Source organism: Haemaphysalis longicornis, unplaced genomic scaffold, assembly GCF_048455015.1.
Source record: "Haemaphysalis longicornis isolate Haplotype H1 unplaced genomic scaffold, Haemaphysalis longicornis Haplotype H1 scaffold_3, whole genome shotgun sequence".
Lineage (NCBI taxonomy): Eukaryota > Metazoa > Arthropoda > Arachnida > Ixodida > Ixodidae > Haemaphysalis > Haemaphysalis longicornis.
In genome coordinates, this window is record NW_027526335.1 from 65,701,608 (window position 1) to 65,827,035 (window position 125,428).

General features: G+C 47.8%; 3 protein-coding genes across 5 annotated transcripts; 2 read left to right on the top strand and 1 right to left on the bottom strand.

The window, feature by feature from the left end:
* Nucleotides 1-28,135: 28,135 nt before the first annotated feature.
* On the top strand, nucleotides 28,136-67,721 carry LOC144174542 (uncharacterized). Its single transcript, XM_077703294.1, has 22 exons — nucleotides 28,136-28,280; nucleotides 29,498-29,721; nucleotides 33,793-33,903; nucleotides 36,138-36,199; nucleotides 37,034-37,220; nucleotides 39,066-39,196; nucleotides 40,340-40,466; nucleotides 41,326-41,408; nucleotides 42,137-42,217; nucleotides 42,613-42,713; nucleotides 43,259-44,450; nucleotides 45,068-45,213; nucleotides 45,293-45,404; nucleotides 46,831-48,201; nucleotides 50,748-50,915; nucleotides 51,635-51,748; nucleotides 56,199-56,306; nucleotides 56,398-56,510; nucleotides 60,087-60,390; nucleotides 60,475-60,616; nucleotides 61,498-61,630; nucleotides 64,851-67,721. Exons 2-22 carry the CDS (start codon nucleotides 29,557-29,559, stop codon nucleotides 64,928-64,930), a joined length of 5,031 nt encoding a protein of 1,676 aa, XP_077559420.1. The 5' UTR covers nucleotides 28,136-28,280; nucleotides 29,498-29,556; the 3' UTR covers nucleotides 64,931-67,721.
* On the bottom strand, nucleotides 67,564-121,332 carry Fy (fuzzy planar cell polarity protein-like protein). Of its 2 annotated transcripts, none has more exons than XM_077703297.1 (10): nucleotides 121,009-121,332; nucleotides 85,339-85,460; nucleotides 83,895-84,048; nucleotides 82,987-83,103; nucleotides 82,292-82,489; nucleotides 76,482-76,577; nucleotides 76,246-76,379; nucleotides 75,025-75,209; nucleotides 71,127-71,253; nucleotides 67,564-69,191 (listed from the first exon to the last, which is right to left on the bottom strand). In XM_077703297.1, the coding sequence occupies exons 1-10, from the start codon at nucleotides 121,156-121,158 to the stop codon at nucleotides 69,134-69,136; spliced, it is 1,341 nt and encodes a 446-aa protein (XP_077559423.1). In that variant the 5' UTR covers nucleotides 121,159-121,332; the 3' UTR covers nucleotides 67,564-69,133. The 2 variants fall into 2 exon arrangements, with proteins under 2 accessions (XP_077559423.1, XP_077559424.1); XM_077703298.1 differs by lacking the exon at nucleotides 121,009-121,332 and adding an exon at nucleotides 96,541-96,700.
* On the top strand, nucleotides 82,996-98,914 carry LOC144174543 (uncharacterized). Of its 2 annotated transcripts, none has more exons than XM_077703295.1 (2): nucleotides 82,996-83,134; nucleotides 96,559-98,914. In XM_077703295.1, exons 1-2 carry the CDS (start codon nucleotides 83,115-83,117, stop codon nucleotides 98,855-98,857), a joined length of 2,319 nt encoding a protein of 772 aa, XP_077559421.1. In that variant the 5' UTR covers nucleotides 82,996-83,114; the 3' UTR covers nucleotides 98,858-98,914. The 2 variants fall into 2 exon arrangements, with proteins under 2 accessions (XP_077559421.1, XP_077559422.1); XM_077703296.1 differs by lacking the exon at nucleotides 82,996-83,134 and adding an exon at nucleotides 90,939-91,767.
* Nucleotides 121,333-125,428: the final 4,096 nt, after the last annotated feature.

Consider the following 125,428-nt stretch of genomic DNA (forward strand, 5'->3'; position numbering starts at 1 on the left):
CTTGCAAAAAGCACGAGCAAACTTTGCGAAAAGACCCCCCCCCCCCCCTCCCTTAATTTTTTTCTGTTATTTTTTCTCTCCAATGAACGTTTAACTCACCCACTCGCTCTCTCGTTCTCTCTGCGCACGCGGCAACTAATCCAGTGCATCGAAAACACTATAGGCTCTGCAGACGTCGCCACGCGGTATAGTGAAATCTGGAATTCCATAACGACGTTGCCCTTCCCGTACGGCATGCAGTGCTTTTTCCTTGGCCGTTATGTTTGTAACCCTTTCTTGAAATGTGAGCACGTGTCTTCAAGCTTGACGTGGGCTGAGAATGCTACCCGTATTTGGTAGCGACCTTTTTTGTTGCTGTTGTCGTCGTCGTCGTCGTCGTCGTTAATTGATTGATTTTTATGAGGTTTAACGCGCCGTCGCTAAGGCGCGCCCGTAGTGGAGGGCTCCGGACTAATTTTCACCACCTGGGGATCTTTAACGAGCGCCGAAATCTCGAACACACGGGCGTTTCCTCTTTTCGCCTCCATAAGAAAAGCGGCCGCCGCTGCTGGAAATCGAGCACGCGTCCTTTGTTGCTGTTGCTGTGGCTGTTGTTGTGGACGGTTCTGTGCACGCATGCACTGCGGTCGCGTTCCACCGTGCCCTTGAACGCTATCCCATTCTGACAACTACTTTGGTTTTAATGCGTAGAATTCTTTGCCGAGTACCACCACAGCCAGGACCGTGTAACGCCCCGCATTTCCACACAAATGCTGATATCGCGAAAGTTCCTGCTGTAATTACTATAATAGCGTAAAGGAAGGTCATTGATCGAAGAAAATTTTGAAACAAAAAATAAGAAAAATATAAAAAATACGGAAAATGCCGAGCCATGTAATGCCCTGCATTTCAACAATAATGCGGATTTCGCGGAAGTTCCATCTGTAATCGTTATATTAGCGTAAATGAGATAATTGATCGAAAGAAATTTTGAAGCACCAAGAAATAAGAACAATGTAAAAAATATGGAAAATGGCGAACCGTGTAACGCCCTGCATTCCAATAATAATGGAGATTTCGCGAAAATTCTATTTGTAATCGTTGTACTAGCGTAAATGGAGGTAATTGGTTGAACAGGATTTAGAAAAACCAGAATAAATTGGCTTTGAAGAACTCATACTCAAGACAAGCGGCATAGGAATGTTACACATTAGCAGACGATTCTCTGAATTTCTGCGGAATTTTTTTGTAAGGCAACAGGTAGAATTCTTCCAGAATTTCTCACGGTAAGAAACAGTTCAGACATTTACTTATCCAGTAGTTCCCGGGCCTTAACCAGAGAAATAATTGGCACGTGCGCGACCGAGGCCAATGACCATTCACGGGTGTCAGTGACAGTACTGTGCGTTGCCTATCAAATATAGATACCTTGCGCTCTTCGGTGACGAATTTTTATTGCTTTGTCAAAACTTATGACGTATATATCTACTACCTAACAAAATAAAATGAAACAGCGCAAATATTTCACTGTACGCCTTTTGTACGTGATAACCTTGAAGGTTATCATACGTGATAACCTCTTAGGTTGCTTGTATTTTAATAAAAATTAACCCCGAGCATCCTATTATATTCCCCGTTACATTTCTGACAAGAGGAACATACTCGATCTCGGCTATCAGAGTTTTACTGTCGCTTCTTCTTTTATCAGGAGCTTTTTTTCGCTCTTCAGGTATACCTTTATGACGATATTTAAATTTACACTGAAGCAATGCAGCCGATACTGGGAACGTAAAATTATACGTGTACTCTTCGGGTGGTTTTGGGCAAAAGCAAAATCAGAGATTTCAAAAGTGCTGCTTTTCAAAGCTTTTCTAATCTGCTGGTTAGGGATAAAAAAAATAACTCCTTTTATGAGCAACAGAGGGAGCGCACAAAGCCGAACACCGTCGGGTGCATACCTCCACCGATCGTGTTTACTTCACTAGAATGGTCTTTTATAGTTAGCGGTTAGTCCCTGCAAGTTTAAGCTTGGTTCAGAAACCGGCTTTTGTTCAGCTGAAACTGTGCCGCGAGGCCCTGATGGTAAATGAGAAATTTAATTAAACACTGACTATACTTTTATCAGTTTACTTCTCAACATTAAACCTCAGCACAATGAAAAAATAGCCATTGAAGAGTTGAACAACACTGCGAATTACTTTTGTGTCCGACTGTACTTTTTATTTTGAAGACTAAAATAATCTATATAGTTTCTATGGAGAAAGGAAAAAGGGGACGCACGGTGTGGGGGTAATGAGCAATCCAAATAAAAGCAATTCGTCATGCTCGCAGCTCATGCGTCGAAAGCTGGGATCCCAAAAGATCGGATGGACCTTCAGTGGCAAGAAATAAGCCGTTAACAATGCTCACGTGCTAGATATTGCAGCATAAAATGTATTATGTGCTATTCATCTACGCAGTTTAGCAGCAGCCGCAACAGCTAGCAGCGCTAGATTGAGCCCCGCCCCTCTTGCAGCAACCCCAGCGCCACACTAAAAAGGACAGGGAGTCAAAAGGGAGTCGCTGCTGCAATGACTCTCTTTGATACTTTCAATCACCGCTTGTGCCGCCTTGCAAGAAGCGTGCGAGGCGCGGGGCCACGCATTGTTCTATCATACCGAAAAATTGTTGCTCTGTACGAGTTTCTACTTAACAATCTTAATGGGAAAGAATTAAATTATCCCTTGAAAGAAAAAATCCCGGGCCATCTCCACTAACGTGAAACATCGGGAGGGGCGAAGCATGCAGTGTGTAAGTGTATTCTTGGCGCCTTGGTGTTTTTGCCAACGGAGATGAAACCATTGGGGGTAGAGGTATACAGCTTTGCTGTAAAAGTCCCGTGTCTTTGAATCACGAAGATCTCTAGCGCGAGGCGTAAACGAGTGTTCCTATGTTTGTTTGTTTTTTAGTACGCGTTACGTTCTAGCGCGAGGCGTAAACAAGTTTCCCGGTGTTTTAGTACCGTGACTACATGAGAAGACGATACGACGACGAGGACGACCGTAGGAGAAGCCAACAGCCCCAGCCCCTAAGAAGTTTCGCCCCTAAAAGCCGTTGTCGAAGTCGCCGTTGTGCGGTGTCTGTAGCGGCTCCTAAATGCCCGTTGGCTGCAGCGCGTTCCGTATACGTCAGAAAAAAAAAAAACACCACGGGGCTGCGAACGTGGGAAGGCATTGGCTGCGAACGTGGTTATGTGCAGGCCTGATACCCCCCTCCCCCCCCCCCCCCCCCCCCCCATGGCTGGGACGCGGTCTCTTGTGGCTTTTGTACGTAACGAAAAGAAAAGGCGCGGGCGTTCAATGAGGCAACCCAGAGTCCGGTGTATGCGCAAGTTCAATGCTGGGCTTAACTTTTAGCTATGAGTTCCAACGTCGCCAAGTGGTACCCGCAGCTTTACGTACAATAAGTTTGACTTTGCTTGGTGCGTCGTTATGCTTAAGGTTGTGATTACCAATCTTAAAGCATACACGCAGGCTTAACAAGGGTGCTCGGCCAAGGCTTTATAGTACCTGTGCTACACGGCCGTTTCAGAGGCCTTCCGAAGGCCGTTGAACCGACTGTCTATTGAGCGTCCCATTGTAAATACATAGGGCGAAATCGTGAGCGAGCGTTCAATTGTCAATTGCAAGTCGCCGTGTAGTCCCGACATGGGATCATGGTGATGATAACGACGACGACGACGACGACGACGATGATGAGGATTACGATGATGACGACAGGTCACGTGATTTCAGCATGGACCGTGCCGTGCGCACTAGCACCGTGGCCTCAGCCAGCGGCGCAGTGGTCACCAGAGAGACAGGGGGCTCCTCGCGGCTCACGGCGGCTCCCACAACATTGCTTCACTCACCTTTTTCGTGTTTAATTCACCGTTTAATTCATGGTTAATTCATGTCTGCGAAGAAACCTGTTAAACAATATTATTCAGATCTGCTAAAGATGTACGCTGTAACACTCCCCTCTCCAATGCCCTTTGGCCATGAGGGTACATTAAATTAAAATAAATAAATAAATAAATAAATAAATAAATAAATAAATAAATAAATAAATAAATAAATAAATTTCGCGTCAACAACTTTTGTGCTTAGGTGTGCTCGGTGCTTTTCAAGCCTATTTTCCACCAGAAACACTTAATTCGGTCTTATCGGCTTATAAATGTTTTGACTGCGGCTGCGTGCCAAGGTTTGAGCAGTGTGTGATACGGTCGAGACACAAGGAACAAAAAGTAAGAGAAATAGTAGAGGCAGATTTGATTAGTAAAGCGGGGTTGTCCTGTGTGAGTGTGCCGTCACTGAATTTGTCGGATAAGGAGGCAACGTTTCTGCGCATGGCTGCAACACGTCAGCATTGGCGGTGACGATGGGAAGTGATTGCGGGTAGGCTGGGGATACATATTTGTACGTTTGTGTGAAATAAAATTAGTTGGAAGTTAGCGCTGTGTTGTGTGTTCTCTCTATGTCCTCGTCCTTTTTCGCGCTATGAATTCATCAAGAGGCTTATAAATGTATACATAAATCCGTTTTTATTTGCACTTTCAAATTTGCACTTCATTTACCTTATTCAAAATTGTGTGCAAATCCAGCAGGATAAAAACCTATACCTTAGGTAACACAAAGAGTTCTACCTTCCCTGTAAACGCAATACGAAAAAACACCCATTTAAACCTGTTTACAATATTATGTAATGCCCAATGTTACGTAATACCCATGTTTTACAGTGCTATGCTGATAAACCGTTATGCTGATCCCCTATTTCTGTGTGATACAAGACAGGGAGCATGCTAGAAAAGTTCAGCATATAAATTTGCTTAACGGCGCCTGTTTTGAGCATCAGCGTAAGGTTATTTAAATGATGACTCTTTTGCAATGGGATCACAGATAATTCGTAGCATTAAATGTCATAGGCACCGAGTGTAACATCAGTGCTGAACTAAAACCATTCACACTCATTTCCGACGCCTTCGAAACAATCCTCAGTGAAGCGCCACTCGAGTTCCGAATACCATTAACTGCGTTTACGTGTGGCATATACCTCTAGTAAGGGCACTCTTACTCTTGCACATTCCTGGTTCTATCATACCGGCCGACGAACACGAAAGTAGAAATCAAACATCTAAATTTGCTGGGCAAATATTTCGCTGCGTGATTGGATCTTATATCAAGATATATCGGTACAGTTTCCTTCACTTACGCTTAAATTGTATTCCGGAGGGGGGGGGGGGGGGGTCACCTCATTCCCAACAGAACTGGTGTCTGCAAAGGGGGCGAGTATGTAAATAAAGTGTAGAGGTTTGGTTTGAGACTCTGTGTACAGAACATTTATTTACTTCCAAATAGATAGTGTTTACTCAGAGCCGACCGCAGCGAAACACGTTCCGCTGCAAAGAATCGACCCAGACTGCCGTTTTAAGATGTCAAGCAGTGTGTGTGGACTCGATGGAGCCGTCTGGCATCAAATCAGACTAGATGTGGCCGGCACGAAAAATGTTCTTTCTAAACGTTAGCAGACATCCTCTCCCCTGTGACCAACCTGTGAAGTCCGCGAGCACCTCGAACCATATTCCTCCACCGTGCCTCGAACGCATACTCTGCGCGTGTCCTCGCTTTGGATTGGGAAGAAACACCGTATATAGGCTTCTCTGGGTCTGCCTCTATTCGCCCAGACATCCTTATTAAGGGAACTTCTTGGCCCGTGGTCAACTTCAGCGACAGCTAGTAGCGCAACAAAAGCAGTGTTAGAATTTCTTCACGACGCTGCACTCGACAGAACATTGTAAACTCTATCAAATAACTATTTCGCCTGATTGCGGGTATGCGTGTCGCGTGTGTTTCCGTTTGTGCCTTTATTTGCGTGTGTAAGCGAAGTTTTCATGTCACTTTGACCACCTCTGGAGTAGTAAGTCAGGCGGCTGGTCTGGCTGACCTCGCCAATTCATTAGAGACTGCTGTTCTTCCTTCTCCGCCTCCTCCTCCTCATACTCTTTGGCAGTGGCGGGCCACCCAGGTTGATTCAACCTACTCCCCCCCCCCCCCTCACCCCGTTAGTTCAGGGGCCATCGCCCTAGTTAAAAAATAATTGTTTATTCAAAAACCCAAGGGTAGTTTTGATCTGGGTATGAATCGGGTTTCTAAGCTGCAAGGAAGGAAATTTGCACGGAAATATAACTGTAGTATCAAATAAGCGAAAAAAAATCAGGGAAGCTTGCATTCATGCGCAAAACGTGAATGGCGAGGCTCTTGTAAGTGAGAATTGCCCGACAAATAGTTAAGATTCAATATCATTGTTTATTTGCTGTTGTTGTTGTTGTTCCTTTGTTTGTGGCGCATACCCACTTGGGGGATTGGCCAGGATCGGTAGCTTTATTGAGGCTACCGTGTCCGATTTAGGAAACTACGTTTGCATAGTTGCGGTGCTAGTAATCGCCGTCACATCCAACGAAGAGATCGCCGTCTTCTTCGTGGTGAGTGGTGAATTCGAGGTCATCCTCAGTATTGTAGACTTCCACTAGCCCAACTAACGAAGCTTGCACTAAGTCGCGCAAGGCTTGAACCGTAGCTGCAGGATTTATTTATACGTGAGCACTGAAGGACACATCACCACGCATTTGTACAAGTTTGAAATTGTTTATTTACATGTTCCGTCGTTGCTTTGCACTGCGCTAGAAGTTGTCATCGTCATATGCATCGATATCGTCGCGTTCCTCACGCCAAGCATTACATGCGCGGTAGCGCTTGACGACAGCGCTGGATTTTAGATGCGACGGCATCTCATTCACTCGCCTTGTCCCTCCATACGGCGTTGTCGTTGTCCGTCCACACCCCACCCCCATTCTCCTCGCCACGCGAACTGCGCTCTCCGCCGCTCACCCTCTCTCCTCTCCGATAGCGAACACTCTCTCGCGAGGGGCATTGGATTGGATTGGCTTGGCTTGGATTGGATTGGATTGGATTTGATTTGATTTGATTTGATTTGGTTGGATTTGATTGGATTTGGATTGGATTAAAGTGGATTGTGTTGGATTGTTTTGCGTCATAGCCGCGGCAGGGGGTTCACGGCACGTTTCACGCGATGGGAGAATCAACCTAACGGAAACAACAACGGAACCCCCTATGCGTCGCATCTACACAGGGGTTCCCGCGAGGGGAGGTGGGAGTATTTTTTTTTTTTTTTTTTTTGTAAAGCCACTGCACGAATCCGGAACGCTCGGCGGTCATCGCGAGGCACGCGCTCACGAGCACTCCACCTTTTCTTGGTATTTTTTTTTTCTGCAACACCTAACTTACGGCTTGTACAACAGCTCCGCTGTTAATAAGAAAACACTGGTTTTATAAAGTAAGCATTCAAATTATGTGCCAGTTATAGTAACAGAAAGAAAGATCAAAGCTAAGGCCAAAGCTGCTTGCTACAATGCCCTTCGTTGCAAACCTTACGGCGTGCCAGCTGCTTCAGCCTTCACGAGCATGTATCCCGTGACGTCACGTACCTGCACCATCTCGCCTACGTCGCCGGTCACCGAGTGACCCTACAATGGATTCCTGCACATTGCGGCATTCTCGGCAACGAGAAAGCGGATGAGACAGCTCGCAGAGGCCTACAGCTGCGAAATGTAAGAAAGATTTTTTTCACAAAACACGAGGCCGCGGCGCTAGCGAAGGAGCTTGCCTTAGCGGAGCGAAACCGCCTCTGGTCTTGTCCTGAAACTCGGCACCCTTTCCTGCACCATATAGACCCTGGACTCAGAATGAGGCTACCAGAGCGGATTCCACGTAAGCTTGAAACCCTTTACCACCGGTTGCGTCTCAACGCAGCGCTCACGAACTCTTACCGCCATCGCCTCGGTCTAACTGCAAACCCCTATTGCGATAATTGTGGATTGCCCGAAACAGTAGAGCACGTCCTTCTAGAGTGCCCGGCATACATCCAAGAAAGAACTCACCTCGCAGAAAAGATTGAGTGCCTCAACAACGCATCTATATCTTTGAAAGGTCTCCTTGGACCCTGGCCCTCTCCATCGTCCCAGAGAAAAGTGTTGGTTGCTTTATTTGACTATTTACACGGAATCGGCCTCGCAGAGACAATTTAGAACTTTACGTGTCAGATCGTGTGGACTTTTAAGTCACCACGCAAAGCTTCGTGTTCACTTTTCTTTTAATCTCTTCTTTTCCCATCTTTCTTCTGCCCTACTTCTTTTAGGGCCTTTACTCCCTTCTCCCCATCCCCGCAGAGTAGCATGTAGGCGGGAACATGCCGGCAAACCTCTCTGCTTTCATCTAATAAAGAGCTCTCTCTCTCTCTCTCTTCTACGTCATCTGGGCCAACAGTATGCCTTAAAAAGCATTCAAACCGAGTAATTTCAAACCGAGTAAAAGCATTCAAACCGAGTAAAAAGCATTCAAACCGAGCGAGATGCAGTTAACCAGCGAAAAATGCGCCCGAGTCCACCCTGTGACGGTTGTTGGAAAGCGAAGCTGTAAACGACACCCACAACGATTACCCATGCGACGTCACTTGAATTTGAAACCAGAGACAAGTGAAATGCACTTAACCACACCCTTTATTACTTCAAAGAGATATTCTTTGCAAAGGTTAAATCAATGCATGATCCATGAATGGTGGTTGGTTGAGCTGTATTGGTGAGGTGCATGAGTGGAAACTTCTTTTACATAAAATGAAAGGAAGCTCGAACACGGTGTTAGACGATCTCACTTCTCCGTCTTTACCGCTGCCTACGGAGGCGCCTAAATCCGCGGCGGAGACCGGCGGCAGAGACGGAGGAGAAGTGAGATGACATGCGTTTGTTTGAGCTTCCTTTAATTTTTACTAACTCCTAGCGCATGCGCAAGGCGCGCACACGGCTTCTACTCGTGCCGTGGGCGGATCGCATTGCGGCGCGAAAGATCGCGTGACGCTATCACGTGGCATTCAGCGAGAACGCAGGGGGTAAACCCGTAGATGTGCTCGGCGAGTGCACCGTCTGTCTCCCCTGTGTTCGCGTGGGCTCGTAGCTCAATCGGTAAGGCAACGGGCTTTCGCTCCGTTTCTCTATTCGTTCCAGGTTCGATTGGTGGTGGTGTCAGTAACTTTTATTTGTTCGCGGGAGTTTTCTGTTGACACCAACGGTCGCCAAAGAACCCCAGGGGAGAGGGAGGGGAAGTAGAGGTAAAAAGCTTCGCTTTAAAAATGTGCTTTATTAAAGCAAAAGCTTCCTTAGTGGGACCGGTGGCCTTCTGTCAAAAAACTAATGCATTTACCCATAGACCGGTTGGCCGACCGAAAAGCTCTGATAAGATATCTGTGCACACGCGCGTGCGTGAACCCAGCCTTCCATTCTGTCAAAACGGTCACTTGAAAATCGCGAGAAAGGAACTGTTCTAAATTAGACAATGCACACGTCGATCATGAATAAGGAGTACAATAATATACCCCTATCTCATAAACCACGAATCGGTGTATATTTAGGTATTTCGTAGATGCTTTCACGCGAAAAATCGTTGCATGGTTTCATTCTTCGTTTGCCATTGGGGTTAGACGATCGATTGGACGCACTTTCAGCAAAGGTTGGACGCTCTTTCAGCGAAGGTTTTCGCGCACTTTTGACGCGGTTTTGATCTGAGAAAGCTTTCGCGCTTCGTTCGACTTTCTTTTTTATTTATTTATTCAAGATATCTTACAGGCGCATGGTAGGGCATACGTTTATGGGAAGCCCAATAATTACAAACTGAGGTAAGAACGAAACAGTAAGAACGGAAACAGAAAAACGTACCATAATGCAGAAAATAACACACAAGGAGACAAAATGCAGTAAACAATGAAAAAAAGCACAAATCGATAAATATCAATTAGAGTAACGAAACACGCTATTACAACGGGTTAAGTATGTGGGTATATACCCAAATTAAGCAAAGCCATAAAATACACACTAAGCCCGCATGTGCAGATTGAAGATAGCCCATATCACCAAACGACAGAAACAGATTAGAAATAGCAAGTGCATAAAAAGTGATGTTGAGTGAAAGATTGCGGTGCATAATTGTTAGACACGGGGCATCGAAAAGTTTCATAAGATGTAACATGGAATTTCGTCGGAAAGGGTTCATTCCAGATGCGTATGGCACGTGTGAGCGCAGATGAATTGCAAGCATTAGTGGAACCATAGATAAGTGAGAAGCTGTAATGGTTGTACAGTCTACGTTACGTGGTAAATGGGTGCCGAAGATTAAGCGGGGATGGAGTGGAGGGGTAAACATACCTATGAAACAGGCATAAGAGTGACAAAAAGAATGTGTGCATATTTTGCAAAGACTATTCCCGTTTAATCTGCGTGATGCTTGAGTTACGGCTGTAATTACTAGATATGAAACGGGCAGCTCGATTTTGAATCGATTCGATCATGTCAATAAGATAGTTTTGATGAGACCATATAGAAGAAGCAAATTCTAGTTGAGGGAGAGCGAATGTTAGAAAAGCAAGCTTGCAAACAATAGACAGGGAATGACTTAAGTTGCGTCGCAGATAACCAAATGAGCGGTATGCTTTCGCGCAAAATCTAGGTATGTGGTCCGACCAGGATAAATTTGTCGTGAAAATGACACCTAGATATTTGTACGACGATGTTCGCATTAGAGGACAATTTTCTAAACTATACGGAAAATTCGAGTTAAGCTGTTTGCGGCTAAAAGTCATGACTTTACATTTATATTAATTCAGTGGCTTGAGCCATGTGTCACACCAAGCTGAAATGACATCGAGATATTTTCGAAGGGACAGATGATCGTCAGAAGTAGTAATTTTGCCGTAAATAATGCACACATCAGCAAAAAATCTCATGCTTGATGTTAGATTATTTCCCAAGTCGATTATGTATATTAGGAAAAGCAGAGGGCCTAAAACGCTGCCTTGTGGCACACCAGAAATTACGTCCGAAAGGCTAGAAGAAAAATTATTGGCTTCAGTGAACTGCTGACGGAACATGATGGAGTTGCGAAGGCAAGGTAATATTTGGGAGTCTCGGTAAAAGGCTGATAATTTGGATATTAGACGACAATGGGCTAAAAATCTAGGAAGACACAAAAGCTATTGTTCATGTTAACGTGAAGATCAGATGTGAATTCAAATAACCGGGTGTCGCACGACAAACCTTTCCTGAAACCATGTTGGTTTGCAACGAAAAAATGGTTTGATTCAAGATGGCTGAAAATGTGTGATGCAATCATACGTTCGAGCATTCTGCAGCATACGCAGGTTAAAGAAATTGGGCGTTAGTTGTTAGGCGTGTCCTTCTCGCCAGTTTTATGGATTGGTTTTATCTTACCTGTTTTCCAATCGGATGGTAACTTACCTGTTGCTAAGGATTGGGGAAGATATGGTATAGTTATTTGCTTGCAGGGGTAGCGGTACCTGAGCCGGTATTCTCGATGAGTCAGACCTTTGAGTCGGTATTCTCGATGCACGCAAAAGTTGAAACGTTAAGAATGTTTAGAAGGAATTCAATGCCAGCAATGGTTGCCCAATCGCGTTCACCAACATGCGGGATGTTAGAGTGACATTCCAGCTTAAATACGGAAGGGAAAAACCAGTTAAATCCAGTGAAAGACTCTGAATCGGGTACCAAAGCAAGGTTTTTTTTTTTGTTTTTTTTTTCAACAAGATCTTACTTGCAACGCGTGAGGGGGATATTTTTTTTTTTTTTCTGATGGAGGCGAAACGCAAAAACGCCCGTGTGTACAAGATTTCGGCGCACGTTAAAGATCCCCAAGTGGTCAAAATTAATCCGGAGCCCTCCCGTACGGCGCGCCTCATCGGCTGCGTTACGTCGGCACGTTAGACCCTACACTCGAGGATATTTCTTTCCAGAACTTTTACGAAGTAATGGTAAAGTTTTTCCATTTTGTTAGGATTTTTGACAAAATAGCGCGAAGTAGATGGAACAAGGAAGATTAATGAGCGATGACAAACGACATTGATTGTTATCTTGGGTCACATGCAGTCTGCAGTGTGTCTGTATATTTCTTTATTTCTTTATTTTTTCACAATACCCCTACAGGCCCTCGCGAAAGGGTATTGCATAGGGTGTCCAGGAAGTCGCTGATTGTGGCGACGTTTTTTTCTATTGCAGTTCATAACACAAGTCGACCATGTGTGACCCGGTCTGTGAACCGCAGTTGGCCTAAAATAGTCGCAAGACATGGCAACAGCTTCCTTAGCCAATCATTTCTTCTGCACGAGGGTACACCTAGAGTTGTTCGCGGTGCCTCGTTTGTCCATTTATTCATTTCCACGGTTGTATTTATTAGGTAATCGTTGCAACTGACATAGGCAGGCCCCGTCTGCTAAGCTCCATCAACTCTCAGAGTTCAACATAACGTAGAAAACGCGGACGGGCCCCACAAAGCTATGCCTGAAGGCCGCTTGCTCATGAAGGGGAGTTGTAGACGATGGGGCTGATTAAAATATCGACTCCAACTGTGTCATCCCAAAAATAAGCAAAACCACAGAGAGAGAGAGAGAGAGAGAGAGAGAGAGAGAGAGAGAGAGAGAGAGAGAGAGAGAGAGAGAGAGAGAGAGAGAGAGAGAGAGAGTAAATGTTTATTGAAAAAGGAGAAGAGGTCAGCCTGATAAATTGATCTTGAGCGTGCTACTTCCCTCTGGGGGAGGGCATACGGACAGAAAGAGAAAGGAATGAATATGGAAGGTATGGGGAATGACAATGAAAGCGACAAATGAACTACTATGTCCAAGCAGTAAACCAATAAACGTCTCACGTACAACGGGGCGCTGAATCCGAGGACTACAGTTCACTTTTAAGCCCATGACTATCATCCATAAAAAAAAAAAAGAAACTGCTCAGACATTATTTCGCAGTCTGTTCAATTTTGTCGCAACCTAGAGGCGAGAATCCAAAGAGGAGTCGCCAAGAAATGCAAGCAGAGCTTTAACGGCTACTCCTTGCTTCCTGTTGTCAGCCCACGTGCCCAAAATCTTTTGTTCGGACAGAGGGTGAGTGTCCAAGCGTAGTAAAGCTGTCTCAAGGTTCATTCGCTCACTAGAGTACTTTGGACAAGCACTAAGCAAATGTTCGATAGTCTCAGGACAACCGCACATAAGGCAGTCTGGGCTGTCCTCTCGTCCGATCGTGTGAGGATACTTCCGAGTCAATGGTACTCCGAGACGCAGCCTGTGTAGCAATGTCTCTTGACTTCGGCGAAGACGAGGAGCATGACTGACCCAGAACTTCCGCTCTGGATCGAGCTTTTGAAGGCGTTCATGTCGATTCTGCGTGTCCGACGAATCCAAGGCTGCAGCTTGTTTACGCGCTCCGTAGAATATCGCGTTAGCATCCTGCCTTGTGATCGGTATAGACCGGAGAGTTCCATGTAGTAGGGGATGTCATATAGCTCGAAACGAGGTTACTTCCAGCGAGAGAGACTTCCACTGAGGTTTTTACCAGGCACACCCGGGCTGCCCTAAGCAGCAGCGGATGCGGGACCAATGTATCCTGCTCCTGATGGAAAACTGAAACTGGAAGACAAAGCTTCCAAAAAGAGAGAGAATACACTTAGCCCGAAGTCTCTCCTAACTCCGCCCAGTGCATGTCTGGGAGAGCTCTAGTCGTGCACGAGGTCTTTGCGCTCGACATATCGGCGGAGGGAGAAAAGGGGGAGGCGGATCTAAAGGGCGACGTTCTTTAATCTAACATAAAGAACCCGCGTAATGTTTAAGCTTAGGCTTCGTTTACGAAGTCGCCGATTTGTAGCCTCTAAAGTCAGGATCAATCACCTTTCAAACCCTTTGAAGGCATGTCAAAGGGCGTATTTATTTATTTATTTATTTATTTATTTATTTATTTATTTATTTATTTATTTATTTATTTATTTATTTACTTATTTATTTTAATTACTTCCTCGTGCAATTTGGTTTTCAGCAAGGTTTAAAGGGACTCTGCAACCCTTCCGATAAACGCTTTCACTCCTTCCTTCACGTCTGGAAGCAGTGCGAAAGCTACATTTTTCGCCAGCACGGAGTGGCACTGCGTGATTTGCTCGTCGCAGCAGATCCGCATTCCGCTTCTGCTTTGCTCCCGCCGTTGTAAGGATGTAATTCCCGCCGCGGTCGAAGTATGCCAAGACCGGGAAAGAGAGAAAAGTCTTTTGACCGATTTTCTAAATTGTCTGATAGGCATAGAGCAGTAATTCACGGCTAAGGTACTTCGTGGCCCCCTATTCTAAGTACTGGTTGTGTGTTTTTGTTTTTTTTTACTACGTTCTGCAAGCATCAAGGATTTAAAGGAAAGTTGAATAGAGTGTTGCGAGGCTTTTAATGTGTAGAATTCTTCGCCGAGAACCGCCGCAGCCACGCGTGCAACGTCCTTCATTCGCACAAAAATGCAGAATTGGCTCAAGTAACACTTTTAATAACTGTAATAGCGTAAATGGAGATAATTGGTGGAACAGAATTTTCAAAGACCAAAATATGAAATAGAAAAAATGAAAATTTGACTAAAATGATCAGAGAAGGAGAAATAAAGATTTATTTAAATGTATGAGTTCCGTTGTGGGGGGCCTCCTTAGTCCAGGAAGCCTTGGTCTTCTGCTGCCCGGAGCGCCCTGTCCACCAGTCGTTGCTGGTATTGAGGGCGTGAGCTGGTCAGCTGGTCCTCCCACTGCTCCAGGGTGGGGTTAGGCTTGGGGGTCAGAGATTGTGATTCTCGGCACTCCCGCACCATGTGGTAGAGAGGGTTGGTTGCGGGGCAGCGTTGACAAGTCAATGTGTATGTTGCTGGGTAGACGGCATGGAGTAGTGTACCGTGGGTGTAGGTGTTAGTTTGCAGCTGTATGGGGGTAATGGAGTCCCCTCCGGTCATCTTGTGATGTGGTGAGGCGTAGGTGTGGCGCTGCAGTCGGTACTGGGCGAGGACATCGGTGTATCTTCTTGTAATGGCGTGGCTGGAGGTCATCGATTGGTCTTCCAACGAGGGGAGGACCGGAAGGTATACTCGCGGGCAGCGGCGTGGTCAGTTTGCGGATAGCAGCGATAATTTGTGTCGCTGTGAAAGGAGCATTTAGGCCCGGGTTAGGCATTTCAGCGATTACCGGGTAGGCCAGTGGTCGTGGAAGGAGCTTTAAGAGGGGTGCCGACATGGTGGGCCGTGACGTCGAGAAGGAATTTGTCATCTGTGTCGGGATAGTGATAGATGAGCCGGTGAAGGTGTTGCCCAGTAGTTGTTATGCTTTCCGTGCGTCCGAATAGCGACCGGAGAATGAGCCAGGTGCGGTGATTACTTGAAGTACGTTGTAATCGGCCGAAAACCTGGTTCCGATTGTGTCGGCTGATGGTGTTTGCATATTCTTCAGCTTTTTTCGTCCGCTGTATTATTCTAAGTTTGAGAGGAGGAGATGCACAAGCTGCATATTGTTTGATTTCGTCAGATCATTTTTGGTTGTGTCGCTGGAAGAAACAAAAACAGCCAATAATGATCTGACGAAATCAAAAATATGCGTCTTATACATCTCCTCCAAAAACCGAAGATAAAACAGAAAAAAATCCTGCAAAAGGACGTTCGAAATACAAATACGAAAATGAGCAATCCGTATAATGCCCTGCATTTCCGCAAAAAGGCTTAACTGGCGGTATGAACATATTTAATCGCTGCAATAGCGTAAATTGAGAGATTTGGTATGGCAGAACTGAAAACCAAAAAGCAAGGAAATATAAAAAATTGCATTTTCATAGAAATGACCTGATGAAACCAAACATGCATCTTCTCCTCCTACGTCTCCTCCCAAAAACGTCTCCTCCCAAAAACGAAGAATAAAAAAGAAATCCCACAAAAAAAAAACATTCCAAATACGAATAAAAACTTGCGAAAACAGACCAACCCTGCACTACGCCTTGCATCTGCAGAAAAGTACATACCGAAGTAAAAGCACTTAACGCTATAATGTTACAGTAAAAGCTCGTTAATTCGAACTCAGTTAATTCGAACTTACAGTTAATTCGAACTGACGTCCCGGTCCCGGCACAGCCGTGTATATTTCAATGGAGGAGAACACCCGATAATTCGAACGCGTCGCTATCCCGAACAGTTAATTCGAAGTGGGATCCCCTGGTTTCCATCGCTCCTCGCCGAAGAAGTCTGCCCAGAGTGATTACAACGTGTTGCGAATCCAAAACGAACCAAATTTCCAAAAGAAGATAAACAACGGGAAAAAAAAAAAAAAAAAAAAAAACGACAGCGTAGCGCGCGCGCTAGCTGCTGCGACAGAAGTTTCGCTTCCGTCGCGGGCGCCGCGCCGCCGGCGCGCATGCCGTTGCAGGTTTTCTTTGTGCCGCGGTCGCTGGTCTGGGCCTTCGATCACCTGGCGTGCACAACAAACGTGTAGTAGCCACTAATACCCTAGTTACACGGGCACACTTAACCATGGTTAAGCAAACCGCAGTTTCCTGCGTCACACGACAGACGAAAAATGCGGTTATCCTGATAACCATGGTTAACGCAAACCGAGCTTGGCATACTCAGTTCGGTCACGCTAACCGCAGTAGCCGCAGCCGCGGTGTTCAGCGCAGGCCAGTACGGACGCAAGTGACGGCGCTTCAGCGGAGGCGAGAGAATAATCACCTGGGGTGCGGAGAAGACGAATTCAGGCCCTCACAGAGCCGAAATAGTTGGCGCCCCAAAGCTGGGCCCAATAGGAGCTTGCATTCCTTGAGTCACTCTTGCATTCAGTGCGACTGCTCGTAACCACGACTGAAGCGAAAGCTGCGGCTCCTTCCCCGATACACCCGATCAACTACGACAATAGGTATGCTAAATTTGTAAATTCCGCGCGTTGTTCGCAAGACATGGACAAAGCAGGAAATCATGAGGCGTTTTCAGCGCTCGGAAACGATCCGCGCGCACCCCGACCGTGCGTGCAAACACGCCGGCGTGACTGCCCACGCGGCCCACGAAGTGGCTCGAACCGGCTCAGACTACGGCAGCAGCAACTTGAGGCCACTCTTCGAAATCAATGTGATCGCGGAAAAGAAGATCCACATTCGAGAAAGTGAATGTTAGCGTGGTCAAAAATTGGGCTCTGGATTGCAATTCCCAGTTGTAGGGATAGCGGTGGTCAAATATCCACGACGATGCTAAGCCTACCAACACCCCGCCGAACCGACAAACGGCGGTTGCGAGCTGTTGGGACAATATCCCTCTCCTAAAACTCGCCGCGCGTGAGTACGTTATGTTTGGGTCTGAAGCAACTGTTTTAATGACATTTCCTTTTGTCTACACGGCTTCTCTTTTGTTTGTTTTTTTTTTATCGTGAGGGTAAAAATTTGTTAATTTAATTTTGTTGCGCTCACAACCACATCGCCTCACAACCACACTTGGAATTTCGCGTGTAACAGCCAAAACCGCAGTTTGCGATAACCGCGGTTAAAGTTTAGTAACCACGGTTAAACGGAAATGCGGTTACTTCCGCCGTGTAACTAGGGTATAATTCGCGATAACGAGTCCAGAGGTGGCTTCTTTGTGTTCTGCCTGGCCAGTGTGGCGCAATATTCATGCATTATCGCGAATTCGAACTCCACTTAATTCCAACAATTTTACGGTCGCCTTCTAGTTCGAGTTAACGAGCTTTTACAGTATAAATTTGTCGAAAAGAAACAAAAAACCCTAAAATAATAAAGTTAATAAACCCGACATCTTCGGCTCCCCAAAGCCAAATCTGGCTGTAAAGAACTCACACTCTGGGCAAGCGGTATAAGAATGCTACGCATCAGTAGACAATTCTCTGAATTACTGCATATTTTTTTGAAGTTAATTTGCTTTTACCTTACTCATTGATCCACTAAAAAGCCTCATTTACAACGGGAGTTAAAAGGACTCCGTATCTACTTGTTGAGTCAACAATTATGTTCACAAAAAACGTTTCCGGGTGCTACGTTCTATAGGTACGATAAATGGTATGACGCTAAATTCCTTTTGGGAACTTCTAGAATTCCATTTCGCAGACAGCTAGCCTTGTTAAATATAACCGTAGTAGTAGCTCGCTTTTTTAGCTACCAGTAACCAGCTACCTTAATTATAGTTCTATTTACTCGTTGTGTTATTATCACAATAAAACTAAATTTTTCAGCAAAGGATCATACTATTTTACCAAAAGTGCAAACAATTATTGTCCCTGTACTGCAATTCTTTTTTCACGTACTGTTTCGGACTCTCTTCCTGGTGTCATTAAAGGCTCGAGAACGTTTTGGCACGTAAAACACGCATAAAAGCCTTATCTTCTCTATTTTGATCAACAATTATTGGTTAGATTATGTAGAACAACCTCTCAGGTATTCTTGTTTAATATACCTTACCCATAACTTTCAATTATTCATGCATGTTGTTTTTTGCTAATGTGTTTAAATATTTTTTCCCGATTTTCGTAATTGCTTTATGTTAGGTTCATCCCAATACAGAATACAGTGCTTCCAGCTACTGACAGAAATAAGAATGGTGTGCGGCCGTGCTGTTCAGACGGGTCATGATGTCGCCCAGTGGCTTCCCAGCCACTGCGTAATTGTCGGCAACGAAAGTGCGGACGCTGCCTCCCGGTTGGCGCATCAAACAGCGACTACTGTACACATTCCATTGTCTAGGATGGACGCAGCTAGGGCCCGCAGCATGCTTGCCCGGGAAACAACAATCCCCCAATGGCACCCAGAAGAATTCTCATGTGCACGTATTGGTGCCCTTGACCCGCACCTGCAGCGTCCCCTTCCACTAAGCCTCCCACGGTCTGACGCAACTCTTCTTTGCCGTCTCTGGCTGGGGGTGGCATTCACAAATGCTTACTCATACTTGATAGGAATGGCAGCAAGTGAGGAGTGCGAAATCTGCGGCACGCCGGAGGCGATACACCACGTTTTATGCTGCAGTGTCCACGCTACTCGCCTGAAAGAAAGAAGCAGTCGTCAGCACTAAGGAACCTGGACACTTGGCGGCCATTTTCGGAGAAGAAGATTCTATGTCACTGGCCTTCTCCGTCGACCGCTCAGAAGGCGACTAAGGAACTCTTAAGCTTTCTACGGGCGACGAAAACTTAAACGTTTAGTGCTTTAGCGCTGGACGTACCTGTCTGCTCCAACTTTTCTTCATTCTTTGCTTTCACTTTTTTGCCTATTTTTTTCTTTCCCACGTGCAGGATAGCAAACTACCTTTCCTGCCTTCATTCGACGTCCGTCTTTCCTTCCTACTGAATGATCACATACCAAAAGATCTGGCGTCTGAATTTAAATTTAACGGCTGAATGCTGAACTTAGGCCTAACGACACACCGACTCGACTTGATTAGCCAGTGACGATGGCAGCAGCAGCCGCCAAAAGCTCACAGCAGATTTGTCACTTACCGTCACTTACCCAACCAAAAGTCTCACACTGTACGAACTCAGGCGATTGGCCAATGACGATGACACCTGCCTTGGGAATTTCACGGCCAAGAGAGAGAGAGAGAGAGAGAGCAACTTTTATTTAGCTTATTTATGCGTAGGAGTGGCTTCTCAGTCCAGAAGTTCAAACGCTGTCTTCGCACGTTCCGCCCTCTCCGTCAGCATGACCTGGTCGGCGAGGTGTGCGCTGGACAGCGCAGTCTCCCACTGCTCGAGGTTTGGAATTTACCTGCGACGTCAACAAACCAACCCACAACTCTCACACACCCACTCAGGGGGATTAGCCAACGACGATTACAGCATCCGTCAAAGGACTACATTTTGCTTCCACATAGCTCCAAGCTAGGCCCTTCCTGCGTGCATTCAGCCCTGTTGGACCTCTGGGTCCTCCAGCTGCGGCGCGATGCTCAGGAAGCGGAGCGGCACGGCTTGATGGGATGGAGCATTAATGGAATCTGCTAGAAAAATGGTGCGAGCCGGCGCAGCCACGATAGCATGCGACAGCTCGTGACGAGCGTAATGAAATGATGATGATTAGCGTCGTCTGCTCCAAGGGATGACACTGACTGACTGACTGAACAAACTTTATTGAGGAATAGGAAAAGGAGGGAATGGGGTAGGGGATAGAGGGGAGTGGATTTCATGGGTGGAACCCTAGGTCCAGGGCCCCAGTGGCTAGTGCGCCTGTCTTCGCTCTCTCCAGCAGGTTGAGTTGGTCCTGTAGAGATGAGCTTGCCAGGGCCGCCTCCCATGTATCCAGTGTAGTAGGCTGCGTTGAGGAGTTGCTGGTGCTTCTTCCCCATATGATTGGACAGGACCATGTGGCGTGGAACAGCGTGGCTGTCTCGCCGCATTTCTTGCAGTTTTCGTCAAGGTCTCGATGTTGGTGTCGCAGCATCTTGGACCATCTGGATTTGTGTATGTACGTATTTGTCTGGGTTTTTCGCAGGATTTGCGCTTATGAGGCCATGAGGTATTTATGCGGATTCGGGAATTGAACGCTCAGCTGCCGGGCTATGCGTAGGGTTTCACCATAGGTGGGCACTGTGTAAGGACGCTTGGCGGTCCCGTCGGCTGCGTGATATGTGAGTGCGCACGCAACCGCATTGGCCGCCTCATTCCCTTCCAGTCCATCATGTCCCTAGGTCCATTTGATGTTACGGAACTTTTTGGCCGCCTCATTCCCTTCCAGTCCATCATGTCCCTAGGTCCATTTGATGTTACGGAACTTCAACATTTTTTGTAGCAGTATGTACCTGAGCTGTTTGGGTATTCTGCCAGCGGTAATTAGGCATGCCGCATCTTGGGAGTCCGTTAAAGGCTTCTTTGCTGTTTTTCTCCCTATACTATCGTCCTTCCTGCCCTCCCCCTTCCCCTGCGGCTTCGGGCCATCCTTTCTTAATAAAGTTTTCTTACTTCCTTCTCCGAGCCGAATGGCCAAAATGTATTGCACCCACTTCGGCTTGTTTGACTGTGGCGTTTCTCTGGGAGAGGCAGTTTAAAATTTCTCCCTCTTTGATGGTTACCACTTAGACCGTCGTTGTGGCATTGTAGCTTGCAGCGTCGACGTGCACGGTATTGTCGTGATTGTTAAATTTTCTCCGGATGAAGTCCGTCCTAGCCTTCCTCCTCTCCTTGTGAATCTCTGGGTGCATATTTCTAGGGAGGCGAAAGGTCTTTATGTGTTTCCACTGCTCTAGCGTTAGATCGTGCTCCTTTTCTAGTATTTCCCTTTCCGGTGGGTCTCCGACCGCCCACAGTATGGCTCGTCCTTCTTTGTTTTCGCCAGACGTTGTTTCTGAGCTGAGAGGGTGGCTTCCCTTATTTCTGCAAAGGTGTTATAAAGACCCAGTTTATACATTTTCTCGGTGGCGGTGAAACGGGGAAGGTTCAGGGCTGCCTTGTAGGCACTTCGTATGATGATGACTTGTTACACGTCTGATTTGGTAAGGTTGTGGTATGGTAGGCTGTAGGCGATTCTGCTTATGGCCATTGCCTGAACCAGGCGTAAAGTGTCCTCTTCTCTCATGCCGTTCCTCTTCTCCGTGAGCCTGCGAACTATTTTGGCGAGCTGTAGTGGCGTTTAGCTCTGGCGTTGCTCTGAACTATCATTCCGAGAATTCGTATTTGTCGTTTTTCCAATATTGGTTCCATTCCAACGGTGAGCTTTATTGGGGTTTCACGGGCTGCTTTGTCGCAGCAATGCACTCCAGTTACTTCCGATTTTTCCGGTGCGCATTTCACACCATTGCTTGCTGCCAACTTGACTACCCAATTGATGGCGTTTTGTAGGTTTTGGGTTTTGGGATGACAAAGAGGAAGCCACAACAAGCGCCATCCAGTGAGTCGGTTGGGACACTAGCTCGTCCTATTCTTGTGGGCAAAAGAACTCCCGCGCCATGGGCGATATACCTGTTCAACATTTGCGGTGGTGTCAGCATACCCACTCCGACATATGCTTTCACAGCTGATGCACACGCATACGCACATCATATATCGAAAGCTTAGGTGCCCCCCCCCCCCCCCCTCCCTCATATTTTTCTTTCGTTTTAGAGCTACAACATAATCTACCGCACGAAATAATGTCACTGGAGGATCTTAGTAATCACATAGCCGTACGTGGACAGCTGCCATTGTCGGCCGCACCACCTTGGGGGTTGCGGCCTCTGAACGTCCGTGAGCTTTTAAAGACGATAGTCTTTCTCGGGCTACTTAAACCCAGAAATTTTGGTCTGTCTGTCTGTCTGTATGTATGTATGTCTGTCTGTCTTGAAAGGATAAATTTATTATCAAAAGATCCTGGTATCAATGATACAACGTAACAACCAGAAACAATTAAACAAGTGCAGCGCCTGTTGTGACTCGATTCAGCCTCCCGGCCAAAGCAAAGTAGATATTGCGCAATAGTCTTATATACTCACAGCCAAAGGTAAACGTCTAAGCCCGGTTTATATGTTCATACTTGTCAACTTTGTTGAACAAGAACAAGATATTACGCAAATATAAGACAGGAAATTAGTACACAAGGGATATTTACAGTGTTCCTTTATTAAAAAATTCATGAATGCTTGATTTTTCGATAGAAAATGATATTCTACATCTACTGCAGAAACCCGCCGCCTGCTGTTGCCCGCGGCACTTCCAGGCGGCATATGAAAAATCACGCGGCAACAGCAACGAAAGATGATTATGATGATGATGATGATGATGTCCTCAAAGATTTTGGCACGCACCCACAAGGGGGGATTGGCTAGGGCTAAATCGGTTGTTCCACTAGCTAGGTTCCACGTTCTGCTTGGAACGCACGTGGAGCACGGCCACGTGGTTCTATAAACCTTGAAGTCGGCCGCCTCGATTCACGCGCGTCACCGCCGTACTGCAGCGTTGGCATCGAGGAACCCGGCCTGTAGCAGTGGAACGCGGTAAATTCAAATCGCCTTGAGCAAACCCTTGGTGTGTTTACCTTGGAATGAGCGCGACGGTGCAGGAACAGCATGAGAGGTGAGCGGGAAAGCAAAAGGGGGCATTTCCTTGGCAAATGTCCACAAAGACTATCGTCTTTAAACGACATTTTCAACGAAAGGAGCAGATACACGGCCATTTTTTTTTCTTTATTATAGTTTCAATATTTGAAGACTGCTCTAAGAACTTACATCATTGTTACTCTACAAGGACCACTTGTAACTCTACAAGGAGCACAATCTTTCAAATCAACGAGACTTGTTTCTTGTCTTCATGGCCATTTCAATAAATGAGTACATCCAGCCCTCGGACTTCCGCGTCCGCGAGAGTACGCGCCTTCGCCGGTGCGGCATCGTCCGCGTTGTTGGCGGGCAATTTGAAAGACAAGCGCGACCAACGAGTCCACGCCAAATTTATTATGCCTGACGAGGCGTGGTGCCGTGCCTAATGACAGTTTCACCGAGCCGGCGTGCGCGTTCCCGTTGCGCGAGCAAATGAGATTGCGACCGTGGCTGCCCTGGTTCCACATGGGAATAAACATGGGGCCAGCTTCGCAAGGCCTCGGAAAACGCCAAGGTCCGCCTGATGGATTCCCCGTACAGCGTGAAGAAACGTATGCACGCCGCTTTCGTCCTGTTGGCTCGTTTGAATTATGCGAATACGTCGTGTTACCCCCTTTGCTTTGGCGTTTGTAGTTTGCGTAATGTCTTTTCTCGTTAGTGACAATTTGTGGCCTTTACTTTTCCTTGTAGTGCTAGTAAAACTTAGCAGGATGATTGTACGCGTCGCCCTGTACAGCTAAGGACTGTTGGGAAGAGCACTCGCGCTAAGAAATATGTCGTATGACACGTGTGTATGTTGTGTATTCATCGCGTGCACAGCCGCTACATCCGCCGATATCGCTCTCTTTATTAACTCGAAAGCGCTTTATTCCGGGATACACTAACATTTGAGTGACGTCATATCCGTCACGGATGTGACGCCAGTACAACGAAGCAAGCGGCCTGTAAAGCGTGCACCCTTGCACACAGGGTCTTCTTACGGGAAAGCAACCTTTAGAACCAAAGAGTACGCTATAGTTAGGGTATAGTTCGTTTTCGGGTTTTACATTTTATCCCGAAAGTGTTTTATGCCGGAATAAACCAAGATTTCCCTGACGTCATATCGGTCACGGAAATGACGCCAGTACAACTTTGCCGAAGCTACCTGCCAGCATGACGTCGCTCGCCAAGCACACCTACAAGACAGCCACCGACCCGCAAATCATGCTCAGCTGCAGGTTTGGCTGAGCATTTCACTTTCGTGTTTTGCTGATTCCTATGACAGAGAAATCAACCGAAGTTTTTGTCATTTTTTTTCTGAAACTTGGTCTGGTCAATTTCAAGAAACCAACACAAACGACTGATAGGGTCGTCTTACCGGGTATACAAGTATGGCTTAAGTGATCGACCTGCACGGCAACAACTCAACCGAAGGCCTATCCCAGGAGTGCAATTTTTAATTGCAATATGTACTTAAATTTTACGGCGACGTATATATACTCCCCCAGTTACCCACTAATTGCCACTGAGGAAGTGCCCCAACAGCGTGCAGACCCTCCATGCAACATTTCCGGGCGATTCGGGGAACAAGCAAACATGACCAAAATTTTACCTAGCCCAAGAAAGACTCGTCTTTAACAGGTACGCTACCCAGTGAGTTACAGCGATTTTTTAACACGAAAGTGTTTTATTCCCGGATACACGAAGATTTCGCTGACGTCATATCCGTCACGGAAGTGATGCCAGCACCACGAAGCAAATGGCCTGTAAAGGCTGCACCCCTGCACACACGGTCTTCTTGCGGGGAAGCAACCTTTAGTACTAAGGAGTACGTTACATTCAGAGTTGCGTCCTACCCTTTGTCCTGTCTAGTTTGCGCTGCTCCCTCAGAATGAATGTATACCAACTGGCCCAGTTCTCGACCTTGTTGCACATTCAGAGTTGTTCGTTTTCGGGTTTTATATTTTAACACGAAACCGTTTTATGCCGCGACACCCCAAGATTTCACTGACGTCATGCCCGTCACGGAAATGACGCCAGTACACCTTTGCCGAAGTGACGCGCCAGCAGGACGTCGCTCGCCAAGCACACCCACAAGACAGCCGCCGACCCGCAAATCATGATCAGCTGCATATTTCGCTGCACATATCACTTTCGTGTTTTACTGATTCCTATGAAATAGGAATCAACCACGGTTTTTTTGTTGTTGTTGGTTATTGCAAGGCAGCGAACTCAAATGAAGCGTTAAGGTCGAAATACAGAACAAAGCATTCCATACAAGCAAAAACCAGTAAAACAGATGATAAAAAATCCTGAACCACACTACACTGCGAAGGTGGATGACCAGTGAAGCTGAGATTACACCTGAATTTTGAACAAGGGTACGAACTCTTGGCTGAAGTCGTGCCGCGACTAGCCGTTCCTCAACGTCATTCAATCTCGGTAGGTACATGGTCTGGAATCGGAAGGTCGACGCCGTTTCTGGCAGAGAACCGGGGCACGGCAGCTTGAAGCAGAGAGCCTTTCAGCGGCCGTCTAGCAAGATTCGACGTCACCGGCGCATTGGAATACTGGAGCTCTTCGATTTACAGTCCCGGTCTCACCGCGGATAGCCCGCGGGTAGTCCGAGGATTTCCCGAAGCCTTAGGGATACCTAGGAAAATCGAACGCCGGTCTGCTTCTCGGGGAGTACGGGGTGAGTCCGAGAATGTAAATCGAAGAGCCCCACTGACTATACGTGGCCTATCCGGGTGAGCTTCCAGTGTGTGCCAGAGGAGCACTGCAGCTCGTCCTAGAAATATAACGCCGTATTTCACTCTACAAAAACATGCTCGGGCGTCTCCCGCCTTCCACGCAGCAGATAGTTGGCCCCTCCGGGCAGGAAGAAACCCCGCTCCTCCTGTCTTCCCTATAGTAGGTGAACCCCCGAGTGCAAACGGAAGAAATCTTAGTTGGAATCGGTAGCTTCCGAACATGCCGTAGGATGCCACTTTTCACTTGACCTGAGGTGGTGAGCGGTACATGGGTACAAGAGAAAAGTCCCTGCAAGGAGGCCACTGCCCCGCCATTTCTCCGCTGTTGTTGCGAGCCAGGTGTACTGCGCTACACATTGTAGAGCCGCCTGGAGGAAACCGTCACAACGATCCCGGAAGAACATAAATCGCTGCACTGGCAGCTTAAGATCCCTTTTAATTAACACGCCTAATACCCCTAGCTTCCGCACTGCAGACAACGTTGATGTGGTGCATATAGACTTACATGTGGAGCGCCAGAGAAATACCACGGACGTCCTGTGAACCTTGGCAACTGAGCCTGCGTCGATGGAAGAGACTCGAGCCGCGTACAAGACGGTCGGGTGCAAGATGGCCTCCGTCCATTGAACTCCGCCATTCGCCCAGCCATGTTCCCTCTGACTGCGACAGGTTGAGCTGAGCCCCAGAGATCCGACAGAATGGTTCCAACGAGCCCGACAATCTCTTTCGGCTGCATGCTCTCTCGACTGGAGTAATTAAGAACGCGACACCGTCTGCATAAGCCAAGATCGTTAGCTCTGCGTCACCGAGGATAAAGCCTTTTATTGACTTCGACGCCAATGGCACTCTACGAATTGGTTCTATGCTCTCTCGACTGGAGTAATTAAGAACGCGACACCGTCTGCATAAGCCAAGATCGTTAGCTCTGCGTCACCGAGGATAAAGCCTTTTATTGACTTCTACGCCAATGGCACTCTACCCCGGCATTGCAGACACGTGCCCCTGAGAAGGAGGCTATGTGTCACGCTCTTCAGTGTTCCAGTTTCCTTCCAGTGGCTGCTAGTTTCTACTGCTAACGGGGGGCAATGGCTGAGCCGTTGTCTAGATTGACCCCGAAGTAGCAGGTGATGGCCTCCGTCCATCGAACTCCGCCATTCGCCCAGCCATGTTCCCTCTGACTGCGACAGGTTGAGCTGAGCCCCAGAGATCCGACAGAATGGTTCCAACGAGCCCGACAATCTCTTTCGGCTGCATGCTCTCTCGACTGGAGTAATTAAGAACGCGACACCGTCTGCATAAGCCAAGATCGTTAGCTCTGCGTCACCGAGGATAAAGCCTTTTATTGACTTCGACGCCAATGGCACTCTACGAATTGGTTCTATGTACAATTCGAAAAGAATCGTGGACTTGGGGTAGCCCTGCCGGACAAACCTGCCCACGCCAATGGGATTCCCCACCTCCCCATTCATGATGATGTTAGCGGGGATTTCGGTGTAGCAGATCTGTGTCCACTCCGCCATTTCTTCACCTATCCCACACAGATCATATTAAAGTGCAATCACAGCCCCAACCTCCACCCTCTTACATCCCCCCTCCCACCCTTGAGCTGTGGGAGAATTTGGTGATCAGCAGCAATCTGGATGCCCAGACACTTGTGGCCACCAGAGCGAAGGCTGCCCGCTCATCACATGGCTTCCGGGAATAGGGAATGACGGCACTTCACGGGATCAATAGAACGTTTTTTGCTACTACTACTACTGATGGAGGGGCGTCAGCAAAAAGGCATGGTCTACTTGGTCGAAAGCCTTTGTGAGATTAAATTGTAGACAGCCAAGGGGAGAATGCCTGACTTTGCCGCCTTACAGGCAGTTTTTATGCGGGTCAAGTTGGTATGGATGGAGCGACCCCTAAAATCCGCATGTCGGATGTGGGCCCACCACTCTACTGAGGACCATATGGAGGGGCCTTACCATGCCCCTCCAGCGCACTGGCGATGGGGCCAGACAATCACCAAGCGAGAAATCAAAATGAAGTTTTATCAATGAATGAATTCACTGTTCCCCGGTTCACTGTATTTTGTTTCATGACTGCGTGCAGCCGAATGAAACGGAAACGGTTTCGCTGGGTAATAATGGTTTGGCCCATCAATTTTTACCCGATAACAATGTTCCTGTTCACGCAAAAGCGCTAGTTTGTAAAAACTTTCATTGATGGAAGTTTGAATGAATAGTATAAAAATGTTTATTGGACAACAAATGCCCTAGCACGGAAGGTTGCAGAACTAAACTGTACCATGGGCGCGGGATGAAGTGCGCACATTGCGTGCGCTCTCATCCAGCGGCCGTGGTTTTACATTTTACCGCGCTTGAAAGCGGAACCAGAACCAACGCTTGTTTCGGCTCATCTGGCCAGCTTTGTGTGCCGCGTGCTAGATGGGGCCACCTGTATTCGCCTTGCATCAATGTGAGCTTCGACGCATGTGGTAGGCCAGCTTTCAGCAATAAACCGTGCGATGTAGCCTAGCTTTTCCTGGAATAATATATCACGCTGTCTATGGACGAACACACACTTCTGCAACGCCTTTTTGAACGGTAAGGTCTCTGCTCAGCGCCAGCGCAGCAGATTCGTTATCAGGAGCGATTAGTAGGCTTAAATGCCAGCCCGGCGCAGTAATTTCGCTTTTCTTGGGGCCTTCCTTGCTGTAGTTCGTCCCGTTAACTGATTACATTCTAGCTCTTGAGCTATATGGCTTCAGATTTTCATTAAAGTCATTATTTGGGGGCTGCTGCTGTGATCCTGCGCGGCGGTTGTAGTACGACTTGCCATTATCAGCACAAGGGACCCGTCCGGACGTAAACACTTTCAACGCAAAAAATTATCAACGCATTATTTTGAGAAAGCCCGAGCAATGAAAAAATTCGTTTGATAGTGTAACCGTAATAAGCGGCACAATACTTTCACCGCGTCAAGGTTAAATCGTGGGGTCTTGTGCTATTGTGCAATGCCAGCTGTGTTTCTTACACCGTTTTTCACACACCTCCGCACTGTCGCCAGTCAGCACTTGAATTGAACTGCGACACTTCAGTGATGTGTAATCAAGCGGGGAATGTTGTGAAATTTGACTGTGAAGATATATTCGGGGATTTCCTTTCAATCTACGTGTATACTCTTAACGAACATGCACATAGATAAACCTGGTCCCCCGCTCTTAAAGCGTGATTGCCAGTTAAGGCAACGACGCAGCATGTTCCTGAGCAACATGAGTTGTTGCCTGTTAATGCCGGACTACGACCCGCAATTCATTCAGGCAACTCCTGCTGTTCACCGGATGTTTCTGTCATGTTCTTGCCGACAAGTGTAAACATTTTGAGTGAAAGGTCGATCAGAAGGAAGCGAGAGATACCTCTAGAGTTAAATCTTGTGTTTCATTCAAACGAAGCCATTACAGCAACAAATGTTCCATCCAGAACTCTGCTTGCTGCAGTGGAGATAGTGGAGCAGTAACGAAACCAATGCAAGTCGCTTATGCCTCTGTTGCGGAATCGTGTTGAGATGTAAGAGCCAATTATATGGTCGCAGAAACAAAAACAATTGAAAGCGTAGTCATAAATTCTAAATTATAAGAGGAGAAGTTGAGTCGTTAGATTTCAACGACTATGCAAAGGGTTAAATATAACTGCAGCATTATTGTGTGTGGACGGAATGCTAGGTGCTCCCTTTCGTAGTGGCCTTTTACTGAAGTACAGTGACAGTTTCACAGTCTTGCGGCAGCCTACATCTCCCCGGCCTGTTAAAATTGTCCTCGCAGACACGCACACCTGACAGCATGGCAGGCATGGTGCCAGCATCGAGGAGGCGCAGTCATGTATGGACCCCCGTGTCCTAGTGCCAAAGAAGCGGGCTGTGCCACAGCAGCCAAGGCGCATGGCCGAAGGCGGAGTCGAGCCCACTTCACAGACGCCCTATGTATTGGCTGAGTACCAGCCCCTCGATGGCATCCGCACTCCAATCGCCAACCTCACTAGGGTCAAGGTATTCCCTCCTACGGCACGATTTTCTTTTATTTTGGGTGCGGCAGTGGAGTCAATTGTGTGTTTAACCCCTTAAGTGCTTTATTTTTTTTAGAATTTCCCGACCAAAAGTGCCTATTTTTTTTATTGCTGATTTCGAATCTGATTGTACTAAAAAGTAGCTAGTTGATGTTGAAAAAATATTTGTACCCCACAGTTAGTCAAATCAACACAATAAAGTTTATTTCTGAAGAATACATAGGAAACCAGGTACCTGCTGCTAACAAAATTAAAAACTTTATAAATAGAACAGTTGCAGATGCCACATCTTTCTTCACTTGTGTAGGCTAAGCACCTTTGCAATAGCAGGAGTGCAAGGAATACCCACATCTCTTCCTTTGTCACTGGTACCCATTTTTTGAGGCGGGAGTGATCACTGGGAGGAAAGCATTTCAACTTTTCAGCCGCTTTGCGATCGGTTTTGTCTACCACATATTATATAATTTCATTGTCTAGAAACTGCTGAATATATTTTATAATGTCACCCGGCGATGACAATATGAAAGTCTTGCCTGGAATGGCCAAGAATGGAAAGCGATGAGCCTTCAAAGGAGGATTGTCCACATAAAGCAGGATCCACTCGCGAGCAGTGGCGATGTTCGCTTCCCCGCTGTCTTTGTCATCACCGGAGGAGCTGCTCAATTCACCGTCATCGCTGTCTTCACTTCCAGAGACAAGATAAACATCTGTATCCGAATCAGCATCACTTGAAGAAGATGACGAAAATGAACAGCTTCTTTTTCTAGTTGACGGGCCAGCTATGCATGGCTCGGCGCCACCGCACGCCATATTTTCATACAAAAAGCGCGCCTTGCCGCAGGAGAAAACTAATTCGTCGAGTAAATGCTGCCATCTAGTGGATGGCACGCAATATAAGCCGCAGACGAGCGCTTCTCGTCCTGAACAGTATAGGGCAGTACCTATTCCGCTAAGACGAGCTCTGCTCGTCCAAAGCAGTTTGGTGACAGTTTGGGCAGGACGAGCTCTGCTCGTCCAAAGCACTTAAGGGGTTAAAGGAGCCATGAAGCGGAAACACAACTTTGGTTCATTCAAAAGATTGCCTCGTTAGAATCATACTGACACCACTTTTAACGTAAACTTTGCTCAAATAAGCTACATAATTAGAAATAAAGGGTATGGCCATGCGACCCACTAGCTCATTTCCCGCAACAGAACCTATGATGTTATGCCAGACAGCTCCGTGATTGGTGGAGGCCGAAAAAAGCAGACGCAAATTAGGCACAAAATCTTGCCGAACGAGCTATTTGCGCTTAAATTTAGGGCACATTCTTTTTATATCAGTAAGAATGGTAGGACAAACAGTGGAAGTCATGGAAGCACACGTAAACATTGAAGTACCGATGTGTACTGCGCACACTATGCTTCGTTTAGATGCACAGCACAGCGGGGCTTTGGGGTTGTATCAGATGACATTGGCCGATTGACGCGAGCGACGATGTCTTACGTGACCGTATTTCTCGAGCGAGCACCATGTTTTACGTAAAGTTTATCATCTTCATGAACCAAACAAGCCAGGTTTGGATACGTTCACAAACAAACCAAAGGCAGTAAACGGCTTGTCCCGGTGTGGTGGCGCCATCTAGGTTGACTAACGGTAAGCAAGGCTTCCCAATCGGCTGATGTCGTTGCAGACCACGAAAACGAATGATTTAGCAGGAAAATCAAAATTTTAACTTCAGTTAATTAATTTCTCCGTTAATAAAGCATCGTTTGCATTCGGACAAGTGCTGGGGGCACTATAAAACACGAAATCTTTCGAATGACACGAACTTGTGTTTTGTCTTTATGCTCCTTTAAAAGCCAACCGCACTGAAAATCTCGAGCTCTTGAAAACACTATTTCCGTATAGTCTGCTGAAAAAGAAAGCAAGATGCAAAATACAACAGCTGCGATACGCGCTTGAACGCCGCAAGCGGTCATCAAAAAGGTGATTTTGAAAGTGAAATCGAGGAGTGTGCGGCCATTAAAATGACGTTGCAGCTGTCCAGCGAATGGCCGAACAGTCAGCAGCTAGGGAACAAACCTGCGTGCAAGCTCTGCACGCGTGCAGGGCAGCAAATGGGTGAAGCGTTCGCAGCAGAGCTCGACTGGTTCTCCAGCTGCGTGGCTGGCCCAGAGGAAGAAACTCCCATCGGCTGGATCATCACAGGCGCGTCATGGCTGTTTACGCGATCCGCCAGCAGGTGCAGCGGGGTCTGCAGCAGGGCTTTTTTTAAACGCTTCTGACTGATTAATGAGGCGTTTCACGGAGCTGCCACTCGTGTCCCAGCTGATTTGGTGGTACTTACTACACATTAAAACTACGCATTAAAAATAAATTTGGTCAAGGTGAAATTTGAGTGCAGTTGGCCTGTAAACATGTTGAACTGATTCAACAAATGAGAGGACAGGAAGCACTTCTTGCACACCGCTGCACCTAAACTGCACAGTCCTGAGTTCGTTCTCCACTGATGTGAAGAGCAGATGACACAGTGTTGCTCTTAAAGAAAAGGATCATAATACTAATCGTCATTCTTCCGGCTGTATGACAGATTTGTGTTTTTGCTTTGAGTTAGGAGCTAAGCATTTTTCTGAGACTAACACTTAAGCCATGTTTCAGAATGTTTGTTTTATTTCAAGGGTTGCTCCAGAAAGCCGCCTTGGCAAGCTGCACAAATCCGCGCTTCAACATTTAAGATAGATGACGTCACAAATCGTGGTGTGGGAACTTGAATTCAGGGGGCAATGCCTGTTCTGACGCTTTTGGCATTTTCTGCCTTAATAAGTAACTGCCATTGCCGTTAGTGGTATATTTGCGCTCATGGCACTGTTTTTTACTGATAGAGACAAATTTCTTTCTACAATTTACTGTCCCTATATGGCAGACCACAAAAAACATGCAAATGTGTTCCGACCTCACATGTTTGGAGATACTTTCTGCCAGACCACAGCAAAAGCTCATCTAACTGTGTACAAACGAACAAGTTGAAGTGATTTTGACTTGTTAGGTGACTTAGGTGACTACTTGTTCAAAATGCTTGCTGAGATATTTCAAGTTTGAAGGAATCATTTTTGGCATTGTTACCGTCGTTTTGTTGTGCATTTCCTGTGTAAAAGGCATTTGCATCCAGAATTATCTTAATTATGCTCAGAAATATTTTCTTGTTTCTAACAATAAAACCAGAATTCATGAAAGGCATTAATAAAAACTCAATTTCTGCCTGCACGGCAACTTTTGAGAAAGCATCAAGTTTTTTTCCCAAAAAATTTAGAAAGATAAAATTCTATAACGAAGGTGCCCTAATCATATCCTATTAATTTTTTAAAACAGAGGCAGTAGTGTCCAGTTATGCGCATGTCTGCAGCCTATCAGTTTCAAGTATTTTGATTCCAAATCAAACCAAAAATTATTTTTAAACAAGTGTACGTGTTCCAGAGGTTATTTGGTGTTCAATGACGTGCGTTCAATACGTCACATAACATTGCGGCCATTAACGACTGAGTTTTGAGTCGATTAGTGACAGCTTGTGGAGTAGTTTTCATTATTTGGCGACAAAGACACAATACTGCCTACTAATGCAGTTTTGGTGTGTTTGGCGAAGGTAGATCTGGCAGCTGTAGTTCATGACCATAAAATGGCCGTCCGTGTTGTTATTCTGAAGCATTAAGCTATTGTTAGTGGCTCTAGCTTCACCTAGTGGCTATGTCGGGATAGGTGTGTGACAGAAGAGGAAAATTTCATAATGCTGATGGTTGTTGACTCTGGTTCTTCACAAGCCGGCAAGTCACATGTGATAGCTTTCATACGCAGCGAGCACAACTTCATGATTTGCTAATCATTTTTATAACAGAGCCTTTATTGTCGCGCATACATTCAAGCCAGCTGAAAGACGTTCCCATCCATCCCAGTTCCAGTGTGGACGGAGATTTAAGGACAGCTATGTCTTAAAGAAGTCTGCAGGCAAAAAAAAAAATTAAAAGTAGGGCTTTTTGTTTGTCGTATCGGGGTGCTAAAACCTTGTGTCTCTTCCAGTATGTCTGTTTCGATGCATCAAAGCGGTACCTGGCCTTTGGGGCCACAAGCGGAGATGTGTTCATGTTCCATCGAGACACCACTGCGTACATCACAACAATCACAAACAAGGTGTGTGTGACGTTCAATTTCCAGGAAAATTCTTATGCTTCACCTGCTGTGTAGATATGAGAAAAGGAGGAGGAATAAACGTTTATTGTGCACACCACGATGTGCTCAGCCTCCCAAGTCCAGGAGGCCGTGAGTCCGAGCTGCGTCCAGAGCTCGTTGTACTAGGGCTTGCTGTCGCTCTGGTGCTGAGCTGGTCAGCTCGGACTCCCACTGCTCAGGGTTGGTGGATGGGATGGGGTTAGGGTGGTGAGGACAAGAGAAAACAAGGTGGTAAGTCGTGAGAGGTATGTGACAGTGCGGGCAGTTGTAGGGGAAAAGGGACGGCGAGATGTGGTGTAGGATGGGGTGATTATAGAAGGTTTCAGATTGCAGGCGGCGATAAAGCGTGGCGTGGTGTGTTGGGAGGGAGGGGTGGGGCGGGGGGTATATTCTTCGTGTGTGCCTGTAGTGGGACAGTATGGCACTGAAGGTGGAATCAAGGGCAGGCCTCATCAACGCCTCATCAAGATCACTGTTCTTGATGAGGCGTTGTATCTTATGGTCGGTATGCCGCCGGGTATTAGTGGGATCGAGAAGAGAGCGAAGGAGGTGGAAAGAAAAAAAGTTTGCAAGCCCACGCCACCACCATAACTAAAAGCTGCCAATTTCTTCTCTTTTTTTTATCTTTTTATTTTTTTTTTATTCAGTACCTTTGCATCCCTGTTGTGTTTACCGAGGGTAAATTTCATCCTGTGGTGGACCTCAATGGTCTGATGATGATGATGAAATTCTGGTTTTTTGTATTAAGTACACCGCCCCCACCCCCTCTCACTCCTTCAAAGTACAACTGGCATTTAACTAGGCCTTCTTTTGTTATTTCCACTGCACGCAGTTGCTTCAGGGAAGACAAATAGATGTGCAATTTGTCTTCCGCCATGTCAAGCGGCATTGTGTGCTCCTATTTTTCGCTTCGAACATCTGTTCGCACAGGTGCTCTCTGAATCTTCTTGCAGCGTTGGCCTTCTTTTCCATGTATGGGTATAGGGGCTGAAATGAAGCCTGAAAGATCCGAGCCGAAGTGGGATTCATTGTTTTAGCAGCTTTAGTTCTGGAGTCGAATTTTTATCACTATTATTAAATGCAGTAGCTATGACACGGATGCTTGTGTAAGAATTCTGAAGAACACCTGCGGAGAGCTACTGTCAGACAATGCAAACCTGCACTGCTGACATTTAACCAGCTGTTTGTTAGTTTCTATTGAAGTTTTTGGCACTTGAGCAAGCTGAAGCAGTTTAATATCAAAAAGCAACACCAAGTTTACTTTTCATATGAAATCAATTGATTGTGCTTGCCTAAACTGAAATTTGCTGCTCGTGATCTTGAGTAAAAGCTTGCGCTTTTACCGTCACTGGTACATTGAGGGCTGCTCTCGTGTGGTTTGGCCCATTAACAGTCGCAGAGTATCTGTTCATTACAACCCTCAAAATCGGGGCGAGTGAACTTTCATTGGCATCATTCTGTTTATGTTTGCAGTAGTCAGTGGATTTGTTATATGTTGAGCGGCCCTAGGGGTACTTGATAGTGTGCAGAACTCATGTGAGGGTTTATATTTCAATGCCAGAAATGGCAGTTTCTTGTGAAGCCAAAGGGAAACTTGGGGAAGAGACCTGCAACAAATTCTTTGTGTTATGCAGCATGAGCCAAAAGATATGTTGCAGTGGGGACTGGAAATGTTAGTAGTGTATAAACCGCTTCTTGGGGTTGAATCTTTTCTGCTGAACTCTTTTTTTCATGGATCCGACTGGTTATTCGGAGGAGAAATAATAGGTAGTTTGTTCAAAATAATTACACAACAAATGCTTGCTATAAGTGCATGCAAACAACAATAAGAGCATCGAGTGACTTCCAGGCAGCCAAAATTAATCCATAGTATGCCTCGATTGGCGAGATGTGCAGCTGTGGATGACTTTGGAGAAATCTTTAATCTTTGGGGTTTCACTCATTACAGTAGGAAAACACATTTTGTGAAACCTCATATTCGAACTTCTTGAATTTGCAAGCAATTTCAAGGTTGTAAGAAACATTACAAGTTCCCATTGGCATGCTAAATCAAGTTCCAGCTGTGTTGCTCTGGCATTCCAAACTTCAGTTTTTGCTCCATGTCATGCAGGATTTTAGTAGTTTGTTCCTTCCAGGAGTATTGGGGATAACCCTTCAGTTAACTGACCTTAATTTGATTTCTTTTGTTGTTTCAGGAGGGCTCAGTGTCACAGGTTGCCTTGGCGCCAGATGATTACGTCCTTGGAATTGCCACTAGGTTCGTAGCATGCTGTTCGCAACTTTGTACAAGGGTTTGTAGAAAAGTTTTGAGGCATACTAAAACTGCGAACCTAGAGGCAGGCAAGGCAACCCTTGTAAAGCCTAATCACAGTTTGCATAGCTAATTAACAGGGTGACAACTAGTGTGGGCAGTCAGCTTCGGCGAGCTAAGGCATGTCTGCCTGGCATAGGCAGCGCCATGGATTTAACGGCACAATGTTCTGAAGTGGCTTAAATGAATCGTCGGAACAATTATCATGTGCTTTTGTGGACCACCACTTGCAACAGTTTTTAACTTGTTTGGGGGGGTAAGTGTTTCCAGACTTGAAATAGTATCAGATAAATGGCATGCTGGCTGATCACTGGTGGTAGTGACTGCAGATAACATGGCTGCTGTGGAAAGGCTCGTAAGAGAGGACCTTATCTTCACCTGTAAGGGCACTGAGGGTACTTTGAAGATTAGCTCCCCCACCATTGCGATGATATTTTAATGCCACCTTCGCTATGTAGGAGCTTGACAAAGAGCACTTTTTTTTTAACATGATATTAAAACACTAGATAGGGATTCAGTCTTTCTTTCCCCTTAGTCTGAAAATAGTCAGATAATTACTAAAACAATCAGGAACTGTCAAAGTTAGCACACAAAAAGTAGCCACTAGTTCTTGAATGAATAGCCGTAAGCGTGTTCAGCATTGAAGCATGTCAAGGCCTCCTTCGAAGAACGTGTATAGTTAAAGTGTGTGTGTGTGCGTATTGTGGTGAACGCCAAGCGATGGACAGCATGTCCGCCAGACCCCCATTGCAACACTGCCTTCGGTCCCTCCGTTCCCAGTCGTGGGCACGTTGTCGTGCTGGAGCACAATGCCAGGAGGCCGGCCGTGCAAGCACAGAGGCTGCAGCTGTCCTTTGAGCACAAGGGAAGTGCCATCACCTGCCTCGAGTGGAACGGCCCGGGAACGCGCCTATTTGCGGCCGACAACGCCGGCAAGGTCTCCGTCCTCAACGTGTCCACATCCAAGGTCAGTCTCTGGGAGCTTGCATCTCCGCAGGGCATGTCGTCATTCTTTAAAGGGACACAGAAATGAATTTGTCACACTTCTGTTTTTGCTTGCATTGCATAGACTGGCTGAAATGAACACACTTTTCATCGTTTGGCTGGCCAATAAAGCAGCATTTAATTTATAAAGCCTGAGAGCATAAAGTATAACAGGCGACATTTGCAGAGGCGGCAACAACCAACAACAGTGACGCATATTTGTCTTGCGATGTGATTGGATGATATCCAAGATTATAGTTCAAACAAGTTCCGGTTTTGGTTCCGTGCAACAACAGGCTTGCCATCCGGAGTTATCGTTGGTTAGGCATTCTTGATATCACGGGAATGGTCATATCGTGTTTCTGCCTTTTCGTCAGCTGTAAAATGCGCCAGATAAGCCGGCCAGCACCGCTTAGAATTGTAACGTTCGCAAGCTGAAGCACACACAGCGGCTGAACACCCCTTACGTCATTGGAGATGCTCAACTGCGAGACTCCCCCACCTTTGGAGCTTGCCTGGCTCGTCCCTGTATCGTAGGAGGCATGTTGACACCAGGCCGACAGTTGGCTGATTCGGCCCTGTGCCCACAAATCGTCGGTGCTTACATCAACACTTTGCCAACGAGAACTCGCCAGCGCATCAGTGTCAATCTGCACACAGTCTGCCATCTCACTCGTTGAGGAGTGAAGGTTGCAGCTAAGAATCGTGAATTCAGTGTAGAGAATATTACCTAAATAAAAAGAAATCAAATTTTGAAAAAAGAAACACGCCCAATCGGGGTTCGAACTGCCCATTGCGACGCCTTGCCCACTCGACCATAATCCCAAGGTTGGTGGAAAAAGAAGTATGAAGTATAGGCTGTTTTTTTTTTTCTTTTTCTTTTTTTAGTTTCACTATTCACAGCATCCCAGATGAGTATTTCTTGACTAACACTTTTGTAGCTTACAGCTCCAGTGAAGTAATGTCAGTGAAGCGTTGCATGTGCACTTGTGTGGAGATGCTTTGATTTCACCAACTTTACTAAGCTTGATACAGTCTACAAATAAGCCACATTCTTTCGGGCGCAAATCTTGTCGTGGTTTAGTTTTAACTGAGCGAATGAATTGCAACCTGCCTGCAACCGGCCGACTGACTCTTTTGGAGGGTCGAAAAGCTGCGCAGTAGGCGCAGCCAAGCCAAGCCTGCAAGAGTAGGCGTCACACGCAATGTCATGGAAAATCAGCAAGGAGGATGCAAAGAGGAGGACAGCACTTTCGAATTGGTTTTTATACTACATAAAGTCACGTAAGTGGTCGAAACATGGGCTAGGGACTACAGACGTAGATTTGCGCAAGTAATCCCACGATGTTTACATATCACTTCAGTGTCCCTTCAAAACGTGATGAGTTGTAGAGGGAGGGGGGCCTCAGAGAATGACTCTTTTTATTCAAAGATGGGGCTGAATTTTGAGTGGGGTCCATCCAATTAGGCTCAGGAGAGACCCAACTCAACTTCTCTGGGACTAACTGGCTTTTCAAAAACTACCACATCCAAGAAGAGGCTTGTTGCCATTTGAAGTTTTACATTATTTGAGTTCAACATTAGTTGAATTCAAAACTCAAATATCCGCAGCTTCCTGATGATGGCTTAGGCCCACACCGGAACACCTGGCACCCCCGTGTGTGGCAGCGTCTTAATAATTTATGTGCATTTGTGTGTCTTCTGTAGATGTAGTTTATTAGGATAGATTTGGTGCTTTCCTTGGCTTCACTTTATTTGTATATGCGCTCACAGAGCATTGGCACTTACTTTAAAGCGAAGCCTTTTTGCTCTCTTCACTTGGCTGCAGGCCAAGAGCCTGTTCCAGTCACCCCCAACCACTCTGATGCGCTTGGACTCCAGGGTGGTGCAGCTGAGCTTTGCCCAGGATAGGCTGTTGGCTTCCACTCTAACTAGGTGCTACCTGGGCGACACCATCAGGTGAGCGGTCGCTGGGCCTGCTGTCTGTGGCACACACCTTTTTTCCTAACTTAGTCTGGGTCACAGCGCCCATTGGTACAGATGGTATTCATTGAAAAGTTTAGCTGTCGTGTTCTTTGCTTTGCAACACTGGAAACAGCCACAGACATGGCCGAAGTGCCACGAACTTGGCGCGGCTTGTGCCACTGTGCCCGCATGCCGCAGAAGAAAAAAAACTGGCTGGGGATTACGATATGCCCTAATGCGATAGTTGGGTGCAGCAGCAATGCGCTGAGGCAGCACTCACTCATGGGTTCACTCGACAGCAGTGATGATGAGCCTCTGCGTCGGCGGCGCTAAGTGTGTCTCACGAAGGGACCGCGAACTGTGTCCTTAGCAAACGCACATCATAGCCACGCGTACGCCCCCCTCACATTTTCACCAAGCATCGCATCGTCGAGCGGCTTGTGTGGGCACAACATACTGCCCCCTCCCCTCCCCCACTGCACACTTTCGGAGAGTGCTGCCTCACACCACCACGGCAAACCGCCCTCCCCTTCCCTATTTCGTGACACTCTCCTCCTTTGCTTTCTTTCATCATTCGCTTTTTCTTTCAATCATTGGTCTTGCCATCATTCACTTAGTTACGCCAATGCGACTCAGCCCAGCAACGGCCGCCAAAGAGCTGCGCCCTAAAAACACCGACATGCGCCATCTGCTCTGTTTCAACCCAATTCTCAATGGTGGCATCAACAGAGATGTTGTTAATCGCACTCACATTGGAGTCGATACGTTGCTATGTGTTTGGTGGGGTTGAGTTCGGGATGTCCAACACACATCATGCGCTTAGCACGGAGAAGTACCGCCATCCCGCGGAGCCTGACGTAACCCGTGACGGCTCACACTCATGTTTGCCCGCATACATGCCTCGCCAGTGAATACAACCTATACTCGTATTGTTCTCGCATATGCCATTGTCAACTACGATACTGGCAAAGACTAAGCTATGCTTACAGGGGCTTGGAAGCATCTTCCTCTGTGGTTAAAAAGTTTAGCGTTGAGTAGATTGTTTTGACAAGCTCTTCTTGGAGCTACGAAGTGTTACTGTGAGCATTTTCACTTGAATTGATAGCTTTCTTTTTTCTTTTTTAACTCTTGTTTCAGGGAAAAGTTCACGCAGGTGGGAAAGAAGCTCAGGGATGGTGAGTTCGGAGGCTGCTTCTACTCGGGCAGCAAGCCCCAGGACCCCCTATGCATTTATGCGGCACGTCCAGGATCTAGGCTCTGGCAGGTAGGCAACCAAAGGGGGTGCTAGGGACTGAGAGAAGTTTTTCTGTGAAAAGATTGCATTTTTTGTAGCTTTCTGGTTTTTCTTCTCAATGGCAAGAGAGCAAGTTCTCCCTTAGAAATGATCAGCAAAATGGAAACCTGTTGTGTCAGACCAGTCATTTTGCAATTGGGGGTGACATGTCACAAATCTTGAATAAGACCGTGGTGAATGCCTGCCGAAAGTTGCTAGACACATTGTTTGCTAGACACATTGTTTGCAAGTTTGAAAGCTATCATGGTAACATTATTTACCACAGCACTCTAGCGAGGTCAGCCAGTGATTGTGCTGACAGCCCATCTTTGGCCACTTCCCCAAGCAGCATTCCCCGTCAAACAAAATTGTAGGGAGACATGAGCAGGCCAAAGCTGTTTGCTAACTTCATAGTCGTTTTAAATTAATGGCTATTGTAAACATTTTATGTATGTGTATTTACAGGGTCGGTTTTTGAACTTAAAAAAGGACCCGGTGTAGAACTATGAATTGACTCTAGGTGAGATTCACTTGGGTCTGCTGAATTTTGTGTCTTTGCTGAAGTCTTTAGCATGAAAATGACTGTTCTTGAGGTTAGATTGAGAGAGATAAATTGGGTTACATTTAGCGGGATAAATTAAGAATTTTCTATTCCATGGAACCACAAGAAATACACAGCAACAGGCCAGCACCAACAGTGCCTAAAGTGACGACATGAATTTGAGCACTGAGTACACCTGCGAGGCACTCCACGCTTCATTTTTGTGGATCACCCGTCATCTCGAGTTTTCATTACAGCAGTGTGAGCCCACAACTCATCTTGCTTTTCCTCTCTCTGTTTCCTTTTCAGGCTGACCTTAAGGGTAGTGTGTTGAAAACGCACCAGTTCAAGGAGGCACTTTCCACTGCACCTGCCAAGCTAGTCACTTACAGGTACGCTGCCTCAAGTATTGGCTAAGCCTCACCAGTAAAATAATGCTTGGTGTTGGGACTATAGTTCATACCACAAGCTAGCTGCAGCACTGTGGAGGCTACATTGTTGTCAACAGTGCGCCCACTGAGGGCGCCTGACTCACCGTGAAGGGGGTCCTAATAGGACATTCCCTTCTCCCCTCTTGGCAAGTGGCACCGCAAGGCCCCGGCGCCTTTTGTCGCTGCCTTCGCGGTGAGTTAGGCGCCCTGAGGGGGACAACAATGTAGCCTCCACAGTGCTGCAGCTAGCTTGTGGTATGAACTATAGTTGGTGTAGCATTTGTAAGTGAAATATTCACGTGAATGGATACGTTTTTTCCTGTGTGAATCTTTATAAGCATGCCCAACGCAACTTCCCTTCAAAAGACTCACATGTATGCATCTATTATGAGGTTGATTTGGGAAAAGATCAAAACCACTCAGGTGTACCTCACTTGCAAGGAGTCTCTCCCTCAGCCCTTCACATAAGAACTCACTGCATTTGTTTTCATTGTTGTTTCCTTACTTTGTTCCCTTTTGCAACATCGCCCCCCAATTTTTTTTTCCCCCCCTTTTCCCAGACTTCATTATGTTGCGTGCTACTATAAACTGAACACAGTAGCCATTTGCAGGCAAATTAACAAGCTGGCATTTTCCTGGGGGCAAAATCTCACTATGTGACTAATTTTGGTGCTCCTCCAAATTTCCAGGTCCGATATCAGCTTGTTTGAACGCTCGTCTGCTCCAGCTTCGACGGCTGCCTTTAGTAAACTACTCACAGTGTGGGCAAGGTATCGTACCAGTTCGATGTGTTTCTTTTTCCTTTTATCGTGTGCTTGTGAATTGAATAATTAACTGGGGTATTGCTTTCTGCAGCAGTATTTATGTCTAATTTCAGAAGTTTTATAACTTAAATATTCTAGCTGCTTCTATTGCTAAAGTTCTTTCCCTAGATATAGACAACTTTTGGTACGTTTTTTTTTAAATGGTAACATCGTTTCTCCCAGCCAGGGTTTAAGCAAATTATCACCTGACAAAACTAGTCTCCCTTGCTAATGTGAGCCATAATTATAACAGTTTTTCTTCCCTTTCCTTATCAAATTTACAGCATTGAAAACAAAAACATGCATCACGCATAAATCTCATTGTTGATTTGTGTTAATGTCTTGCAACCTTTGGTTTCCAGCAATCAAAACTTTCCGTTTCTGATATCGTGGAGTTCTAATGGCCTTTATGTGATCAATCCACAAGGAGGAGAGATAGTCCTGTGGAACGACCAACTAAGAGGTGAGAAAAAGGCGCTGAATGCGCAGAAAAGTCACGTCTTAGAAGAGCGTTTGTTGCGCTGGCATTCTGCTTGTAGTAAATGCATGCTTGTCCTAGTATTGCAGTAACAAAGCTTTAACGGTGCTGCTAGTTTGAAGCTAGGTACATAAAACACTAGAGTAGTTGAAATGTAAGCTGACAACTCTGTAATTAAGCACCTATACTGATATCAATTGTCAAATTATATACACATACATTTCTCGTTATTTGCGTGTTTGATGGCAAACAAAATCTTCCTTGCATGGCCAGATCTAGCAATTACATTGCTTGTAGTGGTGTTAATACAATCACAGAAAACAGGTTAGCCGACCCACGTGCTTTGCAGCAGCAAAGCACATACTTTTTACTGCACTGCCATCATGCTAAGGACAGTCATAAAGTTCTGTTTATTCCAATTTCACGTGGTACAAGTTCCCCGAGGGATTGTTTAACTTCGCTGAGTGTTGCCTGACTACTTTTGTTGCAAATTAAAACTCTGAAACTCATAACTTATTTGTCATTTGCAGATGTAAAGGACGTGAAGTGCGTTCGAAACGACATCTACATTCAACTGCACAGCGACGAATTTTGCGCACTCTCTTTACTCACTCCAGCCCAAGTTGTTTTGTGCTTCCTCCTGCACAATCACGCTAAACTGTCTGGTCAGTACCTCTGCCAAAACCGACTCCACATCCCAAGGTCTGCCTTTAAAAAGACCGTGCCAAACGAGCTCTGCTTCGAACTCTATGACAAACTTGCGGAAGCCGGCGAGGTCTGTTTGGCTGACTCCATCGCTAAGGTGCTCCTCGACAGCTATGATGTTGACATCGCCAAGCGGCCACCCAAGCACAAGCCTGATTGTTCTGAAGAAGATTGTCCAGACTCTTCGTTTTCAGCGACCGTACACGTCAGTGTCGAGCGTGCATCAACGAAACGTCGCAGCCGGGACAGCAAACCAGTGAAAGACGAGTGTGTTGCATCACCACGTCACGTCAGATGCCACTCGTCTGAGCCGATCAAGGCAAACACGCCCAGTCCAAGACCGGTGCGGAGAACACTACCGAGGCGAGGAAGCGACCCCCCACAACCTGCTGCTACTGCTTTCGGCAGGGCTGTGCCAACAGAAAGCCCCTCAAAGCCAAAGCCGACCAAGGCGTGCAGTCCAACACCATCTCGAAGGGCTCTGAGCTCCTCGAACAACAAGCAGAGGGAAAGAAGCCTGAGCTTAGAAGGGCCGCGTCAGACGGCGCACGAATCTCGGCCGCCACGGACATCCTATGAACGACCTCACCAGCTCTCAACGGGCGCCAAGAGTTCCGGCTTTGTCGGAATCAGTGTCGGCAGCAGAGATCAGGGCAGAGTGGTGAAGGGTGGCGGCAGTAAGGATGCGGAAAAGGATGTCTGCGATGTCGTCTCGCCAACTCCCAGTTGCTCCGTGGCGGACCAAGGAAACAACAAGAGGGCGTATGGCAGCGCCTTGCGGATACTGCCGGCCATTCCTGCCTCACCTTTGGATTCCCCCATGAGCCCGCTGGACCGGGTGGACCCGGAAGTGTTGGCCAGCATGTATGCTGAGCAGGACATTGGCTACGAGAGCGTCTATCAGTACCTCAGCCTGGGAATGTACGGCTCAAGTCTGGTGCCCGCTTCCTTCACCATGCGGAGTGCGGATATAGCGCAGCTGGCCAACGTCGCCGATCTGGCCAAGCTACGAGAAACGTGAGTGAATTTGTGTTTCTACTGCCTGTAGCTGCGTCCCTTGAACTCCTTGAAAATTCTTTTTGGGAAATTTTAAAAGACAATTCCAAGAATGAGGAACCCTACAGTGTGGTGTAAATTAAAATGCGTGTGTGGCGAACCATTTAGGTTGAGTGACGCAAATTTAGAATACATACCAGCATCTATTAGCACAGAGTAGACGCCTGCATGCCCTCTGACTATATGAAGAGACAAAAGGTCTGTACTTTTTTATTGTAGCAAAATTCAGGGAGAAACCTGCCGCGGTGGCTCAATGGCTAATGCGGTGTGCTGCTGAGCACAAGGATGGGGGTTCGATTCCCGGCCGCGGCAGCCGCTTTTCTTATGGAGGCAAAAAGCAAAAACACCCGTGTACAAGATTTCGGCACACATTAAAGATCCCCAGGTGGTCAATGTTTCCGGAGCCCTCCACTATGGCGCACCTCATTGCCTGCGTTGCGTCGGCGCATTAAACCCTACAATCAATCAATCAAAATTCAGTGAGAAATATACGTTTTACATTGTGTGAAAAATTCTGAATTTCATGCACAAGTACGCCTGCCTTGAGATGGCTTGTGTTCTTGCTGGTTTGGTCGCAGGCTGTCGTCAAAGTTGTCCAATGGCAAGGACAGCATCCTGAAAAACCTCCGTGGCCTTGAAACCAAACTGAAGTACTTTTCAGTTGAACAGGGCACAGACGTTGGCCTGTCGCAATCACCGCTGTCTGCAGTACCGGAGAATACAGGTTTGTAGTCTGAGGCGGTTAATGCTGCCTTCTGGTCTTGGGAGATGATGTCGCTATAATTGTTGTTTCCTGAACCCAGCTGAGCCGACTAAGGCAGAAGACCTTGACAAGCCGTTGACAGCTAGGGACGAGTTCTGGTCGTTCCTGCCCGCAACCAGCACAAAGTTGGTTGAAGCAACATTACGAGCAAGGTAAAACCTGGCATGGTTTTTCTCATTTCTCTGTTTTTTTAATCTCCATTCACGCGGTAAACATATGTTCCATCACAGGAGAGCAAAAGCAGGCTCATATGAACAAAATAGGTTTCAGGAGGTTGCATGTGCAAGATTTGTGTAGGGAGGGGAGGTCAGCAGCACAGAATTTTCTTGTTAGCCTTATAATTAAAAGTACGCAGTTGTAGCTCATCTTTTAAAGCGAAGCTTTGTAGCTCACCAGCCAAGGGTTCTGTCACAACCGTCGGCTCCAATGGAAAACTCCCGCGAACAAATAAAATAAATTATTGGCACCACCAGGAATTGAACCTGGACCGAATAGAGAAAAGGAGCGAGAGTGTGTTGTTTTACCAATTGAGCTAAAAGTAGGGTTGCCACCTGGCCGGTTTTTGACTGGCCCGACCGGTTTCTTAGACAGCGGGCCGGTTGCCGGTCCATACCTAAAACCGGCCGTCATTAGCGGGTTTTTTGCCCATTGTGCCACGATTATGATCGTTTTGGCGTTTTGTAAGCGTCGATTCAGCAACTACAACAATAAATATGTGCCGACGAGCTGCGCAAAGACACGTGAGCAAAAAAAGTACGTCGCGTGTTTCCAGAAAATCACGTTTAGGTTTCCTTTTTAGACACTCTTAAGCACTTTCTGTGCAAATTTTATGTTGATTTCTCACTAGAAAAACGCTACAATAACTGGCATTGCATGGCGAAAAACATGTGGCGTCTGTTTTCCAACACAAATTCAATTTTCTATATACCCCCCCCTCCCCCCTTCCCTTATGAGGGCCGGTTTTCTTTTGGGGGAAAGGTGGCCACCCTAGCTAAAAGCCCAAGCGGAAACAGGGGAGACAGACAGTGTATACTCACCGAGCACAGCTGCGGGTTTACCCCTTGCGTTCTCGCTGAATGCCACGTGATAGCGTCACGGGACCTTTCATGCCGCTGTGCGCTCCACCCACGGCACGTGTAACGGCTGTGTGTGCGGCAATAGTCCATTTATTTCGTCCTCAGAGTTTGGACTCGTGTGCAACACCGATGCCAAACAACTGACTAGCATCCATGGAACAGGCATTGACTTAGTTACGAAGAATATAACTGCGGTGGAAACGCAAAGTCTGAGTGTGTACCACACTGATCATAAGGCCGTTCATAACATCGTGCTGAAGCGGAATAATAAAGAACGTGTTACAGGTACAGTGTAGCGCGTGATTATCGCAAGCAGGCCGTAGTCACCCGTGGTAGGTAGTGTATAAAGCTTCGCTTCCCAACCACCTCCACAAGGTCGATGGGCCCGCACTTTTTTTATGCTTCAGCACTAGAGTGGTCGTACGAACGAAAACTTGTCTGTTCAATCATATGCAGAGCAAACAAAAGGAATATTTATAATTATCGAAATTTTTTGTTTCAGCTCAAGCGTCAGTGACCCAGGGGTATTCTACTACAAACCCAGCCTTGTCATGGTTCTGGAAGAATGGCTCGATGCCCTACATTCCACTCAGATTGGCGTCATCAACCAGATTGCATCGATGGACACCACGAAAGTTCCCCTGCTTACGAGCCTCTGTGATAGCCTTTTGAAGTCTCCGGACGAGACGTTCTCTTCTCCCAGCTCCCAGGACGAGCATGGGACCAACCTTAGGCTTGCTCTCATCAAGTCCGTCTTTACCTGTGATCCATTTCGCTTGGCCCCCGAACTGGCAGAAAAGGCTCGGGAGCTAGCCATGCTCTGCTTTCAAACTCGTACGCTGGGTGGCGTTGAAAAGGTTGCTGCCAAGGTGTCCGACATTGAAGGCCGGGAAAAACTTGTGTCGTCCGCCCACAACGGCAGCTCCATCGGCACGGACATGAAGCTTTCCAAGCACAGCAGTACAAATTCACTTGGCAGTGAGGATGCCTCCACGCACTGCGACCTGTCGATGAGATCGTCCGCCTCCGAGAAACACGGTTTCCATCTCTCGGAAATGCCGACCGTCGACTCCTGCAGCGAATCGATGATGTTCCAGAGCATGTCTTCATCCTGTGGCGGCCTTTCAATCAACCTGGACTTTCGGCCTGATGAGTCTCCGCACCAGCCAGATGTTGCCTTCGTAGAAAGGACGGCACCAGTCAGTCGTTTGAGGCGTGGATCGAGTGGTGAGGGGGTTGTGAGTGATAGTCACCAGAGGCAAGGAGAAGACGTTGTAGACTGTGCCAACAACACCGCTAGTGTTTCGCAATGCCTGCAGGAAAATGATGGTAACGTTATGCGTGAACAAGTGGAAGTGCCAAGGGAAGTACCTTTCGCAACGGAAAGTGAACATTCCAGCGCTGTTGCCATGAATGGTTTCACGCTACATGGCGACTCGTTGAAAACATGCCAAAGAGAAGGTGTAGCAGAGGAGGTCTCCTCCTTTGCTGGCCAAAGAAACTTGTCAGTTCATAGTGATGTGTCGCCTAGTCAGGGTTCCCAGAGCGAAGCCACGTCCATGTCGTGGTTGCCAATGGTCGGTCAGACCTTGCGCAAGGAAACGGAGTCGTTCAAGGGTCACGCCAACGATGCCAAAACTGCACTGTTTGTTCGATACTACTTCCACCTCCTCGACATCGAAGTGGTGTGGAACGTCGTGCAGTTGACGGAGGAGCCGTGCTTCGAGACATGGAGCATGGTGGTGCTGGGCCTGCTCCGAGAATTGAAGCTCTGCTGCCCGTCAGAGAGTGGAGCGGAGCGCCAGGCGGCCATTGTGCAGCAGCTGGAAAAAGTCGCCGGTCAGCCATGGCTTCTCCTCGCCCATCTGATTCTGTGAGTGTGAAACCTTCCTGCTTTTGAGAGTGAACATTTTTTATATATATAATTTTTTTATGCAATGGGCATAACTTTTTTGTTATTCATTTTTGGTAAGCAATACTGTCAAGATTTACTGTGAACTAAATATTTCTTGAGTTCATGTGAAGCTCATGCTTTGACAAAACTTTACAGCGCAGAAGACGCAAGAAAAGAAAAAATCCCGGGCCATGAAACTTGGGGAAAAGCAAAGCATGCAGTGTAAAAGTGTATTCTTGGTGCCTTTGCATTTTTGCCCACGGAGATGAAACCGTAACGTGAAACCTGGGGAGGAGCAAAGCATGCAGTGTAAAAGTGCACTCTTGGTGGTGTTTTTGTCCAGGGAGATGAAACCGTTGGGGGGTAGAGGTATACAGCTTTGCTGTAAGTCTGTCTTTGAAGCACAAAGCGTTCTAGCACGACGTGTTGGAAAACGAGTGTCCTGGTGTGTTCTTTCAGTACATGTTTTTCCTATGGAGATGAAACGTTCTAGCGCAAGGCGTGGGAAAACGAGTGTCCTGGTGTTTTTGTACCAAGGCTACATAATGCTATACAGCGACATGAGACGGTGACGACGACGATGGCGTGAGACGCCGACAGTCCGAGCCCTAAAAGGCTTCACCCCTAAAAGAATGAACCAACACGAGCGCTGACTTTCAGCAACTTGTCATGTATGACAAAGCCTAACCTAGCTGGTTCATAGTGACTTGTGTTTTGGTTGGAATATTTTGTGTCACCAAATTTCCCAATATGGTAGAGAGCCAGAAATCAGCGACGACTTCAGTGGCTACAGTAGCCTTCAAGGGGCTCTTTAACGGTTTGGTATAGGTGCAAACATGGCAAAGGTCATGTAAAACTACCGTGAAGTTAGGCTTGCATGCTAGCGTGGGCATATTGAGCGGCAGGCTGGCACAGAGAGCTGTGGACATACCATGTGAGGTAGCTGTGTTTTAATTGGTATTTCTTTTGCGAAATGAGAATTTGTAATCGTGAGAACACCACATTTGGTAGCTCACAGGCAAGTGTGAATTTTTGCATGTAGTAGTCGCCCAAGACATTCATTGCAGAAGTACCAGGATTGTCGAGAAAAGCTTGCAGGGTCCTCAATGAAAGTTAGCGTGTTGTGCAGCTTGGTTTTACTACTGGTTAGCTGAATGTTTGTTCACAACTGTAGGTCATGGGCCTATTTCAGTAGGTCTTAAAAGTTCTTCGAGTATCTTTCTGTCGTGCCAAGCTGAAACTGAACGTTACCTAAACTGACGCTTCATTTTGTAATCGTGGAGCTGTTATTGAATGTCAAAATTGCACAATTATTACTTTGCATATCTGCTTTTGCATAACCCCATTACAGTTGCATAATTGCTAAGGGTCACATTATTGCTTGTATTCATTGGCGAGGCGTGCATGCAGGCAACCGTGTGAGTGGGCCGTCACTCGTTACGTCGGGCTGCGCGGGATGGCAGTACTTGTCCATGCTAAGCACATGACTGTGTTGCACGTTACAAACTCTACCTCACTGAATACAAAGTATTGCCTCGAGTTCAATATCAGTGCAATTAATAACATCTCTGTTGACACCACCGTTGAGAATCGAGTCGAAACGGAGCAGACGACGCACGCCGGTGTTTTTTCTCTTCGGCGTGCGGGCTCAGTGGCCCAAGCCACGTCATCTCTGTGGCGCATTGGCCATGTTTGTGGCCATTTCCAGTGTTGTCAAGCGAAGAAATTGGCAGCTAAACTTGTCAACGAATACCACCTATACAATTTAACCCAGTTTCACACATTTCCCGCATAAATGACCACATGCAGATTCCCCCACAGTTTCCCATAGGTTTATCGATTCTCTATTTTACTAAATTCTTGATTTAAATAATTGACAGATCCCAGTGACTGTGTTAAATTGCGGTTCAACTGTAATGAGCGATTCGATGAAGCTGCGCAGTTGCTTTGTGGGTAAACTCTAGGGTAGCCTCCAAATGCTTTTGCATTATAGCAGATCGTAATTGCAGTTACAGCAGATTGTAATTGCAATAGCAGATTGTAGTTGCGTCAGAGTGAAGTCATTCCAGGATGCCATTCTTTTCTTTATTCCCAATTCTTGTTGTCCATGAGCTGAACTTAACATGAAATTTCCTTGTTGCAAATAATGAGAGGGCAGTTTTTTATGTGCTCATCTCTGCTGCTACTGCATTTTGTAATTATCATTATCATTACCATAGGGCTGTCATTAATTTTCTGCACTGCGAAAGTTTTGCCCAATCGCTTCCGACTGCTCCAATCTTGTACCAGCCGAGCACACTCTTCCAGCCGAGCACACTCTACATTGTGGTGTGCATTTTGATTACCTGCAAACACTTCAAAGATAGTACAAAGGAGTGCAGAGCAATGATTTTCGCTCCTTGGCGAGGTAGTGTCTGCTCCACTGGGGCTGTTGCAGTAGCTTTTTCTTTCCCCCTATAGCCCTTGGTGAATTAATGACCGGTTAACAGTAAACATACTGAGCTGGATGACGCGCCTCATTGCAGGCTGCACGAAGTGGCACCGGAGAAGGCTGAAGAGGCCTTTGCCAAGAAGGCCGGGTGGCTGTCGGCGAGGGACATACTGTACTTCACACGCCTCTGCAAAGTGGCGGACTCATCTCTCTTTGGCAAGACCATGAGAATGGTTCTCGGTGGCTTCACCCTGCCCCAGATGTAAGCCACAAGTTGTAGCGGTATCCCATTTGCCTTCCCCGATTTTTCTGTGAGCTCTGTGCATGTGAGCTCGAGAAACGAAAGAAAATGGGTTGCCAGTTAGTGGGGCTTACTGAACGAGGGCTCCGTTAGTTTTCTAGTGCGGCCTGTCATGCTGCAGCTTTAACGTTAAAAATGTTGCACATTTGAGAGCGGAAGTTTTCATTCATGAATGCACCGAGAGTTTGTCGCTAAATAAATAAATAAAATTCACAAAATAATCAGTCACTGTGATGGACCTCGAGGTCCTCCTACTGCCAAGCTGTTGTGAGAAAGCGGAGAGCATGCGTCAGATTAGATTGAGGGCTTTAATAGAACTTGTTTGGGTGCAGCGCAGGTGCATGGCACCGTTTGGTTGGCAAAAGTGAAGCTAAAGATGGTGAGCATCGTCTGCTACAATGCAGAAGAGGAAGAAGTTCCAACAGCCACAGAATAGGTTTGTTGCATAATCAGCAAGAACGGCCGACCCTGTACGTTGTTAGCATGCGGTGGTTTGCTGTGAACTGTGCTGAATGACCATAAATTCTGTAGCAGTTAGAAAAATCAAGCAGTAAGTTTTGCTGAACATACAGTGAGCTTTTACCCTGGCCTCTAACAACAGTTAGGTGTTTACAGATGTCGCCGATGTCGTTCGTGACTGTCTTAAACACGCCTCTTCGCTGTTCTCCTCCTTTCTTCAGGCTGTCGTCATTCCGCAAGTACTTGGAAAATGAAGAGGTGCGGTGGGAGTGGGTGACGCAGTGCTTGCAGTCTGCTGACAACAGTGCCATGAAGTGCACCTGTGGAGCTCCTGGGTAAGAGCAGAAAACACTGGGGCAACTGGGGCACCGGTCGCTGCCTGTTGTCACCTACCGTGTTTATTCAAATGTAAGGCGAGGTTTTTTTTCCAAAATTCGTAGTCCCAAACTCTTACCCCACCTTATATTTGAAGCTCGAGATATATATATATATATATATATATATATATATATATATATATATATATATATATATATATATATATATATATATATATATACATACATACATATACACACACACAGAAAGAAATGCCAACAGTCTACATAGGCAGTGCTGCCACTCCTGCGCCAAATGCGCCAATTTGCGCCAAATGAGGTATCCTGCGCCATCCTGATAAAAAACCACGATTTTGCAAGCAAGTGCGCCAAAATTTGTGTCGCGCCAATCGCGTGCAGCCTGTTACAAGCACTACTTCACAGTGGTCTCTAGACATGCGTAACTAATTCAGCTTGATAACTTGAACTCCCTAGCACCCGTCATCGTGTTTGCCGCGGTGGGTTTGGTTGGCGCCGTCACTGTACCGCCGATACAGTGTTTTCGTCTAGCAACTGCAGCGCTGGCGTACCGCGGCTCAAAACTTTCCTTCCTGCTGTAGTTTCCAATGGTTCCTGCTATGAACAATAGGTAGTTTTAGGTGGCGTTTATTGCCGGCTCTCTCCGCCCCGAGAGCCAGCGGGAGCGCCGTTTCGCGGCATGCATGACGCGCTCGGCTGCAAGCTCCCGCTTCGATTATTGGGCTCGCGGAGTGGACCATCGCAAGTGAAGCGGGCAGTGAAAAATGGCCAGTCTCTCTAATGCATGAACCTCGTGGAGCGTTTTCTGCTTGCGAAAACGCGCCGCGCACGCCACAGGCGCGCTGCCGCTGCCGCGTACCCACCCGCACGCTGCGAGCGGCGCGGCAACATGGCGGCAACTTCGGCCGCGAAGTGGTGTGGGGAGCTCGAGTGACCACTTTTAAGCGCTCTCTAAAATACCGCTCAATGCACACACGAAGTTGCTTGTGTGGTAAATGAGCTTATAATGTGGGCGAAATCGTCACTATAAAACATCATCCGCGTCGCCAGTGAAAGCGTCCATGCAACACCTGCCAGCGTGGTGAGCCTAAACCCCCTCGAACGGAGCCAACCGGCCGTGACCGGGCTGTCTCGAGCACTTCAAAACCGCCGCCATGAGGCGCGCGCCTCCCCATTGGCGCAAGTCGCCAGGCTCCTCCCACTGCCGCGCGCGCCGCGCGTCATTTTCTGAGCGAGGCAGAAGCTGCCGCGTGCGTGGAATCGTCGACGCGGCCTTAAAAAATCGCACGCGCAATGCCGACGCGCACGAATCGCATGCAAAAATGCTTCATGCGCATTTCTCGTGCGCATTTCCAGCTTGCCTTTTTGCCTTTTATTTGCACCAGAAAGGAGCAAAATACCTTGCAAATTATGTTTTGTGGCATTTTTTGCTATTGCGTGGATACTTAGGGGATTTAATTGCATCAAACTTCTGGCGACTTCTAGCGACTGTTTCGAAATAAGTGGGAAAAAAATCCCATTGCCCCAGGGATGCCAGGTTGGGGCTATAAATAGCCAAATATGGCTACATTTTTGTGGTTGGTGGAATTTTTTATTGTCTATTTGGCTCTTCTTGGGCTATTGGGTGAGCTGACTGTGAAAGCTATTTTTAATGCATGTTCGGGCCTGCCAACTATGGAGCGTTTTCAGTGACTCCTTAAAAAAGTCTTCCCTAGTAAGGACAAGAAGGCCATTATTCTTCAGCTGTGCCGTCCATTTTTGATCGCACGAGTGAAAAGCATCTTGAAGCCCATTCCATGGCGACCTCTACATCAATTACTGGACGATACTGGTCAATGTTTAGTGTTGAGAGTTGCTTTGGACATATCTAGCAGTTGATGTTTAGTTGCTCCAAGGTGCTCCAAAACTGGCATTTAGGTGCTCCAAATTGCTCCAAAATTAATAATTTGCTGATACAAAAATTGCTCCAAATCACCGTTCATCAGTGGCACCACTGCATAGGGGAAGGGTTAGACTATTTTTTACCGTTAGTGATGTTACAATATTTTTTTAATTAATTACACGAGAAAGAAAGAAAGAAAAACACGCGCCCAGAGTGGGGACCGAACCCACGCCTTTCGATTAGATCTCGAATGCCTTACCAATTCGGCATTCGAGATCTAATCGAAAGGCGTGGGTTCGGTCCCCACTCTGGGCGCGTGTTTTTCTTTCTTTCTTTCTCGTGTAATTAATAAAAAAAATATTGTAACTTCACTAACGGTAAAAAATAGTCTAACCATTCCCCTATGCCTTCTTTGGCATTGTAGACTGCCGGCATTTCTTTCTGTATTTCCTAACGAGCACCTCATTTCCAAACCCTATATATATATATATATATATATATATATATTCTTGACCGCTTTATAATCGAATAAATGCAGTAACAATTGCGGCTCCTGTTTTTCTTTCCCCTGAAGGTGTAGTGCTGGTAATTTCCCTAAGGCCAAACTAGTAATTAGTGTCCCCCGGTACAACTCTTCTCTCTTTTTTTTTTTTTTTTTTTCTGAACTATAATTAGTGGTCTCCCACCTCCCACAAAAGTTTTGAGGCAGAGACTCCTCATGAGAGCGTAAGGTATGCTAAGCACAATTGGGGGAGTTTTTAAGTACAACAAGCAAAGGCTCTGCTATGCTTTCTTCCGCTCCGTGCATATTGGTCTTCATTTTGAATTGAGCTCGCCTTGGTATTTAAACAAACTGTAGCCTACACCATACCATCCAACCCGACGTCACAGTAGGCATTTACCCACAACCAAAGCCGCCATCATGTTTACCGTGCCGCCCTGCAAAGAGGGCAGATAATGCCCAGCACTTCCTTATTTGCACTCCTACTTACACCCCTAATTGCAACACAGGTGGTTATCTTCAAAGCATTGCACGACCTCTGACTTGTACCTTGCAATTTGGCATGTGACCAGGGTGCTGAAGAGAAGTTACGTCTGCACGCAGTAGATGATAAGCCCAAAAGAAAGGAATGGGGGTAAGGGAAATGGCGCAGTAGCTGCCTTTGTCCTGTGTAAGAATCGATTGCCTTCAAAGCTGACTAATTGTTCTATGAAGTTGGCATGCAAAAGTAGCCTTGGGAAAGGAAAGTCAGAATGCCAGTTGCTGTGGGACAAATAAGTATGCTTGTAACGTTGCCTTGTTTACTTTGGGAGTGGTCCAGTATGTCATGTACCACACAACAACGAGGTTTCCTCAACTACTTACTCTGCAGTTCCTTTCTGTCACCATCCATTCATGTTTGAGACCCAGCATATCTGAACCCATCCAAATTATGGCAGAAAGGTGTTGCCCTTGCACAAGTGTAGACAGAAAATTTAGTTTAAAACAAATTAGAATGCTGCATTTTTTGGTAACCTTTGGATGGAAAGTGCAAATGTAGAGACACATTTTGAAGTTTGTTCGTATTTTTACTTTTTTTGGAGGGAATTGTTGTGAATCACCTATGTATTACAATTCCACTATTTGGTATTCGATCCAGTACTCAAGTTTTTTGCTACCATTCAGCCCTATTCCATTCAAATTTAATTGGAGTTAAAATTGCTTTTGTTGCACATCTTGACTTGAAACGTCTCCTACAAAGCCATTGTCTATATTAAGAAGAACCATACCAATGACCCAGTGGTCTACATTAACTACACAGTTAACCCTTTGAGGGTTTTTGCTGTATATGTGCGGCGGTGGTTTTCCATCCCGCAAGGTCTTTGCCGGATGGGTACGGTTTTGACCCTCCATTCAATATTTCGCACCATAATGACGATGCATGCTCACTGAACGTGCTGCCGCCTCCTAGGACTTACAAGGAGCATTGGAAATTTGATTGCGCTGCCTTCTTGTGGAGATAAACAGAACTCTCTAGCTTTAGCGCGCTACACGGTCTATGTCGACGCCCTTCCGTGGTTTCAGTTTCGCAGCGCGATCGCAATGGTGGCGCGCAAAGCTCGAATTTTCTTTATCGGCACTCCCTTTTTATGTATCTTTATCGACACTCCCTTATTTCTATCTATACTGGCGCTGCTCTTAGATTCCTTATCACCGTAATTTATCACCATAAAGTAATTTGACCATCTGGGAAAGTTTTTTCAAAAAACTTTGACGCTCTAAGGGTTAATGGAGACATAATGAATCTATTGTGGGTAGCTGCTATTTCTCGCATAGAAGCTGCAGTCAGCACAGTCTGTCTTACATTTGTTAAGCATTTTAAAATTGTTCATTTGTGCACTGTGCACATGCAGCCAGCATGGGCAAGTCGCATCGTAAGTGGGGGTAGGAGTTAGCTGTGGTTTTCGGGGGTTTGAACCTAACTGCTGTCACCATTTGCAAGATGATTCTGCTTCAACTGTACACAGCTGGGTCATCACCGCCTAATGTGCTTTCCACTCTTCCAGGCACAACTCTCACAAGGCCAGCTGGCCCATGCACGAGCATTTAAAAGCAGTGCTTTGCAACGACGACTGGATCTCATCGAGGAGTCTGGAGCTCTGTCGAGCGCACACGTGAGCGTCTTCACATATCTGTCGTGCCTTCCGAAAGTGCATCCTGCACTGTTATAACAACTGCTTTGTATTGGCTCCTTGCTCTGCCTAGATTTTGGCCTGGCTACCTGCGTGCACTGAAGTGCTTGGGCTTCCGAACAGAGCACCTTGTTGCGGTGGTTCAGTTGGGAGACACCGACCTGCTTTCGGCAGACAGCACCCTAGGTGTGTGGCCTTTCTTTCCTTGTTTGCTATTAACTGCATTTGCTTTCTTTATGGGCTGTCCTTGAGCCTAAATTTCAACATCTGATGAGGCCAAAAATTTTTAGCAGTACCTGGGAACCTTGCCAAATCTTTTTATAAATTCAGTATTTCACAAAGTTTTGAGCTTGTATTTTCAACATCAAAACTGTCTGTGAAAAAACACTGCGCAACAGTTGGTAACCATGACGTAAGCTGCCTTTTTCATAACTGTTTTGTGTGGGAAGTCACTACAGCCGGGAAGTCGGAAATGTGGATACGAAAAGGAAGCTTTCACCCTGCTTAGGTGGTATCTGACAATTTAAACAGCAAGCAGTTTGGGGAGCTTTCAGCCGATGACAGCCTTTCTGTGGCAGCAAAGTTGCACGTCTCTCGTTTGCCCTGCAAAAATGTTTTTATATTGCAAGGTAGCAGCAGATGTTTATGAAAAGTGCTCACAAAGATGAAGGATAATCATTTGGGTTATAAAGGTGCTCTCTCATAGGCAAACATTAGCTATTCTCCCAGAAAACTGGCGTAGGGTAAAAAAATGCTTGGAACGGGTCACAGTCTCAACGGATAAACTTTTGCACATAGTGGAGGTACATAGCTGCTTTTGAAACATGCCATGCAGCTTTCAGCTAACTTGAGCATTGCCAAATTCACAATCCCTTTTTATGCTGCTCTAAAAAAGAAGTTTCAGTGCTTTTTCTTTTGTGGGGGAAGGAGGGGGGGGGGGGTGTACTATCTAAAGGAATGTCCCTGCATGGTCACTAACTCTTCAGTCAGCTCTCGGCACACAATGGCCATGCACAGTCCTTAAAGGCCTGAATACATGGAGTGAGTATGCAGCGAAAAGACAATGAACGCCACCCTGCGGCATGCACCCGACGCTTCGCGGAGGAAAAAACGACGTCCACCGCTGATCTAGCAGGGTCAGAAAAGTTTGGCGGCGGCGGAGCGGTGGCAAGCGGCAAACCGAAGGAACCAGTCAGGTCTTCCGATTTCCCCTCCACAGCGTATGGCGTGTACAGGGCACTGCAGACTGCTGCTTTAGAAGAGTTTGATAGACGTATGCTTGTCCCGCGCCTACTCGAGCTGAAAAAACGGATTGTACATCTGAGATCGATTGAGGAAGATGGTGTTGCAAGAAGTGAAGTTTGTGCTTTTCTGATAGCTGTAGCCGCAAGCGCAACACGGTCCCGACCTTACTACCGTGGCTTTTGTCGCCAAGATAGGCATGCGCAATAGCTTTTATTAGGCTAAATAAAGGAAATCCGGCTACATAACTTGTATTAACAGCAGCATGGGGCCCATCTGCAAGATCAGCGGGTGAGGAGCAAGCGATATTACTGCGAGGGCCTCTCAAATACAACAAAATACTAGAAGCAGCCAGCCATGTGTATTCAGAACTGGGCTTGAGTAGCTCTATTTAGCAACATGGCGCCATCTGTCGGTATGGAATGTAACCGTATTTTACACTCCATACCGACAGATGGCGCCATGTTGCTAAATAGAATTGTACCATGGTATTGTCAATGTGTTCCCTGTTCCCATGTACAGGGCCCTATACTGTGGAAGGCCCGATAGCGATGTGCTTAAGAGGGTTAAAAGAATGCAGATTCAACCAGGGGTCAAGTCTTTTATGCTTAGGTTACATACAGGAACATTATTAGTACGAACGTTTATGGAAGAAAGGGGGTTATTCGTACCGTGGGGGACAGATTGTTTTAGTTGTAAATCACCCAAAACGATAGATCATGTATTTTTGCATTGTTGGGAGGGGGTATATTTTTGGGATGTGCTACAGAGGACATTACACAAGGATTTTCCACTAGATCCTCACGGTAAACGTTTTCTTGCAATAGATAATGAGGATGGGGTGCCTTACGATTTAGTTATGGCACTGGGTCTCCATAGTATATGGTGCTCACGTACAGCAAGGTTGTACAATGATGTGAATGCGCGATGTGCAAGGGAGTAGTTCAAAGAGAGCATTGGTTGATTTGTTGAAGTTATTAAATTCCACCAGGAACTACCTGATTGGCTGCCACAAATAGAACAACTAATCAATATGAGGGCATTTTAAATTGACAAAGTCAGCCCTGTAGTGGCTAGCAAGTCCACCTCTTGAATGTGTGCATATTTACAATGTTGAGATGTAATCTGTTGTAAATTGTCAGAGACAGGCAATAAATACAAAAAAAAAAGTCGGTATGGAGTGGAGGTAGAATGCCAGTTCCGTGTTCTTGGAGTCGCTGGTTCGAATATCCCTGGGGATGTTCGTTTCCTCTTTTTTTTTTTTAACTGCCTTTACTGCATTTGAGAACTAAAGATTCTAATTTCAGCAGAAGAAACACGCAGAATCGTCAAACAATGTACAACCCAAGCAGGAAGCTCCTTCACTGGGTCTGTTGACTGAACGCCGCCGTTGATTCTGGGCATGCAGGCAACCCAGTGGCAGCGCGGCGGCAGACGCCGTGTCTTCGGTCCATGTAGCTCAGTGTGACGAACAAACGGCGTCCTGCCACGGAGGATTTGCTGCCGCGCGAACTTCATTGTGAAAGTTCACCCCGTGTATTTTGGCCTTTAGACTTTAAACCCATCTGTGCAGGCTAAAAGATAGGACTGCTACATAGAGTCTTGTTTTTAGAACTTGTCATAGCATTTCCCACCAAAATCTTGCATCAGTTTTTATTGCCTCCCGCTTTCTTTTTATTTATCTTTTTTTTACTGGCAATTTTTAACTTGTTTAGGACTGATACCACCTGGTCTTACACCTGCCATTGAGGGAAACTTTGGGAACTTAGTTATATCCAACAAATTGATTCACTGGCTCTCATGTGATGATGATTGCTCTGAAATAATTGTGCAAAGGAAAAGGAAAGTCAAAGTACAATATTGGGGTTGTTCCTTTTGAGCATTCCATAAGCTGAAGTGCACGCTTCAAAGTTGTGTCAAAATTTTCCAACTGTAGTATGTTGAAGATGCCCAGAAAATATAAAATAATCCGTAGCCCTTCACTGTGGCATGCCTAATTTCCAAAGCGTAGTTTCAGCCTGCAAAGCCTTAGCTTAGATGACTCTAGCTATAACTTTTTCAGTGGCAATTAACCAAAACTCATTGAAGTGTGCCGCAAACTGGTCCCGTTAACCGGCATGAGCACAAGTGTATTTCCTATCCATTCAAGGTGTATTTTTATCAGCACAAGGCTTTGAAAGGTCCAAGGGCACAGCTTCGATGCCGGCCGCAACAACCGCATTTCTGATAATGGTGAAAAACAAGATGCCTGTGTGTCCAGACCGGAATGTGAAGATTCGACCACCCCAGGAGGTCAAAATTAAACCGGTGCACTTCACAGCCCAGGTGCAGCTTCAGCAAGTAAAACTTCCAAATTTTTTAGGCTTTGAAATCCTGGTGTATGGTAACGTTTGTCCGTTCTGAGATACGCACATATTATCTAAGCTTGTATCAACCTAATTGCTTTTTATGAGTGCCTCTGAACGCAGAACCTTACTCCAAGTTACGAATGGTGTTGTGGAACCAACGCAAATTCTGCAGGTTTTTTGCCAGAGTCTCCCGAAGAGTGGAAGCTCGCCGTGGAGCTTGTCCGGCGGCAGCGTGCTGACGACGGCAGGGACACGGTTCATCAGTGTCTCTTCTGCGGTGCGCCAATGCCAGTGGCCCAAGATGGCAGTAGCACACCGTTCTTCACCGTGGAGTTTGTGGCGCGGCGCATTGTCTCTTCGGTGGGCTTTGAGCAGACCGCCTCACTTCTGCGTGAGATGGAGCTGCCTTGGGACTGCCTGAGCCAGGGCTTCTACCTGTCCTGTGCCCTGCTCACCCTCATCGACCAGCAGCAGGCGTAAGTGGAGTGCGCGCCTCTTTCGTGGGCTCCTTTTCCTTCCCGGGTCCTTTGTGACGCCCCCCTTGTTTCGCATCGTCGCAGTGCCCTGAGCCACCGCATGCTCTCCCGCCTGGAGAGCTACATTTGGTCACGGAGACCCGTGACATTGCCACCTCAGGTTGCGGACGTTCTCGACAGGGAGAAGCAGGGACTGGCGGGTCATGACGAGCTGACTGACGCACAGGTAACGCCACCGCTCCTGCGTGTGCTACATGGTTAGTTTTGCACGTGCCGTCTTCATTAGACCTCTTGTGTGGTCAACACTGACCCGTGTTCATTAGACCTCTTGTGTGGTCAACTCTGACAAGTGCCGAACAGTCACGGTGTGTGGTGTACTTGAATAAAATGAGGTATGCGTGTGATTGCACATTTCGGGAAGTACACTTTTCGGTTATATATGTAGTTGGTAGAAGCTGTTTTCCCCGCCCTTTTAATTTATTTTTTATATAATGACTGGGTGAAAGTGGTGAATGGCTGTGTATGTTGGCTGTGGCTCTACGTGATTGCTAGCACAGTGTACAAACATGAAGCACAACTGTCATCGTTGCCCTAACTCGTATTTTTCAGAGATGGAAAGGCAGAAACAATGTCTCAAGTGTGAGCTGCTCCCCATTTTTTTTTTTTTTTTTTCGTATGCTTCAGGCTGGGGACAGGTGGGTTCGCTATTGTCTCATAGATGCAGAGAGACTCCAGAGTAGCGTTCCTTCCACCAATCAGAGGTCATACAACTCTCAGAGGTAACCAGCACTTCAGATTTCCCCAAAAAACTGGAGAGCAGGGGGTGGGGGTGGCCAAGGTAACATGTAGCCAAGGCTGCCTGATTGTTACTGGTACTTGCTAAAGAAAACTACAGGAATGCATTTACCAAAAATGGTAAACACTTTGGAAGACAGTCTTTTAGAATTGACGTCTGTGAGAATCTCTTCTTTTTTTGTGTCGGAATAACAATTAAACCTGCCGGGAGTTAATCTTTTGTGGTTGTTGCTACCTATCGGGGAAGACTGGAGTTGTGCGTGTGAAGTGAGTCTCTTTTTTCCTCTAATTCTTCTTAAAATGTGTGTGCAGCTTCAAGCCTCATTTGTGGAGGAGCCCGATAGCCACTGGGGTGGCAGCATTCCTCTCCTGTCCGACTGCCTCGTCTGTGGACTGCCCCTGGGAACCACTATTGGCGCCCGAGCTGTTGTCATGTACCAGTGCGGTAAGCACCCTCGTTCTGTTGTTACTGCGCTGACACGTTTTGTAAACCACGTGGAGTGGTTTGAGACAGAGCTATTGACTTTCCCCAAATTTTGTTTTTTTTTCTTTAAAATAAGGGTTTAATGCTTCTTCTCCGTGAAGTCAGTTTTTCACCCTTTCCGTACCGCAAAAAAAAAAAAGTACCAAATTTACCGAAAAATGTTTTTCACTCAATTGGTGGAGCTTTTTTGTTTGGATAAAACAGCACCATTATTTCCATGAAATAATTTTCCTTTACTTTTAATTGTGTAAGAAAGATTGCTCGATGATGGCTTCACCACATGGCAGCAGTGTCTTGCAAAAAAGCGCTGTCAGCGCTCCAAAATGACCAATGACAAGTACAGTCGTTATGATTGATGGCGACTAGACTCGTCATCGGTCATTTGGCTACAAAATCTCATGACCACTGTACTCGTCAACGGGAGCGAAAAGGTGAACAGAGTTTTTGGAAGCGAAACACTATAGGGGCTCGGGCTTTTGGCGTCTCCCGTCGTCAAGCAACGGGAGACGTCGACATCTCCCGTCGTCAAGTTGTCAAACGATGCTCAAAAAACAAATTTCACAGTGGGTAAAGCCAGTTTAAAATAAACTAGCATGATAAATAACATGATAAACATAAAATACATGATAAATAAACTAACATATTTCCGAGTAGCTTGACTGCGGTAGCGCACAAGCGCTTGTTTTAGCTTGGACGAGCGTAACTCGTCCTCGGTGGGAGCGGTACAACCCATGTCGACGAGCCTAGCTAGTGTACGGTAGGCAAAGGCTTGTTACCAGAGCACCGTTGCCCGCACTGGTGTGTTTAGTTTCATCGGTCATGCCTGATGTAGCCTAAATGCAGTAACCCAGTAATGTTCGCAGGCAATGCATTTACGCAGCTTCTTTCAGGGGCAGCAGTACGAGGTTTGCAGGGACAAGAGTGCAGCAGAGTTTCAGCTTGCGCAAGGGCAAGCATAAAGTTGATACTGAGGGGGGAAAACATGGGAGAGGAAGCTTAGCTCACACTGTGAACACCCCAATTATATCGTAAATTTTTTTATAAGAAAAAAGGGGTGTGAATTTAAATTCAAGTTGATGCAGTGTGCCCTTTTCACACGATGCAAGCGAGATGTCGTTCTAGTTGGGCAATTTTTTTTAATTGTTGGAGCTAGTGAGCATAGATATGAAAACGCGTCCACAATATTTATTTATGCTGGAGACAATAACCCTGTCAGGCATTTGTTTTCTTTGTTTTTTTTTTTTTTTTTTCTGTTACGACATCAGTTGTCAGGGCCAGATACTCCAAGAATTGACTGGCGTCTGTATGCAGTGAGGAATGATCAATTTTAACTATGTAGTGGCACATCTCCATGTGGGCGATTGACCGCAAGAGCAGAAAGGGTAACATATCATATTAGAAGTGACCTCGCACTGCAGTATTGGTATTAGCTGTAAAATGGGGTCCTTGTCCGTTGCCCCAAGAGCAGCAACCAGGGTACACTGAATGAACAGAAAGTTGACCCGTGATCACCTTAGTGTACATGTCACAACACTATACCTGTAAAGGGCTGGAGTCAGTTTTGAAATCATTCCTTGATGCTGAAATTCCCTGTGCCTCAGTGCAGTTCCACTCAACGTGAAATCTGTCAGGTGCAGAGCAGCAATTCGCCAAAAGGGCTGTGGCGCCCTCCATTTGACTAGTTTCAGTATCAGATTGGCACTGATACTGAAAGTAGTCGGGGGGGGGTCACTGCAGCCTCTGAAAATACCTATAAGGAGGCACTGAATTGAGTATTCATTAATTTGGTGTAATTAATGTGTTAATTCATGATTTTTTCATTATACTATGTTATTGTGTGCTTATTTGCGGCCGGTTGTGGCTCAAAGGCTGCACAGTGAGCACAGATAGCGCTGTTGTGCGGCAGCATTTCTGTAGGAAGCAGCAGAAGCAGTATTGTGTACCACTGAGTCTCAGCACTGTTGTGTGGCAGCAGCAGCAGTATTTGGTCTCTTTTTTTTTTTGCCTGCTCAAAGCAGCTTTGAGCAGCTCCAAGCTGCTCCGTATTTTATTTGCGGGAGCAGCGCCGCGTTGGCTCCGCCCACAACTTACGGAGCTGCTGAATCGTATTTCATTTGCACCAGGGAGCAGCTCAAAGCTGCCCCGAACTGCTCTCGCAACTGAGGAGGAGCAGCTAGCAGACGACAGAAAGGCGAGCAGACGACGCGCGAGCAGACGACACGTGCAAAAGGACATTCGGGGTCTCGGCCTTTTCGCTCGTTCTGGCGTCAGTTGATCGTCTGCTCAGTGCGATAATAGAGGGATTATCTGCTGTTCCTTCGCAGTTAGCAATTACAATTGATGTTAAGACGCCGGTATGTCCGCGGTCTTTGATGAAGGCACCGGAGCACTGGTGTTTAACGAAGGGCACCAAGTTTTCGCGTCTGCCGGAAAGTATGCACAAATGGCAACATTTGAACAATGTCAGTGAAGGTTTGTGTGACCGCTCGCTGAAGCAATTGCGATGGGATTTTGCTTCGGTTTGCATCCCGCATTGCAAAGTTCTCCCCAATCACGCCACTGTTTCGTCGCAGTCACCACCATAGGAGTCGAGTATATTCGAAATTGGAGGTAAAGCACGGGCCGTGTGAGTTAAACAGTTCATTTCGACACGCCAGTGCACACCTCATAAAATGTGCTCAGCCGCAAACGGAATATGCATGAAAACAGCGTCACGTACAAGCCGAAACGGCGCGTTTAGTTGCGTCGACACCGCTTCGTGACGCAACTGAGAAATTTTGTAGTTACTTTGACAGCCGTTTTCAAAAACTATTCGTTGTAATAATTCGTTACCAAATAATAACTATCAGGGTTGTAACTTCGTGTTGTTGAGCGCCTGCCTGCACTAGGTGCCAACACGAGCAGACAACAAATCGTCTGCTCCTCCGCAGTTCGCTTGCCGCAGCGGATCGCTGGAGCAGCTTTGAGCTGCTTCTTCACGTGACCCATACGTAACTTCCGGTTCCAGAGATGCTTCGTAGCTGCTCAAAGCAGCTTTGAGCTGCTTTGAGGCAGGCAAAAAAAAAAGAGACCTATTGTGTCTCACCGAATCTCTCTCTCTCTCCCTCCCTCCCTCCCTTCCCTCCCCCTTTTCCCCGTCAAAGGTATTGTTTAAAGTGTGGGCATTTTCACAAACCTGCAGGGCACAGCTTCCACGAAGGCTGCGTCCCAGGCGGCTGCTGTGTCGTCTGCGAAGAGGACTGTTCCGACCGCCAGCAATGATGACGATGGTTGGGCATGTGATATTCAGCGCGCTTTCAAGCGGCAGCAGCAGTGCAGAATGCCTTCCTTCAAACTCCTGCCAGGACCAACTCACAAGCGAGGAGGTGTTTTGTGGCGTCGTCATGGGGACATGTGCTTGGTGTATGTGCGTTTTGAGAAGACACGAGGCAATAGCAGTGTTGTTCAGCGCCGCGTTTTGTTAGCCTGCCTGGGGGTGCAGTGTCCAGGGGCACAGGTTGCATTGGTGTGTGCGTTTCGCAAGTTACCTGTTAGCCAGTTCAAACCACCGTGTAGTTGTCCGTGACCTCCTGCCTGGATCCACGTGGAATGCTTTTTCTAGCGCTTGATGTTTAGGCTGTGTTTCAAGTTTGAGGTGTGCCGTGAGGGGGAAATGAAAAGGAAATAGCTGTTTTTAAAGCTTCCAGTTTTCAATTGTCAGGTGGGGAGTGGCTTCCATCTATCGTGGTCAAGAGGTTCATTACATATATTCTTGGCAACATGGGAGTACTAATCGTTTGTGTTCAAACGTTGTGCAAGTTGAAAGGTCCAGGGTACATACAACCAAAGCACTTAGTCGTTCCTCTAATTTATTTTTAATCTTTGGATTTTATGATTTCACATTTGTACATAATACTAGTTCCACTGCCATGAGCCAAATATCGAATGCATCTCATCTGTTCCTGTTGTTAGCTTTATTTATAAGCTTTATTTTTTAATTTTACTCAGACAAAAAGTGGTAAAACTGTACTTTTTAGAGTGCGTCTCTGGCTTGCTGCTTCACATTTCCACCATTATGCGAGCACTTGTGTATTGCACTTTGTGTACATTGTGTTTGGAATACTCTGCTCTCTACATTTGTTTTATCTTTTCAACTCTTGTTATTAGTAGTTTTATTGCAATTTTTCTTTCCCACATTCTGAAAGTCACAATGATTAGGATGGCAGTATCTGGCTTGCGGCCCACCTTTGTATGGTTTTTATTGAACCACTGTTGAGGGTTTGTTGCGTTCGTTTCTGCTTACGACTATGGTTCAAAACAAAAATGAGTGGCTCTCCTCTAGTCGCATTGCTCTCAATAGCAGACCAAACTCTCTTCTGTTCTCATCTCATATTTATTGACGTTACCCTTCTTGGCGAATGACATTCATAAGGTACAAGACATTTAAGACCAATATGAATTCAGACTGCAGCCAGATGCAAATTGCCTACAAATGTGTGAACGCTTTTTACATGCCCTTTGGGGTGATACATGCTAAAGGCAACCAGAAGTTACTTATAGCTCAGCTGAGGTACAGGAACATGTCCATACGATAAGGTTGTCCTCACATGCTTTGTCTCATGGTAAGCTCAAATTCTGATGCCCAGTGTTTTGCACTTCATTGTTCCAGCTTGCATTGTGATTTTATGCGAAGGAAATGCTTCCACACCTAAAAGTTTGAATAGAAGGATTGTGGTTGTCTGACGCAGTGTCAGCGTAATTGAGCAAGTGTGTTCTCTCTTTGTAGTTCTCATTGTGATGTATTGAAGAAATTTTCAATGCGCAAGCATGTGCGGATTTTTGTGTGCAACTTACAATCAGGTAGGTGCAAGCGAGCTTTAGAGCACGCCTGCCCTCTCTGAGGAAAGGCGCGGCATTATTTTTTTTTTGTTTTCCCTAGCGGAGTGTTTGTTGCATTCCCTAGCCTCTTACTGTACCTCCACAGTCCTCGACAGTTGACTTAGGTGCTAATTTGATAGGAGGCTGCTGCTAAAGGGTTCAGAGGTTACCGTGTATTTGTGAGGCATCCCACTAGAGCGTTTCAGGTAAAAACGTTAGCGTAAATGTTTTGGAAAGCTGGCAGTATGTGTGAAAAGGTGTAGTGCAGATAAGCGGCAAATGGAGTGAACTACACATTCATATGGTGCGTCAGTTGTTGACCTGTTGTTTAAAAGCCTTTGCAAAATCTGTTCTACATTGACATTAAAAAAGGTAACATGAAGATTTGTTTACAAGGTGCTGATTGACACCTAACAAGCATCACGTGATATTGTAACATGACAATGCGACTTACGGCTTCGCAAAGGTAAATTATTGTGCGACTCCATAAGAATTTAAACTTGCACTATGCTTGTTCTCTGCAGATATGTCACAAACATCATCGAGAAGCTTCAGCGAGGCTCAGAATCAATTTTAAAATAAGCACCATTTGCTGTACTGCCTGTGATCAGTGATATTTTTGTTGTTACTATTATCTCGAACTGTGTACTTTAATGAAATGTGCCATTAGGATAATAGCAAGCTGCAAGCCAGCTTTGTGTGAATGCGCCTTCAGAGTTCTCCATTTGTCCATTCAGGCTGCACCTTCGATTGTATCAAACGAATGGTGGGAAATTTTTCCCGATGTACAGTGCTGCTTTGCCGGTGGAAGCCACGGGGGCAGTGATGACGACGTGAGCTGTAGTTATGTAAAAAGTTTAGAGACTCCCGTTTATTGACAATGCTGACTAGAGCACACGCGCGCACACATCAAACTCCATCCACATGTTCGTTTGCTTATTAATTCTGTACAGTACTTGTGCTTTCTTCTGGTCTCGCATGTCGAGCAGCCAGGTTGGCTCTCTTCCCTTTTTTTCTTCATCCTTTTGGAGTGTTGCACCGCTTTGAACCTGGAGCTTCTCTAGAGGCTCGACATGCCAACACTGTGCACAGCGGAGAACACGATTGTGACAAAGAAAACAGCGCTTTTACATCACATCACCCCATCTTTTGACGCTTGCATTCTTGTCACAGGAATAAATTACTATGTACATAACCTCGGTTTGCGGCCTCTTTTTTTTCTGCCCGGTCACATCACACACTGTCCACGTGCTTGGTACACACAAACCCTGTGAACAGTGTTCTCAGCAAGGATATGAACAGATCGCTCCTGTTATACCAGTGACTAGGAACTTTTGTGCACGTAGGCACTTTTGGCCTGGTATATTCTAGTCTGCTGCATGGTAGAAGGGTTAATGGGGTAGTCAAAGAGCTATTTGGCAGCTTATGCTCTGGCTAGCCCTGTCCTGTTGTTTTTGATTGCAAACTTGCTTTACTGCTGTTGACCTTGAATAAGCTTGATTAGATGATGTTACTTTTGCAAACTTGCTTTATTGCTGTTGACCTTGAATAAGCTTGATTAGATTATGTTGCTTTAGCTTTTCCTGTCTATCGTGAGAATATGCACGCTTCGACACGCTTTTATTAAAGAGCCCTGCGTGACTTTTAGTGCACGTACTGTATGTTTTTGTGTTACGGCTACAGTTAGAAAAATTAAGTACTCTGGTTCAGGTGCAGTGCCAAGATAAGGAAATCGGTGAACGATGTCAGAAAGACATAAATGGTATCACTCTTATCTCGTATATTTTCTGCACTTGTTCTTGTGCCAGTTTTATCTCCCTGCCATTGTGAAATGAGAGTAAAGTTTGAGCGAGTAGGGCAAGAGTGAACATCGCACAAACGCCTGATGATTGCTCAATCTGAATTCAAAGGTTGCAGAAATGCAGAATTCAATGTTTTCAGCCCTTATTACTATTTTAAAATAGGTCATTTCAATGTTTTCAGCTCTTATTACTATTTTAAAATAGGTCATTATACATGGTCCTCCTTTGGCCAACGTTCAACAAACTGCATGAAACTTAAATAAATGCCACATTAACTCCCTTGAAACCGTAGGAAGCATTTCAAAAACAGCAAGAAGCACTGCATGTGTCAGAGTTTTATAAAAACGTCTTGCATTTTTACTGATTTTTAAAAATCGCCTTCCAAACTGTTACAGGCGGATGAATTTTAAATGCATTACCATTCATTTATCAACTCCTTTTACACTTCCTTGTAAGAAATGTACAAGGATGCCCAAAAATCTCATAAACAACGGTGCTATTCACTCACAGAAACCGGAACCACACTAAACGCAGTCTGTATTGATTGGCAATACGTATAGCAGTTTTTGGCAATGCAAGCTGTCGTATCACATTTGGGTGTCTCTCCCATACTCTTCCCTGAAGGCAGCTCTCTGGTATAGTACATTCTATTTACACATAAGCACTATTACTACTCTAGCATGGCAGTCTTGTACTTGTTAATATATTATCTCCTTGTGAGGTAATTGAAGCACTGTACACGCCTTCTCTGGGTAAATATCACAGACTAGATTCGGATCGTGTCCGCAGGCACACTGCCGAGGTGTCAGAGGACGCAAGCTTTGTTGGTGGTGAGGGTTTTGAGCGTTTGGTGGCTGACAGACCTGTAAAAATAAACAAAAACAAATCAGTGGAATACAAAGTTTCATGATGCACAGCTGAAAGTAAACACTTCTAATGCTCAAAAACATAAAAAAAATTAAAGCCTTTCCACTCAATGTGAAAGCTGTCGGAAGTGCACAGCAGTCATTCACCATAATGGGCTGTAGCGCCGTTGTCCGCTCACTGCTACCACCCAATGCAATTCAAATTTCCCACCTTCACAGTGCTCGTGCACCACCCCCTGCCTGAAACTGCACCAGCGGGAGTTCTGTTCTTTTTGTGCTTGCTTTTCCTCCCGCACGTGCCAGCGTTGCACTGCCACTTTTTTTCGCTTACTATCGAAAAAAACCAACCCAACAAGCCTTCCGAACTAAACGAATGCGGGCGCTGCCAGTTAATTACATATATTTTGCCTTGAATGTACCTGCAGTTTTCTTTGCGCTAAACGACAGGGAGATGTATGACGAAGCGCCAGTGGTTCACGAGTTTTGAACGGTTATGACTATATAAACTGGTTGGCTTTCGAAACCTCTGGGTTATGCCGCGACGCCGGAACGCTGTGTGGCCCTACTTGGATCCAGCAAGCGAGCTACGACGACAAGGTGCGGCCCTAAAGTGCTCTGCACTTAATATCCCACCCAGTAAAGCGACATTTTCCATGCCATCATCCTATGCCTGTTACTGCATGCTCAACACTGTCGCGACTCTGCTTTAATAAAATTGACAAACACGCAGTGCTGAATCAAAACTAGTCATCAAGAACTGCAAATACAGATCTTAAGTTCGCAAATTCCTTGTCTTTGCTTCGATAGTCCTGTATATAGCCTGTATTCAATAGCGAGGCGCGCATTCAGGCAACCATGTGAGTGCGCCGTCACTGGTTATGTCGGGCTTTGCGCGATGGCGGTACTTGTCCGTGCTAAGCGCGTGATACGAGTTGGACAGTCCAAGCTCTAGCCCGCCGAATGCCAAGTAATGCCTCGACTCCAATGTGAGTGCGATTAATAACAACTCTGTTGACACCACTCGGGTTGAAACGGAGCAGACGACGCACGCCGGAGTTATATTTTTCTTCGGCGTGCGGCCGCAGTGGCACAAGCCGCGCCATGTCCGTGGCCATTTCAGTGTTGCCAAACGAAGAAATTGACAGCTAAACTTTTCAATGAATACCACCTATAGAATTGTGTTCAGGGCTGTAATGTGCTTATGATAAGGACCACCAAAGGTAACCACCACCAAAGCAGGTGGCATTCTACACATTTTAGATGCGAAGGCTTCTCATTCACTCGCCTTGTCCCTGCATCCAGCGTCGGCGTCCACCCCTCCCCCATTCTCCTCGCCACGCCAGCTGCGCTCTCCGCCGCTCACCCCCTCTCCTCTCCGATAGCGAACACTCTCGCGAGGGGCATTGGATTGGATTCGAATGGATTGGCTTGGATTGGATTGGATTAAAGTGGATTGTGTTGCATCATAGCTGCGGCAGACGCACTGGTGTCGGCGCGTCCCCTCACTGTTATGCGCGCTATAAAACGCGGTGCCTGCGCCGCTCTGCTCCATCGTTCCAGCGCTGTTCCTCCGCTGTCCAACGCTGCAACGTGAACCCCCTACGCGTCGCATCTACACAGGGGTTCCCGCGAGGGGAGGTGGGAGTTTTTTTTTTACTAGGAATATGTGAATGTTTGATATCCCACATATGCAGTCAAATACTTATTCAATACTATACATAGCTAGCTCAACCAAAAGTGGCTTTGAAACGCAACAAGTGTGGTGGCAGGAGTGAAACAAAGAGACAAACAGCACCCCAAATGGTTCGAATCGTCTTTCAGTATGACGATGTCTACATCTTGACTAGAAACAGCTACTGATTCATACGAGCGGTTTGCCTACAGGGAAGACTCTTCAGACTTGTGCCAAAGCATCAAGAGACAAGTGCTCACCTCATGGCAAAGGTTGGTATGGAGGACGAAAACAATAAGTACAGCTGGTAGTCGTTAGTTCGGATGGCGTAATTCTTGTGCGTTTCTGTACACATGTACACTTCGGTGGCCTGGTGGCTTGGACCACCTGCAAGAAAGTGAATGTGCATCGTCATTTGGTGTGTCTCAAAGACGTGAAGTAGTGCAAAAGTCAGCACTGCACCCTGGAAGCTGTTCAAACAGAAGAAGGGGGGAAGGGCTCAAGTTTTTTTTGTACATTGCTCATTATGCTGGTTTCAAATGAGGGAAAGGCTATGGTTGTAATAGTTATGCCCACTCATCCTAGTACATTGCAATGGCTTTTGAAGGTGCAGCAAGGTAAATAAACATTACAGAGACAGCACTAACTGACACAGCAAATAATTTGGATTACAGACTGCCATTTGTGCTTTCTACATTCTGTATTTCTCCAATGCATCATGTCTGACACACTTCTTCTGTTCTAATTAAGATATTGCACCTGTATTCAGCTGTGGTGCAATTCAGACAAGTGGCCCACATTAAAGAAGTGCTTGATGGGGCCATAAAGACAAAAATTCGTTATGCGCATGTGCAGTTATTAGTGCTGGTCTTTTAGTGCTGCCCTCTACAGGGTCACTCTTGCCCGTATTATGCATTTTGCTACAGTGCAAAATTTAAAAGCTTCTAAATATTCCTTGCTCTTTTTTTTTTTTTTTAAAGCACCGTCTTCTGAAGGCTGGTTCGTTCAAACTGAACAAAGCTATATTGTGTCTTCAGGGCCCCAGTACTGCTTCACGAAGGTAAAATAAGTTTCCTTTCCTGTGCCCGCACAGATCCGCATACAGGTCACAGGAGAAACAGAATCAAAAGTTGCAGCAAAAGAGAGAGATGCTGGGGCAAGAACAAGTGTACACTGCTATACCCGGAAATACTTCAGTTTACCGTACTATTTGCACGATTCTAACGCTCCCTTAATTGTAACGCGCAGGTAAGTTTGCTCACATAAATTTTGAAAGATGACTTGACATCGATTCTACCGTGCGTCTGTAAAAAACATGACACACATACATGAAAGATGGCATCTCTTGCACTGCATAAACTTGCTTATCAAGCTCCTGCTAAAATAAAAACTAGAGTGGGGAACGTTGAAAGCATCTGTTATTTGCAACACCTTGACCTTCGTTATTTCGAATGTTATAAACTGCGTGGGTCATTCGCTGCTCCTTTTATGAATTCTGTCTGGGTCCCTTTAAGTTCTCGAAAATGTTTGTTTGCACTAATCGCACATGTGTCTCTGGGACACCCAGGGTGTCTGACAACATTCAGTTCCCCTCGCTCTTGGCCCATAAAATAACCTTGCACTTGCATTGCACTTCAAAGTGGCACTTTTTCGGAGTTACAACAACTGTGCGATGTCCCAATAGCAGCAGTAGCAGACACCAGTGCAACATCTGGCTCAGGCTAAGGTACGGCATACTTTACGCACGTAATGTTGACGGAATGTTTTGCATTTAATGAAGTTGCATTTCGGGAAATATTGGTGTCTATGGCAATGTGGCAAGCCACGTTGCAGGAAATTTCGCTCTAAAGTCCTATTCTAACTTGCACACAAATTTGAAGGCTACTTTCAGCGAAAAAAGTTGCGCGTTAGAAGTGTGGAATTGCGGTACAGGCTCATCCACACAATTTTGTACCATAGTAGATGCTGATATCAGGTCAGTTGTTTCACAAAGTGAAACTGTTCCACTAGACTGTAACAGCCTTTGCCCATGCTAGCTTGTGTAAAGAAGGCATGTGACTTGCAACCTACTTTTACCTAGAACGAGTACGTTTTCCCAATATCGAATGATGCTGAAATGTGAAACTGGAACGCATGCCATATCATTCCACACATATTCTCATCCTACACATACATAATTCGGTCCAGTCTGGACATTGTGACAAGACATGAACTTGAGTGGCAAGGCTAGGTGCTGTCAAGGATAGTGATGTCTTGACAACAACTCAGCTCTTTTGCAGGTCTAAAACATAGCACTTTGTATTTACTCATCAGCACAAACTGCGTGGGCCACAGGTGTTCACAGATGGGGTTAGAGAGACCATGCCAGAGGCATCTAATAGGCGGGACATAATCATTGTTCGTGAAAAACCAGACATATAAAAAATTGACAAGAGATCCACACAATCTTAAAGGGGCACTGACACAAAATTTTGAAGGCGAGATAACTTCGGAGATAGATTGGTGGGAACCCATATACATCATCTGCAAAATATCAGCGGCGAATACAGCCTAGAACATATTTAAAATCAATTTTGAAGTGTGCGAAACGCAACCGAGCAGTCAACAGGGGACCACGCGCAATTGTAAATAAACAACATCCAAACACGTCACGAGTTTGTGTTTGCCGCTTCCGCACTACCGGCGTTTTTAGCTGGCTCGCCCGGCTCGCCGCTCCAATCGGAGGGCCGGGGGGCGGAGCTTCTGCTCTCGAGAACGAACGACCCGATCGTTGGCGGCGGAGGCAGCGGAGGCGCCGTGATTTCGTAAGCTAATCGGGCAGCTGGCCGCGACCTAAGTTCTACAGCGATTCCAGGCACTCTGTTTCTATTACTGTTTATTACCATTGGATGCGAAAACGCGCCGGAGGCACGAAAAGCCCACTGAGCTAGCCGCACGGTCGCTCTGCAGGCGGCGGCCACGGCCACGAAGTGGCCCAGGCCGGCGCAAGTAGCTCGAGTGATAGCTTGTTACCGCTGCACGAAATTGTCCCCAAGTCCCGACCATGGTGGCTTACATGAGAAAGGAGTTAATGATGCGATGGCGGGTTGAATTAAAAATTGTCATCTGCACCGCTTACGAGAGCGGCACTCGAATATCCGCCGCAGTGCTGAGCCGAACACATCTGTAGGCGGACCTGTAGGCAGACCGGCCGGCTGCTCCCAGCGCGCGTCTTGCCACCCACCGTCTCGAGCGTCGCGCTGGTCGCGCGTCGTTCTTTAGCCGCGGTAGCATTTGCACTCGAGCGCCTGCGTCACATCCACGGTCGCTTTTTAATTAAGCGCCTCACGAGATCAGTACGTGCGGGCATTCACAGAAACTGCCGTCGATGCAGATTCGACAGTGCTACGGCGGCTCTGCTCTGTGATATCCCTCCGACGGTCACATGGTCAGCTTTGTTCACACAAAATCCAAAAAATCCATCGTTTCGCGGCACTCGCTGAAACCGAAACTGCGACTGGCCGCATTGAAAATGCCTCTAATTAAACAACCGTCGCACGCTGAAGCAAATGAGGTTTCTACAGGTTATAAGTAGGTCACTAGCTACTTATCGCCACAAAAAAAACAAGATGCAAAATTTTTGTGTCAGTGCCCCTTTAAAAGCCTTGATATGAGGAAGGCCAATGATTGCTGGCTCGTTGATCGACAGCACCTAGCAAACGATAGTCTATTCCAAAAATGTACAATTTATTTACACGTGCAACTGAAAAACATGCATTGCAGATCACAGTGTGAGCAGAGTCCAAAATTACCCTTCTTTGTTAACGCTTCATCATTTTCTGTAAAACTGCTACGGGCATTCCAACCGACGTCTGTCTGTTCACCAACACGTCCCCACCGTTGGGGCGACAGACCCAGACATGGAATGACTTGGCATTTAGCCCTAGTGCTACATGCCAATACGTACACTAGTATCAGCCAATGCGTAAACTACTTTACCCCGCCAACTTAAAAACAAAAAAAGCACAATAAAGCTAAATAACAATGATAAACAAGCTGCCGATAGTCTCCATTAATTTAATGAGGTGCTCAAACTTAACACCTTTCTTTCTGCAGCCATGGCTGGGAGAGTGACCCTTGTCCGTTTAGAGCAGCCCTGAAAGGTTACGGCAAGCGCACCTGTGCTGTCGTCTGCCGTGGGCGCCAGGAAGTGCGTGGAGTGCACGAGCTTGTAGAGGGCGCGGAGCATCTCCTGGCGCTTGCGCAAGCTGATGCACTTGCCGTCCCTTGAGCGGCCAGCCTCGTCCTCCACGGGATGCACGCTCGTCAGGCTCCGCTGCTTCTTGACGTTTATTAGCAGGAAGCTGCACCCACAAAGGCCACAAAGGAGGAGGGAAGCAAGTGAACGCTTGGAAGGGGGGAGGAAGTGAGCAAAATAATAACAGACTGACTTTACAGATGAAAGAACAAAGTGTTTAGCTGAAGGCAACGATGCAGGAAGGACACGAAAATCAGGTTGTTTCTAAGCTGTTCAGAAAGGTTCTTCACGACCGTATTGCATCCCTATGTATTCTGCACTGCACGCCATTGTGATTTTTGTTTTGAAACAGAGGGGTAGGAAAACGTGGCCAGACGTCGTACCACTTAATATTACTGTAAAGTTCCAAGCGAACGCCCAGCCCCGAAACATTGCCCACCCCCCTTTAGGGGTGAAATATTAAATTTTCTAAAATACCCCGAAGATTGCCCACCCCTTAAAATCGATGGCTTTAGCACCGATGAGTGAACAAAATAAACGTGAATCATATATTCATGTGTTGATGTGGTCACTCATTTGTCCTTTCCGCACTTGAGCCGAAAGTTCGCCCATCTAATATTTTTTTCTTGATATATCCGCAGTTTTGGCCACCGGTGTGGTCGTTTTTTCCTAGGTTTTTGCACCTGACCTAAAAGATCGCCCACCCAGTATTTTTACCTTGATATCTCTGTACTTTGGGTGGGCGTTCTTTCAGAACTTTACGGTATGCCTTGGTTTGTGCCTCCAAGAGATTGCGGTACAAATTGCTCAATCCTGCGTGTAAAATGCAATTAAAAAAGTGCTACATTATTTTGCAATTTGCTCAAGTGAAGCCATGCTAACGTCCAAACTATATAAAATGCCCCTGTTTAGAATTAGTACCGAAAACACATTCAGAGAAGGGAATTCCTCTTGGGGGGTGTTGAAAAAGAAGACGCCAGAAGAACAGGGGGCTCACAAGTACTGGTACCACTATCCAGAAAAAACCCTGTATGCATGTCACGACTGTTCTTTTTGCTGCAGTAACTGCCTACCAAATTGACTGCCTTGATAGTTCTCGCCACAGCAAACTAGTTACTATATGGCAATCAGTTCAGGCTCACCCTAGGATGTTCTTGTCCAAAGGAGGAAAGGTGGCAGTCTTCTTGTCAGTCGTTGAGCAAAGCGGGAAGTTCCTCGGATGCAAACTGGCAGCAGCTTTGAGCAAGTCGAAGGCCTCGTTCCAGAACTGGCAGACCTGTTTGAGAGGAAGAGTGGACAGTGCGTTACACTCCTTGTAGTTACACAGGTTGCAAAGGCCACTGATGGGCCAAATGAGGAAGACAGGTCTCCACCGTACCTCTTCTTCCAGAACTGCCAACGATGGGGCTGGTCCGCATAGGAGACACAGCTCGACGCCTTGTGTCAGCTGAAGCGTGACCAGTCGGTTGCTTACCTGCAGTGAATGGGACAAGGATGGCAGAACAGTGATCAGGAAGACAAGAGAGAGAGAGAAGTACTTGCAGGTCACGTTAGGTGCACATTTATTATTTAGAGGGCACGGCACCTATCTGGCGAACAGTATGAACGGACGACTCTTGTTACTTTTCCAGATTGTGCCGTGGTTTTCGATCGCTACAGCGTCATCAAGGAGCACTCATGGAACGCCGCAAATCTTGCCTGTTCATCGTCCCGCCGACGTGAAGCTGGTTGCCTTACTGGATGACCAGAGGGCGTCGACGGTGACGTCACCGGCAGCAAGACTACAAAAGGACCAGCACTACATCGACCACTTCAGAGGGCACGGCACCTATCTGGCGAACAGTATGAACGGACGACTCTTGTTACTTTTCCAGATTGTGCCGTGGTTTTCGATCGCTACAGCGTCATCAAGGAGCACTCATGGAACGCCGCAAATCTTGCCTGTTCATCGTCCCGCCGACGTGAAGCTGGTTGCCTTACTGGATGACCAGAGGGCGTCGACGGTGACGTCACCGGCAGCAAGACTACAAAAGGACCAGCACTACATCGACCACTTCAGAGGGCACGGCACCTATCTGGCGAACAGTATGAACGGACGACTCTTGTTACTTTTCCAGGTTAGTTCTGGGAATTATACTGCTTCGTACCGTAGCGATGATAGATTTTTGTTGATTTTGCCGTGCCCTCGGCGGTGTTGCACTCTAGTGATTGATGTTTGGTCTGTGATGCTATTGTTGCTAACATCGGGGGACATCGAGGAAAATCCTGGGCCTGGAGTAGAGCAAATGATACAAACAATTTTGGAAAACCAGGCAAAGTCAGACCGTAGGTTAGATGCCATCAAAGAGGAAATTTCGGGTCTAAGCAGTAAAACAGACCGACTAACTGAAATTCTTGAAGTATTCCAGGAAATGAAAGCGAAAATTGATTTTCTTGAAACGGCTGTACAAGACCAGGCTCATCGATTAACGGAGTTGGAAAATAGAAGCAGGCGGAACAACCTTCTGGTTTTTGGCGTTGAGGAGCAGGCGAAAGAATCGGAAGCTGATTTGAAGAAAGCTGTTGTGGATGACATATTCGAGAAGAAGTTGGGCGTTGAAGTGAAGTCGATAGAAAGAATTCACCGCATTGGCAAAAAACACCCAGCAAAATGCCGACCCGTCATAATGAAATTCTATGATTGCAGGGAAAAGGATAGCGTGCTACAGAACTGCAAAAAGCTCAAGGGGAGTACTGTTAGCGTTAGCAACGACTATGCGAAGGAAACTGTAGCCGTTCGCAAAAAATTGTGGGAAAGTGCTGCTGCAGACAAGGAGAACGGCAAAAAGGTAACGCTTGTAGGCGACAAGATTAAAATAGACGAGGAAATATACTCGTGGGACACCACACGAAATGAGCGATGTCCTTATCAGAATCGTCGAGATAAAGTCCATAAGGGAAGACCGTTTGAAGCCAGCGCATCGCAAAATGCGCATCCGTCGCATAACAAAACACCTTGCGCATAGCTACGCCTGATTCTCCTAAATGCCCGTAGTATTGCTAATAAAATTACTGACCTGGAATATGTGATACTATCGGCGAGCCCTCACGTAGTGTTAATAACCGAAACTTGGTTGAACACCTGCATTCCAAGCGATTGTATTGCGCCACCAGGGTATACCATGTTTAGATGGGACAGAGATTCACGAGGTGGGGGCGTGGCTATTATCATTAAAAACTGTTTCCGGGCCATAATGGTTGAAAGCAATATGGTTGAATCGGTATGGTGCAGATTAACGTTTGGAAATATTGTGTATCTTATTGGTGTAGTTTATAGGCCACCTGCTATTCCACCTCAATTCTTAGACAACCTTAACGAATTTCTGTGCAATCACGTAAACAGTAACACCCGACTAGTACTGGCCGGCGACTTTAATTTAGGACACATTGATTGGGAGGCTCTGTCATGTAACCACACTGAGATGGCAAGTGCAAATAAATTACTGGAAATCGCTTTTTATCATGAATTGAGACAGGTTGTTAAAGAGTACACGAGGGTAACACCTGAATCCCGATCAATATTGGATTTGGTGTTCCTGTCCGCTAAGGTCGAAAATTACAATGTATCAATCCAAGATGGTATATCCGACCACAAAATGGTTTCAGTGAACATACTGCCCTCATCGTGCCATCATGCTACCAACTCGGGAAGTAACAAACAAGTGTCGGTCAAAGATTACGAAAGAGCGGATGATACTTCTGTTTTGGACTACCTAGAGCTATCATTCAACGAATTTGAAATCTCTTCACGGTCCGAGTCCGTTGAGGAATTGTGGCAGAGATTTAAAAGTATTATTGCAACTTGCATTACTAGATTTGTTCCAAGTCGTTATAAAAAAAGAAAGCAGCAAAATCCATGGATAACTCGAGAGATTATCCATATGAAACGAAAAATAAAACGCCTGCGCAAACAGCCAAAGAAACTAAATGAACTCTCACAGGCACGTAGGAGCCTCAAAACGGCATTATCGGAATCAAAAAGAAAGTTTTTCGATGAAACGCTCGGCAACTTCATTAGAACCTCGCCACAAAAATTTTGGCGTTTTTTGGGAGCACATAAAGTAAAAATAGACCATATAACAATAGCAGACAACCTTGTGACAGACGCGCGACAGATAGCGGATGGTTTCAATGAGTTTTTTCAGTCGGTGTTTACCCGAAGCAAGCACAATCACGTCGCCGATATGGCAAGCCCTTCCTGCGCATGTCCCATGGAGCCTATTTCGTTTAGCCAGGAAGGTGTGTTTCAGCAGCTTCTGAACTTAGATTCCAAGAAGGCCAGCGGCCCTGACGAGATACCAACGGCATTTCTAAAACGATACGCGGAGTGGATGTCGTTTTATCTAGTAATTATATTTGAAAAATCCTTGCGAACTCATTCCCTTCCGAAAGATTGGCTTTGCGCTGCAGTTATTCCTGTGTTCAAAAGCGGAAATCGCTTGCTTCCGACCAACTATCGCCCTGTTTCCTTGACATCTGTCTGCTGCAAGCTCATGGAACATGTAATCGCAAAACATATTATGCACTTTCTGGAAGCAAATAAGTTACTTTATGCAAACCAACATGGGTTTAGGCGGGGCCTCTCGACGGTTACGCAACTAGTGGAGACGGTCCACGACTTTTCGGTGGCCTTAGATGCGCAACAGCAGATAGATGTAATATGCGTTGATTTCAGCAAAGCATTTGATAAGGTGCCTTATAGCAAACTGCTTTATAAACTTCGTCAAGTTGGTATTGCAAATGATGTTTTAGAATGGATACAAGCATATTTGACAGATCGGATGCAGGTTGTACGTGTTAGTAATTCAGTATCGAATTTGTTGGAAGTATTCTCTGGTGTACCACAGGGGTCAGTACTGGGCCCGTTGTTGTTTTTGCTTTATATTAATGATGTCACTACAGCTGTTCAGCCGCCAGTGGTGTTAAAGCTATTTGCAGATGACTGTTTACTTTATTCCCCAGTTAGCGGTGAAGATGACCAAATCAAAATTAACCAGTGTCTCGAGGGTTTTTATGCATGGTGTCAAAAATGGGACATGGAACTTAATTATTCCAAAACCACATATGCGCACATTACCCGGCGGAAAAGTGTTTTTTCCTTCCAGTATCGCATCGGAAATGTTGTTTTGAAAAAAGTGACTAGTTTCAGATATCTCGGTGTAGTGATCACTGATGACCTCAAATGGCGCACCCACATTGAAAATGTGTGCTCGGTAGCATACAAAAAACTGTGTTTCCTTCGGGTAAAACTACGAAACGCAACGAAAGACGTCAAGCTAACGGCATACAAAACATTTATTCGCCCTGTACTAGAGTACGCCGGCGTAGTTTGGAGTCCCCATCAGGAATGTCTAAAAGCTGAAGTTGAGAGAATTCAAAGACTCGCCGCCAGATTCATATGTTCAAAATACAAAAAAACTGACTCGGTTACCGACATGCTCACCGCATGCAATCTGGAATTGTTAGCAACTAGGCGGCAAAGGAACAGGATAAAATTATTATTTCAGGTTCTGCAACGCCATGTAAACATCGATAAAAACTTGTACATACGAGAACCTGGCAGACATAGCAAGAGGTTAAACCATAATGCAACAATCCGACCTTATGCCGCCCGCACGAACGTCTTTCGTTATTCGTTTTTCCCTGATGCCATAGAAAAGTGGAATAGCCTGCCTGCACACATTGCTGAATGTACCGATGTTAAAGCGTTCGAAAGTTTTCTTGACACATATGTTCCTTAAAGTGACGTCCCTTGAAACTTATTCGATGTTCTAGGTTCCTTGGCAGCTATAGCATGCTCTTCTTATTTGATAATATTGATAGTGTTCAATGGTCTCTGTGTGATTTTGCCTTTGTTTCTTTTCGTTTCTTGAAAGCGAATTGATGTAATCTTTGCGTGTGATGTATTCCCTCCCTGTAATAACCCTCAAATGAGGGTTGACAGTATGTTCAAATAAATAAATAAATAAATTTATGACAGCATACCGGCCCCGCTGCCAGGACGCGTCTTTGCATTAGGCTCGCCTTAATTATCTTCCCTACATGAGCAAACCATTCGGCGTGCACAATGCCTCGGCAGTGCATGTAAAGAGATAATGATTTTCCTGCAGGACTCAAAGAGCATTAGTGCTCACTGGGACACAAGGATGTTAACTACGGACTCCATGCCTAAAAGCTGGCTGCACTATTTTTCTGAAAGTACGTAGTTCTAAGCACAATACCAGTATTCACAGTTATGGTGGACTAGTCCAAGGCTGGTAAATCTTGTTTGATGGCCGAAAACACTTATACAGAAATGATTAGTTACATAGCTTCAATAAACTGCCTAAAAATATATCATACGCACCCTCTGAATTATTTTGTTTGAAGAACATGCTCCCATCAAAACCTTCTTTTTTCCATCTAAACTCATCGAGATAATTATAGGGTCATCTCCTGATGAAACACTGGTGTTTTTTTTTTTTACGGTAGTTGTATTTTTCTTTTTCCTAATGCTTAAATATATCACTGTGGTCACTGATGTCTGTAGTTAGAACAGCTGCCCCTATAGGGGAACGGTGCATGTTTGTGATAGTGAAGAAGCTTACAAAATGGATGAAGCATCCTGATAGTGAAAAAGCTTACTAGCCCAGGAAGACTGGTAAAGACGTTCATCTAACCAAATGAAGGAATTACCTGTTCTAGTTCTCTCTTCATACGACATCTGCTAACATCTTCATATTGAAGCCTGCCCCGAAATAATGTATTCATTTTCAACCTACAAAGGCTAGGAGAATCTCAAGAAAAAGAAAAGAAAGTCAAGCATTTTCATTTGGCGGCCTTTATACCTTTCTCGTCCTCTATCCACGCTCTTCCTTCCCTTTCCCTTCCCACAGACAGAATAGCTGGCCAGATATACTACCATCAGGCCGACCTTTCTGTGTTTTTTCATTTCAATAAAATTCCTATCTCTCTCTCTTTATACACTATGTACAACGATGTTGTGGAGAGTGAAATTATGCAGGAGGCGGGTTCAGTCCAACAGAGGTGGAACGGGGGCAAGGAGGGCAAAGATGCTCTTTGGGCCCGAGCATCTCTACATCTCTTCTCCTCGTCTTCCACCAGGTGATGGGAGAAGTGAAAGTGATGAGAAAGAGGCGGCCCCCTCACCAGTGGGCAGCTGGTGGGCAGGTAGACGGGCGTCTCTCGGGAGATGCACTTCGTGCCCGCGCGGGCGGCGATGGCCAGCAGGGTGGTCTCCTCCTGGGTGAGGCGCAGCCACTGCTTGGTGGCCACGGCCACCTTGCCCCGAACCAACAGGCACCCGTACAGGCTGTCCACCTCCTCCACAAAGCTGTCCAGGTAGTTCTGCAACAAGGGGGGAGGGAGAGATGCACGCCTGTTAAAACACCACCTGATAGGGGCGGGAGGCAAACTATGCAACCTGAGGTATTATGTACCATGAGCTTTATAACAATTAACTCGCATGCAATGGAGTGATGGGCGATGTCGCCATTTCGAGCAGTCCTGATCCAAAATGCCATAATACTGAGTGTGTTTGATTACCCTATTGCAAAAGCATTGCCGTACCTTTGACCAGAAGAAATGAATCATACTTGAAGCACTCCTCCTCACAGTTTCGATACAGAGGAAATCTTCATGCGTTGACACAAATGCTTTCGTCTACTCCCCTCAAACAAAATTTAAGCTAGCCTACTCACTAATATATACACGTCCTATTTCTACAAATGATCCAGTGTTTCTTCTCCAGTTTCAGGCTATTCCAGCATTAAAATCTAAAAAATTAATAATGCTGCAAATTTATTTTCACACAGCCCTTTGTGATGACATGTGGGAGGAATTACCTGCAGTGCTTGGCTCTGTGAGCAAAGAATGAAGTCAGTGGCACCGGTCAGGTCTCCAAGCGCACAGGCATCCTGATCAAGTTGACACAACAGGTGGTCCACCACTGGATAGCAGCCCTGGAGGGAGAATGAAGCACAACAAGACAGGGTATGTTTTAGGACCACCATCCCAGCTTGATACACTCATGTTTTAAAGGGGCCCTGCATTGTAGAAGAGCCAGCGTGGTCAGCAGCATTGGCCATGAGTGAAAAATACTGTAGCACCACCTTGTGGCTCAAACCACTCAGATTATAAGGAACTGCCCTGACACATGGTGTGCATGCAGTAATAGAAAGTTTTCACCACACTCATGGGTGTGCCACTGGGGGTACAATAACATCAGTGCTTCGGTGTAATGCACAGTAGCAAATTATAATGCTACAGTGCATTTTCAATAATGCTATCACATTGCCTGCTTCAAGGCAAGCTTATGCCTCCTCCAAATTTTTTTCACTGCATCTGCAACAGAGGCATATGTGTGTGTCTAACTTCAATTTATTCAACTTGCAGATTTATCTGATCGCACTTTAGTACCAAACAAATTGAGCACATTATGACAGTCACAAATGCTCAGCCACAAAAATGAAAGCAGACAGGAAGATACTAATAATAAAACAGTACTGCGATGTTTTTGGTTAAGAGAGGAAAAACTGATGTGAGCCTAGCACAGATGCAAAGGGAGAGAGGTGTACGTCATAATTATTGATGAAAGCCAGCTGAGAAACAACGACATCTGTGCGTTCCAATTGACATCCCTCCATTCACATTTTGTTAAGCGCCGGCTGTGCATCAGCTAATGCTGTGTCTGATGCTGCGCATAGACCTACAGGAAATAAATAAACAAGGGGGAAGGGGGGTGCTGCCTCACCCGGAGGTCCCTCTTGAGCCTGTCGACATTATGTATCGTCTGCAGGGACTCCAGGCCCACTGTCATCACCATGGCCGCAAAGACGTTGTCCAGCAAGTGGTTCAAGTGGTCGTCGCTCGCATTGTCGTTGTTCGTCACCACAAGTAACACCACGCTACAAAAAGAAAAGTAAAAACAGCGAACTAAAGATGTAAACAACAGAGCAGGCAGCAAATTCCACCGTGTAACTTGGGAGGTATGTGAGTGATTAATGAGGAAGGCAAATTTCACATAGGGCAGATACTGACGGGGAGAGGTTTGGCCGGCTTACATACGAGAACAACACCATGACAGCAATTAAGGATTTGGACTGGTAAACTTCATTAAGAATTTGCACATCAGAAAAGGGAAACAAATGAAAATAAAGTGCATAGGTACTATACATAATAAAAGGTTCGCAGTACAAGCATTATACGGCTTTCAAGACATGAGCCACACTATGTCTGCGCTTGCCAAAAGGCAATGTACACCTCCCTGAGGCTTCACAGAATAAAGGGAACCTTTCTGGAATGATTTGAACTGATTGTTGTCCAGGGTGGAGATAAACAGATTGTTAATTTAAGCAAAAGCCCTCTTGGATAATTACTTTCCTCTCCCACAATTCCCTATCCATACCCTGGGGTTTATGTCCTTTCCCTTTTGGAAATAAGTTCATTCGTTTATTATGAGTACGATGAAGCGACAGCTAATGCCAGTCTGAAAGAAATAAAAATGGGAGTTTGAACCTAGCACTCTTTCTTCAGCAGGAAATGGTGGCCCATCTGCTCATTAACCCACAGGTTGAACACAGGTGCAGTCAAGGAAAGAGCACGGGTAATGGTTCGCCTCCACAAACTACATGCATGAGCGTTCGTGTGCGGGTTAACCCCTAGGATCCGTAAGGACCTTCAGTTCCACATGTAATATCGGTGCTGAGGTGAACTGACTGCTCATTGTGTCTGAAGATGTCACGAAATCATACTGGTTCCTTGTGCTTGCTTAGCGGCACAATTTTTGTGGACAACAACTTAGTGCTCCACACCCCCCCCCCTTCCTTGGGAAATTGTTGACCTGCATATGAATGGAGTTTCATTCCTCGCAATTTAAAGTTTGCCTAGCCGGCGAGAAGAATCCCCCATTTAATTACAGCCCCTGCCCTGTGCCCTACAGAGCTCATAAACCACTAAGGGATCACGATCAGTTCAGATGACTTTTGGCCTCACGAGCTTTACACGGATTGAATACTCTTGAACTTGACACTTTTTCCCCGTCATTTCCTCCCTCCCTCTCTCCTTCTACCTTCTTTCCCATCAGATCATTGATGCCCCTTTCAGCAAATAAAGCCACTCCCCCTCTCTCTCTGCCTCCGCGTTGAGCGGCCGCCTGCTGCCCTGTCGTCGCGGTTCTCCCTCCCTCCCCCTCTCACCTGTCGTGGTAGCTCCTCCAGACGGCCTTGGCCCCCCTGGTGGCGGTGCTGTGCAGGGAAGCGCCCCGCAGGCGCGAGAACAGGTGCACCCCGTTCAGAGTGCCCACCGCCGCGAACGGAAGCTGCGCCAAGCAGGAAGCGGACAGTGACGCGACTACTAATGCGCAGCGCACCTTCCATTTTACGCAACAGGAAACCGACCCCAAGAGGGCTTACAGATTAGGCTAAGGGCGCCATTTTTCATTCGCCGCGAACACACAATTACACCAGGATACGGTACTATAAGCAACCCGACAGGCAAAAGATTGCTTTAGCGGTGCTGCGATTTCTATTTGATTTACAGATAGCTTCAAGTGAACTTCTTTTTCTGTAAATCGAGAGCGTTCTGCTGCACGGCCGCACATTGCACCCATCGATCGACGTCCCTAATCACATTTATATATTCACCTGCTCCCAGGGCCGTAGCGAGATTTTTTTTTTTCGGATGGGGTTGCGGGCAGGGATTTATACACCCCCCCAACCCCCCCCCCCCCCAGAAGGACTTCGACACCCCCCCCCCGAAAAAAAAGATTCCACAAGCACCCTTCCTAGGGATTTATACAACCCCCCCCCCCAAACATCCCACCGACACCCCCCCCCCCCAAAAAAAATCGAAATTCTGCATAAACCCCTGGTTATGGGTTATGGGAAGGGAGGAGTTTTGCCGTGAGCAAGACTAAGTATTGCTTACGCACTGCCTGAAAAGAAAATCGGGAGGGGTTAATTAGAACCCCCAGGCTACGGCCCTGCCTGCGCCGCATCGAAGATAGTGCAGGCTAGTTAGATATCACTCTCGAAGCATCCTCTCAATCGTCTAGAACTTGCCACGTCGCAATCGAACACATCCGCCTACCAAGCTAGTGTTCAAATCTCCCGCGACAGCATCGACGTCATTTCTTCTCCAGTCCCCACGCAAAACTGCGTGCGTGTGTGTGCACACCCGCACGTCAAAGGTTTAAAGTTCCCGCGGGAGCATTTGGCGCCATTTCCTACACGTTTACCCGGGGAGCCGACACCGTACTCGTGACCGAATTCCGCTCCCCCCCATCTCTTTCCGCAGCCGGTGCGAGTCCAGCGCAAACGCAGGCCGTGGAAGGAAGAAGAGCGGCGCGTCAGGTGCGCGCACGCACTTCCTCGGCGGACGCACCTGCTTCACCTGCGACCCCGCGGCGTGAACGGCACGCATAAAACCAGCGCGGAAATGAAAACACAGCGGGCGCGATAAAGCGTGAGAACCGCGTCACGGCGCCACTTTCACGCCGACTCTCTCTTTCCACGTCTTCCCCGCCTCCCCCGCTGGGGAGCAAGGCCGCGCCTCCTGGCCGGCTCTCCTTCCTTGGTGCACCGTCGTCGGCAAGTGCATGAAGCAACCGAGCCGTACGCGAGGTGGTAGTGGCGGTTGTAGCGTGAAACCTCTCGGTTCCGTAGAGTTGAAAGAGTAGGAAAAGCAGAAGGAACAGAATTTGTGGAAGCCCTAAGAGATGAATGACTTCGGGTGTTCATCCCTACGTCAGGGGTACCATTGGTCTTGCCGGCCTCACCCGCAACGGTTATCAGCTGGCGCTGACTACGTCCGAGGCCCTGATGACCAAGGATTTATACACCTCACCCCCCAACACCCCCCAGAAGGATGGATTTCGACACCTGCAACCCCCCCCCCCCTCCTGCACACGCACACAAAAAAGCTTCCACAACCACGAACACCCTGCCCTGGGATATATACACACCCCCAACACCCCCCCCCCCCATGAGGATTTCGACACCCCTCCCAAAATCGAAATTCTGGATAAACCCCCGCTGATTGCTGGCCGTCTCCCGTGGGTTGCGGTGATCTCGTATTGCATCCCTGTACTGTCTCGAGAGTCGAGACCATATGGTCAGCCACCATGCGCCGGAGTTTATTATCACTACTATTGTACTGCCTAATGATCACAAATGCATTTAAAAAATCAAAGCTAAAACGCGAAGCTTTCTCCCATGCAGCTTGGGTAAAGACAAAATCAAATTCCAAAATCCAAACTGCTTAGACCGTGTCGTAATGGTGCAATCGGATAGACGTCGGCTCCATAACGCGAGACACACAGGAAGCGTTTTTTTTTTTCATGCACTTGACGTTCCTTCATCATCATCATCGTCGTCGTCGTCGTTTTGTGAAACTCACTGCGTAAAGTTGGCTTTCCTGCAGTTTGTTCTGGTGAGACGTCGAACGCCATCAGTAAGGCATAGAAAGCTTCGCTTTAAAATACGCATCACTCATGCTCTGGGACGGAGCACTCAGCTTCACCCATTTCATGTCCGTTTCAGTGTCCATTTGGAGCGAGCCCTGATTGGCCGAAAGCAGACGACCGGGATGTGACGCAGCACAGCCAAGGCGGGGCGACGGTTTCTGCGCACGTCATTGGTCAGAGGCCTCACAAGTGCGACCACGACACGTCTGAAATGGGCGCGAATTGCACTTTTTTTTTTTTTTTTTTAACGGACCCTGGTCTACATTTTGAGATTCTCGGCCCCACGAACTTGTTCCACTGGGAAGTCTTTGGGCCGATATGCCGGAAACTCTCCGTCGTCGTCCCCCAAGCCTCAAGTTCAACTTGCGTAACGGAACACCGCAAACAGCGACGCTGTTTAAAAGGACACGAACTCTGCGCTCGGAACACATTTAGTGTGCAGCACATGCCTGTAATGGAACGGCTGGCAGAGGCCTGGCGGACTCAAAGTTAGCGCGCCGTTCGCCTAATCACGGATGTGTCGCGGACTCCCCGAAAAACAATTACGCGCCCTCGAATGTTCCGCGAAGCAAGTGGCCTGGGTGCGGCACCGTTCAGGGGCGCTGAAATGGTGCACGCATTAACGACCTCGTGCGAGCTAGCGCACGTCCGCTACGGGAACCGCGAATGGTTTGCCGCAGCGGCAGGCATGGGCAGCTGATAGTCATTCCCGCAACGAAGTCCTCCCAATGGTCGATGGCGGCATTGTGTTTTGAACTGTCGTGACATAGCACGAAGTGCCATTTAATCGTAATTGTGAGCAGACGTGCGCATGTCACGCTTGAAAACCAGTTTTGGTACACCAGCAGTTACATTCCTGTCACAGGCGCTGTCAAATACAAGACATCAGGTCCACTATATGAGTTCCGTTTGGGCTTGTTTCGAATAAATCAGGAACAACGCGTGAGTTCGTGTCATTTTTGAACATCGTGCGCATCAGGGGTGATCTCTCGTCAATACTGTGGCAGGACAACCAACGGAATCAGACGACAACCATCCGCGAACACAGACCAAAGTCTCCCCAGGACGTTAGTTTAAATGGTGCGCCCTAACTCCCCCCTGACAAAATGGTGCGCCCCAACTCCCCCCTGACAAACCACGTTCTCGCAAACTCTCGGGCTCGTCAGTGCGCTCCACATATTTACGCACTGTCGGAAAGACAGAAATACAAGGCGCCGTCGAAGCCACCCCACGATTGCCACGATGAACCACAATGGTAAAGAGGGCAGAGACTCCCAGCCAGAAAAAAACGGCCAAATTCCCATGCGGTTCCCCGCTCCGGTATTTGCTCCTCCAAACCGTGTCTCCGTTCGGGTCCGCTTCCTCCCTCCCCCCGCCATCCGCAGTGCATGCTGGTCGAGAGTCGGGGGGCATTACGCGAGGCTTGCAAGAAGTGCGACGACTCAAATGGGCGCCCCCGAGGTGGGCACGCTGTGTGAACAATGGTCCTCTTTGCCGCCCCGTCGGCGCATCCTGAAAGCATGCCCCGGGCGGACGAGGCTCCTCGAGGGCGTGGCACCGGTGCGCTCAATCGAAATGTGGGAGGGAGCGCACTGTCTTCGCTCCGAGGGCCCGCAGCAATCATCTCCAGCACAGGAGGAGGAGGAGGTGGGCATGTGTGTCTGCAGTCCAAAGCACCGGGGAGTACTACCTGAGAACGCGGCTTCACGCAAAGAGACGACCTCGAAGTCAGCGCGAAACTGACCCCGGGGCGGGTGGACTGGACACGCAAACGATGAAGGAATCGCGGAGGAATGGGAGCGTATTCTTGGCGGTTTTCAGTCTCACGCTGGAGCGGTATAGCGCTGTACGCTGCCGTCGGCGAGATGAACGGATTTAATTAGCGCGCGAATGCGGGTAGTACTGTTCCTTCCAGTAAGCTGAGAAAAAAAAGAACGCCTGTGTGCGCATTATGAACTGACCGCAATCCTTGTTTTTCCCTATTCATGCTACCGAATTCCCTATACATGCTACCGTGGTGTAAATGTTGGCGCGACATCGTAAGCCACACGCCCAAAAACGGCTGCTTGAGGATCGACACGCGCCCACGGATAGACGAGAGAAATGTCGGAACTCCCTATACGCTTTTGTAACCCACTTTTTGTGAGCCAACTTCACCCACCTGGACGAAACCATGGGTGCTGCTGACAAATACGCTACGGTATTTGCAACAAACAGGAAAACGCGCTCGTCTACCCGTACCCACCGGCTTTTCGCCTTGTCCGATCTTTGTTGGCCCACGCGCGAATTGTCATCGGGCATTGACAGAACTTTGGCGTGTATCTGAATTATTTAAAACAGAAGTAGGAAGAGCGCTAAAGTAACGGGACGTAGGCCACCCTTGTACATTATATGCGTACACATACGGTAGTGTTCGTCTTACACGCTCCATTGGAGAAATAAAGGAACGGCGAGCCAGCTTCTCTACTGGAGACGCGCTTTCCCGCCGTGGTGTTTCACCGCCTGCAGTCTGATCGACTGGAAAGACGGGGAGGGCTGCAGGAGTGTTGCCGACGGTCGCACGAAATAACACGGTAGAACACGCCGGGTCAGAGGTCGGACTTTTTCCCAGAAAGGGAGCAGCAGCCGCACTGTTTGCCGCACGTTCACCGTGAAATGGCCTAACGAAGGAAACGGCCGCCCAGCGAGGGTCCCGTCGCTGTTGCAGGTGCACGGAAAGACGGGCCATTACCGCCGCCGCCGCCTATATATGCCCTGACAGAGGTATGGGACCTGTTGCCGAAGGTACCGCTTTTCCAGCCAGGAATGCCTCGGAGCAGCGAGGCATGTTTCCTAGAAGTGTCCGCGCGGTCTCACCGCCCCCAACGGCTCCTTTCACTGTGATTACGTCGGATTTCACGGGCACCAACGTAACTTCGGGTTCGCGAGGTGACCTGCCCTCCAGCAGCAATCGCTAACGAACGAGGCCTCGTACTTTTTTTGTGTGACTTCGACGAGGCTTCCGCGGAAACTTTTCACGATCGCCAGCAGTATCGGACCTGCAGACACGCATCCGTGTCGTGCTGAGAAGTGCGGTTCCAGAGGCGGCGGCTGCAGTTTGGCGATGGAAACAATGTCCAACTGTGACATTACGGGGGTCCATGATGCCCGCTGGGCAAAGCGCTTTGAAATAAAGGAAAGCTTTGCGGAACGACACGAGAGACCGTAAGTAAATGCCGCAAGCGTAATCGATTCCTTTGATTTAACTTATACACTGTCCGCAAGGTAACAAAGGTGCCTCCTTAGCGGCCGCGCGATGCATACCGATAGCCTCGTCGCGATTCACAAAATTAAACTCAGCCCGAATATACCGCTGTCTTCTTCATAACAGCGAGAGTTGTAGCCATTTCCCGCGCTTCTGATTCCCGCACAAAAGCCGCTGTATTTGACAGTTAAGCACGCCTAAACCATGGCCTCCTAGATTCCCCCGCGCGTTTTGCGCGCGGGGTGATCGCGGAGGCCGTGCCTAAACCTTGTTACCTCCCCACTGGGAACTAGCTGACCAGTGATCATAAACGACTTGGCGCGCAACGCGATGACAGATGCTTCTCAACGGACGAACGCAGAGTAATATAAGGCGAAAATCCGAAGTGCCTACAAAGCAACCGAAAACCCCATTGGCTGGACCACAACCCTCACATACCCGCTTAAGTCAGTGACGATGATAGCTGCCGCCCACAGCCGATTCACCGATTCTGATTTGGCTCCGACATCAGCATGTCAATCACCATCAAACGAACACAATGTCTCCCGCATCTCACTTTTCATTTGTGTGCGACGCAGTCTACGTCAGAGACACTTTGGAAATGTGGACGCCCACGGACTCTGCATGGCCTTTTGATTCTTTCCTACGGGGACATCCCAATTTTTATGTTGTCCTTTTAAACCGGCGGAGAATTAGTATGTTCAAACTCTGCCTATGGCCGACGCGCAGCGTCATCATCATCATCATCGCAGTGCAAGTGCCGAAGCCAAGTCAAGCCACACAGCAATGACGTAACGACGGCGAGGCAGACAAGGCTTCGAGTGCTGTCCTCGGCGTGTTTGCTTCTGTAGGCGCTTAGCAGATCGTGCATTTCGCAAGGCTCTATCGAAGTGCCTTCATCCGCTGACTTCAGGCTCAGTGAGTATCTGATGTTGAAGCGTCCAAAGGGGGTGGTACACAAGCTGTCCCGCTCAGATGCTGCACGCCACAGCAAGACCGTATGTCTAGAACGTGTCCCTTGTACGCTGGCCATGAGAGCCACAAGTCTTTGTTCTGTGGCCGTAAGCTAATCTTGCTAATTTCGGACGACCCATACTTACTCTGTCTCTTACAAATCGTGCGCGGAACGTCTTGAGAGATCTTTTGCTGGTCAGAAACCCTTTTACGCGTCTGTAGCCCGACGTAGACGCCAACAAGTGGGTCGTTCGCTTTAGAATTGTGTTCAGCCATATTGGTTTGTTTGGGAGAGGAGGGTGGAGACTCACGCTTGTTTGATTTAGGGACTATCTGGATGCGTCAGCGTACAAAGTGGTGAATATTTATTGCCAGTGGCGGACATGTAGCGCGACAGGCCACAAACTTTAAATGGTCGTCTTGTGCGCCTTACGGTGTCCCATGCATGCTTCATTATTTTACGGCATTTTATAAGGAAGGCTTTATGCAGGGCTACAGGCCATGTCCCAGGAGTCTCTGAGGATCACCTCTTTGGATAACGGTGTGCGAAAACCGCGCCTTGACTGTATTCTTGATTTTGTCTTTGTTCCGATTACCTTGATTTGCGCGAGCCCATGCGTGAACAGGGTCGTCTAGCTTGTCATCCGAGAGAAAATAGAGGCACGGTAAAGGAAGGGGAGGTTGGATGAGGTGGGGTATTAGTATTGGTCGCCTAGCTCGTTGCGGCCTCGCTTGCAGGTAGTCATTTCTGCGTCCGGTTGCTAATGCACTGAGCCGTAGCCGTAGCTTCAGCCAAAGCAAACCGCATGTTTGCTTCTTTAGACGATTAACGGGACATGGCACAACGAATGGGCGACGATCGACATTGGTCAAGCGTCTGCACTGGCACTGTAGCAATGGCACCCAACAGGTCAAGAAATTTGATTTTGCGACTAAACGATTGACATTGGTCAAGCGTCCGCACTGGCACTCTAGCAACGGCACCCAACAGGTCAAGAAATTTGAATTTGTGACTAATTGATTAGTTGTGACCCACATTAGTCGCGCCCACATCCAGCTACGACGACCAAGTAGTGGAACGCTTCTATGAAGATTTGGAATCGGCAATGGCTAAAGTAAAAACACAGTATACCGTAGTTATGGGGGACTTCAATGCTAAAGTAGGCAAGAATCAGGCTGGAGACAAGGCAGTTGGGAACTTTGGTCTGGGCTGTAGAAATAGCAGGGGGGACCTACTAGTTGAGTTTGCAGAACGGAATAACCTCCGCATAATGAATACCTTCTTCTGTAAACGGGAGAGTCGGAAGTGGACCTGGAGGAGCCCGAATGGTGAGCACAAAAATGAAATAGACTTCATATTATCCGATAACCCTGGCGTCGTGAAGGATGTGGAAGTGCTCGGAAGGGTAAGGTGTAGTGACCACCGTATGGTAAGATCTCGAATTAGGCTAGATTTGAGGAGGGACCGCAACAAGCTAGTACGAAAGAAGCCGATAAACGAACTGACAGTAAGACGTAAAGTAGAAGAATTCAGGATCGCGCTGCAGAACCGATATTCCGCCCTTAACGAGGAAGCCGAGCCTACGACCCAGCAAGCCAGCGACAACCTTTCACGCATCATTAGGGAGTGTGCGATAGAAGTAGGGGGCACTATGGCTAGACAAGATACTGGTAAACTTTCACAGGAGACGAAAGATCTAATCAGGAAACGGCAAACCATGAGAATCTCTACCGCAGCTGACAGAATAGAACTAGCCGAGCTCTCGAAGTTAATCAATAAGCGTAAGACAGCTGACGTACGGAAGTATAATATGGAGAGGATCGAATACGCTGTAAAGAACGGAGGAAGCCTGAAAGCAGTGAAGAGACGTCTTGGCGTGGGGAAAAATCAGATGTATTCACTTAATGATAAGCAAGGCAATGTCATCACAAATAGGGATAAAATAGTCACAGTGGCCGAGGAGTTCTATAGGGATCTGTACAGTAGCCGGGACATAACAGGATAATGCCGAACGAGACAGCAGTTCAGAGGAGATAGACATCCCACCAGTAACGACCGAAGAAGTAAGGAAGGCTTTGAAAGAAATGAAAGGGGGCAAAGCGCCTGGTGAGGATCAGATAACAGCAGACCTCTTGAAGGATGGCGGAGAAATTGTACTTGAAAAACTGGCAAACCTGTATACGCAATGCCTAATGACCGCAATGGTACCGGAATCTTGGAAGAACGCGAACATCATCCTAATCCATAAGAAAGGCGACATGAAGGACTTGAAAAATTACAGGCCGATCAGCTTACTGTCAGTCGTCTACAAGGTATTTACCAAGGTAATCGCTAACCGAATCTCTGCAACCTTAGATTTCAGTCAACCTAAAGAACAAGCAGGGTTCCGTAAAGGTTATTCAACAATGGACCATATTCACACGATCAATCAGGTGATAGAGAAGTGCGCTGAGTATACTGAACCCCTATATATAGCCTTCATAGATTATGAGAAAGCATTTGACTCAGTCGAGCAGTCATTCAGGCATTACGGAACCAGGGGGTAGATGAGCATTATGTAAGAATACTAGAGGATATCTACAATGGGTCTACAGCTACCATCATCCTCCATAGGGAGAGCAGCAAAATACCTATAAGGAAGGGTGTCAGACAAGGAGACACAATCTCTCCAATGTTATTCACAGCATGCTTACAAGAAGTATTCAGAACGTTGGATTGGGAACAGGTGGGAGTAAGGGTTAATGGAGAATACCTCAGTAACCTCAGATTTGCTGATGACGTTGCCTTGCTAAGTAACTCGGGGGACGAATTGCAAAGCATGCTTTCCGCACTGGGCGAACAGAGTAGAACCGTGGGCCTAAAAATTAATATGCAGAAAACTAAAGTAATGATCAATAACCTCGGGACAGCACAGCAGTTTGAGATAGGTGGCGAGGCAGTGGAAGTGGTAAGCCAATATATCTACTTAGGCCAAGTTGTGACCCCGGATCCCAACCATGAGGCAGAGATAATTAGAAGGATCAGAATGGGGTGGGGTGCATATGGCAGACATTCTCAGATAATGAATAGCAGCCTACCCTTGTCGCTGAAGAAGAAAGTGTATGACAGCTGCATCTTACCGGTACTCACCTACGGGGCAGAAACTTGGAGGCTCACTAAGAGGGTTCAACTTAAATTGAGAACGACTCAGCGGGCAATGGAGCGGAAAATGATAGGTGTAACATTAAGGGACAAGAAGAGAGCGGAGTGGGTCAGAGAGCAAACTGGTGTTAAAGACATATTAGTAGAAATTAAGAAGAAGAAATGGACGTGGGCAGGGCATGTAATGCGAAGGCAAGATAACCGCTGGTCATTAAGGGTAACAGAGTGGATCCCTAGAGAAGGCAAGCGTTGCAGGGGGCGGCAGAAAGTTAGATGGGCAGATGAGATCAAGAAGTTTGCGGGGATAAATTGGTCACAGTTGGCACATGACCGAGGTAATTGGAGAATAATGGGAGAGGCCTTTGCCCTGCAGTGGGCGTAGATAGGCTGGTGATGATGATGATGATGATGATGATGATTAGTTGTGGGGTTCAACGCGCCGACACTACACAGGCGATGAGGCGTGACGTAGTGGAGGGATTTTGACCACCCGGAGATCTTTAACATGCGCCGCAATCTCGAACACACGGGCATTTTCGCTGTCCGCCTCCAACAGAAAAGCGGCCGCCACGGCCGGGAATCGAACCCGCGTCCTGAATTCGTGACTACAGCAGGAGAACCATGAAAACTAGAAAACTGAATTAATGAGTAGTTGCATAACCAGATAGCGGCAGAAATAGTATCGTCTTTGCAGCGAAGGAAGCAGGCATACGGAAAATATTAAATTTATGCAGCGTTAAATTCCAACATAATAAATTCTGATTATTGTAGACATTTCTAGCATGCACTGGAGGTCACGCTGTCGCATTTGACAGTACAGTTGAACCGCGTTATAAGGAACACTGATGTAACTAATTATCGGCTATAGCGAAAATACAAACTTTGGTTGGTCACGCTTTATTTCAATAACACTTAATCTTTTATAACGAAACTGAACCCGTGAGAGCCGCGCGCGACATCGGATATAACGAAGAAATATTTCACCTGGAGGCTGAGAAGCTACTTGGAAAAACCATAGTCCGAAACTGTAGAAGTATAACGGCCCTTTTGTTCGCGGACGCCGTGTAAAACTTCATCCCGCTCAGTGATATTAGTAGCAACCAGACGAAGATCACATCCTTCAACAAATAATTAAGGACGAAGTCCTGTTTTTTCAAGTCAACTGTTCTGATGTAATTTCACGTACTCAAGTTCCGGCTAATCGAGCTTAAAATGAAACACGAAGAAAGGTAAGGGTTGCCTTGTTTATAGTGAGTTCGATGCCTGAAAAATGCATTTTTGTACCGAGTACCTTTGCGCGAGCCAGATTGCCGATTTGTTATTAGACGACTTTTACCTCTACTGTTACAACGAATATCGGTTATTACGAACTAATTTGTAAGTCGTTATAACGAGGTTCGACTGTAAACGATAAGCGGTCATTGTTACAAGCATGACTATACTGCACACTTTAAGGCGCAAATGCGGCAACATCGCCAACAAGCGTACTTCCTGTGCGTAAAAGTTTCTCGAAGCATCAACCTGCCCTGCCTGAGCCCTTCGAGCTTCACACGTGCGTGCACCAACAAAAAAGTCACGGCCCTGAAAGTGCTCACAATTTCTTTTCCTTTCAGCGCCATGGCTCCCCGTAAATACGAGCTGCTTCCCTACGTCACCCGGCTCAGGGCACTGTGCCCGGAACTTCCCCCGGCGAAGGTTATGGCCCGCAGTCTCCGGTCGCCGGCCACGGGCTTCGGCAACCACCGCCTCAACTTTCCCGTAGTCTGCACGGACGCGCAGAGTCGCACGCCCCCGGTGACGTGTCAGATCCTCGAAGAGCTGCCCGCCTGGAACGAGCTTCTGGCCTGCGTGAACATGGAGGCGCGCGAGGTGACGCCCGGCCGGCTGACCATATCGACCATGTGCGCCAGCTCTTCCGGCGTTGCGGACAGCCTGCTGGAGCAGGCCCAGCTGGCCCTGGTGTGCCTCCACTGGCTGCTGACCGAGCACCGCTGCGTGTACCTGGTGGAGGCGGACCGCTTCTCGCTGAACACGCAGCCGCGGCTCTTCCTCGACGCCATGCAGCGGAGCCAGTGCCTGGTCGCAGTGCGACTAAGCAGTCACTCGGTCGAGGCCCAGGTGTTGGCTGACCTTCTGGCGGCCCTCGCCAACACACACCGGCTCACAGATCTGCACTGCAGCGACATGCGGATCTCGGGCGACCACGACCAGATAGAGGCGGTCACAGCGGGCTTCATAGCTGCCCTGGGCTCCCTGCAGTCGCTTCAGCTGACCAGACTTAGGGGCTTCGACAACTGCGATGCCGTTATCCAGGCTTTGCGCAGCGACTCGAACATCTGCAAACTGGCGATCGAATTGCCCCATAAGCAGCCAAGCAGGGGCGCCTTGTTCCAGTTCGTCTCCGGTAGCGCAGTGCTGGAAGAGCTCCTGCTGATGGGCTCCGAGCGGAGTGTTGGTGCCTGCACTCTGGACTACTTGGTCGAGGCGATGGCGGCCAGCAAGACCCTGGAGAAGCTTTGCGTGGACCAGTACACATTCGACGTGCTCGAGGTAACGCTGCTGACGAACGCGCTGGCCGACAGCACAACGCTGCGGCAGGTCGTCTTCAACTCGTGCAGCTGGTCGCAGGGCCACAGGCCGCATGGCCACCAGGGCGAGAACCCCGACCGAGTGTTCCACTGCGAAACCTGCAAGTGCTGGTGGGGGCAGGGGTGGCCCGTGGATCCTTTCATCCGTGCCGTCAGCACGAGCCCGGGCCTGCAGAGGTTGGCGTTCAGCAGCTGCCCCTTCAAGGTGGACTCACTGCGCAGGCTGCTGGAGGCCGTCGCGAAGAACAGCTCGTTCCAGACGCTCAGCTTCCAGTGGCTCACCCAGGTGTCCACGGAAGAGCTGTTCGCCCTGCTCGAGAGCACCGGCACGGTCGGCAAGGTGGCCGTCGCCTGGTGCCGCCACAGGCCCATGTTTACCAACGACTGGCTGTACATGCCGCGGGAGTCGGCGACCAACGGCGAACACCTCTTCTTCGACCTGAACCCGCTGCGCCTGAGCCAAGTGTGCGCCACCCTTTCGACCAACTACCTGATCACGGCACTCTGCCTGCATGGCAGCCTGGCGCGGGCACTCGACGACCGGGAACCCGCCCACTCCCTGGCGGCCTTCGTGGCCACCACCGTCTCGCTCAAGGAGCTGCGCATGAGCGTGCGCACCTCGGAGCTCGGAATGTGCGTCATCCTCAGCGGCATCTGCAGGAACGCCAGCCTCGAAAAGCTCTCCATCGAGGGCTGGAGCTTCAGCGGCTCGGACGTGCGCCAATTCTGCCAGTGGGTCCGGCAGAGCAGGCGCTTGTGCCACCTCGTGCTGCTGCGCGGGCGGGCCAAGGCCAACGCGGCGTTGGTGTCCGCGCTGGCGGAGTGCGCGGACGACATCCACACGCTGACCTTCTTCTGCACGTGGGAGATGGGCGCGGACCAGGCCGAGCTGCAGGTCGTCAAGAACATGATCCGCCGCAACGGGTCGCTGGTGCGGCGCGCCGCGCACTTTGCCCTCGGCTCGAGCATGGCGCGCTGCGCGAGTGCCTTCGAGCTCGTGTCCTGGCACCCGACCCTGCAGTGCACGGTGCAGGAGCTGGCTGCCGTGGACGGTGACGGAGCGCGCCGCATGCTCGAGGAGGCCAGGCGGCGGCTCAACAGGGACTTCTGGCGGCTGGCAGGCGTCGTCCGGGAGGATCTCTGCTGCCACGAACGCGCCGACGGCCAGCTCCAGATCGACCAGCTGGGACTCGACTGTCTGATGCTCGTGCGCCGCTTTCTTCGCGTGGGCGACGTCGTCGGCAACGGCGGCAACCCGACCTGCAAGGCTCCCTCGCCTCCGGTCTCGACTAGGGTGTTGCGCAAACGGAAGTCCAGCGAGTAGCAAGCTCTGTCCGGCACTTTTGACTCAGGGCTGCTGCGGCGAACTGTGAAGGACGAACTGCCGTGTTTATAAAAGAAGCATTTTGGTGGACGGACAGTAAGGGTGGCTGTATGCTATGGACAATGCATGGGCTTGCAGTCAAGATCTTTCGGGTGTACGTGGCATTTGTGTTTCGGCGTCGATTCTACACGACGTAAATAAAGTTCCACGGCGACACTATAGTGTTGTGCAGTGCTTCTGTAAGAAAAACTCAAGCGCAAAGCGCTTGCGCTGAGGATGTGCGTGACGTAAACAAGCGTATACGCACATGTTCTCCGTAATGCGAAGTCTGGCCATTCGACACTCGAAAGCACACAAACGAAAAACAATCAAATTATGGAGCTACACTAACCGCGTGTGTACGAGCACTGTGAGTTTGAACACATTTTTATGCATGTAACAATGGTGTCCCAGAAAAAGAAGAGTTGGGTTGGGCAAGTAATGTGGAAAACTGAACCGGTGGTCCAGCAGGGTAACAGAATGGCTGCCGCGACACGGGAATAGAAAATGGGAAAAGCCACATAACTTTATGGGTGGATGAAATACAAAAAGAACGACTGGAGAAACAGCGGAGATGGGGCTCAACCTAGCTTCTCCCGGTTTTGCTAAGTTTTGCTAGGTTTTGTTAGTTTGTGCGATGTTCTTGCTAGGCTAGGCTAAATGTCGGCCTAGTGAGGCCAAGTTAAGCCGGATTTTACAAGCCCGTTCCGGTCGGTCCCCCACATTGACAGCGGATCCCAAAGAAAAGAAGCTATAAGTCGACTCCCATCTCAGCTGCTTCTCCAGCCTTGTACCACTAGTGCTAACTGCACAATATTTGTTTTGGGTTTTAGTAGTGCAAGGGAGACTATCAGCTTTAAAATGGTATAAGGGGCGTGGGCGTCGGCAGGGGGCCAAACCCTTTGTATCGCGAGGGAGAAGGCTTGGGAAAGGGTGCAAGTGCCGGGATGGCTTGGGGGGAGGGCAAGTGCCCCTTTTGCCCCCCCCCCCTCCCTACCGACGCCCATGGACACGGGTGCGCATACGCATATGCCCCTTGTGCTCACACTCGAGCAGGCGTGAAAGCCGGCTTCACTGTTATAATACCCTATCTGCGGTGGTGTACCCTTTACAGGCGGCGCAGTTCTTTTCTTGGTATTCTTTCTGCTAACGCAACCGGATCACGCTCAAGCTTTAACACCTTTTCTGTTAAAAATTGGTGTTGAAAATAACGGATTAGGCCAAAGCAGGAGAGGAGCAGCTGGAAGATTACGGACGAGGACTTCGTCCTGCAGACAGGCATATGATGATGATGACGATGTCCAAGCTGACATGCGCCAAGATTTAAACAAGACGGAGACTGTTCGGTCATCGTGAAGAGCAGGGGTCGGCAGCCTTTTGAGGCGCAGGGCCGAGCTGCGTGAAGGACACGGCGGGGGCAGGACGACACATCGGAGGAGGGTTGGACTTTCGCCAAGGAGGGAAGGGAAGACGTTATTTGCACCTTGACAAATAGCGAACACAAACGGGGACAAGGAAGGAAACATGGACAGGCGCTGTCAAATGCATCAAGTCCAACCAGGCCGGCTCGCAGTGGCGTTATCTGGCTATGTGTGAAGATGAAGTACAAAGCCTACTGGAAGCGATCTTTCTTTGCTCGTGTCTAACCCCATCTGAGGTCAAAACTGACATGTCAGCCTTCAGACAGGAATTGACAAGGGGGGGGGGGGGGGGGTTGTAGCGCCGTGCCGGAGATACTGCCCCGCGAGCCACAGGTTGCCGACCACCGGTGTAGAGTAACGACGCAATCCCCGTTCTAACGCCCGTAGATAACTGGACCGCGACTACAGACCTGCAGTTTCAGCAGACTGCCCGATACGCAACCCAGTATCCGAGTTTTCGATTCCTACAACCGTTTCTTCCCGAAGGGAGTCCCGGTACAGTGCGAGAATCATCTATATTATAGTACTAAATTCAGGGGGCTCCCTGTAACTTCACAAGATCGGAATTCGCTCTTCGATAGCGCCTCGTTGTGTTCCTTCCCCACTTGTGGCATAATTTTAAGCCGAGCGTAGCAGGTGACGTTCAGCTGACGAGGTACACCACCCCATCGAATAATGGTTCGACCGGTCAACAGTGCAAGTCCGTATTCTGTGAACGTCTACCCAGCCAGCTGTCTGCTTCGTCCGCACAGCCCGCTGCCGTCCGTATAGGTAGGTCCCCGTGTGTGCACTGTACACAAAGGCACGCGACAACTCATATTTCACGGAACTTTTCAAAGTGCACTCACTATACGCTCTCGCGACAAGCGCTACAAAGACGCGCATACCGATAAATAATGCAACGGCCCCGCGACGCAACACACGCACGCACGCACAACCCCGCCCACAAGGGCACGAAGAAAAGCGCTCCTCCCGGTGTGCTTCGAACTCCAATAACTACCCTCATTCGAACAACGCACACTTCGGTGGTCGCTCGGACCCCGCGCCCCGAATCTCCGCGTTCGGCGAACTCGCGCCACTAATTAGCTTCGCAGCAGCGACAACGGGCGACTCGCCGCGCAAGTTCCATGCATGGTATACTGCCATTGTTGCTACGTCGCAGGGCCCACATGCGCCGCCACTTTGCCTCGTGGAACGGCGTCATTGTTTTCTCCGTCGTTTTTCTTCTTCGCGAGATTGGAGGGCTCGAAGCGAGATCGGAAGCGGAGATAAGAGGCCGAGCTAGCCGTGCCCCGGAATGCAGTCGAGTACTACCTCTTCGAAGCAAACACGGCACCGACCCCCTGATCTCGATGGCTCCCGCCCGCCTCCTTGTCGCGAGCGCGCGGGCGACGTAATGAAATTACAGCCTCCTCCTCCTCCTTGAAGTCATATATGTTTCTTCTCTTCCTTCCCCGCCTTCCGGGCTTGTTTGGGAAAATGTGAAGGTCGATGCGATGACGCGCACCGAACGTGCCATAGCTGGAGCAGAGGAAGAGATTGTCTTCGGGAGAAATGGCACACGCGACTACCGTATTTATTCGAATATAAGGCGAGATTTTTTCCCCAAAAAATCCGTAGTCTGAAAGTCATACCCCGCCTTATATTCGAAGCTCAGAAAAAATGTGGCGATTTTTTTTACTCCCCAAACTACACCCTCATTTTCGTGACCGCCTAAAAATCGAATAAATACGGTATAGGTATAGGGCCTTCTGCTCAAACGCAATCAATCCCGAACCATCCACGCACTATAGTGGAGGGAGCGCCTCATCATGCACATCGGTGCATTACACGCGCCGATGTTATCTAGGGATGCGGACTCTGGTGATACGGCTATCTCCTGCCGAAATCTGTGTGTGCGCACGTACGTATACGTACACCCGTCACGAAAATAATCCACAGCACTTACACCCCATCCTCCTTGTGTGAGGTGATAAAAACTAGAGGCGGTAACGACAGGCCTCAGCAGTACTCGTCCTGCACCCACAAAGCGGCGAGGAGAGCTCGGCAAAGAGCCAGATCTAGCTCCACGTATAATGGCCTGCTGTACGTGTGAGTCTGCCTCTGAGCACATGTGAAAAGCACCCATCATTTGCGTCCGCATCCCCGCCTACCTGATTGCCTGCAAGTGTTTTAATGCGAGAGCATGAATGGCCCGTTCAGCGAGAACGCCGGCGTCGGAAGCCGAGGACGGCTCTCACGCGAATGCGGAGCGTTCTATCACAGCACGAGCTTAGTTCACGCTAATAAAAGTACACGTCAAGAACCGCGCTGATAATCAACGCCTAGTCACGTGGAAAGACGACAGTGCAGCGGCACGCGATCGGCGGCGTATCAAGCAAGCACCCCGCTGACCTCACACAGCGGTGCAGCGGCCACGATTACTCTCAGCGCAAAACTCCAAAGCACTCAGCGGCGTTCAATTAATACTGACGCATTTACAGCCCATAACAAACGGTTAGGTGCCCTCGTTTCTGTACGATACGGGCAGAAACCAACGTGCCCACACCGACCGTATTTGTTCATAAAGGTGCTACACTCAATTCCCCTTAATCTTGCTTTGTCTTCTATACAGCGCTCGCGTATGCCGCAAGAGTCCATTAATCACGGAAGAGTGCATTTTTTTAAAGCACTATGGGCAAGAGAAAGCGATCAGCATTCCCCTTGTATTCACGAGACGGCCGAGAACGATAGCCGGTAATTTCCCGCGCGGGTTACAGCGCGGCGTCGCTAATTTGAAGCGTGCCTTCTCTGTTATCGCGATTGCTCGCAAGCGGGCGAGGGTCGCGTCCAGGGGCACGGCGGAGGTGAAAGGTCAAGCGCCACTACGGGGCTTTGGTTCTAAACGGTCGCGCGTAGAGAAGGAGGAGCGGCCCAGCCAGGACGCCTTGAAACGTCGCACAGTCTCTCTCTCTCTCTCTCTCTCTCTCTCTCTCTCTCTCTCTCTCTCTCTCTCTCTCTCTCTCTCTCTCTCTCTCTCTCTCTCTGTAGCCGACGAAGTTTGTACATACTGTCGCTAGACACGTGACTGTGCTACGACTGTGACACTGGCTATGTGAATGTGTACGAGATGTGACCTTCTGCCAGGCGGCAGATATTCTGCGTGCAGCATTGCCTGCGACGTGTCATTGCCCGGGTGACATAACGAGCTCTCCTCTATCCGTTGCCAGTTGTTTCCTGTTTCGCTACGACATCCGTAAACACGAGACGCAATTGTTTTCATGAGCGGGCTCACTCAATAGCACCGCACGCCGGGGGCTTGTAACAGTAGGCATAGGCTCAAAAAAAAAAAAAAAAAAATCCGCAAGGGGTGGGCGCGACACAGAGGCAACTCTCCACAGGTCAACGGAGGGGTCAACTAGACGGGCCGCCCCCAAACGTAAAGTTTCATACTAACATATACTAGAGGTAAATCAGGCGCCAATGTCGGGAGCCGCGCTACAACGAGCGTGCAGTCATGTAGCGCGGGGAAGCGCTCCATCCTTACTTGGCATGGCTCGCCGACAAACTCAAAAGTTTCATGTGGCTGCAAAAACCGCAATTATTGTTTTTAAAAAACTAGTTAAAGCCATTTTAAAACACTGGTTAACAAAAACTTCCTTGTCAGAAATTTATTAAAGTTTGATTCCTGTAACCTAAACAAGGAAAACAAATGTTGCCCATGTTTTTGCCTTTGTCGTCAGAAGCCAAGCCAGACCAAGTACGAGAGGAACGCTTTCACACAGAACGCAAGTGCAGCGACAGATTTCCCTATATTAGTACGAAACGCTTTGGCCCCAAGGGGTCAAATATGGGTTGCCATGGGTACTGCAGCAGCTGGCCAACGTGCTTGAATCAATGCAACAGGCTCATGTGGGGCTGAAGGGATTTTTTTTCTAGTACTGCACTGATATGAACTGGTAGCCAGGGATAACCGACCTGCAAACATTCGCCTGCAGACGCACATGCGCACGAAAGAAACGGTTTTCTTGACACAAAGCTGGCATTCACCGAACATGCAGCGTGTACATCGAAACCTTGTTCGGTTGCTACACGCATTTCTGTAGCACCGTCTGTAGCGTTGAACACTGTGAAGGTTAGACACATCCGGACCAGTCCGCGTCTGATTCACCGAAACATTCTGCGGAGGCTATAGCCTCCGCAGAATCTATTTATCTCCGCAGAATTTATCTATAGATAAAGGAAAGCGACAACATTCGTTGTTGCCCTGGAAGCATATTACCGTCAACCCACTGTGCAGGAGATATAATACGCATAGAGGAAATCTAGATTGCCGCGCTGAGTTATACCACAGGCTAGCTCATGAGCTGTGCAGCCTTCACAACGCTGCACGCATCTTATGACATGATCTATACAGCTATACTACTATATTACATACGCTGACGAGGTGGTTGCTCTACGGCAAGGGGGGACGGGCGGAACGCGGATTATCAAGGCCGATGCTAATTGTGTCGAGCCGCGAGGAAGGCATGACCGGGTCTGGCTACCCCAGCTGATGCTTCGTGAAAAGCAGGTCAACTGGCCACACTGCCCCGGTCCAGTTCGTCCCAAGATAATGCCTTATTCGCCGGCAAAGTCAGCGCAGACGAGGGGGCGATCGCTCCTAGTCGGACGCTCGCATGCAGCTCCGAAGAAGTGGATCGAAACGGACCCGCTCGCGCTATCATTAAGGAGCCCCCCCAGACGTGGCCTGTTTACCCAAACTTTTTCCTCCTTCCGTCTTTTTTCACATGCTCCGCTTTCCACACGTATGTAGCCGTATGTGTATACGCAACGAGGTAGGGGCTGCAGTCACGGCATGCACCTCCTTCCCTCCACCTTGACTGACGGAAATTGGACACCCTACTTCGGTACTTCCCCTCGCGCTTCTATTTCTTCCCTGTTAACTTTTTGCGCCTCTGCGTGTCGTCTCGTACGAGGGAAGTGATGACAGCCGGACCTGTATATACCGCCTTTATTATGCGAAATGAACACTGGGGTTCGTCCATACGGTTTCGGACTATCCTCGGACACTGTCCTCGGATTAATTCCACGCCACAGAAATACGCGAGAAAAACCAATGCCGTACTCCTTCTGTGAGAGTCCGAGACTGATAATCGAAGAGCCCCACTGCAAACTTCGTCATGTTTCTCGAACTCAAAATCTTTCTCTCCGCACAAACTACAAGTATATATCTACGAGTCTACGACGCACCGCCATTCCCCCAACAGAAGACCAGACTTCGAAATAAAAGTGTTCTCTTTATCTCTACTACTACTACTACTACTACTACTACTACTACTACTACTACTACTGCTACTACTACTACAACTACTAGTACTGCTACTATATACTACTACTACTACTACTACTATATACTACTACTACTACTACTACCACTACTACTACTACTACTACTACTACTATACTGCTCAACTACTCAAGTCAAATACGAACTTCGGGGGTTTAACGCGCCGAAGTAGAGAGCCACGGATTAACATACCTGAGGATCGTTAACGTACGCTAAAATCTCGACACGAAAGAGTTTGTGTTTTTGGCCTCCATCAGGAAGACGACCGAACCGGTGTCCTTGGGCTTCTTAACCATCGCTGTTAGATGCTCGTGGGATGATCGTGTGAGCAAGGTCAAAAGAAAATATGCGTGATCAGAAAAGAAACGCTTCAGAAGTTTAGGACCAAGGTCGCGTCAAAAGTGCTGTAAAAAGAATAAGTGCCGTCGCCTCTGTATACACTGTAACTGAACTCGTAGAATCGAGGTAGATCCGTCGGCATTACAGCGACACTCTGCTCGACCATACGGCCACGCGAGCTAATCACACTTTTGAAGTGTGTTCATGCCACACACGCTGGTTCCCTTTCGTTACGATGTATTCTCTTAGTCCGGGCCAACTGCCCCACGGCCCGGCCAAGTTATAGCAAGAGCTGCGCCGGGAATCCCTACCTATTAGATACGCAGGAAACTTCGAAGAAGTGCTATTTATATGCCAATTTTTTCTCCGTCCTTTTGCAGTCAGAGAAACACGTGTATACGCCACACAGCGAACAGTCGCAAATATGTGCGTGTGTGTTTTTGAGTGCGCGTAAGTACCTGTGTATGTGTGTGTACGTACGTACGTATACATACATACATACATACATACATACATACATACATACATACATACATACATACATACATACATACATACATACATACATACATACATACATACATACATACATACATACATACATACATACATACAGGTATGCGTGCGTGCGTGCGTACAGCACGTGGCCGCAGGAACTCGAGCACTTAATGGCGTTACGCAAGTCTAGCGAGTAAGGAAAGGAGCCCTTTTTTAACAACGCGCGCACACGCAGAAAGGGCAATTGCAAAAAGCGTGCCCGAAGGTGTAGCGCGCGCAAAATCAATGAGTCCGATCCACTCCACAACTGGTCCCCTTTCCCGGTCCCCGCTCCTTTGCAAGCCTCGTTGATTGGCACACTCTCCGTGCTCCTCGTCTTCCCCGAGGGCTGGCTCACGCCCAAGCGCGCCGAAGAGTGCGTGCACCGATCGGTCGGCAGACACTGCCCCGACGGGCAAAAGACCAGGGAGAAGAGCCGGCCTCGTTCGGGGATAGCCCGCGCCCCTCTTCGCGTCGCTCCCATTCCCAGAGCCCGAAGCGGCGTGCTTCGACAGCTCTAAATAAACTCCGAGCAAATGCGCGACGCAGCACGTTTGCGCGCTGATAGACCACGCGTGTGTGCGTTCGCACCAGCATCACGTGCGGAGGAGCGCACGGCCCGAGGAGATGATCGCGCCGCGGGCAGTATCGACCACAGTGTGCCTGACCTGGTTGCAACAGTTTTCTTGTGCGTTGCCTCCGTTCGCCGCGATACCGTTAAGTGGTCGCTCTGACGATAAAAGCGGGCGTTAATTCGGGGTCGCGGAGCTCGTAATGATTAAAACCGGTCTCGGTCGACCGCTTTCATTGCACCTTTGTATGGGCTGCGCATTTACGGCCGGAGGAATTCTCCGAAAATAAATTTGGCTTCCACACTGAAGGCAAGGTTGACCGCTGGTTGCAACAAGACATACAACGCACGCCGTATAGACTGTCGTGACTCGAGGATGTCAACACATCGCCCACGAAAACCTCCAAGTGGTGGAGAAAAAACTTAGAACAATAGCACGCTATCCGGGTGCTGTAAGAGCTGCTTTAAAGGATTTATTCTCCAGACTAAGCTTGAGGCTTGGTCTAGAAGGCTAAGGCTTCCACCCGAGTCTTGACAGCAGCGACCTGGATGAGTGCAGGACTAGACTGATTAGTGAGCGGTGAACGCAAGCGTTGGAGACGAGCTATGCTGCCTTCTAGGGTGCATGCATCCAAATATATATGCATATACGAGAGAGGGAGATGAGACAAAATTACTCGCTCGGTAATTTAAGAGTGCTCCCGTACAGAAAATGTGCAGACGCAACGATTCCCAGCACTTCTAGGAAATTTCTTTGTGAACGGAACCAGTAATAGTAGTAGCGAAAACAAAAGAAAAAAGCGCGGCGGCGGAGAGATGACACGTCTCGGCCATCTTCATTATCCTTGCTCCAGTGAACTACGAACCAAGGCAGCGCCCACTGGCGCCGAGTTTTCGCCAAAAGCACCACATTCCCCCAGTACTGACTGCACGCAGAACCGAGAATCGTTGGCTGCTCCAAAACTCGGGCAGCGCGGACGAAACAATCGCTTCTCCCGTTCCCACCATTTCGAGCGTAACGTTCCACGTCCGAGCCGCTCAAATTAGGGCTGCGCTGGCGGCCTCTCTCTCAGGTCCCCTTGAGAATATAGCGCTGCGTCTAAGCAGCGTAGTTTAGCCAGTGTATTACCGGGCGTTCCCATTATATCGCCAACGTCCCAGACCGTACACGTATAGGACCACGCAATTCAGCTCTTCTCAGCTCCAGTTTCGCACGGCGCCCTGCCTGCGGAAAGCCTTTTTCGCCGCGAATCTTGAACTGCGCAGTGTTCGCCGCGGGCAAAATTTTAAAGTGATATAAAAGGAAAAGAGAATACAGTTTACGAAAGAGACGAAGAAGTGTGTACGCAAGAGGGGCCCGCCTCGAGAGCAGAGCGGGCAAACGAGCTTGAGCAATGGTAGGGCGGCGCACGCGAAGAGAGTCGGGTCCCACGCCCCCTCGGCTGGACAGCGCGCTCGTCTCGAAGTCGTTTCGCACGAGAATCGCTCAAGCGTCGCGGCGTCGTCGTCGTCGTCGTCGGACCTCGGCGGCGAAACGAATAGCGCGCGTGCGCATAACTGCGCCTCTTCGGAGTCGTGCAGCGAGCGTGTTTTGTTGTGTGTGTGTGCGTGACTGCGAACGTGCGACACGCAACGCGTCGTTTCTTTGCTCCCTCTGGACATTCCCACGGACTTTCGACGGCGGTCAGCTGGGGAGTGGGGGGGGGGGGGGGACGGTGTGATAAGACCTGCCTTTCTCCGGCTATCTCAGGTTATGGGCTGCTTCATTTTTGCTTACTTTCGCCGCGACTTCGCTGTCTTTCATTCGCTTGCTTGGCTCTCAGATTGTGCGTGCGTGCGTGCGTGTGTGTGTGTGTGAGAGAGAGAGAGAGAGAGAGAGAGAGAGAGAGAGAGAGAGAGAGAGAGAGAGAGAGAGAGAGAGATAACGCTTTATTTTTAGAAATTTGGGGTTGTATGCGCCAAAGGTACATCAGAACTATAAGGCGCACCGTAATGGAGGACTACGGCCGGACTCACACAGTTGCCGCAACTGCGTAATAACTTTAAAGAATGACGTCATTTCACGTCTCAGCCAACCGAACTGCGTGACGCCGTTTCTTTACGCCCATAGATCACGATGTGACTTTTGCGTCGGTAGTCTGAACATAGCCTACGGATTAATTTAAACACCTGGGTATTAGTAACCCGCGCCAAAATCTCGCCACTGCGGTGTTTTCGTTTTTCGTCTTCATCAGCAAAACGGCCACCGCGTCCGCGACCGAATCCACGTTCTCGTGCTCAGCAGCCCAACGTCTATAGCCCCTGAGGTCAAGGGTTGTATGTCACAGTGTGTGTGTGTGTGTGTGTGTGTGTGTGTGTGTGTGTGTGTGTGTGTGTGTGTGTGTGTGTGTGTGTGTGTGTGCGCGTGTGTGTGTGCGTGCGTGCGTGCGTGCGTGCGTGTGTGTGTGTGTGTGTGTGTGTGTGTTAGTGAGCTGTGGTATAGCGCTGTACGAATAGCTATGGTCAATGCCACCCCTTCACCCAGTGTAATGATGCTGGTGCGCGCTCAGTGTAATGATGCTGGTGTTCTAGTGAAGCGCAATTGCAACAGCAGTATTAGTCGGAGGCTTTCTCACGTTTTTATGCCGATCTGGCTGCGCTCAACATATGAGCTGCATGAGTACGCATGCATAATGCGCAAATGGAGTACAGGAGGGAAGCATTTTTAGAACTGAAATTACAATAAATGAAATAAAGAATGATGGGTGGCATCCTCATTTCAGGATGTCGCGCCCTTCCGTTCACGTTATAAATTTTGAGTATAACGCCTCCAGTTCACTTAACGGGGTAACCCGGGAAATACGCGCTTGTTAAATAGAAAGAACCCAAGTGCCTGCCAGGAACGAAAATGGCTTCCTGTCACCAAAAAGTGCTAGATTCCACAGGGCAGCTTTTGGAGAACAACTGCACCCAGACAGACCTTTAGCGTTGAATGCACCAATTTCACTGGGAAAGCAAGCTAGTCCATGGTGACGCCTTCGTTCCAGCGAAAAGTTCACTACCCTGACGAAGAGAACAGCGCGCGTACACATTTGTTCCCATGCCACGCACTCTTGAGCGTGCATGTTCTCGGCCGCGCTGTGCCGGCATCAAGGAAGGTCCGGTGCGCTCCGTAAGGTGTAAGAAGCAAGGGTACTTCCAGAAAATCAAAGCCGATAGTTATCCAGACATTCTTTTTCCCAAAGTCATTATCTGTATCGTTCATTTTCTTACATTTCAAATTCGGTTGGACCGCTACATAACATATTACACACCTTATATGTTTCACCCAATTGAACTATTTAGCAGCTCTTCTGCATTCCCAGCCAGTCACTAGAAAAGAGGGAAAGCGAATAGTCCGCATGCACGTCCACAGATTACGTATTTATTTAGATATATCCGCGCAACAACAAAATGTGTTCCTTTATACTTCCCTTTGTGTGTGCGAAAGGCGCAATTAAAGACGCCGCGCGCTTAGAAATTTCTCATTGACTCTTGTAAAAAGAGGAAGGTTACACGAGCAGATATATCCAGATGAGGGTCCCATCATTAGATAGAAAAATACAGTAGATTGATTCATAATACCGCATTGATTCATAACTCCCCAGCACCAAAAAAGACATTCTAGTTATGAAGACGAATCAAGGCCGTACGGCGCTCCTCAACGTATCCGGCCGTCGCTTACAGCCTTGCTGTACGCACGAGTACCCCCAAACGTGCAGCAGGCGATTACTCAAACGCGCCGAGGCACGCGCGGCTCCCAAGATCTGGGCCATCAACGTTTCGAATCGATCTCGAAACAGGCCTCCACGCTTGAGACGAGCAGAGCGATGGCTCCGCCGCCTCTTCCCCCGCTCGGCTCCGAAGAGTTGTTACGGGGCGGGAGAGCGGCTCCGTAGGTCCGAAACGTCTGCATCCGCTGCACTCCTGCGCACGGATCTCTCCGGGAACGCAAGTACATGCCTGAAACTTTCGCGAAGATGCGGCGTGAAGCACGCCGGCTTATTTTCCTGTTTCGAAACTGATTCGCTTAGAATTTACGGCTAAAAAAAGAACTGGTTGATACCTCTGTCATAGGAATCGGTAAAACACAAAAGTGTAATGTGCAGCGAAACCTGCAGCTGAGCATGATTTGCGGGTCGGCGGCTGTCTTGTGGGTGTGCTTGGCGAGCGACGTCCTGCTGGAGGGTCGCTTCGGCGAAGGTGAACTGGCGTCATTTCCGTGACGGATATGACGTCAGTGAAATCTTGCGGTATCGCGGCATAAAACACTTTCGTGTTAAAATATAAAACCCGAAAACGAACAACAGTAAGCATAACGTACTCTTTAGTACTAAAGGTCGCTTCCTTGCAAGAAGCCCCATGTGCAGGGATGCACCCTTTACAGGCCCGCTTCCTTCGTGGTACTGGCGTCATTTCCGCGACGGATATGACATGAAATCTTCGTGAGTCCGGAATAAAACACTTTCGTGTTAAAAAGTGGTACTGTACTGAAGACCAACTGCGGAGGTTCATGCAGTAATGGCCATGTGGGACTTGCAGAGTGACACTACCGAAACCAGTCAACTCCGAGGCCTGTTACTGTCGTCTGCACACCGCTAGAAGATGCGATGAAAGGAAGTCTGTACTGGAGAAGGGCACAAACACTGCTTGACCGCCGTTATCTTCCCATTGCCCACAACTACGAAGTTACGCCGTAGTTTACTGCCCCACGAGTCTTACAATTGCCACGGACGTTCAGTGGCTAAGGCGTTGCATCGCTGAGCCCAAGGACGCGGGTGCCATCCCGGCCAGGGAGGCGATAAACAGAAACACCTGTGTCGAGATTTCGACGCACATTAACGATCCCATGCGCTGGAAACTAATCCGAGCCCTCCCCTACGGCGCACCTTATAGCGCAGATGTTTCCTGGATTATTGTATACCACACGTCTTATTGTATTCTACGTATTTATTTGTTGAACTTCGTATTGTATACTGTGTATATACAGTGCACTCCCGTTAAGACGAACTCGGTTAAGACGAACACTATAGTTAGGACGAACAACATTTTTGTTCTCTTGTAACGTCCACAATGCAAAAAACCTCCACTTAAGACGAATTTCTGATAATACAAACAATTTTTTACGGCTCCCTCGAGTTCGTCTTAACTAGAATCTGCAGTATAATACTTAACCCACCCGCGCTTTCTTGTTTAATTGCGTCATGCTAGCCGTGTTCATGTTATGACTCCATTCAAGGGAAATGTTCTGCCCCCTCATCACGTACCCCTCGCTCTTTCATCTTCGCCTCTTTGCAGCGTTGGCATCATCTTCCGCGTGGCGCAACGTAACTCAACGAGAGAGTGCTCCTTCGCCGTGTCTCGCCGCTGTCCTCGCGCGCTGTATCCGCTTTCCTCCGCCGCTCACACTGCCAGCCCGCAAATGGCTGCATTCCGCTCACGGTGCCACCGACGCCGTTTCCTACGCTTCCTTTTTCCTCGCGCTGCTCCCAACTCTGTTCCCGCCCAGCGTAGCTGCGACATTGGCGCCGACTTCCAGCGGGCGAAAGCAGACGAGGGGGGAGTGGGTGGGGAGGTGAGTACGCGAGTGAAGCGTTTATTTCGCCTCGTCCGGCACGCATGCCTGCGCGCCAGCGAGTACTTCCTGGCATTGTTTTCGTCGGCGCGGCGGGCGATACGAACAATTTGGAGCGTCGACACTGGCTGGACGCTCGCCGGCAGCGCGTGTTGTAGGATACGTTAAACTCGGCCGGACACCCTCGGCCGCATCTTGTCCTCGATACATTCGCTGGTGGTTCATTACTAACGACAAATGAATTACTAATTAGTACTACAAATAAAGGAACGACACAGAAGTTACTAATTATCAACTACCAATTCATTAGTAATGTACTAATGAATCATTAGTATTACTCGGAGAAAAAAATTGACTATATACAAGTGTTCTCTCCAATACATCTTGATACGACTTTTATAGAAAATCCATTATTAAGACTTATCGTCACCGAGGAATTGCAACCACCGGACTGGTCGCATCTTGAAGCACGCACCCAGCTTTAAATAGGGTCAGTAAGCGTACTGTTACTGCAGATAGAGCAGACTTTATAGCTTTCAAGGGTAGCATCCCGCTCAGTAATGAATACGAGGACTCGTAGCCGGTTAGTGATGATTTCTTTCCGCGACGGTTTGGATTCGATAGTGGCAACGGCATTTTGTGTTCAGGCCAGTGCTCAGCAGCGCATAGGCCTTGAAACACCGGTAATGGACACACAATTACAGACACACGCCTGGAAAAAGTGCATGTTAAAAGTATCCCATAATTATTTTTTTATTATACCTTAAAGGAACCGGTTAGGTGCTCAGCAGCGCAGTGGCTCTTGATACCGGTTCTTGATACCGGTATTGCCATGCACACACGACAACACGACACGCCTAAAAAGTGCCCCTAAAAGTAGCTGATATTCATTTGTTTCGTGATACCTCAAAGTCCCCGTTCGGGTGCTTTGAGGTGTCACAAACGGATGCAACATTCCAGAGGCAGAACCGCAAGTGGCAATAACTCTCAAAAAAAAGCAGCACACGGAGGCGGGGAGTGATGGCAAGCGACGCTGTAGCGGTCGAGGTCGGCCGCTCCCATGGATGCTGTTCTTCCCCGCTCCACCTCGATCTCGAAACCATGCGGCGTGGGCAGGGCGCTGCCCCGGGCTGTGCGCGCCGCCGAGACACGCGACGCGAAGATCGTCGATTAGCAGCGCCGCACGCGATACGGGCCGGCGTTCTGCGCCTTTCCGTCATTGGTGCTTAGATTAGCTCCGACTGCGCAGGGTGAATCAATCGCTACTCGCCCGGAACAATCCTCGTTCGTTCGCCTCCACACACACAAACAAATGCAGTGCAGGCTCGAGATAGACGATCTCGAAATGAACGCGGCCAGTTCCTCTTCTCTCATTCCCTTCGCGCTGACAGGTCGGACTGGATTGCTCAATTAAGCAGAACGGGAAACCCCCGCGGAAAATTCAGGCGGCGATGGCCCCGAAGTTGTTGCAGTTTGCAACTTTTAGGGGCGAAGCCCCTTAATAAGGGGCTGGGATCCTGTCGTCGTCGTAATCGTCGTCTCATGTAGTCACGGTGCTACAACACCCGGACACTCGTTTACGCCTCGCGCTAGAACGCTTCGTAACGCGTACTAAAAACACCGGGACACCCGTTTGCGCCTCGCGCTGAAACGCTTCGTAACCAGTACTAAAAAAAACACCGGGACACTTGTTTACGCCTCGCGCTAGAACGCTTCGTGCTTCAGAGACACGACACTTTTACAGCAAAGCTGGATACCTCCACCCCTCAACAGTTTCATCTCCGTTGGCAAAAATGCCAAGGCGCCAAGGATACACTTATACACTGCATGCTTCGCCCCTCCCCAGGTTTCGCGCCAGCTGAGATGGCCCGGGAATTTTTTTCTGCATCTCTGTGCGGGAATGTGTGTGTCTGGGGGCGTAAGGAGCGCTTGAACATGTAGGAGGAGTTATCCGTGCCCACGCTTGACACAATCGAGTCACAATATACTCCAAACAACGCATGATTGCGGCGTCATAACCCGCGGACTAGATGCCCGACACAGACTTCAGGGGATTCGATGTACCAGGTACAAGATGACATTCAGTTTTGTGGAAGTGGAAAACGACTGTTCATGATGCCTAAATCTCCACGCCGAAGTTAAATGTCAAAAAAGTAATCGTGAATACGGACCACAGCCAAAGTATTAGACTCAGATAGTCAATCTGCCAATCTTGCTTCATCATTTCGTGGAATGTAGACGCTTGTAATGTCTTGTAAAAAGATTGTTACCAAACAAGCTAATTCCTGTAGACCGTGCAAAGAAGTTCACCATCATAAACCGAGTGCAGTCGAGCATGACAAAAAAAAATTAAGAAAACTCGCACTAACGTGTAATACTTGAAAGTAGCGAAGCTGTCCGTAACCTTCACGAACATCCCGACGGCTTACGTCCACGATTGCAGCCGATATGCTTCTTCGCTGCCGCAATGACCTTAACTCCATCATTGTTGCTATGTGTTTCCTTCTTTTTTTTTGGGGGGGGGGGGGGGGGGAGTGATAATCATAGAGCGTACGCTATGACGTGTCCTCGTTCCGAGAAAGTGTTGCCACGAGCTTAACCTGGTGAGACGCCAGGGACTCCTGGACTAAGGAGTCCCTCCACAGGTCGGCCTCCACACACGGAGTTAGATTGGGATTCAATAAAAGTTTATTCCTACTCCATGCTCAAATTCGAAGACGCATGTTGCAGCAACTGCAGCAACGCGATGGTCACGTTTTATCGTTTCCAATGGTCTGCCAGTGTATGGCACCCATGACAATGCGCGCGGTTAAGTTCGTCTTTGTGCTCGCGTTGTGCCCTTAGCAAACTAGTGCGCTGGTGGGTACATATATAGACAGGCCACTTACTAGGTTTACAGGGCTCTGGACCGTGTTGACTTCACGTTGCGCAGCGTCACATCTCAGCGAGAGCTAACCTGATACGGGAGCCTACGCTTCGTGAGTGCGCTGGAACGACGCCATTATAACACCTACATGAACAAAGACCTACATGAACATGAACACGACATGAACACTTACATGAACATTTTCGCGTTTCCTTCAAGCATCGATCCTTCAGCCCCCACAGAAAGTTCATTCGTCCCATATAGTCGAGACGTCGTTGGGAAGGGAGACCCCACGCCGCGAACCGCGCACATGTTTGAGCGGCGCACACGTGTTCTCCGCGTATATACAAATCGTGAGCGCGAAGCTCTCGCGGAAGGAAGACTACACTGCCCTGTCAGCGGCGAAATGTTTTCCAGGCATCGTTATCGCATAAACAGTCTTTCGAACGGGCTTGTTTCGAAACGCAACCGCGCCAGCACGTGCTGGCCGCCCTGGCGAGCCGCGAAGCCGTGCGCTAGTTGTAAAAACAAACATTTCACAGCGCGCGCGTTCGGAAGCGATATGAACACGTTTGTATAAGCGGAACCGTGGCTGAGCTGCCTATAAAACGTCCTGCTCGGCGCTCGTCTTTATGTTGCTGCTGTTATTGTGGCGCCGTGCTAAACACATGCGCATAAACCACGTCGTGCGGATTACAGTTCACTATAGTGCGGATAAGCGTAAGTTGCCATCGATTGAAATAGCGCGTAGGCTTTGGGCACCGGGCCTTTCACTTTTTCTGGTTGTCTCCGTGGGTGGTATACGCAAACCAGTCCCTCTCCGCGCTCTTAAATTTCCCGCCTTTATCACTCGTAAACGCCGCCGGACGGCATGTGCTTCACATATTTAGGCATCCGGCGGATACTGTGTTTCTGCTGGTCGGCGCGAAAATAAAAAACATCTGGCTTGCGGCGGGATTCTCTTGTACTCGACCGGCCGATAATTAAATGCATACAAGTGTGCCATCTGGTACGAGCACGACCACGAATCCGCTAAAAATGGCTAACCGCAATACGATGGCGATAGAGCGTTTGCTTGCTGCTTCCTATACATAGTATCTGATTAGACCGTGTAAGATGTAAGCTACTTGGACAAAACTTTGAAGCCTTAAACATGTTCACGTGCACTCGCCCAACAAATAAATATTGAGTGAAAACAAAGCCAAAGCTACAGACTTGGTATTCCTTAGAGGCCATTTTACGTGCACGACCGTCGCACCTCTGCAAGTTTATATACCGCATTTTCTCGGCACATATGAAGGTATACACCTCCCTTTCCTTTTTTTGGGTGGTAGACCGCGGGAAGTAGGTGCTAAATTCAACATCAAAATGAACGCCGGTCTTTTAGACGTTCCTTCAGCGAAACTATGAGAGAGTGCAAGTAATTTCCGCGTGCTCAGAAGCTAGAAAATATGCGGTTTGTATGGCCCAGCTCTCTCTCTCTCTCTCTCTCTGATTCAACAAAAACAACTGGTCTCGCCTAAATGTTACGCTTTTTTATAACATTGCATTTTCTAGCATGCAACCATCCCCTCCGTGCCACGATGCTCTCGTTCGGTAACTACTGGGAAAAGTGGAAACTGAACAAGAACAGTAAAATCGAGTCTGGGTGTTTAAAACGATGCAGAAACAAGCGGGCCACGAATTCCCGAAACACGCAGCGAAACAGACATTTCCGTTTTTCGCCCCTCCCCGATGTACTGAAGGTCCCCAGTACCCCACAAGTACTATCTTCTAGCAAGGGCTATCGCCATTGTTCGTTGCGGGACACACGTGCATGCGCTCCTGTTACGGATAAGGGTCTACTGCGGACGCCTCCCTCTCGCCTCAGTGGGACATCAGGGGAGATACAATGCTGAAGAAAAAAAGCCAGTGTTTCGACCGCCCGCTGCGTAGGTCGGCTGAGGAGGGCCGCATATGTGCGAGCGCCCTGGAATTCGGGTTCAGCGAGCAACGTTGCCTTCAGCCGCGTTCTAGGAACTGCGGGCTGCCGCGGTCGCGCGAGGAGTTCGAGCTCTCAATGGAGAGAAGAAGTGAAGCGGGAAAGCGGACTTCTGGAAGAGGCTTTCCAAGCCGGCCAGTGCGGAAGACGAAGGGCTATGGCGTTAACAACAGAATGGTTCGTCCAGGTCGTTGCGATTAACAAAGACCCACCTTCCCTTGTCACTACTGGTTAAGTCTAGTACCTTCACGACACTATCCACTGAACCGCTTGGCATTTGCCTTGGGAATTGAATTGCACTAGCTGCCACCTACATACACACTCTCCGTCAACAAGGTTTACTAACAGTTATAAAAAACGCATGGAGAATAATTCTACAGGCTTGTATCTGTAGTTGCATGCGGATAGTTGATCTCGAAATGGTTCCGTTTACGGATAAGCCGGTACTTCAGCGGTGAAGACCTTTCCTCTTTTAGTAAGCTCCAGCAAGAACTGGCCGTCGCGACAAAGCACGCCCACGCCCCTCCAGATAGTTGGGTTCCCTGCGTGACTACTAAGCTGTGCAAGAAAGCCAAACAAGCATTGAGCAAGGTGTCTTATTAGAACGAAACGCTGCCAGTTTTGCATCCCGATATAAAAAAAGCAAGGAAGCCACAGCCCGGCTGAACTCGATGTCTTATTGAACTGTTTTCTTTTTATCTTTCGCAAGCCTGGACGCTTCTATACCAGGTCAAAAACGCAATGCTACTCTTGGAGAAACTGGGCTCCGATTAACGAAGCTTTTAACGCGTAAAGATATCCAAGAGCAGGATAGGAGCGGTTGGAGGCTAAGGAGTGAGGTCATTGTTGAAATAAACTAGAATACTGTAGTTCACTCTACCTTCGCAATTCACTGTTCAGTGGACATAATGATTATACTGTTATTATCATTCCTATGGACCGGCGCCGCGGTAATTAATAGGTTTTCGCGGGGCACCAACCACGCACAGGCCCCGGCAAGTCACAAAATATCTTACGCGCGAACAGCTTCGTGAGTTTAGGCCTTGAATATTGTTGTGTCAGAACGAGATGAAAAAAAAAAGCTGTTTTGCAGGGTTTAGTACAAAACCAACTCCCTGGATTGCGCTAATCCAGGTCAAACTCCCGCGCCACGCTGCAGGGCTTCATTTTAACTTTCGGTTGGAGACATCGCACGCGTTCCGTTCATTCATTAGACCGCAGAACAAGATACAATGGCGGCAACCACACTCCTCTCATCTACCTCGAACACACCGTTACTAATACCCGTGCTACACGAGTGTTTGGAAGGACATTTCAGTCGAATTACCTTCGTAATTTCAAATGTCATTCGAACTGGAAGGAGTTCTGTCGATCTACACGACCATTCTCAAAGGCAGTTGAAAGTTCCCGCGTTCGCCCGCCATGTTTAGCTGCCATGCTTCGTTCTTAGCGGAAATGTAATTTTACAGTTGGAATGGGCAAAAAAGGAATTATTAGAGATCTAATTGATGACTATCTACAAGCGCGCACAAAACATGCACAAGGCAGCCAGTTTCTTTTTGTCTTTTTTCGCACCGCCGGTGTGGAGAGTACCAAGTTACCTCGTAATCGTAGAGCGAGTGACAGAGAACGAAAACAAGTACACGAGTGAAAAATTGTGGAGATCTTACACCTCAAACACACAGTTTTACTCGTAAATAATTGTTTTTGTTATTACGGCTTGCAGAAACTGAGCCCGAGGGTACGACCGTTCGTGTTTCAAAGGCCTTTGAGACTCTCAAAGGTCGGTTGTCGTGCTCCTTTGACTCGAATGCCATTTTAACTAAATGCCTTTGAAAAATGTCGTGTAGCAGCTCAAAGGTGTCATTTGAGTCAAATGGCATTCGACTCGAAAGCCTTCGAAACGCTCGTGTAGCACGGGTATAAGATAATAAAACTTTATGAACCGAAATCCCAACTTACGTCCGTTCTTATTTTTGTGCCCGCTCTCTTCCCGTTTGTTTTTGTCTTGCGACTGCGCATATCAACAACACTTTCTATTCAGCAACGGTCGACTACGACTTGATGTTCCCAGGCACAAATTCTGCAAATAGCTGATTAAAACCTCGTTAGCGGGTACGACGTAAAATATAACCACAATATTCCGATTAAAACCTGGTTAGCGGGTTTTAATCAGAATATTGTTGTAATATCTTACGTCGCAAAAAGTAGTTCCGGCCATTCACCCCACAAAACTTATGGTGTCTTCAATTTACGAGTCCATTCAAGTAATGAATATAGTTAGCGGGCAATACAAGGTAAGCCCTCGCGACATATAAGCAAAAAATAAGTGCGAAACGGCTCAGGGGCAGTTTTTTGGCAGCCCAAAACATCAAATCGACGAAACGTTTTGTCACAACCGGCTAAGCTACCATTTTGTGCACAGTATTTCTGGCTTCCGAGTAGGCACGGTTCAACCGGTCTTTACGAGGTTATCGGCAGACTGTATCAGAATATAACCACTATTTTGTCCCGCTACTCAGTAAGATCAGTTCTTGCGGAACGGCTGCCTGCGAATGAATAATGAGCCGACAGCAAAATCAAATTGCCTTCTGCTGCTCACGTAGCAGCAGAAGAGCGACATGTCACTGGGGCTCTTCGATTTACAGTCTCGGACTCACCCCGGATAGTCCGCGGGTAGTCCGAGGATTCACCGAAGCCACACAGGGATACATGGGAAAAATCGAACGCCGGACTGCTTCTCGGGGAGTCCGCGGTGAGTCCGGGACTGTAAATCGAAGAGCCCCACTGAAAAGCGATCCGGCTCAATTCAAATGTAAGTACCCCGTTGATACATAGTTATTTGTCTCCGGAAAACAAAGCGATCAGATTAAATTTTTGTTAAGTACCTGACAGGCCAGCCGCAAGGGTGAAAAATGACTCCAATTATGGTACATCGCGCGTGAATGAACAACAGAGCGTGCAATGCGAGTTTTGAAATAATTCCATAGGAAAAGGGACGGCAATGCTTCCACTGATCGCAGCGGTCACTGCACTGTCATGGCATCCGGGCCGGGCAATTCGCGGATGACTCACGCATAGCGCGCGATCCAAAGCACTTGAACACGCATCTAGGAGCTCGCGACCCGACCGAAACAAAGTTGGAGGACGGTGTTGCGAAATGACACTAAGTGGCGTAGTTTCAAAAAGTTAAAAAGAGGGACAACTGCGGCCTCAAAACAATATTCAATATTTTTCGAGCTAGTGAGGTATTCCGGCCGACATAAACGGGTGTTCTGCACTACTTTTAAGCGAAAGGCAAATGTAACCTCGCTTTTACATAGAGCGGGGGCAGTGCGCTCTCCGAAGGATGTTCGGGCCGACGCTTCGGTCGGGACATCGGCGCAACACCTGACGTATTGTGGTCGGCAAATGCCCAAAGTGGCGCCGAACGTAGGGCAGCAGAGTGTTCGTACATTGTGAAGGCGTCACTCACCGGTTTGACGTCTCCTACGTTCCGTGTAAGCAGCGGTATTCCACCGTCCGCAGTAAGGGCGGCCAGGTGGCCGGCCATCTTGGCCCCCCGCGCTGGCGCATGCGCAGAGGGCACCGCCGTCGCGATTGCCGAGCGCGGACGTTTACCCATTCCGCCGGCCGCCGAGTCCCCTCCGAACACCGGCCGCTCTTGGAAACAGAAGTTCTACGAGCGTGATCCGCTCATGGAAATATGTTCGAAGCGTGGTGAAATGCACGTTATTTGGTCACAATACACGTCTTCTTTTTTAAACGCAAATCACACGCACGCTGGCTGCGCGCACCAAAATCGCCGCGGCCGACCCTCCGCAACGTAGCAGACGACAGCGACGTTGGCGCAGCGAACACTCCGCGAACTGAACTTGGCTGGCTGAGATCCGGTAGCAAGTGCCGCGCTTTCGGCGGCTTTTACAAACGACAACTTGCTTCACGAAATAAGCGCCTGCTGTGATGTGCACGATGTTGAAAGCGAAAACTCCGCTGCGAGCTGCGTTGCCATTTCAGTGCCAGCCGTGACCGCTTTTGCCGCGGTGGCATAACAAGAAGCGTCTGCTCGCACGCTCCCTGCGGAGAGCGCGCGCCCCGAGGCTCCGCCTTCTTTCAGCAAAACGGGTATTGGTTGGCCGTTGTCACGTGCCAAAAGTTCTCCCCAACAGCGAGAGCCCAAGTTTTTCCCGCGGTTTTCAGACTTCGCGCGTCTCGCGCGGCAGCGTAGTAGCACGCGCGGAGCATGCAGGTAGGCCTCAGCAGGAAAACACAACAAAATAGAAATTCGTCGACTTGATAGCTTGCAATAATAGATCCTTGATAATAGCTTGCAACAGTCATGAGCAACGTTATATTTTTGTGGAACCTCAACTTTACTGTTGTTGTAGTTGTTGTCATCGTCGTCGTCGTCGGTGTTGTTGTTACTGTTGCTGCTATTGTTGCTGGATCAGGCGGTGTTAGTCTTTCAAAATATGCCGAAAATTTCTCCATCCGACATAAACGTGAATAAGCAGACTCTTATGTAATTCAATGCTTGTAATCAATTACTTTTTTTATATTGTAACACTCTTTTGTTTTGCGGCAAAGATTAGGGTAACTCAGTCCCCTCCTTTTTTTTTTTTGTGGTTGACTGTAGATAAGTTACTTTTTAAAATAAGAACGGTGTTTACCGCATAGTTAAGTACAGACGGTCCGTTTCCTCCCCTTCCCCTCTGAGGATAACCGTGCTAAGAAAAACCAATGGTTTAGAATGTTACTTTCACTTCAAATCAAATCAAAACAAAGATGTTTATTGAGGTGCGTTTGGGAAAATACATAGTAAAAACACTACCGAAAAAGTCCCACAGTCACTGATGGGTACAAATTACCCATTGCTGCTTTGTATCAGACTCGCTGCTTGATTTTTAAAACTACAAAATACTCGCATGCCGGTAATCATACAAAGTAATAAAATATTTCTGCCTTTATTGTAACGAACGTAAAACTGAAGGAGACAGTGCGATCAGATTTAGTCATTCCTGGTTCCTCAGTCTTTTTTATATATATATTTACTTGAACATTTAAGAAGCTTTCGTGTGGAGGTACTTAAAAAGTACGAAAAATACGAATAATACGAACCAATACGCAAAACGGAAGTATATATAGTCTCTTCTTCATCTAAGTAAGTACTTCGGACGCGCTATCCGTAAGTTGTAATTGCGGATTTCACACGAGCGCATATTTATCTTTGTTTTGTATGTATTGCGTGTGCGTGCCTATTTTTCTAACATCTGCAACGCACGTGCGGCTTAAGGAAAGCGTATTTCGCACTCATATCTATAGAACGAGGACTCCTTAATCAGTCCCTAAACCCGCTGCTATAGACTTGACCTTGAACCCTGTAACAAGAAACTACGAGAAAAATTTTCTTCCTCGAAGTTAGGATTATCGGGTATCATCGATGGCGGAGGACCAGGCGCAGGGTGAGGGTATATGGTGGCAAGTTTTTATGACGTATGCATGAACAGAAATTTCCCACAGTCAGGGGTATATTACATCCTGTGATTAACATAACTGCCAGTGGTTGTAAGAAAGTTTACGGACCCTACTTGTCTGTCGGGCGAGAATCGAGAGACTTGAAGCGAGCAGTGTGGTACCCTCTAGCGCCCTTCACAGCGCAAGGAATGCCTACCAGAGACTCGGAAATACATCGGGGACACTCCGTCGAGAGTGGAGAGAGGGACAGTCATTTCCTCCTTGCAAGCCCGTTCGAACCGCCATAAGCCTATGCAGGTTGAACATTTTAGTGTGGATCGGCCTTTATTGAAGAAAAGACACCGAAGCACTTGCTTCTTTCTTCTATCTTACTTGAGGCCCCTGCAGTGCAAAGGTTTAGAAAAGGTTGCAGCCCTATCCTCCTTGTCTAATTTGTTTCCGGCAGACCGTCCGTTTTTTCGGCGCATTTCCGCGCAGTTGTGGAATGCCGAGGACAGTCCGAGGACAGTGTCTCTCATTCGGAGCGTCTGTTCCGAGCGTCATTACAGTCCGCCGGGGGTCGCGGTCGGTGATTGAGAAGCCCGATCGTTTGGGCCTCTTCGGGGAGGGCCCGAAAGCGCCCGCGTCTTACAACCGGGCACAAAGCCCCGTTCCTTTGTCCCCTCCTCTTCCTCGCCCATCGTCTTGGGCCATGCAGGACGGACTCGTGCAAACAATGGCCTTCCAGTCGTGAATCACGACACGGCTGCATACGCCGCGCTGGTGTGTCGCATCCCCATCCATGCAGGTACCGTACCGGCGCACTCTACAGCGTCGCCTTTCCTCGTCTTTTCCTTCTTGTCAACTCGAAGTGGACACGCGAAAGTAATAATAACGAGAAGGTAAGAAAGGCCCATCGGGGCGAGCTAAGTATCGGCGCATTTAAGAGGAGGAGGCCAATGGTTTTTGCCGCCGTGCGTGCGTGCGTGCCGTCGTGCTGTGGAGGGGATGGGTGCCATTAGCCCGCTCGGCATGGGGGCGAGGCCTGCTGCGCTGTCCTCCGCTGATGTCCACCCCTGCCGACAGCCTGCGCGACGGTTTCGATGGACGCATTTGTGTCCACGTTTGAGGCGCTTCCTCCCACTGCGCCGTCTTGTCGGTTGGCAGTTTTTATTTAAAAACATTTTTGCACAAGTGTGTTCCTCCAAACACTGCAAGTATTTCTCTTTAACTGAAGTTCTGTTTTGAAGAATGTATTTTTACTTTGCTTTTTTGTGATTCAGTTTTCGTTATACCGATAAAACGGCGCCACATGAAGGGGAAGAGCGCGGAGCAGTCCCACATGGTGTAGGTTGCTGTTATCGTGTTAGCCAGCCGTCCTTGTCGTGCTGCTTAAATGCGTAAGCATTTCTTCGTGAACGCAGCGAGGAAGCCTTCGTCTGTCCATCGTTAACATTTTATGCGTCTCACTTTCGCCGCATATGGAAATGCTATTAATAAAACGCTTTAGGGCCTTCATATTTTCCTATAAGACCGCCTGTATTGTCCCTAAAAATGTATGCCTAGCAATGCATTTGTGTACAACAGTGAAACCGGCTTTAGAGGAGCTTGATGCAACGCCCTCCGTGAACCTCGCTGCATAGCGATCCGAAGGGATACACAGAGTTTAGGGCGTAATAGAAGGAACCAGGGCTTTTATACAGTATTATCAGACTCCTCCCCCCCCCCCCCCCCCCCGCCCACATGTCTTTCTAGCAATACACTCGTGTGCGTAATGAAGCCGAATATGAAGGGGCTAGGTGTATGTCGCCCCATACACATACATGGGGTCTTGTGGTAGTATTTAATCGAAAAGACCCTAGGGCATTTCCACTATGATATCGAATCGCTTATATTGCCCTGCTGAAAGGCCTTCCCAGCAATGCATTTGTATTTAGTAGGGAAGATTACTGTCTGTGTGCTCTGCGTATACATAGCGTAGTGACTTGCGCTTTTACCCCACTGTGTTTTTGGGAAATTTTTTTCGACAGGAAGCTTGCACCAGCTTCTACAGCTCTCCATACTAGACTACGTTTTCTTCTCGCTACCGAGCTCTAATTTTAGTGTGAAATTCAAAAAATTCAAACTCAAGTTCGGCGTCTTAGAACATAATTTATTTATTTACATGCCCTGAATTCACCGAGGGGCTACGTCTTTGCTGTTGGGTGCGTGGTGGTTGTGGACATTATGGCGTACGGAAAGGGGGTAGGGTGGGTGGTGCGGATAAACAATTCCACTCGTCATGAAACCAAATAACTAACATCTATTTCTTTTCCTGTCGCAGGGGATGCAACAAGTGCATAAACCCTCTGAATGGCTGCCATTATTACATGAACTTGTCACTATGATGCGATTTAAAGTGACAACTTTCAGCCGAGTGTCGGCTTGCACATGTTATCCTT

Coding starts and splice junctions, on each gene's coding strand:
- LOC144174542 (XM_077703294.1), top strand. CDS start 29,557: ATGGACCCCCGTGTCCTAGTGCCAAAGAAGCGGGCTGTGCCACAGCAG. Junction 44,451..45,067: donor CTGGCCAAGCTACGAGAAAC/GTGAGTGAATTT, acceptor GTTTGGTCGCAG/GCTGTCGTCAAAGTTGTCCA. Junction 56,307..56,397: donor GAGCTCTGTCGAGCGCACAC/GTGAGCGTCTTC, acceptor TGCTCTGCCTAG/ATTTTGGCCTGGCTACCTGC.
- LOC144174543 (XM_077703295.1), top strand. CDS start 83,115: ATGAAGCACAACAAGACAGG. Junction 83,135..96,558: donor ATGAAGCACAACAAGACAGG/GTATGTTTTAGG, acceptor TTTTCCTTTCAG/CGCCATGGCTCCCCGTAAAT.
- Fy (XM_077703297.1), bottom strand. CDS start 121,158: ATGGGTAAACGTCCGCGCTCGGCAATCGCGACGGCGGTGCCCTCTGCG. Junction 85,461..121,008: donor ACGTAGGAGACGTCAAACCG/GTGAGTGACGCC, acceptor TGCTTGGCGCAG/CTTCCGTTCGCGGCGGTGGG. Junction 84,049..85,338: donor TGGAGGAGCTACCACGACAG/GTGAGAGGGGGA, acceptor TTCTTTTTGTAG/CGTGGTGTTACTTGTGGTGA.